Source organism: Cornus florida, unplaced genomic scaffold (assembly GCF_030987335.1).
Source record: "Cornus florida cultivar Cherokee Brave unplaced genomic scaffold, ASM3098733v1 CherokeeBrave_3.0.0_Hap2_Chr07, whole genome shotgun sequence".
NCBI classification, from domain to species: domain Eukaryota; kingdom Viridiplantae; phylum Streptophyta; class Magnoliopsida; order Cornales; family Cornaceae; genus Cornus; species Cornus florida.
The window spans coordinates 85,640,158-85,784,336 of record NW_026775577.1 but is presented as its reverse complement, the minus strand read 5'-3'; the positions used below and the strand labels follow the sequence as shown (position 1 = coordinate 85,784,336).

Here is a 144,179-nt window from a genome sequence, read left to right as displayed (position 1 = left end):
CCAGCGGGTTAGTTCCCGTAATAGCCGTTGAGGTCTCGACAGAATTCCTGATCGGTTGGTCAATTAAACATCAACCTTCGCAATAGCACGAATCATTGTAAAATAGGGCTATTGGTCAGGTAAGTCGAACCACTGGGACTGCGCTAGTCTTAAGGCAACCTAAGTATCTAGAGTCATTTTAGAATGATAAGGTGTAATAAGGAGTTATTGATTGGTTTGTCACTAAGCTAGTAATTGAAGTGTGCATAAAACAAGAATGCTAGTAAATGAGAGTTAAAGATAATAAAAGGGGAAACTAGGGAAGTGAATCCACCTACGCCCTAAATACATGCTAAATCAAGACTAAATTGGGGATAAACACTATATAAGTAATGATCAAGAATTATGTAGCAACACATAGTTGCTTCATAACCAATAAAAAGTTCATGAAATTAAAACAAGAATGGTCTATCAAAAGACAACACATTTGAACTACCTAGACTAGGGTGTAGTATCAAATACATTAACTTAAGCAAAAGACCATCAAACATTCAATCAAATGATGAAGCACATGAAGGTAAGAATCAAGCATAGTCCATCAAAGGAGGTACCTAAGCAATGGAATATCAAGTTTCAAAATCAACATGCCTTGAAAACCATTCATAGTTAATATCTCCATTGTCACTATGAAAATAAAAGCAATAAGACTAATGTAAGAATCATCAAGACAAGCTAAATAACTCACATCAATCATTTAAACATGAATATTCATTACAAGAAGTAATAAGCTCTTAAACTATGAAAAGACCAAAGTTTATACATTATAATCCCCAAAATAGAACCTAATCTAGAACATGAACAAAAGGGGAGGCTTCATCACCTCCCTAGATGGAGGTTTAGCTCTCAATTGATACAAAAATTGAAGAAGAAGAAGAATAATCCATCTCCATTTTCGAGCTCCTACTGTAGCACTCAAGAACACCACCCTCTTTGCTCTCTTCTCTCTCCTCTAATCTTCTCCAAAATGAAGGATAGGATATGTGTGGCCTTTGGTTGCCTAATATCCTTCAACAAAGTCCTTTCTCTCCCCTCCAAAAACATTGCCAACCACTTCATAAAAGAGGGAGATTCAAATTGAGGAAACCAATGAAGCAAGTGGCTGAAAATGAGGAGTCCTGAGCTGCATTCTGCCTGAATCTCGAGTGCTCAAAATAGGGCCTCGAGCACTCGAAAATGGAGCAGGTTGCTCTATGCTTGCTTTGCTTCGCCCGGACCTACTTTGGTAAAATGGCTATAACTTTGTGCTCCAAATTCCAAATGACAAAAAATTTGAAGATTTGGAAAGCTGATTTAGAGCTCTAAAAACTTTATGTTTTGGTGAAGATCCAATTCTCAAGTCTGGTTGGTCGAAATTGAAGAGCAAGGCAGAAACTCATTGCTGCCAGGCAGTTCTGAGCACCTCTAATAAGAAGATCATAACTCTTTGCTCCAAACTCTGAATGATGAACCGATTGAAGATTTGGAAAGCTGATTCAGAGCTCTAAATCTTTCATGCTATGAGGGAAGTCCAGTTCTCGAGTTTGGTAGGTCAAAAATGGTGAGCAAATCCGGATTTTACTGCTGCCAGAATTCATCATTGCACCTTCCTATGTTCAAAACTCCACAAAGCATCATTTTTGCTTCCTTTTTTCAATTTAACCTGAAAATGTGCAAAAACATACAATTGGAGATAATCTATATAAAATACACAAATAATGAACTTAACTAATGCAATTTAGGGCGCTTGAATATACAATATTCGGCGCTTATCACACCCCCAAACTTACATTTTGCTAGTCCCTTAGCAAAACCAAAATGCAAAACTCAATGGAATGACAAACATGGGACTGCTACTACAAAAATATCTACCATGGTAAAATAAAATAGATACATAGCTCAAATACAACTTGAAACAGACAAAAACTGGAGATGGGGTCATTGGGAAAACTACCTTGCATATGTAAAGTATTGATACAAAAATTGGCTAAATACATTTCCACATACATGCATCAACATCAAAGTCTATATAAATAACTCAATTATCATCTCTTGAATGGAAATCAACTCTAGCTTCAGTGAAAGTGAATTGGATTCTCAACATGCGGCTTTTACTTTCTTTTCCAATTCCAAAGCACAAGTTTTCAAATCATTGAATTCCCCTTTAAATGAGTTCCCTAAGGCATGGTTTTATTTACAAGACAACTTTTGTTACTTGTTGACAATTTATTGTAACTCATAAGCGAAACATAGAATGGTTGTACAATGCTGAAGTCCTTTAAGCTTTCTAACCAACCCTTGTAGCAAGCGTTAGGCCAACAACTCCCAAACCAGATGACTTTAGGGTGTTAAGTGTAGAGACACTCTATAGGGCTTAATAGCTCAAGTTGGAAAGGCTACGAACTCCAACGAACCATGTTTATTACCAGTTTATTTTTTTGAATGACCGTGCAATGTTTAAGTCTTTTAAGCTTTCTAACCAACCCCTGTAGCAAGCGTTAGGCCAACAACTCCCAAACCAGATGGCTTTAGGGTGTTAAGTGTAGAGATACTCCAAAGGGCTTAATAGCTCGAGTTGGAAAGGCTACGAATGTCAACTAGTCATTATTTTCTTTCTTTCTCAGTTTTTTTTTTTTTTTTTTAGACAACTTAAATCATGCCAAAGATATTCATTTATCAGGTTCATCAAATCAGATTAACTAGACCAAGGTCAAGGTCAATCAAGTTGTATGCCTCACAGTTAAGTTTCCAATGTGCATCTGTGCATTGTGAGGCTTAAAAGAGTGTCAAATCCAACGAGAATTTAATTGAGACATTTATACAGACTAATTTGAATCTACATGATCATTTCAACTTAAATTTTCTTTATTTTCAAAAATATCAGCTACTTCTATACACAAAGTTTTAAATATATGCTTTCATCTCCAATAGGTTTCAAATTCCATTATCATTGCTTAGCAAAAATTATGAACCCAAAATTATGCCAAAAATGCAATATTGCACCCCCAAACTTGAAATGCACAGTGTCCTCAATGTGGGATATGGAGTAAAATTGATGACAAAAATGACAGAGAATAAAAAGAAACAAAAATACCCAGGGGGAGGAAACGGCATGGTGAAACAAAACCCCCAAACTTGAAATGAACTGCGCCACCTGGATAGTATGACGAAGAACAAAAAGAAACAACCACAAAGGGCATTAATAGCACAAGCACATATACAGAAAAAAAAATAATGAACAAAAAGTTAACAGAAAAGAGAGAATTTGCATTCAAAAGGAAGTTTACATGATTACAAAAGAGCTGTACATAGATCATGTCTACTAGAGCAACCTATACATAGCAAATTCTGAAAGTTCAAAAGTAAAACAAAAGATACAAGAGAAATAATTACATATGAACAAAAAGATAAGGTCTAACACTCGCAACAAGCTACGGGCCAGAGGGTAAACCGGCGAGGATGGAATGGAGGAGAGATTGAGTCTTACGCCGTTCGGCGGAAGCCAAACGACGTTCCTCAGCTGCGACACGGTGGTCTTCAGCAGCAAGACGACGATCTTCTTCGGCACGTGAAGAAGTCTCACACATAGTCCGAGTGTACGCGGACAAAGAATTCTCAAAACGATCCATCCGCTCATGAATACCAGCAATGCTAGCCCGGATGAAAGCCTGGTCCTGCTGAGAGTCGACCGGAGGCTCTACCCTTGCAGCGGCTGCTGCCAGGGAAGCATCCTCAGAAAGAGGAGGAGGTGGAGCTTGGATGAACAGGGGGGCTGTAGGCTGAGGGGTACTAGAATGGTTATGAACATTAATCCACCGGCGCTTGGTAAAATTTTTAATCTTTTCGCCTTTTGGTTCATGGGGAGGAACAATGAAGCCTTTGTGCTTTAGGAGCCGAGTGATGAAAAACGGCAAAGGCAATTTTCGATTTTCAACTCGTGGAGCCCGTGCATTATGAGCGTCATGCTAAAACTTCATAAATGTGGTCCAAATGAGCTCCGGGATGGAGAACCATTGGCCTTGGTCCATGGCATATAAGGCTTGCAAAAGGAGGCCCCTACGCTCGGTGCTATGCGCCAAAGGGCAGACATTGTGCTTGAAAACAGTGTCAATGAACCAGAGGCGTTCCGGAAGATTGGTTTTGGGAATAAAAGACCGGGACCTATTAGGATCGTCGACATTGCCGATGGTGGCCACTACCTGCTCGACAGTCATATCATCGACCTGCTCATACAATGTATGGCCAGTAGGGTCCAAAAGGTCAGCGGGGCACTCAATGGGGCAACCAGAAACCTGAATGATGTCAGTCATAGTGAAAGCATAGGTGGTGCCATTAATGGATGTAGTGAGAGAAATGGGTGGCTCTTCAGGGCATTGGAGATTCTGGTAGAAGAGGTGCACTACACGGGGGTAGGCAACCCTGGCAAGGGGCGCGCAAATGTGCTGCAGACGCTGGTTAGTCAATTCGGCTACAGCCCACGAAGTAGTGGGTAGAATGTCAAAGGCATCCGTGAGAGGAAAAGAAAGCTCGTAGTTGAGTTGTTTGCCAACCCAAGGATCACGTGGTCGCTCACGATTGACAGCACGGGCACCCGCAGAGGGTCTAGGAGGGCGAGAAGGACCGGCACGAGACATTTAGAGAGGTGGACTTGGTTGAGGAATTTCAGCGAACACCTGGCGTGCACCACAAAAAGGAGAAGGTGAAAATGAGTGGGATGGATGATGAAACCCAAAAATTTTTGGCCCTGCAATTGCAATAACTACTCCCAAACAATCACAAATCTCCATTGCATGCAAGCCCATCCTCCATTTATACCAAAAATGTGAAAGAGAAAGAGAAGGAAGAAACTTACCCCACAATGGAGAACCAAAGGCCCTTTGTGCGTGGGATAAGTGATGGGGATGGGTAGGAGGTGGGTGATGGTGCTTGGGTTGGAGGAGAGTGGGGAATAAGGTAAGGTGGGGGGTGGTGTGGTTTGAGGTGGTGGGTGTTGGTGGTTGAATGGGATGGTGGTAAGGAGGGTTGTCGTGTTGGAGCCGAGAGGGTGGAATGAGGGTGGCATGGGGTGGTTTGGGTTGGGTTTAAAAGAGAGGTGGCTTGGTTCGAGCACTCGAAGTGTGTCTTTGAGTGCTCTAAAATGTGGTAGTGGGCTCGGTTGTTTTTGGTGTGAGAAATCGAGCAATTGCGAGCACTCGAAGCTTGGCTTCGAGTGCTCGAAAATATGACAGAGAGGTGAGGGGGATGTGTGGTTTGTGCATGGGTTTGAGGGTTGGTTGTTTTGGTGTTGATTGGAGGTGGTGTTGGTTGTTTGGTTTGAAGTGGGTTGCATGGGGATGATGAGTTGGGTGATTAAGAGGGGTAGAAGGTTTGGGTTTGTAAATGCCGAGAGGGTGGTGAGCTTGGGGGTGAGGTTGTGCATGGGATGAGGTTGAGTGGTTGCGGGGTGGTTTGGTTGAGAGGTGTGAGGCTCGATTGGTGAGATGCAGAGGAGGGAAATGAGGGTGGCATGGTGTTGGCCGAGGGTGGGGTTCTTGGGGATGAAGTTGTGGGTGAGGGAGATGGGTTGGTCGAGAGGAGTTGGTGGTTTGCATGGTGTTGGCATGGTTGCTTGCTTGCATGGTGAAGCTTTGGTGGGTGAGATGCCGAGAGTTGGGAGCTTGGAGTGAGGAGAGAAAAAAGGTGGAGGAGGTGAAGTTGGGTTTGCATGGGGTGGTGAGGTTTGAGGGTGAGGAAAGAGAAGTGCCGAGAGGTGAGGGTTGCAGATTTGAGTGCTCGAACTGAGCCTGCGAGCACTCGAATTGAAGGCAGTGTCTCGGGTTGTGATGCATGAAGTGTTCAAGCACTCGAAAATGGACTTCGAGTGCGCGAAATGGAGACAGTAGCCTCAGGATGATGTGCTGACATTGGTGTGCAGCTGTGAGCACTCTAACTTGGATCTTGAATGCTCGAAATTAGGACAGTAGGCTAGAAATGAGCATAGAAAGCTGGAATTTTGAGCATCATAGAAGTTGAATTTTTCATCTGACATGGATGCATGCAAATTTTTTTTATTTTTATGCATGCATGAATGCAAAATTTAAACCTTACATTATGAGTGACCAACCGAGCACTTATGCATACATATCTTATGCATACATATTGTAGAATGCAAACATTTTTTTTCATTCTCATACATGCATGCATGCAAAATTTTAACCTTAAAAATTTTTTTATTTATTTTTTTTTATTCTTATGCATGGAGGAATCCATTCTTATGCATTGAATGCAAAATTTTTCATCATGGATGTATGCATGAATTTTTTATTCTTATGCATTGTGAATGCATGCAAAATTACTATGCATAGATAGACTGTGTATACATGATGCAATTTGCAATTTGCCTGGATGCATTGGCTTGAAAGTTGAAACGTTGCATGGATGGAAAAATTGAAATTTTTCATGGAAATTTTTTTCCTTTAATGATGCATGCATGAATTTCAATTGCATGGAAAAATTTCCAACTTGTACAACATCACACATAGCATGGATGAATGAAATTTCTGGAGAAAAATTTTAAAACTTTGTAAATTCATTCCAATGTAATGCATGGATGGAATATTTTTGGAAAAAATGTCAAATTGCTTAACATTTCTAAGGCCTGGATGAAAAATTGTCAAACTTTGCATTTCATCTCCAATGCATGGAAAATTTTGGGGAACCATGATCCAACAATGCATTGAAAGGGAGAGGTTGTGCACATGAGTTGCATGCCAAAGATCCTATGAAATTGCTAGAAAGCGATGGAAATTTTCGGGAATGAAAATTAGAGCTGAGAAGGTCTAAGAAGCCGGTCTAAAATTGTGGAACACAACTGAAGAGCATTCCAAAAAAAATCAAATTTTTGGCTTTTCGAAACCATTTCCCAGAAAATTGCAAGGCTCAGGCAATGGAAAGGAGGTAGGGAAGCTTGGAACATCGAAAGAATTTATTCTCTTGCTTTGCTAAATTTAATGTCGATAGCTAGACGAAGTTAGAGTTGGCACTAATCCTCATAAATTGGGTCCGTCAAGAGGACTTCCTCAACTTTTCGGGTTGGGATTGTGCCATCAATGCAAGGCTTAAGCCGTTGGCCATTAACCTTGAAGAGTGATCCTTTTGCAGGATCATGAAGTTCGATTGCTCCATGAGGAAAGACAGTAGTGACAATGTATGGACCATCCCATCTTGACCGGAGTTTACCGGGAAAGAGTTTCAAGCGGGAATTGAAAAGCCAAACCTTTTGTCCGGGGGCAAAAGACTTCTTGACGATGTGTTTGTCATGAAAAGCTTTAGTCTTTGCCTTGTAGATTTTTGCACTTTCATACGCGTCATTACGCAATTCCTCAAGTTCATTTAATTGCAACGCACGATTAGATCCGGCTTGTTTAAGATCAAAATTGAACCTTTTTATGGCCCAATAAGCACGGTGCTCTAATTCTACCGGGAGATGACATGCTTTGCCAAAGACAAGTCGATATGGTGACATGCCAATGGGTGTCTTATAAGCTATCCGGTAAGCCCAAAGCGCATCGTTTAGCCTTAATGACCAATCTTTGCAGTCCGGTCTAACCGTTTTTTCCAAAATGTGCTTAATCTCCCGGTTAGAAATCTCTACTTGACCACTCGTTTGAGGGTGGTAAGGTGTAGCAACCTTATGAATGACGGAATACTTGGTAAGGACGGATTTGAGATAACGATTTCGGAAATGAGATCCGCCATCAATAATGATTGCTCGGGGCGTACCAAAACGACTAAAGATATGGGACTGAATGAATTGGATCACGACTTTATGATCATCGGTTTTGGTAGCCTCGGCTTCAACCCATTTAGACACATAATCCACGGTTACAAGGATGTACTCATAGCCATAAGAAGATGGAAATGGTCCCATGAAGTCAATCCCCCACACATCAAAAATTTCAACAATTAAAATGTTGGTGAGGGGCATCATGTCTCTTCGGGACATGGATCCAAGTTTTTGACATCGTTCACACGATTTGCAAAAATTGTATGCATCCCGAAATAAGGTAGGCTAAAAGAATCCGCTTTGAAGAACTTTGTTAGCGGTCTTTTTGGCACTGAAATGGCCTCCACAAGCAAGAGTATGGCAAAAATTTAGAATGCTTGTGGTCTCGGTTTCAGGAATGCATCGCCGGATGATTTGGTCCGGGCAATACTTGAATAGTTCCGGATCTTCCCAAATGAAATGCTTGACTTGGGAGAAAAACCGGTCCTTCTTTTGTTTGGACCAATGAGTTGGAATTTTGCCAACCGTAAGATAGTTGACAATATCCGCAAACCATGGAAGATTGAAATGTGAAACTTGAAGAAGTTGCTCATCCGGAAATGAATCACGGATGGCTGCGAATTCGGAAGATTTTTCAATAAGTAAGCGAGAGAGATGATCGGCGACAACATTGTCGGTCCCTTTTTTGTCCCGGATGTCAATGTCAAACTCTTGAAGTAAGAGGATCCATCGAATTAAACGGGGTTTTGTCTCTTTTTTCGCTAACAAATGCCTAAGAGCGGCATGATCCGAAAAGACGATGACCTTGGAACCAAGAAGATAAGAGCGAAATTTATCTAAGGCGTACACCACAGCTAGCAATTCTTTTTCAGTGGTGGTGTAGTTCAATTGGGCATCGCAGAGAGTTTTGCTGGCATAATAAATGACATGCGGAAGTTTATCCACACGTTGGCCCAAAATCGCCCCTAATGCATAGTCGGATGCATCACACATGATCTCAAAGGGAAGAGACCAATTAGGCGGTTTCATGATTGGGGCGGATGAGAGAAGAGTGCGAAGTTTAATGAAAGCTTCCATGCAAGCGTCATCAAAATCGAACGGAACATCCTTGGCTAAGAGATTACACAAGGGCCGTGAGATTTTGCTAAAATCTTTGATGAAGCGACGATAGAATCCGGCATGGCCAAGAAAAGAACGGATTTGACGGACGGAATTCGGAGGAGGAAGATTAGAGATCAACTCAACTTTTGCCTTGTCTACCTCGATTCCCCGTTTAGAAATGACATGTCCTAAAACAATGCCTTCTTGGACCATGAAGTGGCTTTTCTCCCAACTTAGAATGAGATTCGTCTCTTTGCATCTTTGGAGCACAAGAGATAAATTTTTGAGACACGAGTCAAAGGAGGAGCCAAATACGGAAAAATTATCCATGAAAACTTCTAAGAACTTTTCAACCATATCGGAGAATATGGACATCATGCACCTTTGGAACGTTGCCGGCACATTGCATAGACCAAAAGGCATGCGTCGATAAGCAAAAGTACCAAAGGGACATGTGAATGTTGTTTTCTCTTGATCTTGGGGGGCGATTGCCACTTGGTTATAGCCGGAATAACCATCAAGAAAACAATAGAAGCTTTGGCCGGCTAACCTTTCTAGGATTTGATCAATAAATGGGAGTGGGAAATGATCCTTCCTAGTTGATGAATTGAGTTTCCGGTAGTCAATGCACACACGCCACCCGGTGGTGGTTCGTTGTGGCACGAGCTCACCCGCTGAATTTTCAACAACGGTGAGACCGGATTTCTTGGGGACAACTTGTGTGGGGCTCACCCACTTGCTATCAGAGATAGGGTAGATGATTCCCGCATCTAACAATTTGATCACCTCTTTCATGACCACTTCCTTCATATTTGGATTTAACCGGCGCTGGACCTCTCTAGTAGGCTTTGCGTCATCCTCCATATGAATGCGGTGCATACAAATGGAGGGGTCAATTCTTTTCAAATCTGCCACTGTCCAACCAATAGCTTCTTTATGCTCTTGGAGCACCGCTAAAAGGTTAGTCTATTGGTCTTTTTGAAGGTCTGAGGCAATTATGACCGGAAGAGTTTGCTTTGGACCAAGGAACTCATACTTGAGATGGGTCGGGAACGGCTTAAGCTCAAGTTGAGGCGGGGATATCAATGATGGGACCGGAGGAGTAGTGGAAAGTTGGGGAAGCAGTTCTTTTGGAATTTTCCAAGGAGGAATGTCCATGATAGCACTAACATCAAGCAAAGAATTGACTTCTTGAATGGATTGATCAATGTCAAAGTTTGAGAAGTCGAAATGGGACATACAAGTGTCAAGGGGGTCCTTGCTTAGAATGAAGGGGAGAGATTCTTCAACCACTTCATCTATGACATCCACAAGAAAACAATCATCCTCATTGGAGGGATGTTGAGTTGCATGAAAGATGTGGAGTTTGACTTGCATGTTTCCGAAAGCAATGTCCATCACCCCGGTTCGGCTATTAATTGATGCATTAGCCGTGGCTAAAAATGGCCTACCAAGGATCATGGGAATGTGCTTTTTTGGGTCATGGACCGGTTCCGTATCAAGAACCACAAAGTCTACTGGGAAGTAGAATTTGTCCACTTTGATGATAACATCCCCAAGAATGCCTCGTGGATGCTTGACCGATCTATCGGCAAGTTGCAAAACCACAGATGTCGGCTTAAGATCTCCCGACCCAAGTTGTAGGTAAATCGAGTATGGAATCAAATTGACACTAGCACCCAAGTCAAGGAGGGCCCTTTCTATCTTGTGGTCACCAATGACACACGAGATAGTTGGGGCGCCCGGATCCTTATACTTTGGAGGAGCACTGTGTTGAATGATTGCACTCACATTCTCAGTTAGTCTCACTTTCTTTGGCAAATGATTTTTAGAAGTGCGCTTTTGAGTGCACAAATCCTTGAGAAATTTTGCATAGGGAGGGATTTGTTTGATAGCATCCAAGAGGGGCAAGTTGATCTTTACTTGCTTGAAAACTTCCCACATGTCTTGAATTTTGCAATTCTTATTCCCAAAATGTGTCAACTCTTGGAGATGTTGAGGAAACGGAGCTTTTGGCTCATAAGAAGTTTCCACATTTGGGGTGACATGAGTGGGCTTTCCGTGAATGGTATTTGGACAAGAAGAGCTTGGATTTGGACTTGAAGAGCTTGAATTTGGATTTTTCAAAGGAGGGTTTTTCTCACTTGTGTCTCCATCAACCTTGTTGTCAACCACTCTACCACTCCGAAGGGTGGTGATAGCTTGAACTTGTTCATGAGTCGGCCCACTCGGAGGAGGGGTTTCATCAATCACATGCATTCCTCTAGGATTTTCAAAAGGTTGAGAGGGAAGCTTGCCCTTGTCCTTTTGAAGCAATTGATTCACCGAGTTAGCTATTTGGCCCACTTGATTTTCGAGATTAGCTATGGATTGAGTATGAGAGTGAACCATTTGGAGAGTAGGCTGCAAAGATGTCAAGAGTTGCTTGTTGGAATCCATTATTTGCTTATTTAATGATTCCATCATTTGCTTGTTTGCAGCTACTATCTCGTCAGTTGGACACACAGGAGGTTGATTGGAAACATTTGGATTGTAAGAAGGACGGTAGCTTGAAGAGGCTTGGAAAGGCCTACCTTGATATTGAGAAGAGGGCTGATTTTGAGGCCCTTGATTTTGAAATTGGAAATTTTGTGGGGCTTGTTGCCTCTACGAAAAATTCGGATGGTCCCTCCAACCCGGATTATATGTATTGGAATACGGGTTATGCTCGGGCCTTGAGAACATGGCATTAGCTTGCTCTTGGTTGGGATTAGGAAATTGCTCCGGTGTGGGGCAATCTTCCGAGAGATGGAATGGACTAGTACATGAAGCACAAACTGAACTTGCCGAATTTTGAGACAATGAAGGAGGAAGATGTGGTGCCATCAATTGGTAGAATTTATTAGCGATGGCATCCACTTGAGATGATTCCTCCCTTATTGATTTTGGTTGACAAGGGTTGGTGTTCTTTGCAATGGTTGAGGTCGGAGCCCTACGAGAATTATGTTGAAGTGAATTTTCGCTTAAATTCTCAAGTAGGGTCCAAGCCTCATCTGCATTCTTGGACATGAACATCCCACCACAAGAAGAATCAACCATGAATCTATGGGTTTCGGTCAAGCCGGCATAGAAAGCTTGCACTAATTGCCATTTTGGGATCAAATGATGAGGACATTTCCGAAGAAGATCTTGTAGCCTTTCCCAAGTCTCATGGAGTTGTTCTCCATTAATTTGAGAAAAGCTCAGAATGGAACGCCTCATTTGGTTGGTTTTACTCACCGGATAATACTTCTTAAGAAATTCTTGTTGCAATTGAGCCTAAGAAGTAATGGAATTGGGAGCGAGGGAGTTCAATCAATATTTTGCCCTATCCTTTAGGGAGAATGGGAAAAAATGGAGATGGAGTGCATTGTCCGGAAAACCTCTCAACCGGATGGTCGAACAGATTTCAAGGAACTCATCAAGATGCTTATATGGATCTTCATTATCAAAGCCATGAAATGATGGAAGCATTTGGATGGTGCTTGATTTGATCTCATATTGAGCTGCATCGATGTTTGGCATTACTATGCAAGAAGGAGAAGCATAGGTGGTAGGGATGAAATGATCTCTAAGAGTCATTGGCTCGATATTAGGAATTTCAGCCCTTTCATTCCCCGGATTTCCTATATTATCTCCCATTGTATTAAATTCAGTTTCAAGATCCCTTGTAAGAGTAGATTCCCTAAGGTTTCTTCTAAGAGTTCTTTCAAGAGAATTGATATCAATGGGCGAATCGATTGTGGGTAGAGAGAGTGACCTACGACCGAACATCAACAACACAGCATATAATCAACAAAGCAATTCATTATCCACAACTCCACATACGATGTTCCCTTTCTCCTCAATTATCAAGACAGAAAATAAATGGCCACGATAAGGACCGATGCTTATACACAGAATTAAAACAATAATATAGCCTCAACAAAGGCTTGCAAATAAATTAACTACTTCTAAGCTTAACACATGCACGTTACTTACAATGTGAAACTAAAAGGTCAAGAAACTTACCTGGGGTCCACTAGACTTACGCTTTGCTAGCGTTCCCACGGCGAGATTCGAGTCCCTAGAATCTTACAACACGAAAATGGTTAAACCACACGAAAAATATGCACAAAACACAATATTCACAATCAAACTAAAATTAACCCTAGAACCTTGGTCGCTAAACCGTATGCAAGTCCTCGGCAACGGCGCCAAAAATTGATTGGTTGGTCAATTAAACATCAACCTTCGCAATAGCACGAATCATTGTAAAATAGGGCTATTGGTCGGGTAAGTCGAACCACTGGGACTGCGCTAGTCTTAAGGCAACCTAAGTATCTAGAGTCATTTTAGAATGAAAAGGTGTAATAAGGAGTTGTTGATTGGTTTTTCACTAAGCTAGTAATTGAAGTGTGCATAAAACAAGAATGCTAGTAAATGAGAGTTAGAGATAATAAAAGGGGAAACTAGGGAAGTGAATCCACCTACGCCCTAAATATATGCTAAATCAAAACTAAATTGGGGATAAACACTATATAAGTAATGATCAAGAATTATGTAGCAACACATAGTTGCTTCATAACCAATAAAAAGTTCATGAAATTAAAACAAGAATGGTCTATCAAAAGACAACACATTTGAACTACCTAGACTAGGGTGTAGTATCAAATACATTAACTTAAGCAAAAGACCATCAAGCATTCAATCAAATGATGAAGCACATGAAGGTAAGAATCAAGCATAGTCCATCAAATGAGGTACCTAAGTAATGGAATATCAAGTTTCAAAATCAACATGCCTTGAAAACCATTCATAGTTAATATCTTCATTGTCACTATGAAAATAAAAGCAATAAGACTAATGTAAGAATCATCAAGACAAGCTAAATAACTCACATCAATCATTTAAACACAAATATTCATTACAAGAAGTAATAAGCTCTTAAACTATGAAAAGACCAAAGTTTATACATTATAATCCCCAAAATAGAACCTAATCTAGAACATGAACAAAAGGGGAGGCTTCATCACCTCCCTAGATGGAGGTTTAGCTCTCCATTGATACAAAAATTGAAGAAGAAGAAGAATAATCCATCTCCATTTTCGAGCTCCTACTGTAGCACTCAAGAACACCACCGTCTTTGCTCTCTTCTCTCTCCTCTAATCTTCTCCAAAATGAAGGATAGGATATGTGTGGCCTTTGGATGCCTAATATCCTTCAACAAAGTCCTCTCTCTCCCCTCCAAAAACATTGCCAACCACTTCATAAAAGAGGGAGATTCAAATTGAGGAAACCAATGAAGCAAGTGGCTGAAAATGAGGAGTCCCGAGCTGCATTCTGCTTGAATCTTGAGTGCTCGAAATAGGGCCTCGAGCACTCAAAAATGGAGCAGATTGCTCCATGCTTGCTTTGCTTCGCCTGGACCTACTTTGGTAAAATGGCTATAACTTTGTGCTCCAAACTCCGAATGACAAACCGTTTGAATATTTGGAAATTTGATTTATAGCTCTAAAAACTTTATGTTTTGGTGGAGATCCAATTCTCAAGTCTGGTTGGTCGAAATTGAAGAGCAAGGCAGAAACTCATTGCTGCCAGGCAGTTCTAAGCACCTCTAATAAGAAGATCATAACTCTTTGCTCCAAACTCCGAATGACAAACCGCTTGAAGATTTGGAAAGCTGATTCAGAGCTCTAAATCTTTCATGTTATGAGGGAAGTCCAGTTCTCAAGTTTGGTCGGTCAAAAATGGTGAGCAAATCCGGATTTCACTGCTGCCAGAATTCAGCATTGCACCTTCCTATGTTCAAAACTCCACAAAGCATCATTTTTGCTTCCTTTTTGCAATTTAACCTGAAAATGTGCAAAAACATACAATTGGAGATAATCTATATAAAATACACAAATAAAGAACTTAACTAATGCAATTTAGGGCGCTTGAATATACAATAGTCGGCGCTTATCAATTCCGAGCTTAGATGTCCAACTATTCCACTATTTGATTTCGCACTTTTAGATTTCTAGTTGATAACTTAGAGAATCTATGTCTTGATGTGTGGTATTAGAAATTCTAATTATACTGAATTGCTATATTTAGTTGATTTCGCACTTTTAGATTTCAAGTTGATAATTTAGAGAATCTATGTTTTGATATGCGGTATTAGAAATTCTAATTATACTAAATTGCTATATTTAGTTGTTTTTGTACTTTGGATTTCAAGTTTATAACTTTGAGAATCTATATCTAGTTGCTTTGTATAGCATGCTTCTATATCGGTTAAATTGCATAGATATTGTGACTTGTGTTTTATTGTTCAACTGTGATTGAGGAATGATCCTATAGATTCATTTGGAACATAGACGTTAGGTGGCATGACCCACTTTAGCTGTTTTCGCATTTTAGATTTCAAGTTGATGACTTTGAGAATCTATATCTTGTTACTTTGTATAGCATGCTTCTTTTTGGTTTGAATTGCATGGATGATGTGATTTATGCTAGAAATGATTTAGGGTAGCTTAGGATGCTCCCTGAGTCTCATCTTGACATAGACGTTAGGTGGCAAGAGCCCTTTTAACATGTTTCACCTTAAGGTGATAAAATTGTAAAATGCTAGGTCGATGCATGCTCATTTCGTACGAGTAGCTTTATGTTGCTCACCCCAAAGTTACTGGGGCATATTTCAGATACAGGAATCAAGGTTGAGATTTTCATTATGCTTGGGCGATTAGTGAACTTGAAGGTTCCATTTTGTGAAGGTTGGCCTGAAATGTCATTTGTAGCCTTATTTGTCAAATGTGTATATTTGATTCTAAACTTGTAATGTCTGCCTAAGCATACTTTTTGATTCTCATTTTATGTATATGATAGAAAGCCAAGGGCCAAATTTCATTTGAAGTCCATGTTTATTCATAATAGTTGTATTTTGCCTTTAATGAGAATATGTGAAAAAGTATGCGTTTTAGTATGTTATTTTGCACCGGAGTGTGCTTTATGTATGAAATTCATTATCTAGCATTCATTTAATATGTATGAGGTGTGGCCAAGGGCCAAACACCATTTAGTTTTCATTTTTGCATTTTAGTTCACATATTGCATTTTTTGGGCTAAAATAGTAGAAACCGAGTCTTTAAGGGTTCATTTTCAAATCGGGTGATGTAAAGTGTGTCCCGACACCTCCACTAGGTCTCATTAATCATGCATGAAGTGTGGTAAGGGCCAAACGGTAATTTGAAATCATTTGTAAATCTTAAATTTCAAATTTTCCATTTCATGTGCATTTTCGCTCTTTTGGCCGTTGGGGAGTCAAATTTTGCATTGGTGGGCATTCTAGACTTTTCACATCAGTTTTATTTCTTCTTTCAACATGGTCGCTTAGAAAATGTGATTTTAGGAGGGTTTTTTCTTCGTGTTTTTCCAGAAAATGTCATCTTGGTATCGGAAATCCCTCGGGAAGTTCAGCTTTCTATTTTCAATTGTAGCAACTTTTTGGCCTTCATGACCAGATTTCATGGAGGGGCATTTTGGGTGTTTTACAGTAAGTTTTTTTTTTTTTTTTTTTTTTTTTAATTCTCTCATGATTCAGGTAGAAAACTCAATTTTGAGGGGGGTTTCTTTTTTGAATATTTCCAGAAAAATTCGTTTGGTAGCCCGTTTCCGATCTCAAATCCTGTAGCAGCTTTTTACCCTCTTGGTCTAGACTGATCTAGGGGCATTTCGGGAATTTTTTTTGAAAAATAAATTCCGATCTTGACATGTTCACATAGAAAACGTGATTTTAAGGAGGGTTTTTTCACAACATTTTTCCAGAAAATGTCATCTCGGACCCGAAAAACCCTGCATCAAATCTAATTTCCTGTGCGCGTTTGCACTATTTGAAAAGGTCTGTTGTAACGGCATTTCGGGGATGTCATGTCAAAAATAAAATTTTCTTTCAACATGGTCAACTTGGAAAAATTATTTTAAGGGGGGTTTCTTCTTCGTGTTTTTCCAGAAAATATCGTTTAGTACCTCAAAACGGCACACGAACTTCAGCATTTTGCCCAGGTTACTATTCACGACCGCGGCGACATCAAAACTTTGTTTTGACTTTTCTCTTCCATCCGGACTCCGAATCAAGTGATTCTTGAGTCTAACTTGATTATTTTTTTGCTGTCTTCCCAGTGGTGTGCTCGGTAGCACCCGATTTTATATTTTCAGAAATGACCATTTTGCCCTTGGGGCTATTTTTGTCCGATTTTAATGTAATTCGTTTCCGCTATTTTCTTTTGAATTCCGTGACTTCATGGGAAGTTGCGGATGTGTTTTGGGAATGATATACATTCTAGGGACGTCATTTCCATGTAAAATGACCATTTTGTCCCTGGGGGCGTATTCTTCATATTTTTGATCTTTTGCTTTCGCGTTAGTTCTCATTGAGTTCCACGACCTTATGGAAGGTCATCAAAGTGTCTTAGAGGTGTGTTGTGCCTCGGGAGACAGTTGTCTTGTTTCTTGATTCCGCATTTGGATCCGTTATCGGGTTAATCTTTGGTTCATCATAGGACGCGCTGGCTTAAAAACCAGGGCCGTCACAGTTTTAGTCACTTAAATTGATGTTGGAGGCAATATATGTTAAGACTGTGCTTTGTCCTTTCACATGTATTAATTTGAGTTTAATTGGAATTGATTTGAAATCTAGAGACTTTCCATGTTAGGTTGAAAATCTCTTGGAATGTGATATGTTTAATTACCTTGTGAGCATGCTACTAACTTGTTGTAGAATTAGTACTTGTGGCCTCTAAAGATGGTAATTTGACTTAGCATGATATGTGATATCATTGTCTTGAATAGCTCGTTTAAATATATCTTGTATAGGTATATAACTTGTTAGAATATTACAATTTCTTACCTTGAGAGCTTGTTACTAAATTGTAGCTTATTTAGTACTTGTGGCTTAGGATGGTAATATGGTTCAATTGTTATAAAATATTCTTGCTTTGTGTATAAATTGCATAATGGAGACTTGACACGTCATATGCTATCTAGACTTGAATTCTAGGACATGGTTTGTGTAGATTCAACCTTACTTGTGCATGTAAATTGATTTCTAGACATTATTTGAAATATATAAGTTTGGTTTAACTTATTAATTTTGCATAAGTTTTGAACTTATTGTTTTTGGTGGTTTGTAAGGATTATGTTCATGTGATGGCTATGGTTTGGCCCTGGTACGGATTCGTGAGTCTCCTAAGTCATATGAAGTGCGCAGTAAGTAGTACCTTGTGGGTCGTAATTACCCGGAATAACTTATACACGTGCGCACTAGGTGGTACCTTGCGGGCTAGTAACCCGGAATAACTCGATTGGTCTGCAGCTAAAGATCATAGTCTTTCCACTATTTGATTTCGCATTTAATTTCAAGTTGTTAATCATGGATTACTTGTAGCTTGAGAATTGATGCTTACTTGGGTATTTGAATCCTATTTAGTATACTTGAAACTGTATACTTGTTTTGTGTATTTAGATCTTATTTAGTATACTTGAAACTGTATACTTGTTTTGTGCATTTAGATCTCAATTAGTGTACTTGAACTTGTATGCTTGCTCTGTGAATTTTAAATTTCATATGGTATGCGTGTGCCGTGTATACTTGTTTTAGGTGTATCTCTCTTAGCTTAGTATAGTTGTGTCGGTATACTTGATTTATGAGATTTTCATATAAAATGCATACTTGTGTAAATATGCTTAGACATTGCATGACTTGTCTTAATTTGTTTTAGTATACTTGGAAATGTATGCTTGTATGTTGTATAACATGTTTAACATTGTTTAGTATGCTTGAGCATGTATACTTGTATGCCGTTATTCACTTTAAATTACATGAGTATCTTAGGATGATACCTGAGTCTCACTTGACATAGACGTTAGGTGGCATGAGCCCCTTTGACATGTTTCACCTTAAGGTGATATAATTGTAAAATACTAGGTCGATGCATGCTCATCTCCTACGAGTAACTTTATGTTACTCACCTACGTAGTGGGTGCATTTTTCAGGTACAGGGATCTTGATTTGGGATGCACACTATGCCATGGAAGTTTCGTAGACTTGAAGTGCCATTTCTATCAAAATGTTGGCATGAAACCATATTTGTAGCTTGTATGACAAAACTTGTATTTTTGTTTTATTATGTAATGTGCACATAAGTACACTTTTTGTAAGGTAATTGATGTGTATGACATGAGGCCAAGGGCCAAACATGTTTGTAATTGCACTTGTACTCATTTGGTACTATGTTTTGTATAAAAATGTATTTTTATCAACTTTGGAGGTTTAGAGTGCCAAATGTTGTAAATGAGATGTTATGAGGCCATGGGCCATTGTAGCATGTTTAAAATGCCATATTACACTTGCGTGTATGTTCACATCATCACACAATAGCATATAATGTATTTTGATCATGCCATGGGGGATTCAAATGAACTTAGGATTTCATTTCAGCTTTGGTGCATAGCAGGCCTGACTTTTAGTTTTTCGACCTATTTTGGTCGACCAATGGCTTGTTTCGGTCGACCGATTCTTTGTTCAATTTGATTTGAATAGTGTTTTATCAATTCCAGTAGCCATTTTTCATCTCGAGCCACAAATCGGTCGACCGTTTGTCATTTTAGTCGACCGAAATGAAGGCTCATTCCCCTTCTCTTCCTGGCTTATTTCGGCAGACCGAAGCTCCATTTCGGTCGACCGAAATGGAGCTGCCTTGTAGGTTTTGTTTGGTTTGTTGCCTAGACAGGTTAACTTCGTTTGATTTTTCCCACAGGACCTTGTTTATCTTGTTTGAGCCATTCTATGACACACATGGTCTAGTTTGAACTGGATCTTTCTCCTTTGGTTGTCATTGGTGCCATAGGGTACCAAGTGACCTTTTCATTCTAGTTTCCGCTTCCGGTTAATCCCTTTGGATTCCGTGACCTAATGGAAGGTCATCTTAGGGTCTTAGAGGTGTGTTATACCTCGAGAGACCATTGTCTTGTTTCTTTTGCTTTCGCATCTGGATCCGTTATCAGGTCAATCTTCGGTTCATCACTGGACACTGGGTTGAAAAAATCCAGGGTCACGACATGAACACAGATGACAAAAGAATTAAGAAATAAATAATAAAGCTGAAAGATTACTAAATATTAAATACTCAAAATTAAATAATTATAATAATCCGACAATCCAAAACCTCCAAGACAACAACTCAGGAATCCATCTAGTGGACCCCTAAATAAAATCCCAACTAGAAAATAAATTACTAAAAATAAAATCCAAATCTAAAACATAAGTAAGAATCCTACGTAGTCGGAGGAATGAGTGACTATCTTTACTCAGCACGATTAAGCTCTACGGCTGGAACTGTCGAACACCTGAGAAAAATGATAGTGGGTCAGGCCCACAAACAAGTTCTATTCTAACTACAATCCAAACAGAGAACCGATACGCAGATACATCCTAGATAACTCAACAATAACTAAAATAGTCCATATATGTATAAATACATACTATAAGACGCTCACTAGCCCATAGATCTGTCTCAGCTTAAGTAGAAGGTAACATACAAATCGCACATAACGTGGGCATGTATACCTAGACCTACCAAGGGATTAGGTATCTACTATGTCCAGTTATCTATCCTAGGCAATATACGCACCCTAACCGTAATTCTGAGACTCAAGCTCATATCACGATAACATAATTATATATATATAAAAGTCCATCCAAACAAAGGTATGTCATTCAACTGTTTATTGACCTGACATAAAGTATAAGTAGGACTTAACTTTTATAGTTAATCCATTTGTTATTTCAGAAGGGATAGGACTTAGTATTTTGAACTAATCCATCCCTAGTATGCCACTGTCCCATACCAGTGCATACAATCCACAAACTCCATTAATTGATAAACAGATATAAATGTTTCATCAATTAAAATCCAAAGCTTATGTATAATAAAAATCTGATATATATAAGATCATATTATACATCCAATTCAAGATTTAGAAATCATGTCACAGTTATTTAAATCGCTGAAATAATATTAAGCAATTTAATCCTCTATGTCCACAACAACATGCAAACTTATCTAAACTTCCATACTGTTCAAATCAATAGCATATAGATAAAGATTATGTATCACGGGATCCTAATATGTCATGAAAATAATTCAGAATCCCATTTACCAACCCAAGACAGTCCTGAAATCTCAAAAAATATCAAAACCGTGCTAAAAATTAAGTTCCAGTAAGTAACTATGCAAGAGAGCTTGCTCTCAAAAATGAGAGAGCAAGCTCCAACCCAAGGGAGCCGGCTCCCTAACCTTGGGAGTCAGCTCTGTAACCTAGGGAGCCAGCTCCCTAATTCCATGGAGCCAGCTCTCTTTCCCACAGAGAGCCGTGGGCAAAAATACTTTGGGAGCCGGCTCCAACCCCTTGGGAGCCAGCTCTGTCCCTGTTTCCTGTCGTTGTCTTCTCCGACAATGTTTAAAACCCTCTGTAAGGTTTCGTTTAGGTCCCCAAAGGTCCGTCCATGTCCCAAAACTATCCCAGAAACTTTTTAAAACATAATATGCAACATTAACAACAATTAAACAGAATACGAAACACTTTGATCAACAATTAAATTTCAATTAATCGATACATCATATAAAGTTTAAAGTCTGAATTACATGCATACAACAATAGTTTTAATGTCCAATTTAATCATAGAGAATATTTAGGCATACACAGAACACAGGTCAAAGGAAAAGAGCTAGAAATAGAACTTGCCTCTGATTTCAGTTTTAAAACCTTAACGTCATCTTCCTAAGTTTTCCGACAATCTGAGACTGTTCTAAATCCCTTTACTGCTCCTGGTTCAACCCACAAGCAAGCTTCAAACACCCATCCTCGGTTCAGCCCTTGTTCGTGGCAAAAACCCCCAGCTTTTTCTCTCTGTTTTCCTCTCAAAACTCTCTATTGGTGAATAGGGTTTGTGTGTAACCCTATGTAGACATATAATGTTATATTTATAGGCTTCTATACAAACATAATTCTAATTCCAACCCAGTAATAAGTCGGCTACCCTAAGGAGAGGAAAAGAAAATAAAAGAAAAATACCTAAGTCGGCAAACCCGTGAAAACATAAAATAAAAAAAACCCTAGAATTATATTACACATTAAATAATAAATAAAATTATTATTCAATTATTAATAATTAAACTAATCCACTTTTACATATATACCCATATATACATGTATAAACATCTATGGTTATTAACCGTACCCATTTAATCCATACCATCCATTCCCATCCTTAATAACATTAAACACTTTAATTTAAACATTTAATTCAAGTCACCTATCCTATAATTTCAATTAAACAAATAAGGCCAATTAAACAAATAAATTAATTTAAACCGTTAATGAACATCCACATAAGCATATAATGTAAGTAACACAAAGAAATCAATTCAAACAATTAAACAATTAACAATTAAACAATTAGAACAAATAGACAAATAATCAAGTAAAGAATTTAAAAATGTACAAAAACTATAAAAGAAAATACCGAGAATATACTTTTAAAATTTGGGGTATTACAAGGTTTGTGGTGAAGTCAATCACTATGTATTTTTTTTTTTTTGATCTCAATCCTTTTTATTCTATTTATTTTCTGTTCATGTTATTGAATTACATCAGAACAAAACAAATTAAATCTTCCTTCTAAATTAAAATAGCAATTAATTGAAGACTAGATAAACCACCAAAGTCCTTGAGGTTCGACACCCTCAATATAGCCCAATCCTGGAAGGATTCGTTTTATTGCGAGTGGTAATTTATTATTGATAAATAAATACACACATCACCCAGCACCCCAGCGTGCACCCCAACGTGTACTCCAGCACCCTGGCGTGCACCCCAACGTGCACCCCACCGTCCGCCCAACGCCCACCCTAGCGTGCACTCCATTACCCCGGCGTGCACCTCAACGTGCACCCCAGCGTGCACTCCATTACCCCGGTGTGCACCTCAACGTGCACCCCCGTGTGCACTCCAGTACCCCAACTTGCACCCCAGTATCCACCCTAGTGCACCCCAAGATGCACACAACGTGTAGCTTGGCGCACTACAACACCCACAATCTTTTCCACTAAATTGGATTTTTTTTTTCTTTTTCTTTTTATTTTTTATTTTTTACAAGTAGAATCAAAACCAAAACATGTGTTAGGTTTCTATGATTAAAAAATTGTTTCAGGATTTATCTTCTTTCCGTTTTTCACTTTGCATCTTTAATCTAATTTATTCCTTACCAATGTTGTGTTGGTGGTGACTTTTCCATAAGAATTATGAAAAAATAATATTTTACAATAATGTTTTTCGAGGAAGTAGTGTTTTTCGGGGAGTTCAGGTTTTTCATTGCCACTTGTTCATTCACCCCTTAACGCAGCCCGACGTGCACCCAACGTAACCTGACGAGCACCCCAACACAGCCCAGGATGCACACAATGTGCAGCCCGGTGTAGCGCAGCACCCACACTCTTTTCCATTAAATTGGATTTTTTTTATACAAGTAGAACCAAAACCAAAACATGTGTTGGGTTTCTATTAATAAAAAATTGTTTTGGGATTTGTCTTCATTCCGTTATTCACTTTGCATCTTTAATCTAATTTATTTCTAACCAATGTTGTGTTGGTGGTGACTTTTCCATAAGAATTAAGAAAAAAACAATATTTTACAGTAATTTTAATCATTATTAGTTGAAAGTAGTGTTTTTCGGGGAGTTCAGGTTTTTTCGTTGCTCTAATGATTCATGATAACTCGACGGATCGCACAGCCTTCGTGCCGGCGAAGCATCATTCAAATTTCTGCCCTATCAACTTTCAATGGTAGGATAGTGGCTTACTGTTACAAGGTTCGGACTTTGACAAGCCCCCTAACAGCCATGGGGTGCTGTTAGCTTGCATAGGGGCATTTTCGTAAATATGCCGAAAAAAATGAAGTTTAGAGTTTGGGTTTGAAAAAGTTAAGGGAGCTTCTTTGAAGCTTAAGAAGTCTATTAGTGAAGACGGATTTGGATTTGGAGGTCCAGAGAGTTAATTTTGTCCATTATGACTCTTTAAGCATATGCAATGCCTACCCCAGCGTGCACTCCAGCACCCCAACGTACACCCTAGCGTCTACCCCAGCGTGCACCCCAGTGCCCACCCTAGCAACCCAACATCCACAGTATGCACTCCAACACCCCAGTGTGCACCCCAGCGCCCACCCAAGCATGCACACCAGCACCCCAACAGTACACCCCAGCGCCCACCCTAGCGTCCACCCAAGTGCTGCCCAATATTCACCCCAGCGCACCCTAACATGCAGCTTTGCGTACCGCAGCACCCACAATCTTTTCCATTAAATTGGAATTTTTTATTTTTTATTTATTTTTTATTATTTTTTTTATATACAAGTAGAACCAAAACCAAAACATGTGTTGGGTTTCTATGAATAAAAAATTGTTTCGGGATTTGTCTTGATTCTGTTATTCACTTTGCATCTTTAATCTATTTTATTCCTGACCAATGTTGTGTTGGTTGTGACTTTTTCATAAGAATTATGAAAAAATAATATTTTATTACAGTAATTTTTTTCGGGGAAGTAATGTTTTTCAGGGAGGTCGGGTTTTTTCATTGTCACTTGTTCACTCACCCCAGCGCAATTCGGCGTGCACCCAGTGCAGCACGGTGTGCACCCCAGAGCAGCCCAAGATGCACGCAACATGCAACCCGACGCACCGCAGCACCCACACTCTTTTCCATTAAATTGGAATTTTTTTTATACAAGTAGAACCAAAACCGAAACATGGGTTGGGTTTCTATGAATAAAAAATTGTTTCGGAATTTGTTTTCATTCCGTTATTCACTTTGCATCTTTACCATGCTTATATTTATAATTGTGATATCATGATGCATGATGTATGAGTAGGTAGGTTTCTATGGTGTTAACATTCCTTATCTATATGCTTTGAGATGTTATATTGTTGTTATGCTTTGATATCATGATTTTGTGCCTATATGGAGACATGTTACTCTTATCATTGATTTTGTCTATGTGAATAAATATATTTTATGGCATTGCATTCCCTGATTATATGCGTTGAGTTGCCATGTTAGTATAGTGATCATTTCGTTTCGCATGATATATCATATCTATGTGGGGTTCCTTTACGGTTCATTTTGGGAGAGTATTGGTTAGGTGCCATGTTCAATTTGCTTACGCGTAGTGTGCATGCGGGATTTTGTAATGGGATTCCTTGTGAGAGAGTTGTCACATTTTGTTTTGTCATGGGTGTCCACTTCCCTAAGGTGGGGAGAGTGTTTTCTTTTTGGTGTGTGTGTTGTTGGCACTCTTAGGAGAGTAAGAATTTTCCTCTTTTCTTGGCTCGTATTTGGGACTTCACAGTGAGTGAGTCCCATTTCTTCATTTGCATTGTGCATGGTTGTGGGCTGGTTGATCTGTGGGGATCACCATTTTTATCTTGGGCCTTTGGTAAAGATTTGATTTATTTTAGTCAACTTACTTCCACGTAGGAAGTGAAGTCTTTAATTTTATGACATTTATACAGAGATAAAGTTGGTGGTGTTGTCCTTGGGGCTTATGGTTTTCATTTTCATGTTTTCCTTTAAGAAGTTTTGGTCGTGGTCACTAGTGGGTTTGTTATGTTCAATGTGAGTGGGGTTTAAGGTGAGGTAATTTTACGCGGACTTACTATTCATTGTATAATAATATAATAATTATACCATTTAGTTCTTAAGCATTAACAATGTAATCTTAAGCCATAACGAACCTAATACCAGATAAGAAAGGATCGATAATATTTAAATAAAAAGACAATAATTTAAAATTTTAAAAATTAAGACCAAAGGGCATTATTGTTCATTCATAATGACCAAAAGGTACACAGAAAATAGTTTTATACCTGTCTTGTTCTTTAATTTGTACCTGGTAATATCCAGACTTGAGATCAAATTTAGAAAATATCACAGTAGATTGTAATCTATCTAAAAGATCATTTTTATTTGGAATTCGATATCTAATCCAACTCAAAGCAAGATTTAATGGTCTATAATCAATGACCAAATGAGGGATCCCTCGTTCCTTTTTAGAGTTTTTATTAACATAAAAAGCTCTGCAACACTATGGGGAGTAACTACGGGTAACTAGCTTATTTTTCATTAAAGAGCTAATTTACTTTTTACAAAGTTCCAAGTAGTCACTAGTCAGCCTTCATTTGGCTTGGACTAGCTTTAGATGGAATCATTGTATCATTAAACCCCTTTTCATAGGGTAAAGATGTTTCTTTCCCAAAAAGCACTAGGAACGTCCTTTAGAAAACTTTGTCTCAATCAACTCTATTTTATGTTGCTTAATGGGTTTAACAATCTCTAATTTATTGCTAAGGAAGAGATTTCCTTTTGCAAATAATTCAGTTGTTTTTCTTTAAAGATAATATTATCTTTAAGAGCATTAATATGCTTATTTGCTGGTTTGGTCAAAAATTCAAAAGTTATTGACTGGCTATGCAAAATTGAGCATATTACTTGAGAATCTATTTTCTCAATTGGCATAATCAAGGCTAAAAAGGGAGTACCCAATATAACCTGTTGTGCCATATTTTTTTACAAGTAAAAAAGTTGAAGGAATACAAATACCTTGTTTACAAATAAACACATGATTAGGTTGTATCCATCTCTAATTTATAGCTAAAGAAGAGATCTGGTAGTATAAATAATGTTGCATTTTCAATCATATCATCACTGTGCATCGAATATATTCTTACACAAAGTTGGAATAAATTCATAAATTTAAAATAATAGATGATAATGTTAGAATAAGATTTAGACACATTTGAAACTCTAATATTATGTTTTAACTATAGATTAATCGAATAGTAAATTTGAAAATTAAAACAATAGTTTAATCGATTTGAAAAGTAGAAAAGGGGTACTGAAAATTAAACTATAGTAATTCAATCGAAAAGTAGGAAAGAGGTTTTGAAAATTAAAACTATTACATTGATTACACAATTGCTAAACTCTAATTTTAGGGTCTAAAAGACAATATTAGTGATAGACTTCAGAGAAATTATATATATATATATATATATATATATATATATATATATATATATATATAAAATAAAATAAAAAACCTGCAAATTTTGAAACCCTAATGTTAGGTTTGAACTGATTAATCGTTTTGCAAACTACATAGCTTCTAAAATAGATTCACATGACTGAAAATTAGTGAAGGGGTTTTGAAAATAGGGTTAAGTGCAAAAAACCCCTCTATTATCGATATCGTGAAAAAAGGTCCTTGTGTGGTATAAAACCCCCCTATACTATCAATTTAGTGCAAATAGGTTCTTGTGTGGTATAAAATGACAATAATACCCTCACTTCAGTTGAATAAATTAATAACTATATATACGGGTCATGTAAAATGACTCTTTTGTCCAATTTGTGTAATTTTTAAAAGCATTTTTCCTTTTCAAAACATGTTCGTATAGAAAACATTCATTGCATTACCAAACATTTCGAAGCCAAACAGGCCTTAGTGTATGTGAACTGAGTCGACCCCATCCGAATTGCTTCAAAAACCTCACTAATTAAGACCCATCTCTCTCTCTCTCTAAGAGCAAGTTGGAAAACTCCATGTGTGAATTGTGATGGGTCTTAATTAGTGAGCTCTGGTGTGAATATATTGTGATGGACCAAAGTAGACCTTTCTCTCTCTGTTAGAATATATAATATATATATGTGTGTTCATCTTTGGCCAACAAAGATGCAAATATCTTCGACTATAACAACCTTTCATTCCCTTCTCTGTTCCCATTTCACCAACCCACCTTACACCTTACTCACAAACCCAAACCCCAAACTATTAGTGAACAACCATGTCAAACCTCAACATGCCGTAAAATGGTCTGGGTTTTTATCAGCAATTGGCCGAGCAATCGAAGAAGAGTACAGAAGATCATAATCTATGCTTCTTCAGAGTAATCATAGCAGAATATACAAAATACAAACTTGAACGATATGAGCTCTCTTCCCATAATTTAATGAACACCCAAAATAGATTTTTCATTTTATCAACTGAAACTGTGTGGGTGGTAATACCAATTTTGTAACTTAAAATGTTTCAATCACAAATTACAATGCCAGTGAAACAGCTTTGTCGATATGGTTATTTTCTAGGTTGGCAAATCAAGTTTTGCGGATCGATATGCATGCTGTATAGCTGCATAAATACAATGAACAACTTTACTAATTTCTTTAAGGGTAAAGTGCATTAAACCCCCCTCAATTATACCCAAATAAGCACAAAACCCCCCCTGAATTTCTAAATGAGTAAAAAAAACACCCAAACTATAGTGTTTGGTTGCAGATCACCCCACTCCGGTAGATATGACTAGCAAAAACAACACATGTTATCACGTGATGGGAATTGTAAAATTAAAGGACCATATTGCCCTTGTCCACATGAAAGGACTATAATGCCCCTTTGTCACCATTACACCCAAAATTCCTTTTTGATCATCTCAAGCTAGTGAATTGTAACCCAACTTCAGAAAGTTTCATCTTACAAACCAAATCCAAACCGAGCAGAGCATCATCATCCAAAATAAATCGAAAAAACGACCCAAATCAGCATAGAACTTTAACATCTAGCAACTTCGGTGACCTGGACACAAGGAAAAACTTATGGTTCTCTCTCTATATTATATCTAGCTTGTATATATATATACACACTCCCAGAGTCAACCACCTATATTTTTTAGTTATTCAACGGCGGCAAAGTACGGATCAATTTCGGGTTAGAACCCTATCACAAAGGGTAACCCATAACAACCGGTCCACCACCACCTTCAACCAAAACCATCACCATTCTCCACCCAAAACCTCCACAGTCACCATTCTGCCCAACCAATCCACCTTAGCCGAAAAAATGAAATTGATCATGGCTTTTCCAAATTTCCCCAAATCATATTCAACCAAAATAAAAAAAAATAAAAAAAAATCCCCAAATCACGAACTCTGCAACCGGTATGGTTTTTTTTGCTGCCGTCGAACCCAGAAACGGCACCGACGAGGACAGAGGACAGCGGTACAAGGAGTTACCGGTGAGGTGGTGAGGACGCACTGGGTGTGGCATAAGGAGTTACGGGAGACCATCACCGTCTGCGCTGTCGACAACACTGGGATGTCAGATTTGCTCTCATCGTTTGCCGCCGTGAAGAGGTCGGATGTGAAGAGGTCGTCTGGTGAGGACTCGGCCATGATGGTCCATCTCCGTCGCTCGGGTCTCTGCCGCTTTTTCTTTTGTTTTTCGTAGGACCACGTGGGACATGTTGGTGATCTGGAACGCCGACGAGGATGACGGCTGCTTGCAGTCGGTGTCGCCAGTCAACGACAACATGAACAAGGTGGCGCCATAAATGGCCGGCGAGATCGATGTGCTCCCTCTCTTCTCTGTGTCTCTTTGTGGTTCGCATAGAGATATAATATATATATGTATATATATATTATAATATATATAGACACAGAGAAATAGAGAGAGGGAGATAAAACGATTTAGTTTTGAATAAGGGTAAAATTGTCTTTTATCTTTTCCGGTGGCCTAAGTGGGCCAATTGCAAAAAAGTGAAAGTTCAGGGGGGTTTTTTTAAGTTCAGGAGGGTTAGTTGCAAAACCCCCATAGTTCAGGGGGGTTTAATGCACTTTACCCTTTCTTTAATTAAGGGTATGTTTGGTACGGTGGGTTTGAAGGGGGAGGATAACATTAGGGAAAGGGAAGAGAAGGAAGGGAATGATAATTTTATCCCCTTATCGTATTTGGTTGGTTAATGAAGGAAAAGAAAGGGAAAGAAAAGAAGGGGAATTATTTTAATAAATTGACTATTATACCCTTTTATATATATATTTTTTTAAATATATATATATATATATATATAGTCTCCTATACCTGCACAAGAAAAGAAAAAAAAAAAAAAAAAAATTAGGGCATATCATTTCAGCCTTTCCAATCTCGCCTCCATCTCTATTATATATATATATATATATATATATATATATATAATCTCCTATACTTGATGGGCCACAAGAATAGAAAAAAAAAAAAAATTTAAGGCAAATCATTTCAGCCTCCCCAATCTCACCTCCATCTCTATTCTCATTCTCAACTCTGAACTTGCCCTCTCTCTCTCTATCTCTCTCTCTGCACTACAAGAATCAAAAGTTCAAAACCCAAACCCATATATTTCAGTTTATCTTTCTGTCTGCAAGAATCAAAAATTCAAAACCCGTATCGGTATATCATTTCAGATTGTTCAGAAAATCAAAACCCATATCTTTCAGTTTCCATCGCCGTTGTGTCAGTTCGGGTTCGCCGTTCGCAAGCTTCAGCCGCTGGCCCGCCGTCACCAAACCCTTCCCTCTCCTTTCCTTTCCTTCCATCCATTTTACCCAAACACAATTTTTTAATCACCCTCCATCACCTTCCCTTCCCTTTCCTCCCATTTCCACTCTACCAAACTGAGCCTAATGTCACGGGCCTAGAGATTTGGCGCAGCGGCACGGCCCGTGCGGCACCAAGGCGTTGCTTCAGCTCGCGCAAGCGCCCTGGTCAGCCACCACGACCTGCCCTCCCAAGGATACATGCTGACTGGTTTCAGCCTGCCATGGCCTCGTCAGGGGAACGGCTCCAGCTCCCGACCAGTTTGTGCAGGGATGGCCAACTCCCTTCTTCATAGTCAAGTCCAAGACTAGCGACAAGCACCTCGAACTGAACCGAGTCGACCTGCCTGAACTCTGAAAAGGTACCATCCTGTGGTCCTGCACGCCCCTTCCCTGGAACCATTCCCAGTCAAACTCTGCTCTTTGCCAATCAGCATGCGTGTCTTCCATCCTCCAAGCGTCTTAGGAATCACTTCGTGACATTCTCCCCCACCCAAATCCTGTGACGTCCTCGTCGCAGTGCGGCGCTTCACCACTGCGTCCACTCCCTTCCAAAGTCTGCCTCCATGCGGTATGCTCGCCTTCCCACCATCGCTTCCTTGTGCAGCTCCCTGCACTGCACTCGCCCAATGATAGGCCTCGGACCAAGGGGACGTCCACTCCTCAAGGACGTGACTCTTCTCCGTCATGCCGCCTCCGCGACATCCCGAGCAAGCAATGGCCTTCTGCCGACTTGGTGCTCGCCCTTCACCATGGTTTGCATCACCCAAGGACTAAGCACGAACTTTGGTGCGCGCGGCCCTCCGGCCCTTCAATGCGCAACTTCAACGGACGCCTCTTCCTGGGGAGATGGAGGCTCTCCCCCCCAACTGCATTGATTCCTCCACATCGACGCAACTTTAATGCACCGTCTTCATTCTCTGACCCCTCCCGGACCGACAAGGGGGCACCCCACCGTGCTATTCCCCAAGTCCTGCTCTGATACCATTTGTCACGGGCCTAGAGATTTGGCGCAGCGGCACGGCCCGTGCGGCACCAAGGCGTTGCTTCAGCTCGCGCAAGCGCCCTGGTCAGCCACCACGACCTGCCCTCCCAAGGATACATGCTGACTGGTTTCGGCCTGCCATGGCCTCGTCAGGGGAACGGCTCCAGCTCCCGACCAGTTTGTGCAGGGATGGCCAACTCCCTTCTTCATAGTCAAGTCCAAGACTAGCGACAAGCACCTCGAACTGAACCGAGTCGACCTGCCTGAACTCTGAAAAGGTACCATCCTGTGGTCCTGCACGCCCCTTCCCTGGAACCATTCCCAGTCAAACTCTGCTCTTTGCCAATCAGCATGCGTGTCTTCCATCCTCCAAGCGTCTTAGGAATCACTTCGTGACACTAAGCTTAGGTACGAGGAAGAATATGCTAGAAACCACAGAAAGCCTCATCCCAGCAAACCCTAACCTGAGAGAGAGAGAGAGAGAGAGAGAGAGAGAGAGAGAGAGAGAGGAGAGAGGGGTATAGGGGAGTATATGCACATATGGGTGTGGGGCAAAATGGGAATCAAAAGGATAAAATAAGACTTTCATATTTAGTTTTTGTCAAAAAGTGGTCAGAGGGGCTTATTTGTACTTTTTTTTGAATTTTATGGTATAACATGCACATTTTCAAAAAATATGGATTAGTTTTATAAAAACACTGTATGAGGAGTTTTTTTTAACACTTAACCCCTGAAAAATATGACGCATCCAATTAATTATACAAATTTTTAGTAATCTAAAATATGAGAATCTAAAACCAATTACTACCTGAAAGAAGGGTTTTGAAGACAACAAACACAAATGTCTCTCTCCAAAGAACGATCGATCTGGCCAAAAAATTCTAGGGAGGGAGATAGAGAGATGTGTTGCTATAGTTTGTTAGAAATTATAAACAAAGTTAGAATATATAATGTGTGAGTCGCCGAAAATTGCAAATAAAGGGCGGGAAAAAATGAAGGCACAGAGTGTTTTACTATTCACCGTCCTATCAGTTTACTTTATTATATATTATTCTATTAACAAATTGTATTATTTAATTTAATTATATTGTCAACATGTAATTAATTTATTATTATTATATGAACATGTGATATTATTTTAGGGTTAAATGCACTAAACCCCCTAAACTCTCTTCTCTTTTTCAATAAATCTCCCTGAACTATCCGATTGTCACTTGACTCCCTAAATTATCCCATTTGTTACAAAAAAAAACCCAAACCGTTAAATGGCCGTCCAAATTTAACGTTAGAGCAAGGCACGTGAGATACACTCACTTGGCACAAATTTAGATTGCCAAAAATGACCCTTATGTACAAACCCTCCATATGTATATATATATATATCTCCTCCCACCTTCGTTGAGCCAAACAAGCCCTAACTAATCTCTCTATCTACTTGCAATTTGTTTCAGCTCTGCCCACAATTAGTTCTCAATTGAGAAAGCTAAAATCCCGACCAATCTCACTGCAACGGTTTGGTTACAATAGTCTCCTCTTTGGCAATCAGATAGTGCGATCGGCATTGTTGCAAGTATTGGAGAAATCGCTCCGTCTCTAAAACCCTTTATTCGATAAGGATTAGTGCGGGGTTGGGTTTGTCACTGAATTATCTGATGAAAGCAACTGGAAAATAGTGGGCTTTTGGTTATTTTTGGGTTTGATTTTTTGGATTGTGATTGGTTGAATTGTTGGTGACGGATGCATTTGAAGTTATATGCTCATATGTTCATATTGTGATTGGTTGTATTGCTGGCCATGGATATATGTAACTGCTATGGAGTATTGTAGGTGATTGATTTGTATTGCAGCCTTGTACGTGACGGATGATTCAATTGAGTTCATATTATTATATTCAAAACTAGTAGGTGACGGATGATTCAATTGAGTTCATATTGCTCGTTATTGTGTATCATATTCAAAACTAACAATTAATTAAGGTTTTAGGCTTTGCTTAGTTCACTAGGATAAGAAATCAGGAAATGAACAACACAACAAACTGGCACAAAATAACCATACTTGAATATATATGTATGTGTGTGTGTGTACGAACTGAAGTTGGATAGCACAAAAAAGGATGTCATTTAATTTACGGACAAATTAGTAATTTCAACTTTCTGTTAACAATTGTTTAACGTGTACTTAAGTGGGGGTTTTTTGCAACTGCCTCATAATTCAGGGAGGTATATTTTAAATCAGGGGGTTTGTTGCAATTGCCTCATAGTTCAAGAGGGTTTAATACACTTAATCCATTATTTTATAGTTTGTGGTCCGTTAAATCTCCTTTTGCCGTTAAGTTACTATTCTGTATTATTTAATTATGGTATATTTAATACATTAAACAATACAAAACTACAAACAAAATGGGCTCATTTTGGTGCTTCGATCCCTGTTACTGTCGGCCATTACCCCCATTACCTTGCCCAAGCAAACAGTAATAAGAATGGCAATTTCCTCTGTTATTGGGGCAAAATGATAACTTTATAATACTGTTAGGATTTTTACAAACAAATTAGAGTTTTATGATAAAAAAAATTATAGTTTTGAGGTTTAATGATTTTAAGCCCTTTAAAAATTGAAGCTGCTTATTTATCAACCCAATTTGAGCACATTGGGTTAGGTTTTTTTTTTTTTTTTTTTTATATTTTTTAACTACATAGTAAAAGGGACATAACCCACCCCGCCCTTATAATTAAATAGAGTACACAAAAGTAGAGTCAGTACTTTGTCTACTGGAGTATGAGCGGAAATGGTATATTAATTACAAACCCGTCATGAAATTAGGACGAAATTGATATGACGAATTTTGTAACAAAACGGAATAGATCTTTAATCAAACCCATCCTAACTCCGTCATGTTGCCATCCCTAAGGTACGGAACAATTAAGAGGTTGGATCTCTCTCTCTCTCTCTCTCTCACACACACTCACGAAATGATTTTTGAACGTACGGCTTTTGCCTCCCATTGACTTGTTAAAAGGAAAATATTCATGCAAGCCTAGGTGGGTATAAATTTGGCGGCATATTATCTCAACCACCTCACCAGCGGCCAACCTAGTGAAGTAAAACTATAATAGATGGCAGGCACCAAGATTACTGACACGCAGACAGTGCAACCCTTCTTGCCTAATCAACAACGGCCGGCCACTGAATCTTTAATTTGCAGAGTGAAAGAATTCCTTAGATCCAAATGACCACATCTATGACAAAAACCAAATTACAAGTAACCACAACATGTGCAACAGCATGAAAATGTACAAACAAATAAAGCATTCACATGACAAATTTAATGTACAATGACCTCCGCAAATCCCCACGAATTCTCGTCTTCCATATATCTTGATAAACTCCTCCACAAGTTGTAAAAGGACAAATTTGCTTCTTTTCACATCAGAAACAATTACCACCAACCCGCTTTCTCTCTGTAGTAGTATTTATCATCCTTCCTTCAATTTATACTGACCGATAGCTTTCTAGGACTGCAATGGCACCTCTTCATCAGGTAAAACCATAGTTAAGAGTGAGTACTTGACACGCAGTGATATCTTCCCCCTATCAACATTCAGTCTTGCCCCAGAAACGACCCAGTACCCGGGTGGGTCCTGTGGTCCCCTTGTCATCTCTGTCGTATCAATAAACCTAAGAAGTTTAGGCGTCTGTGCTGGCACCGGTGGGCCGCCTGGGTATACAGCAGAATTGATGTTCACATCAGCTGGCTGTGGCGCGGGTTTCTGGCTCGTTGAAAGATGTGAGCTGATCAAGGTGGAGATAAGTCCAGATTTTTGGGTCACGACGGGAGAACCATCCCATTCAGGTCTCTTCACTGCTATGGCACCAGTAACTTTGGAGAATTGAAGGCCTAAGAAGAGAACTTTTCTCAGACCAGACTCCCTGACTTCAAATTGGGCCCCAGTAACAATGGACAGATCCTCATCTGATTCGACAGGGGCAGTGCATACATGAGAAAAGCTCTTCCAATGGACCTTTTCATAGTACCTGCGGTCATAAGAGTTACGGGAGTTTCCATTTAGTTCATCCTGAAGTTGGAAGCTTTTAGGTAGAGAGGAAAGGTGCTGCAAATGGATAGCCAAGCAGTTGCTTCTTTTTCCCTCCAAGTAAAGTCGAAGTCCAGTAACCGGCCTCTTACCCACATCTACCTGTCAAGGAATTAATAATTAGAATAATATAATAATCATATGAAACTTCGTTGCTTTGGACATGCATCTCTCTAGTTGATGTAGTAAAGCAATAAGCTGTGGTGGAAATTGTGTACGCCTATACACACACACACACACACACACACACACACGGGTAGCTGCATAATCTCAAGATTTTATACAAAATCACACATTTTTTAAACAATAAAACCTGCAATACTGTTTTCTGGTTAAGCAGAACCATGTTGAAACAAAATCTAAATCCTGTTGATCCTTACGACAGGCCAGATCTAACAGAGATTAAAACGCATTTGCTAATCTACAAGGAAAAATAGGATGGTCTAGCAGTCTGGCACAGAACTAATACATTACCAGACCAAAATTTTAGGGTTTTTGAAATGAAAAAGGGCTCAGGGTTTGTTTGAAAGAAAAGACAAGAAGTGTGCTGGGAGGGTGTGGAGTGTTTCCACTTATATCAATCAGCTCAACAGCTCAAGGAACTTGCCTCGAGTCAGAATGTTATTTTAAACCAAGCAGGTGGAAACCTATAGAAAACGTCCGTTTTTTTCCCCAGTAAATACTAAACACTTCGCTTCAATCAACCACATTACTTTCATCTTCACTCCTGATTGGAGAATTTTAACTTTAAGGAAGAAGACCAACAAAGATCTCAAAACTCAAGAATGGTAAAACCCGTAAGCATTAAGACTAGTGAGTTCAAATATGATCCATGAATATCAATTCCTCTCTTCTTCATCAAGGAACATATTACCCCCATCAGAAAAGAACTAATTAGTCCCTTGGGAGCATTACCGGAATTGTGTTCACATAGAGCTTGGGACCCATAAAGCTGAACTGTAAAGATGCACCACCCTGCTGCTTCCTCTCAGGACCAACAGCAAGCTCACCAAATACTGGTGCCCACTGCCTTGGAAGTTGAAACTCCAAAAATTGATAAAGTTCTTCAATTGGAGGTTTATCTGCATCCCAAAAATTCACAAGCTTAAAAAGAATGCAATTTAAATTTTGCAAGACTCATACTGCAAATATTAACCAGATTAACAGAAAAAAAAAAAATGATCTTAGAAGAGCATGAAGCTCCTATGAAGAAGTATTATGCTTAATCTGCAAAATATGCAGATGAAGTATCGTAAGCAAAACATATCAGACAGCTGTGTTTGTTGACCCTCTCCTAGAGAAGTAACCGTAATTGGCAGAACGTAGCATCATGAAACAAGCATATAATTACAGATACAATTATAATTCCGTATAATAAACAAATATGTATGGTACAATATAAACTGGTAGTCTCAAAAGGATTCAGACAAAGAAAAACCACAAAAGACCACATGTTAAAAGAACTTCCTTGATACACTTAAAAATAGCAAATATATTATTTTCACAAGGGTCAACTCATGGCACCATGTCCTAATGTTCCAACAAAGGAGATCTGCCACTTACCAGCTATATCCTGACCCATTTAACATTGAGAAATTGTTGATGCAAAGATCAATTAAGCATAAGTAGCCCAACATGCTAAATTACTGCTTGATGGGCCGATAGGGAATTTATTTTCTTGATTTCATGAAAATAACCATCGAACTTTAGTCCACACTAACATAAGAAAAAACCTTTTTTTCTTCAGGGAGCCAATCTAACGCTATTGTGGGCATTGGAATTAAATTTTCATGAAGATGCGTCCTCGTGTCTGCTGAAGTTTTATTGTTATTATTATTATTTTGTTCAAAACATGCAATAAATGAGTATTGTTACTTGTGGTTAATTTGGGAGCAGCAGCATTTTCCCTTAAAGTTTGAATTTTTATGAATGCCTGGAAATTTCCTATGCTAGAGACCTTGATATTATTATTATTATTATTTTAGTGTCAATAAAGAAAACTCTAGATTTATGTTCTATAAAATGCATGTTATTTATGGTACCGTACCAATATGTGGTTGAAATTTTTTATTTTTATTTTTGATAAGTAAAATATATATATATGAAGACCTTGGTGTTCGTGTGCAGGATGATCCCTAAAGAACTTTGGAATGTGAGTATAACCGAAAAAAAAAGTGGTTCAAGTTTAAGGATGTGTAAGTTAAAATTTTGATTTAATTTTTCTTATTTTTACCACAATCCGAGTTTTTGGAAAAGGGGGTTGTAGTTGTAGATGCAAGAAAATTCTCTTTCTATTGATGGAAAGTTTTTCTCTTTCACCAAACACTCTGCCTCCTCTTTCCTTATCTTTCTATATTTATATGCCCATTTCATTGACCTACTTTGGAAGCATGTCGTGCGAGCTGCTGGACTGATGGGCCGTGTCTCTGATTTCGGGCTAGCCCAATCTTCCATTCGTTTATTACTTGGGCCTTTTGATTCTTTCGGCTCAATTGGCCATTTGAATGTGACCCTGCTTGATTACACGTGGAGGCCCTCTATTGGTAATGGTGTTGGGGCTATTTTTGCCCTTTCACCTGCCCCCTAATCTTGCTCTATTTTAATTAGGGAGAGATTAATGATATTGAAATCTATGCAAATGACGGCTTGGTGAAATGATGTGGGGGAAATACAAACTGCCGACTTGTCTTCCCAGATCTTGGTCTTCGTGATGTCATCATTGTATTGACTACTATGTTCCCTCGTTCTCCGAGCTAGATCTCATTTATAAGTGTGATCCGGGTTGATCTCTTTCCTTTGCTTGGTTGCTTTCATCTCTGGCTCTCTTCTTCTTTCCCGTCTCCGGTCGAAAGGATTTCTCTCCGGTGAGGTTGTTGCTTTCCTGGTGGCGAGCTCTTCTGCTTTCGCGTCTCTTCTTCTCCGTTTTTTCAAGGTCAGTCTTGTTCCCTCTTTTGTTTCCGGAAATTTTTACCCTTTATTTTTCTGTCTTTTCCTTTTCCCTTTCTGTTGAGTTTTCCTTGTTATATCCACCATGGTACTTGACGTCGACGTCCTTCGTCCCCTGTGTGAGATCCCGTTGGATGTCAATCTTAGACACTGTCCAAGGAATGTCAACATTAAAACTGGTGCCGGTCTAGCGGAAGGGGAGATCCTCTTCTCCGCCCTTCATTTGAACGTAATTAGGTTTCCGTTACACCCCTTCTTCCACGTCGTTCTTAATAAGTTAAATCTCTCGCCATATCAAGTAAATACTAATTTCTTTAGGATTATGTCCGTTCTCATGCTTCTTAACCAACAAAGAAATCTGGATCTGACCATCCTTGATCTCCTTTTCTGCTATAAAATGTGCAGGATCTGCCATATTGAGATGTACTATCATCTTTTTCCTATTCCTGATCGAGCGTTCTGCAATGGCAATCCTGAGTCGGCGGTTGGAAAAAGAATATCATAGCTGTTAGGGGGGATTGGAAGGTCGCATCTTCCAATTGCTATCCGATCCCTATTGACTTTAATAAGTGTTCTGTTCCCCTACATGTCAAGTATAAAAAACATAAGAGCGAGTGCATTTGTGAAATCTGCCTTCCCCGCTTCTGCTCATTTGTCTGTTATCACCTTAATGTTCCATATAACCTTCTGGACTATAGCATTTGCAGGGCCAGGCTTCGCTATTTGGAACAGAACGTGTGGTGCAGTGTCCCTTCGACCCCAGGACTACTGACTTCGGAGTCTCTCGATAACATTTCCTTTGAGGCAATTTGCAGGGATGAGTTACAGATGCCATCGTTCAGCAGGAACAGGCGTTATCCGCGACTTAGTCAGGTTGCTGCTGCTAGTCAAACTGGCTCAATTCAGCACCAGCTGACCGCTCAAGAAAGATCCAGAGGGAAAAGGCCGTCCTCTGAGGCGAATAATAAGATTCATGATGATGTCCCATTGGCCCAAAGGCAGAGGATCGTTCGTTCGGAAAGCCCAGCCAGTCAGACTGGGGCAGCTGTTCGAACTGGTACAGCCGGTGGGGCCGTTGGGTCTTCCTCCAGGGCTGCCCACGGTCCTGTTACGGTTGCCCCATAGATCCCAAAACTGATCAGAACGGATAGGCCTCTAGTTACTGTTAATGATACCATGTTCAAACACGGGTCAACGGCTCTGGCCTTTTATCAGCACATGTGGACCCCCCATGATGTTCAGGTGCAGAGGGATTTATCCCGGAGGGAAATGTTTTCTCAGTTCCCTCTCTCGGCGATGGAGGTAACTTTGTTTTGATGTCTTATTTTTTCCTTGCGGTATTTCTATGCTTGTTCTGTTTATACTCTTAAGTGGAATAGATGCCTCTTCTGGCTATGCAGACCCTGTTTGGAATAGCTACTGTGCAGAGGCCTTTGAGATAGCTGATCATTGGCTGCAAGAAGTTGGATGCTGATCTAACAAAGACTAAGGCTCAGCCGAAGAAGTCAGAGATCAAACGTTCCAACCTGGAGAAGGAAAAGGGCAACCTTTAGGGTGCTCTTGAAGATGAGCGATCCACTCGGATTGCTGTAGAGAGGAAGGCTTCTGATGATCGGGCTGCCTTGCTAGGCGTGATGAGCAGAGTGGAGGGTGGTGTTAAGGCTCTCCATGCTCGTTTCTCGAGCTGGGGCCATCAGATATGCTCAAGGATACAGAGATGGGTTTACCGATTGCTCTCCTCCCGAAGGACATGGAAAGTCATATGAGGATTCGGACGACTACGATCATGGCTTACAGATCGATCCTTCGGGCATCTACCCCGATCCTGCTCCTGATCATGCTGAGCTTGTCTTCAGAGAGTGCAAGGATATTGCAACTTCTATGAACATTCCTCCTGTCCTTACTCCTCAGCTTGCCAATTGTGCTTTGGGGATCTTTGTTATGCATGCTGAGGTGGTATCCGGTCTGGCCTCTAACGGTCAAGCCTTAGCTTAACCTGAGAATGTGGTGGATCTGGAGTCTCCTCCTCATGAGGACAACCAGGATGGCAATGAGAATGTTGTCTAGCTTTTAGGTCATGCACTTCCTTTTCTCAATTTTTTTTTTTTTTTTGTAAAGATTCGGCTCAGGGCAATTTTTGTAATACTTTTGACCATGGCATTGAAACATGTTAATGTTATTTTATTTACGATCTTTCTACTGTTATTCACTAGTACAAATAAAAAATTTCTAAGTGTCTGGCGATCGGCCTGTAGTGCCACTTGCCACTTGACTTTTTGTGAAAATTTTCCAAGTGTGGCGAACGGCTTGTAGTGCCACTTGCCACTTAACTTTGTGAAAATTTTCTAAGTGTCTGGTGATCGGCCTGTAGTGCCAATTGCCACTTATAACTTTTGTGAAAAAATTTCAACTGCCTGGCGATCAACCTGTAGTGCCACTTGCTACTTGACTTTGTGAAAATTTTCGAAGTGTCTAGCGAGTGCCACTTAACTTTTGTGAAAATTTTCCAAGTGTCTGGCGATCGGCCTATAGTGCCACTTGCCACTTAACTTTGTGAAAATTTTCTAAATGTCTAACAATCGGTCTATAGTGCCACTTGCCTCTTAACTTTTTGTAAAAAATTTAGTGTCTGGCGATCGGCCTGTAGTGCCACTTGCCACTTAACTTTTGTGAAATTTTTGTAAGTGTATAGCGATTAGCCTGTAGTGCCACTTGCCACTTAACTCTTGGTGAAAATTTTCTAAGTGTCGTGCGATCGAAATAAACATGGCGAAAACTGATTTGCTGAAATCGTTAGTTGCCTCTTGGGCCTTTCAGTGGCTGGTATTGTCGTCATTACATTATCCTTACTCAAAGAGTAAGGGGAAAAGAAAGAGACAAAAAAGAAGAAAGATAGTGGCTTAGGGCCTTCTTTGATCGTTTCAGTGGTAATACCTCTTTAAGTAGGTTGCATTCCAAGGCTTATCTACTCGCCTTTCAATGAGTTTCTCGAGTCTGTATGTCCCCATTCCTAGGACTTCCGTAATTCTGTATGGCCCTTCCCATGGAGGTTCCAATTTTGGGATGATTCCCACTTTCCTTTTCAGGACCAAGTCTCCTGCATTGAAGTCCCAAGACTTGACTTTTTTGTTATGGCTATTCATCAACGTTTGTTGATATGAAGCAAGCCTAATGGCTGCTTGCTCTTGCTTCTCCTCTATCAGGTTGAGGTTGAACTCGAGCATATTATCGTTCTCCTTCTTATCCCACGTTAAGCTTCGGGCAGTGGGTACTGCTTACTCGATCGGGATCACAGCCTTCGTCCCGTAAGCCATAGCGAATGGGGGCTGATACATATAAATCTACTCTTCTAACTCACCATGCAAGAAAGCAGTCTTGACATCAAGCTGCTTAAGCTCGAAGTCATACAGAGCAACTATAGCAAGTAACACCCGGATTGAGCTATGTTTCACTATAGGAGAAAACACTTCATTGAAGTCCACCCCTTCCCTCTGTGTATAGCCCTTCGCCACCAAGCGTACCTTGTACCTCGCATCTTCCACCCCTGGAATTCCTTCCTTCTTCTTGAAGACCCATTTACAGCCCACAATCTTCTTGCTCTTAGGCTTCTTAACTAGCTCCAAAGTCTAGTTCTTATGAAGAAACTCAATCTCCTCACTCATGGCGACAAACCACTGTGCTGACTCTCCACCTGTGATGGCCTCGTGAAAAGTACATGGCTCATCAGTATACTCTGCCACACTAAGTACATAAGCAACCGAATCAGTATGTGAAAACCCATAATTCTCGGGTGGCCTAATATCCCTCCTAGGCCTGTCTCTAGCCACACTATACTGCTGCAACTGTACATCTTCCTCAGTCCGAAATTGCACCTGCTTGTGAGTCAACTGAACAGGACTATCCTCTAATTGAACCTCTACATGCTCCACCTACTCATTGACACCTCGAGCTTTCCCTGAATCAACTACCTCCTTCTGCGGAGTAAGCACCGTAGAATCATGAAAGATCGCATCCCTGCTAACAAGTATCTTCTTTCCCGAAGCCTCTGGGCACTATAATCTGTATCCCTTGACCTTTTCTGGCAATGCATCCTTCCCCTTCAGCGCCTTGGATAACCCTTGTTGAACCAACAAAGCCTGCATCCTAACCCGCCACAGGTTGAAATCGTTTTTGCCGTAAACTTCTCAATTTCCAAAAACTTGGACAACATCCCTACTTCGTACCGAAAGCTTTGATACCAGTTTGTTATGACAAATGCAACAAACCCAAGTTGAATCAAGAATCACGACAGAAAAGTAAACACACCACACAAAGAATACAAAGCTTTATACGTGGTTCGACTACAGTCTACGTCCACGGTCGGGATCCGGCAAAAGTTTTCACTATATATAAAATCGGAGATTACAAGATTTCAGCCCCCCACTCCGAATCCCAGTCTCTCTCTCTACCCACACTCCAAACCCTAAGCGCCCTTATATATCGGGCTACAAGAGACTAATTAGGGTCCACGACCCACACAAAACTCATCCAACGGGTCGTCGAGTCATAAGCGAGTCGCAACGCGACCCGGCACCAAATTTGGGCCACAATATCACAGGACCGTATAGGTAAGGTATTACCATTTGTGACCACGACTTGATCTGAACAAGTATATGTTTGTCGGTTCACCATGTGTAAGTCATCAGGTGTCATGTGATTAGTAGCACCAAAATCAAGAAACCATGTGGAATCTGATGGAGAGGAGAAACTCATGGCAAAGAAATCTACAGGAAGATGATTATGTTGTTGTGCATATTTGTAGCATTAATAGCATGTGAGCGTACCATGACCCCTACCTTGCTACAAATCTGGCAGATAAGAGGCGAATTGGAGATGGAATTTTGAGAGTAGGTTGGAGGTCGCTACCACGACCACGATAAACGCCTCTGTGAGTGTCATGATTGTGAGAGGAGCGATGCTGATTGTTATGAGTGTGATGTTGATTGTTACGCCTTCTTCCTCGATTGAAAGAATTTCCATGATTACGGTCACCAGACACGAAGAGAGCAGTAGTTTCACGATCTGGATTTGGTTGATGATAGATTTCCAATTGTTTCTCACAATTAAGAAGCATGTTGTAAAGTTCTTCAAATGAAAGAGAAATAGACATAATTTAAACAAAATTAACTATAACATCATAGTCAAGATCGAGTCCGTCAAGGACATAACCAATCAAATCCCTATTGGTCATGGGCTGCTGAATAAGAGACAGCTCATCTGACATCATTCTGATACGATTCATATATGCAGTGATTAAAGAAGATTCTTTCCGAATATTGGAAAGTTCATGCTTGATCTAATAATACCTAGCATTTGTTTGAGAAATGTAGGCACGATCTAAGGCTGCCCATGTATCATAAGAAGTCATGTAACCCACAACCTGTGCGAGTACTTGATGAGTTAACGTAGCATGTAGCCAGCTAAGAAGAATCTGATCTTTCTTCTTCTATTCAAGGTATTTTGGATTCGGAGCCACTACAGAATTTTCAGAGATAGTGGTTGGTGGAGCTGTGATTGTGCCATCAACCATACTCAACATCTCAGTCCCATAAAGGATGGGGAGAAGTTAGTTTTTCCACAACAAATAATTTAATCTATCAAGCTTGATAGATACTTGTGCCAAATTTGAGATTCCTGGAATAGGTGATGGAAGAGAGGGGAGTGATAGAGGTGTTGGTGGCTTTGAGGAGTTGTGATGGGGATAAAGCTCATGGCCAGATGGGTTTACTTTGGCTTTCTTTCAACAGAATTGGGAGGTGGTGAAGGCTGAGGTGATGGGGGCAATCAATTCTTTTTTTTTTTTCATGCTCTTTTGAGAAGAGTCTCAATGCTTCCATCATTACTCCTGTCCCCAACAAGAGCGGTGAGGCGAAGGACTTTAGACCCATTAGTCTTGTTGGGGCGGTATATAAGATTATTGCGAAATTCTTAGCCATTCGGTTGAGGAGAGTTCTAGATGGGGTGATCTCGGACTCCCAGAATGCTTTTGTTGGAGGGCATCAAATTCTGGATTCAGTTTTGATTGCTAGTGAATGCATTGATGCAAGGGCGAGAAGTGGTATTCCGGGGATTGTGTGCAAACTGGATATCGAAAAAACCTATGATCATGTTTGTTGGGATTTTTTGTTATATTTAATGGAGAGAATGGGGTTTGGGCAGAAGTGAAGGGCGTGGATTCTTTTCTGTATTTCAATTGCTCGGTTCTCGGTTTTAGTGAATGGATCCCCAGCTGGTTTTTTTGCTAGTTCTCGTGACTTAAGGCAGGGGGACCCTCTTTCCCCCTTCTTGTTTATCATTGTCATGGAGGCTTTTAGCTGCTGATGGTGAGGGCGGAGCAGCTTGGGTTCATTCAAGGATTCTCAGTGGGTAAAATTCCGAATCAATTAGTCATCTCCCACCTGCTCTTTGCAAATGACACTATTGTCTTTTGTAATGCTAGCCTCCTTCAGTTAAGGTATTTACAGTGTGTGTTGGCCTGCTTTCAAGTTGTTTTTGGGTTGAAGATTAACATTGGGAAGAGTGAGATTGTCCAGTAGGCGAGGTGGAGGATATCCAAGTCTTGGCTGATACTCTGGGGTGTGGTGTTGGCTCTCTCCTGATCTCCTACTTAGGATTTCCTTTGGGAGTCTCATCAAGGAGAGTTGCTGTGTGGGATCCGATTATTAAGAGGTTTGAGAGGAGGCTTGGAGGTTGGAAGAAGCAATATTTGTCCAAAGGGGGGAGGGTTACTCTTATGAAGTGCACGCTCTCAAATTTCCTGACCTATTTCGCGTCGCTCTTTCGGATGCCCAAGTCAGTTATTCGAAGACTTGATGTGATTCAAAGGAAGTTTTTGTGGGGCGGGTTAGGAGATGAGTTCAAATACCACTTGGTTATTCGGGAAAGAGTGTGTTCCCCTATTAAGAAGGGGGGTTTAGGTATTCGAAGGTTGGATGTGTTTAATAAGGCGTTGTTGGGCAAGTGGTTGTGGAGGTTTGGTAGAGAGAGGACCAAGCTTTGGAGGCGCGTTATCGCTTGTCATTATGGGGAGGGAGATGGAGAGTAGCACTCAAACAAGGCTAGAAGCCCAGTTGGAATGGGCTCATGGAAGCTAATTCGTAGAGGGTGGGATGAATTCTCTAAACGTATTCAGTTCAAGGTTGGAAGCGGAAGGTTTGTCAGGTTCTGGGAAGATAGATGGTGTGGGGATTTGGCTCTAGCTTTCAAATTCCCGCGTCTTTACCGAATTGTTGTGCTTCGAGGTGCTACGGTTGCTGACTATTATTGACTCAATAATGGGAAGGTGACTTGGGATGTGCAGTTCCGTCGACAGTTCCATGATTGGGAACTTTTGGAAGTGTCAGACTTTCTAGCCTTCATTTATAACCAAGTGGTGGTAGGGATGGGCATGGACGAGATGCTTCGGGAGGGCACCTCTAGAGGGGTTTTCGAGGTTAAGTCATTCTACAATTGTATGTTGGAGAGCCTAGCCCCCTTTTCCCTTGGAAGGCCATTTTGAGGTCGAAACCTCCACTGAAGGTTGCTTTCTTCTCTTGGACCGCTGCTTGGGGAAGCATCCTAACTATTGATGATCTTATAAAAATAAGGCATGTTGTGGTCAACAGGTGTTGTCTGTGCAAGACAACGGGTGAATATGTCAACCATCTTCTTCGTTATTGCTTGATGGCTAGGGATGTGTGGTCTATGTTTTTGGGTGCTTTTGGTCTTACATAGGTGTTCTCAGAATCCAAAGTAGATTTGTTAGAGACTTAGAAAGGGTGTACAGTGGAGAACCGAGTCAGAGATGTTTGGAGGGCCACTCCCCTTTGTATTTGGTGGGGCTTGTGGCGTGAGAGAAATAGGAGATTTTTTGAGGGAGAGGAGTCTTCCCATCTGGGCTGTTAAATACTATTAAATACAGTATTCTTACTTCTTTATTCTTTTGGGTAAATGGGGGGACTGTAATTCAATGGATTCTCTTTTGGATTTGTGGATAGCTTAAAGCTATAGTGTCATCTAGGTCGGTTGTTGTATTCTTTCGGAGCGCTCCCCTTTTGAGCGCCTTTTATAAAATCTTACTTATCAAAAAAAAAAAAGTGGAGGAGGTTGAATCGGAGGCCATGAGATCAGATTGTGGTAGAAAGCAGAGAGAAATTGTGAGATAAAAAAAAAATAAAAAATAAAAAATAAAATAAAATAAAATTGGGTAAAGTACATTGACACCCCTGAGGTTTGCTATAAGGACAACCCATATACAAGTTGGCCTATTTTTGGACAATGAAATCTCCTTGTCAGATATGGGATCCAAACAGAGCCTAAAAACCTATAAAAAATCTAATTTGCCCTCCATTATTTTTTAATTTTTTAAGTAAAATATCAGAACACTTAAAATACTGAGTTGCCCTTTCACGCAAATCTCCCCTCTTTGTATGCAATTTTTTTTTTGGTTCTTTTATGTCATTGGCTCTTTGTACGCAAATCTCACCTCTCACTCTTCTCTAACCCTAACCCTATTTTCACCCGCCAGATTCTCTCTATCTAACCCTCGGATCATGACAACCCTCTACAAATTTCACTGATGACAACGACCACCACCACTGATCGTCGGAGACAATCAAATCGGCGGCGATGATATGACATCTACGCCAAGTAGTCAAACGGTACCTTTTTTGCTCACCTCTGCTCCTCCTATACGTGTGTCGGTATATACTATTGCAAGCGTATCAATGTGTGCAGTTATATATATATATGTATGCAATTGAATTGAAAAAACAGAGCTTTGCTTCCTACTGTATGTGTGTTGATGTGGTTATATATATATATATATATATATATATATGCAATTAAATTGAAAAAACAGAGCTTCTTCATTTGAGGAAAAGAAAAAACAGAGCTTACTGTGTGTTGGTGTGTAATTATATATATACAAATATATATATGTATATGTAACTAAATTGGAAAAATAGAACTTCAATTTTTACTGTGTGCTGGTGTGTGGTTATATATATATATATATATATATATATATATATGCAATTGAATTTTAAAATGCAGAGCTTCGATTCACCACGTCTTTATTTATATTCTCTTTCCAAATTACCCCAAAACAAATTAGTATACTCTGCTCAACGAGGAGGATGCTCTACCTTGGCACCAATCAACACTGTACTGTTTGATTTTGATATTATTATAGATGATTATATATTTTTTTTATATAAGTTATTATTATAGAAGATTATGTTGTTGATCTTGGTTTAAATTGGGAAAAATTCAGATTATTATTATTATTCTTGTGGATCGTGACGTCCATGTCAACTTGGTCGGGACCTTCAATTTGTTGAGCAAAATCAAGGAGTTTATGACCACTATTGATTGTCCCAAGAAATTCACCTCGATGATCTAATAAGGCCCGTTGGAGACGGAACAGAGTTGTTCCTTAGTGCCATACTTAATTTTTGTATTGACAGGTTCATTTTAAAATGATACACTAAGCACAGTTGTTGTTTAGAATTTGATGTGCTGATAATTTTTGGTGTTAACGCTCTTATTGTACTGATTGATTCGAGCGTGGTAGTATGGGATTGATGTTGTCTGAAATGGAGCATTCAAGTGTACTAATTGATTCAAATTTGCTGTTAAAATCATGCCAATGGTATATATATGGATATAGGTATATATATGTAGAGAGAAAAATTGGAGAAGAGTTATTTGGAACTTGGAATCTGCTATATATATGTGTAGATATACACACATATACACACACATATACACACACACACCACACACACACACACATATATTGTTGTTTCAACGGTTCAGAGATGGCTTCCAACACACTGCCACTCCTATCATCATCATCTTCTTCTTCAATCAGTTCTACTCGAATATTCAATTCAATGGTTGGTGGATTTGGTATAGAGGGTTAGTTTTGTCCATTAAAATGACTTAAAGAAAGATAAGTTAAGAATTTGGGAAATTTTCGCCACACAGAAATGATGGTGTCCTATTGTGTATTTATAGTTACAACAATAAGAGAGAGATGGAGAGATTCTCTCAACAAAATTATTTGTTTGTTGTTACAACAATAAGAAAGAAATGGAGAGATTCTCCCAACCTATATGAGATTCTCTCAACAAACCTATCTAGATTTCCCTTTTACCCGATTTTCTGATTTATCCAATATATCATTAGCTAATCTCTTAACATCTAGCATCTCTCTTCCAAGCAGTCAATCCTTGCCAAACCCATCATGTTCTTTGCTTTCACTAGTTACCGTCGCGTGAATATGACAAGTGTTGGTATTAACATATTCAATGGGTTAGAAATTTAAATCTATTGGATTCTCTCCCCCCGTTCCCTACACACATCAGAATATATCCAATAAGTTCCACTTTACCACCACCACCCCCCGTGAATCCCATATACCAACAACCATGATTAGCTTTTCTGATTCTCAACCCCACGGTTCTGATCTCCATCACCACACTTTCATGTTTCATTCATCATTCAGGTATGCTTCTCTTTCACTTGATTTTCATTTGAATATTCTCATCCTCACAGCTACAGTTCAGGTTAAGTCGGAGAAGCTTCAAATGCATATACTTTTTTTTTCTTTTTTTACAAGTATTCAAATGCATATACTCAATGAAGGTATGGGATGTTGCCATCTCTACATATGAGACTACAATACTCTTAATTAAAATAAAATTAACTAGAAAACAACAAAGCAAAAATAAAAATTCTAATTGCACAAAGATGGAAATCTTACTTACAACGTAAATAGAGATTAATGGCATGAACCAGGAATCCGTTCCCGTCAATTCCACTCAATAACGATGAAATCGGGATGAAAGACATTGAGATCACATCTGGTTCAAGTTGGACGGTTTGGCACCACTTATTATGGGTTAAGTTCATGTTATTGTTTCCACCTCTTCTCTTCCAGAAGAATGTAATATCCTGCATTAGAATAATACATGAGGTTCATGAAAGTGAACTCAGCCCCAAGTTTACTTGAAACCTTGTTTAGACATGTATCACTGCCGTGTGCGTAGAAACATCAACTGCATGCATTATGGGTGATATATGTCTCAAAATCTGACATATCCATTGGGGTCAAATTTGGAAAACATGAGGTTCTGGAGTTGGCATTCAAGTAAAATAGTGTAAATAAGAACTACAATGAACACATTAAACAAGGAAATATTGAACTAAACAAGAAGAAGAAAAAGTGATATGTTTAATCTGGAGACTCATGGAAATATAAAGCATGAATCACACTTGCTATCTTGGTACATGCAACATTGTGCCCAACGAGAAATTAATGAAACGAGGAATCAAGCATTCAGTCAAATCCCGTTTACTGTCATAATATGAATTAAAAAAAAAAAAAATTACCTGTACAAAATTGACCAAATTAAATTTTTATATTTTGCAAAAAAATCTCACCTCATCCTGTGAGAAAGAACTCGTTGTCCCGGAGCCCATGAAGGCCAGCCCATGTTCCTTGATCTCAAGCTAAAACAGAAATAATGATGTGAGTTAAAAACAGAAATAATGATGTGAGTTAAGAAGTTCTAACCAATATCGAGGTATGTTTGCTAAAAGGTTATTTGTTAATAATAATTAAAGCTTGCAACAGTAACCAAGTTATCAGAATGCTGTATATATCACTTTGCAGAAACAATTTAAGAGATGATAAATAAAAAAGAAAGCATACTTCAGAAAACATAAGGATACCAAGCTCGAGCTTGATTATGACGAAAACTTGTAAGTGAAAACTGCAACAAAAATTTTCATTTAAAAGAAAAAAAAAAATCAAACGCTATCAATTAAGTTAAAAATTCCACTGCATGTTTTGGTACTCTATATCAAAAGGAAATATTAGTCAAAGTTTCACAGTTCTATTTCAATAACATAGAGTCTCCATGCTCATCCCTTTGGAATAAATTGCAGTATCTAGTTACACTTTATGAATTTCTCACATGCTTCAGTCAATCGATTGTAAATTTTGACCAAACAACCAATTCTAGCCGTAATTTTTTTCATTTTTCTGAGAGTAAAGCTTCACCATTTACTCCATGTATAAAAGATACTCAAAACAAATGGAGATTTTTAGTGATTTCAGCCAAAGCAAGTAATACAGTTTCATTGAGTAGAATCAAGTCATACACAATTTTGCACAAATTATAGAAATACTAAAGAGTTCCAAAAAATATAGGAACTTTGAATCAAACTGTAGAATATTAGATAGCATCTCAAATTGACACATTCATGATCTATTATATATTTTAAAAGAGTTATTGATGCAAAGCAAGTGGAAGAAGACTATTTTCAAATAGTTGAACACTCAAAGAAGACGCGACCGAGTTTCCATAAATAGGGGCAGCTGATGATCAGTCCGATTATGTGATTGTTTTTTTAGTCTTGAGTCATTTATAAGTCTTTAATCTGTTTTCATGCTTAGGATATTATTGTCAGTTGGTTTTATTTTATAAGAAATGTGCCTTTTAAGTGAGTCATGTGACTTCTTAAGGTATGTTTTGTAATTTTTAGATCTTTATTCTGCTGGAGAGAATACTAGCCATTAGATTACATTTATTTAAAGGGCTAGAATTATATCTTTGCTAGGGCACCCATTGTGTCATATAAAAGGGTTGTTCCAAGTTGTATTCACCAGCTTTTGATGTATTATTAATGTTTTAGTCTGCCGTAGCAGCCTTTTACCTCTCCCTTTCTTTGGGATTGAGTTGTGGTTGTTTAAGCTAATTTTCTAGCTTGAATTAGCTCTCTGTTTTCCCTTGGGCTCCGTTTGGTTACTTGGAATCAACTAGAAAAGAAAGGAAAGAGAAATTTATTTTTTATTTTTTTAGAGTTTGGATAAATGGAAAAAGAATCGTAATAGAAAATATAGTTTCCCGCATTAGACTATTTCCCCCCAAAACTTTTCTCACACAAAGCACACGAAAATTATATTTTCTCATGATTCTTTTTATTTGACGTTCCTATTTTATCCATCAACTTAAAACAACCAACTTCTTTCTTTTCTAACTAAGTTTCTTTTCTACTGAGTTTCAAATAGGCAAGTTCTCTAACAATTTATATTTTAGTGGACTTCTAAAAGGCAATTCTTTCTAAACACGTTCTCTTGCAATACTATATGGAGAGAATAATATACATTTTGCTCTTTTTGTGTTCTTTGGTTGAAAGCCAATGAGTCCATGAGCCCATTTTATTTATTTATTTATTTATTTTTTTTTGTATTTTTAAGCTTCCTTGTTTCTATTAAATTAATAGTTAACTTCTACCTAAGAAGTCTTGACGTATTATTTTAATTTAAACAATATAAATGAATATAAATAATTATATTATTAAATTTAATAATTCATCATTTTACTAAAACTTTGCTAAAAATAGACATCATCAAACACAAATTCATTTATTTTTTTAGTATTTGAAATTGGTATGCACAATCACTTTCTTTTCATTTTCATGCTATCCAAACTAACAAACTAATATTTTTGTACAATTCTCCTGAATAAATTTTCATGCTAACCGACTGCTTGCTAGAAAATAACTTTTCTTTTCATTCACTTCACTTTTCTTTCATTTTCCATTTCTTTTCTTTTCTTGCTTATTTCCATCCTATTGAAGATTTAATGGAGAAATCGGTGGAGGAAAATCTTTCAATAATTGATGTTGTTTCCTATTATTGAAGATTTGGTGTTATAGAGGAATCAGTGGAGAAAAATCCTCCTTGTTTCCTATTTTCTAATTCTTTCCATTCTCGTAATTTCTTTTCCTATATAAAGGAGTCTCCACCATTGTATTGTATATGAATTAAGAAAGAATGGAATAAAAGAGATGCAGCCGTTTAGGTTTTGTGTGTCGTGGATGTAGGCTCTAGTGGCTGAACCACGTAATATCTATGTGTGTTCTACTGGTTTTATTTATCTCTTTACTTCCTTTTTTATGCTTTACAACATGGTATCAGAGCCTAATTTCTCTTCCTAGGTTCGGACCCCTGTTATGGGGTATTCCCTTAGCATTTGAAATGTTGCTAAGGGTTTCTCAGTGCTATTTGTGACTTGTTTGGGCTACCGATTTGTTCGGCAGTAATGTTCTTCACCTTTGCCGTGTCTCTGGCAGTTTTTATCGGCTTGTTTGGGTTGCCGGTGTATTCGATAGCATTGTCTTCGTCTTTGCCGTGTCTTCGGCAGTTTTTGTTGACTTGTTTGGGTTGCCAGTGTGTTCAATAGCATTGTTCTTCGTCTTCTCTCTTCATCATTCACACTTGTTACTACTCGTCATCTCAATGGCAAGTTGGGCATTCATGCTCCAACTTGAGGGGGAGTATTGAAGATTTAATGGAGAAATCAGTGGAGGAAATCAGTGAAGATGGTGTTTCCTATTATTGTGTTATAGAGGAATCAATGGAGAAAAATACTCTCTATTTTCTATTTTCTAATTCCTTCCATTCTCATAATTTCTTCTCATATATAAAGGAGTCTCCACCATTGTATTGTATATGAATTGAGAGAGTATTATAAAAGTGATGTAGTCCCTCGGGCTCTTTGTGCCGTGGATGTAGGCTCTAGTGGCTGAACCACATAATATCTTTAATTTATCTTTGCTTCCGTTTTATGCTGTACAACACATCTAACCAAACGGAGCCTTATAGATTTTATTTTTCCTTTCATAGCTGATTGCATTAGTTGGTATCAGGTCCATTGGTTTTGTGTAGGTCTATCAGATTTCTCTCTTAGGTTTTGCAACATGCCACCAAGAAGAAGAAACCCACCTCGCCGACCAGCTGTTCGGTCTAATCAGGACACATCAGTTGATCAACAACAAGTGCTTGCAGTGATAAAAGATAAAAGAAGGCAGATTGAAGCTTTAGCCAGGCGGGTTGCAGAAACCCCAGCTCCTTCTCAAGATGGCGTCGAATCTGAGGACGACAATTTCAAAGAGGAATTTGTTAATCCTTTTCGCAGAAACGCAGCACCAAAACCATCACCTTTTCCATATGAAGAAAGGCGTTGGGATGGTGGTTTTAAGGTGGAAATTCCAGAATTTGCAGGAGATCTGAATGGAGAAGGTTTCATTGATTGGTTAACCACTGTGGAAAGAATCTCTGACCTAAGGGTGTACCCGAGGACAAAAAGGTAAAATTGGTTGCTGTGAAACTAAGAGGAAGAGCATCATCAACTTGGTGGGATCAGTTCATTATGGCGCGACAAAGGCAAGGAAAGCCCAAGATTGTTGATTGGGAAAAGATGTGAAAGAAGCTAAGGGAGACTTTTCTTCCTTACAACTATACCTGGTCAATGTTTGAAAGGCTACACAATTGTCGTCAAGGAAGCAGGACTGTTGACGATTACGCAGAGGAATTCTTTGGACTTGTTCTCAAGAATGAGTTAAATGAAAGTGAGGAGCAAACGGTTGCACGGTATATAGGGGGCTTACGAGTTAATCTGCAGGATATACTGATTCAACAAGATATTTGGAATGTTTCTCAAGCGTATCAACATGCCAAAGCCGCAGAAATTCCGCAAGCAAGACGGACACATAGAGCACCAAATAATCAGTTTAATTCTAATCGAGCTACAACTTCTAGGGGGCAATCTCAAAGTGGCAGCAATGCAGCCCCTCAATCAAGGCCAGGTGGTGGAGCAACTAGTGCTAAATTGCAGCCTAATGGAGCAGGAATTAAGTGCTTTAAATGTGGAGCACCTGGACACAAGTCAGCTGAATGTCGAAAAGCAAATAGTCATGATGGAAAGCAGCTTCTTATGGAAGAATGTGGTGAAGAAGAACCTATTTATGATGATGATGATGATGAGGAGGAGGATGCTGTTGTTAGAGGAGACACGGGGCTTTCTCTTGTGATGCGAAAGGCCTTTATAGCACCACAACACAAAGATCCTGAGGATTGGTTGCGACATAATATTTTCCAAACTACTTGTACCATTGGTGGTTGTGTTTGCAAGCTGATCATAGATTGTGGAAGCTGTGAAAACATCATCTCTCAAGAGGCAGTAACGAAGTTAAAGCTATTGGTGGAAGCACATCCTCAATCTTACAAACTTTCCTTGTTTAAGAAAGGCAATGAGGTATTCGTCACTAAACGATACTTAGTTAATTTATATATTGGTAGTAGGTACTTTGATAAAGTATGGTGCAATGTTGTGGCAATGGAAGCATGCCATGTCTTGTTCGGTCGACCTTGGCAATTTGATATAAAGTGCAACATAATGGCTGCAAAAACACTTATACTTTTTATAAAGATAAGAAAAAAATAATTTTGGTTCCATCTAAAGAGGAAGAAGTTATACCTAAAACTAAACTGGGGGAGGGTGTTAATTTACTCTCTATGGCCAATTTTGAGGAGGAATTGGAGGAGAGTGGCGTGGTATATGTTGTAATTGGTAAAGAGAAGTTTGCAGGAACAAATTGTCCAGCTACTGTTCAGCCACTTTTAGAGGATTTTGCTAATGTTATGCCACAAAATTTACCCCATGGATTACTTCCCACGAGGGTCATCCAACACCACATTGATCTAGTGGCCAGAGCTACTTTACCTAACAAGCCATATTACTGAATGAGTCCTAAAGAGCATGATGAGCTTAATAGGCAAGCTTCAAAATTATTGGAGATGGCTTATGTGCGTGAAAGTATTGAGTCCATGTGTTGTACCATCTTTATTGGTACCAAAGAAAGACGGGAGTTGGAGAATGTGTACTGGTAGTAGAGCCATCAACAAAATTACTGTGAAATACAGATTTCCTATCCCTCAACCAGAAGACATGCTAGATCATCTTTCGGAAGCCAAAGTGTACTCAAAGATTGATCTCAAAAGTGGATACCACCAAATTAGAATTCGCCCCGGAGATGAGTGGAAGACAGCTATCAAAACTCGTGAGGGGTTGTATGAATGGTTGGTTATGCTGTTTGGTTTGTCAAATGCACCAAGCACTTTTATGCGAGTGATGAATCGTGTGCTGAAACCTTATATTGGGAAGTTTGTTGTGGTATATTTTGATGATATTCTTGTGTATAGCACTTCCGAAAAGAAACATCTTGAACACCTACAAGCTCTCTTGACTACTCTAAGGGAGGAAAATTTGTTCATAGACTTAAAGAAGTGCAGCTTTATGACAGATTGAGTGCTGTTTTTGGGATATGAAGTCTCCTCAGAAGGAATCCAAGTGGACCAGTCCAAAGTGCAAGCTATCATTGAGTGGCCAAGTCCAGCAAATGTTCATGAAGTTCGTAGTTTTCATGGGTTAGCCTAATTTTATCGTTGTTTCATCGGGGATTTCAGCTCATTTGCAGCACCAATTACGAGTTGCATGAAGAAAGGACCATATAAGTGGACCACTGAAGCTGAAGAAAGTTTCCAATTACTTAAGAAAAAGCTTTCTGAAGCTCCTATCCTTATTTTGCCAGATTTTAACAAAGTCTTTTGAGTTCACTGTGATGCTTCTAGGATCGGCATAGGAGCAGTGCTTAGCCAAGAAGGAAGACCTGTGGCATTCTTTAGTGAGAAGTTAAGGGGTGCAAAGGTGAATTATTCTACTTATGATATGGAATTCTATGCTATTGTGCAGACACTACACCATTGGGAGCATTATTTGATTCAAAAGGAGTTTGTATTGTATTCTGACCATGAGGCCTTGACGTACATAAATGGGCAGTATACGTTGAATCGTCGGCATGGCAAATGGGCAGCATACTTGCAGCAATAAGGTGGTTGATGCTTTAAGTCGAAGATCTCATTTACTATCCACTACGCAAGTTCAGGTTGTGGGTTTTGATACTTCAAGGATTTGTATGTTGTTGATCCATTCTTTGGAAAGATTCACAACGAGGTAGTGGAAGGCTAGAGGACTGACTATTGCTTGCAATCTGGTTCTCTCTTTAAAGGAGCAAAATTGTGCATTCCTAATTGTTTCTTTAAGAAAGAAAATCTTTCTTCAGCTACATAATGAGGGACACTTCGGCAGACATAAAACTTATGCCTTGGTTGATGCAAAATACTCTTGGCCAAAGTTACGAAGGGATGTCAATAGGCTTGTTGATCGCTGTCAAATTTGTCAAGTGTCAAAAGGTGGAGATACTAATGCTGGTTTATATATGCCTCTGCCTGTTGCAACTTCTCAATGGACAGATGTTAGTATGGATTTTGTGCTGGGACTTCCTAGAACACAAAGGGGTATGGATTCCATCTTTATTGTTGTTGATAGATTTTTTAAAATGGCACATTTCATACCATGCAGGAAAACTATGGATGCTTCTCAAATTGCTAATTTATACTTTAAATAAATTGTTCGTTTATATGGTGCGCCAAAGTCCATCACTTCTGATCAAGATAGGAAGTTTATCAGTTGTTTTTGAAGGACTCTATGGAAGAAATTGGGGTCTGATTTGAACTTTAGTTCAGCCTATCGTCCTCAAACTGATGGGCAAACTGAAGTTGTCAACAGAAGTTTGGGAAATCTGATTAGAAGTCACGTTGGAAATAATTTGAAACAGTGGGATCAAGTTCTTTCTTATGCAGAATTTGCTTTTAACTGTTCCAGAAATCGAACAACTAAGATGAGTCCTTTTGAGATTGTTTATGGGCAGAATCTGAAAAGTGTTTTAGATCTGGTTCCACTTCCAATAATGGGACCGTGTGAGTTCAAAAGCTAAAGAATTGGTAGACCAAATCAAAGAAATTCATAACAAGATGCGACAGCAAATTGAAGAGACCAATCACAGGTATAAAGAACATGTCAACCAGGGTAAAAGGAGTCTGACATTTGATGTGGGAGATTATGTATGGGCTGTTTTGACTAGAGATCGATATCCGGCTATCGAGTACAACAAGCTGAGTGCAAGAAAGATTGGACTGCATGAAGTACTTGAAAGGATTAATGACAATGATATCCGGCTATCGAGTACAACAAGCTGAGTGCAAGAAAGATTGGACTGCATGAAGTACTTGAAAGGATTAATGACAATGCATACAGGTTGAAGCTTCCCAGCCACATCAAGACATCCGATGTGTTCAATGTTCGTCATTTGATTCCTTATCAAGGTGACTCTTCGAGCGAGGATGATCCTAACTCGAGGTCGAGCTTTCTCACCTGGAGGGACTGATACAGAGCAAGTAGAAGAAGACTATTTTCAAATAGTTGAACACTCTAAGAAGACGCGACCGAGTTTCCATAAATTGGTGCAGCTGATGATCAGTCTGATTATGTGATTGTTTTTTGAGTCTTGAGTCATTTATAAGTCTTTAATCTGTTTTTATTTCATGCTTAGGATATTATTGTCACTTGGTATTATTTTATAAGTCATGTGCCTTTTAAGTGAATCATGTGACTACTAAAGGTCTGTTTTGTAATTTTTAGATCTTTATTAGAATACTAGCTATTAGATTACATTTATTTAAAGGGCTAGGATTATATCTTTGCTAGGCCATCCCTTGTGTCCTATAAAAGGGTCGTTCCAAGTTGTATTCAGCAGCTTTTGATGTATTATTAATATTTTTAGTCTGTAGCAGCCTTTTACCTCTCCCTTTCTTTGGGATTGAATTGTGGGTGTTTAAGCTAATTTTTCTAGCTTGAATTAGCCCTCTGTTTTCTTGTAGATTTTATTTTTCCTTTCATAGCTGATTGCATTAGTTATATAAATGAAACATGGAACACTGACAACAATGAAGTAATGATGCATAAACCTTGAAAGCTCAGTTGACGTTGTCTAGGCTCCAACATGCGTTGAGTAAAGGTTACAAACAATCTAAATAATTAGGATTTGAAAAGATGGAAGAAGGTTAAGGCTCAATAAGCGGAGAAAGTTTAGAATAGACTTAGATGTGAACTTCACAATAGACTTGGATTTGAATTCAGATACTTTGAGGCAATTGCTTAGTGCAGTGTAACATGTTTGGGCTGTCAACCATGAGAATGAAGGTTCAAGTCCTGAGAGCAGCCACTTTGTGCAATTATTGTGAAGGTTAGGTTAGTATCAAACCCAGCCCCATCTTAGTACCCTAGATAAACAAGGACCACTAGGAAATTACCCGTGTTGCTAGTGTTAGGTCAATAGGATACTGGTTAGCAAATTTCATAGAACAAAGCTAGAGTCTCCAACTTTTGTTTTAATTTCTAGTTTAGATTAGAAATTTCAGAAGTTAATTCCTAGACTTGGTTGAATAAGGAAATTGAAACTATAATCAGGAAATTGAATTTAATTATCAAAAAAAAATATTCAGGAAATTGAACTAATAATACAAAATTTCGAAGCCCCAATGGAAGATTCCTCCCCCTCAAAAGATCCACTATTTCGCTCCTTCCAAACGCACCACCAAAAAGGGTGCCACCCTCCAAAATTCACGGGTGTGGGCTCCCACGAAACATCCTCCCCAAACATCAATCGAAGACCGAGGCATGATCATGGGACACCAAACAAGCCAAAAATAAGACTCCAACAGTTGTGAACCACGGGGCAATGCAAAAGGAAATGATCCACTGACTCTCCATCCCTCTTGTACATGCAACACCAATTGAGAGTAATCTGTCTTCTCTTTCTCAGGTTATCAAGCGTCAAAATCTTGCCCCAAACCGCAATTGAAGATGCAAGAAACCTCTCTTCTGTATTAAGAAAGTCTTTTCTTACACTCCAAACAACTGTCTTAGGTTCCTACTAGATTCGAACCCTGGCTGCTGCTTTTCTCTTTCTAACTTCTATTTATATAAGGCTACATTTGCCCTAGAGGTTTCCTTCTTGGCTCTCAGGGCGGGCCCTTCTGGGCTGGGTCTTCTCTTTGGATCATGACGGATGGAAAGTCCGGTGGAGTTGGGCCTGGAAATGGCCTGACAGTACTTCTGGTTGGGTAGAGTTAGCTGGGAGAGGCCTCATGAGCTTGGGCCTTTGGTTGGGTTTGGGCCCATCTAATTTGGACTGCCCTAAGACCAAGGAATGTCCTCTGGCTTCTCTGATTGGACCTGGGACCAACCCGGCCCCTTCACCTGCCCCTTTAATTCCGTCCTAATAATTAGGATGGGATTAACGAGTAATGACAGCGTGGGGAGCTGTGAATGGCAGACCCTCTTCGATGCACCTTAGTCTTCATATGGTCATGATAACTCTGACTCTTGACCTCCCCGAGTGACTGGCTCTTACAAATTTGAAGTGACTTGGGACACTCTCCTCTTCTTCTCATCGTTGTCAAGCCTCTGTGTCAGCCGTGTTCACGCTTTAATATTCACGTTTTCCTCTGGCGAGAATCCACAACCTCCAGCTGCATTCTCCTGCTTCGTGATCATCCTTTCTTCTTTTTTCCGAGGTTAGGTCTATAATCCCTCTTCCTCCTTTTTTCTTTTGGAATCATGATTTTTGACCTCAACGCTCTCCGTGTTCGTTGTAACATCCCCGGCAACGTCACTACTTCCTTTATTTGGATGAGGAGGGTGCCAGTTTTGGTAGGGGCCTTGCCGAGGATGAGATTCTATTCACTGCATCTCATCTGAGTGTGCTTAGGTTCCCACTCCACCCAATGTTCCATGCCATCCTTTCAAATTTAGGACTTGTTACTCTGCAGGTCAACCCAAACCCAAACTTTTATAGGATAGTGTCCACCCTGATCATCCTAAACCAGAGCTGGTTATAAGGTGATCAAGACTAGTAACACTGGTGTCAGGTATCACTTTCATCCCATAACCAACCGGAAGATCTGCGATGGCACTGCCGAATCGGAAAAGAATTGGCAAAATCATATCATAGCTGTGGGGGGGCAACTGGAAGTCCCCCCAATCCGTTCGGCTCGACATTTCCAGAAGTTTGGGACATGTTCCTTGCCCGTTTACTCTTCTTATAAGAACCATAAGTATGAGTGTGTCTGCCCCACTTGTCTTCCTCTCTTTTGTGGTTTTTTTTTTTTTTTATAAGTAAAATGTATTAGAAGGCGTTCAAAAGGGGAACGCGTCCCAAGCTATACAAATAAAACTGAACCTATGATCTCAAGGAGCCTAAAAAGTCCACAATATCCTCAATCAAGGAAAAATCTCTCCCCCAACCCCAACAAAAAAGAGTATAAATAATAGAAAATTTCAACACCCCAATGGAGGACTCCTTCCTATCAAAAGATCTTCTATTCCGCTCTTTCCAAATGCTCCACCAAACACAAAAAAGGGGTTATCCTCCAGAAGACTCTCGCCTGAGCCCCCACCCATTGGCCCCTCCAAATATCCAGCAATTCCCGAGATGTCCGAGGCATGACCCAATGAATACCAAACAAATAAAAAATGAGACTCCAACAATCATGAGCCACAGGACAATGCAGCAGCAGGTGATCCACTGACTCCCCATTCAACTTACAAAGACAACACCGATTAACAATAATATGTCTTCGCTTCCTCAAGTTATCCAAAGTCAAAATCTTACTCCAAGCTGCAGTCCACACAAAAAAGGCCACCCTAAGAGGCGCCTTGTACAACCACATCGTCTTCCAGGGGAAGGAAACACCATGAAAACCAGAGAGGCACACAAAAAAAGACCGGACCTGGAACATCCCCTGAGAAGAGGGCACCCAAATCCAAATCAGGGAGTCAACACCAGTGCCCTCCACCTCCTGTCTGTACAAGAGAGCCAACAAGCCAGTGACATCATCCAACTCCCAATCCTAAAAAGATCGTCGGAATCGCACATCCCAAGATAACCTCCCGCTATCAAGGCGATAGCAGTTAGCAACCATAGCATGTTTGTCAACAGCAATCCTGAACAGCCTTGGAAACAAAAGAGCCAAAGGCCTATCCGCGCACCAGGGATCCTCCCAAAACCGAACAAACCTTCCATCCCGACCTTTGAATCTAACATGTTTGGAAAACTCCTCCCATCCTTTTCCAATGGCCCTCCACACCCCTACTCCACTAGCAGACCTAATTGGCCTAGCTGACCACCCCCCTCTCCTCCCCAAAGCGACAAGAAATAACCCTTCTCCATAATCTATGCCTTTCACTGCCGAATCTCCAAAGCCACTTACCGAGGAGAACACTGTTAAAGGAGGCCAATCTCCTAATCCCAAGCCCGCCCAACTGAAATGGCCTACAAACCTGCTCCCATCTGACAAGATAATACTTAAACTCCTCTCCACGACCCCCCCAAAGGAAGTTTCGTTGAAGTATCTCAAGACGTCCAACAACTGAGGCTGGAACCCGAAAGAGCGAAAGAAAATACGTTGGGAGTCTTGACAAGATACTCTTCACTAACGTAACTTTACCACCCTTAGAGAGATATTGCTTTTTCCAACCAGCTGATCTTCTCTTGACCCTCTCAATCACCGGGTCTCAACTTCCCACCCTCTTGGCCGAGTCCCCCAGTGGCAAACCCAAATACGAGATAGGGAAACGTTATGTCCCACACCCTAAAACAGTAGCCAGAGTGTCCACCTTCAAAACCTCCTCCACAGGGACAAGCACACTCTTGCCCACATTGACTTTCAAACCAAAGACAGCCTGAAAGCAAACCAAAACACATCTCAGATACCTCAACTGGGACACCTCTGCCTCGCAAAAAATAATAGTGTCATCCGCAAAGAGTAAGTGAGAAATCTCCATCTGCTGAACGGAGTATGGGCCGATATTGAAGCCCCTGAAAAAACCCAAGTCCACCGCCCTTCTCATCAACCTACTAAGAGCCTCCATAACAATAATAAAAAGGAACGGGGAGAGAGGGTCCTCCTGCCTCAGACCGCGAGAACTGCCAAAAAACCCCGCAGGAGACCTATTCACCAACACCGAAAATCTGACAATGGAAACACACGAAACAATCCATTTCCTCCATCTCTCACCAAAGCCCATCCTCTCCAACAGGTAGAACAGGAAATTCCAGCAGACATGATCATAGGCTTTCTCGATATCCAGCTTACAAAGAACACCAAGAGCCCTACTACACAATCTAAAATTCACACATTCACTGGCAATAAGAGCAGAATCCAGGATCTGTCTACCCCCAATGAAAGCATTCTGAAAGCATTTTGCGGTTTTATTGCTCATCATTTAGGGCTTTCTGCAGATTGGTACGACTTTGTGCTGTGTAACACGAGGGTCAGAGAGTCTTGAGGGAGAACGTTTGGAACGATATCCCCTCTGCCCCTTCTTTCCTGGCCGAGGAGGCTTTAAGGAGGATCGCCGTAGAAGCTTCAGCGATGGACAATACTCAGATCCCTACATTCGGGAGAGCTAAAAGGAATGCCCCTGCTGCCGTACAGACAACTCAGGTCGTTGTTAATGACCAAACTCGAACGGACCCTCCCCCTTCCTCCACAATCTCTCCTTCTGCTGCCACAGAGAGATCCCAAGGAAAAAGATCGATGACCGAGGATGAAGGTGATGATGAGCCTCTTGCTCTTAGACGCAGAATGACTTCTGCACGGAAGAACCAAGGGGTGGTGATTTGTGATCCTGAGGAGATCGACCTCTCCCCGGGAATCAATGCTTTTAGATAGACTGATGCCCCCTCTACTCCTTGGAGACCTCTCTTCCTAAGGGAGGACGGGAGTTCGGTGTCCATGGAGGACACAATGTTCAAGGATGGTCCCACCGCCCTAGCCTACTACCAGAACATGTGGACCCCTAAGGATGTGGAGGCCCAGGCTAAGATTAGCAGGGAGGAGATGTTCTCTCGGTTCCCTATTGGCGCTGTTGAGGTAATATTCATATGCACACTTCCTTCCTGAAGTTCCTCTTCTTGTTTGCCATTTTTAACTTGTTATTCATTCCCTTGACTTTTTAGATTCCTTTGATGGTCCTGCAAACTCTTTTTGGGATCGCTGCCATGCAAAAGGCGATCGAACATGGCGACAGGACCGAAGGCGATCAGCAAGCTCTTTGCTCTAAGGTCAAGAAAGCTGAAAATGACCAACAGGGTGCTTTGGCCCGAACCAAAGCTGTAGAAGAGAAGTGTGTTGCCGCTGAAGGCAAAAGCGCCGAAGTGGTAGACCAGTTGGAGGCCGAGCGTGGCGCTCATCTTGCGTTGGAGCAGAAGAATGATGAGTTCACTAGGGAGAGGGCCTGCCTTCTGGAGCTCTCGGGTAGGGTGGAAGTTGGAAAAAAAAGCTATGCACGAACGGTTTTCTCAGATCGAAGCCATTCGCTATATAAATGGCTATCGGGATGGGTTCATGGACCACAGTATCGGGACCTCAAAATTGATCCTCCTGGTGCCTATAGAGAACATCCCCCCCCCCCCCCCCCCGGGGCTGCGCGATGATGCTGAAGAAGTCTTTGCCGAGTGCAAAAGCGTGGTTGCAGTTGCGGCTAGCTCTTTGACTCTTCTTCCTCCGTTCAGGAAAGGTGCTCATGCTTCCACCCCTGCTCTTCCTGCTTCTAGGTCTTAAAGAGGCCTAGATCTCTGGCTACCTATAGTTTAGGTTGTTTTCTCCTTTCTTCCCCTCTACCTCCTTTTGAATGTAATGCATTTGTAGAAACAGGAAGGGAATTTGTAATCTTGAATGATTTTAATATTTAAAGGAAAATTTTTGCTCTCTCTCTTTTCTTTGAATTCTTATCAAGTGTTTAGCAATGAATTTCAGAGTCTGGCTATCGGCTATTCTGCCACTTGCCACAAATTTTTACAAGTGTTTGGCGACCGGCTCATAATGCCACTTGCTACTCTTTGTCATGAAACTTCAATGTGTCTAGCAATCAGCCACTCGGCCACTTGCCACTAATTTGATTTAACAAATTTTCACACGTGTTTGGTGATCGGCTACTCAGCCACTTGCCACTCTTTGTAATGAAATGAAAATGCGTCTGGCGATCAGCTACTTTGCCACTTGCCACTAATTTGACTTAATAAATTTCGTAAGTGTCTGGCGATCGGCTATTCTGCCACTTGCCACTCTTTGTAATGAAATTTCAATGTGTCTAGCGATCGGCTATTCTGTCACTTGCCACTTTTTGTAATGAAATTTCAATGTGTCAGGTGATCGGTTATTCTGCCACTTGCACTAATTTGAATTAGTAAAATTTTTACAAGTGTTTGGTGATCGGCTACTCTTCCACTTACCACTCTTTGTAATGAAATTTCAATGTGTATAGCGATCGGCTATTCTGCCACTTGCCACTAATTTGACTTAGTAAAATTTTCAGAAGTATTTAGCGATCGGTTACTTTGCCACTTGCCACTCTTTGTAATGAAATTTCAATGTGTCTGGCAATCGGCTATTCTGCCACTTGCCACTAATTTGACTTAGTAAAATTTTCACAAGTGTTTGGCGATCGGCTACCGTACCACTTGCCACTCTTTGTAATGAAATTTCAATGTGTCTGGCGATTGGCTATTCTGCCACTTGCCACTAATTTGACTTAGTACAATTTTCACAAGTGTTTGGCGATAGGCTACTGTACCACTTGCCACTCTTTGTAATGAAATTTCAATGTGTATGGCTATCGGCTATTCTACCACTTGCCACTAATTTGACTTAGTAAAATTTTCACAAGTGTTTGGCGATCGACTACTCTGCCACTTGTATTGAAATTTCAATGTGTCTGGCGATCGGTTATTCTGCCACTTGCCACTAATTTGATTTAGTAAAATTTTCACAAGTGTTTGGCGACTGGCTACTCTGCCACTTGCCACTCTTTGTAATGAAATTTCAATGTGTCTTGCGACCGGCTATTCTGCCACTTGCCACTAATTTGACTTAGTAAAATTTCACAAGTGTTTGATAAGGCCTCTCCCCTCACTAGTAAACAAATTCTACTCTCCTCTTCATGTATGTCAAGGGTGTGATTACAGAAATGAAGGACGAATGAACAAGATTGATACCAGCTAACAAAGCAATTCAATTGTTAATACCTTTTGAGATAGCCTGCACTCCACTAACAGTTGCTTCAGCCTTGATCCTGTCTTCGTTGTTCTACCGAACACCAGAGGGTCGATCTGCACCTTCTCCGTCTAGTCTTCAACCTCTGGTCGACCGTGTATGGCATTTATGACTCGAACCAGCTCCCCTCTTGAGGATTCAGCCTCTGATTTCTCCTTGTCTGATCAACCGGATGCTTCTACTCCTTCGCCTGGACATATAGTTGGCAAGCTTGCCTTTTGCGATTAGCATCTTAACTTGTCTCCTCGAGTTCCTGCACTCATTCGTCTAGTGTCCAAAATCACTGTGGAACGCGCAGTGTTGGGATTGATCCCGCTGCTCGAGCGGCTATCTGATCGGTTAGGGCGGGCGGAGCATCATTTTATTCTCTTGGTAAAGCCGTGCCAAGGCGACTTTGAAGGGAGTGATCATCTCGTCCTCCCTTTGTCTTTTTTTTTTTTGTGTTTCAAGGAACTATCTGCGGCTGTGCCAACGGAGGCTTCTGAGTTGTCATCTTAGCCTTGGATCTGCTCTCCACTATGACCATTATCGTCTTCCTTGTGTTAACAACCTCATCTTCCTCCAGTTGTACGTAGCCTTGTGCTCTGGTATTAAGCTCTTCCATAGTCTTAGGGCATCGCCACGACCAAGGATGTATGAAACTAGGTCCCTCTGATCATAGCAAGCTTGAATGCCTGTACTGCTGATGACAGATAGCACTCAATCACCATGCTCATTTCCAAGTTAAATCTAGTGAGGAGGCCTGAAGATGCTCGCCTTCCTGCTGCCGCATAGTAAACAGACACGATATATCCTTCTCTATCCGTCTGTTGCCGAAATACTTACCTATGAAAAGGTGACAGAGTGCTCGAAAATCCCCTCGGCGAGTACTTGAACCAGTGAAGCGCCGGCCCCGTGAGGCTTGTTGGGAAGACCTTGCACATCAGAGCGTCATCCTCAGTATCTAGAGCCATTTTCAGCTGGATCTGGTAAACGTGTTTGGTCGGATCTTAGTTCTTTCAAACAGGGTGAACATTAGCATAAAGAACTTTCTGGGTTTTGAAGCCATCAAGATTTCTTCCGTGAAGGGAGAATCAACCAACCGTTCGAGCTGACGTCCGGGTTGCCTCGTTGACATTAGGTCCGTCTGTCACTTTCCAGTAGCCCTTAGGTCATGGTTGCTCACCACTGACCGATGCAATTCGTCAAACACCTTATCTGCAGTCGATTCTCTCTGCCATAAAGGACTAGCCTTTACGCGCTCCACCACTTCCTCTTCCAATCCGGGTCTTCCGTGCTGTGGGTCCATATGAATGGATCCTGCCTGTTCTGCCCGTCGGTAACGTTTGTTGGTTCCACTCTCTCATCCGCTACTGGTGGGCGAGGGAGTGGCGAAACATCTCTTCGCTCCATCCTGGATTTGAACTCGGCATTCTCTCTTCGTAGCGTTTCAACGACCTGCATCAATTCGTTGTGTCTTACTCGTTAGTCCTCCTCTTGCTGTCATATGCCTTCTTCTCCAATCATGGTTCCCGATCGGAGCTATGTCATTCGGTGTTGAAATCAATGGATTGTTCTTTACTCTTCCCACAGACGACGCCAGATGAAGATGCAAGAAACCTCTCTTCTGTATTAGAAAAGTCTTTTCTTACACTCCAAACAATCTGCCTCCTTTTCTCTCTCTAACTTTTATTTGTAGAAGTCTGCATTTGCCCTAGAGGTTTCCTTCTTGGCTCTCAGGCCTAGGCCCTTCTGGGCTGGGTCTTCTCTTTAGATCATGACGGATGGAAAGTCCGGTGGGGTTGGGCTGGTAATGGCTTGACAGTGCTTCTGGTTGGGTAGAGTTAGCTGGGAGAGGCCTCATGAGCTACTGGGCCTTTGGTTGAGTTTGGACCCATCTAATTTGGACTGCCCTAAGACCAAGGAATGTCCTTTGGCTTCTCTGATCCGCCCGGGACCAACCCGGCCCCTTCAGCAATCCAAACAAAGAAGTTCACTTTGAGAGGAACCTTCGAACGCCAAACCCTCTTTCAAGGAATATCAACACCTAAGAAGTCTCGATAAGGCAATAGAATAAAGAACGTACCTCAAATCTCTCCTGAGGAAAGGGCACCCAAATAAGGGAGTCTGGCCCCTACCACCCAACTCCTGTCTATACAAGAGATCCTGAAAAACCAAAAACATCGTCCAACTCCCAGTCTTGAAAATGTCACTGAAACCGCACATTCCAATAAATCCTTCCCCTACCAAGCCGATACCAGTTGGCAGCCAAGGCGTGTGTATCAACAGCAATCCTGAAAAGACTAGGAAAAGAACAAGCTAACGGATGATCCCCACACCATAAACCCTCCCAAAACCAAATGTACATGTTGTCCCGAGCTCTAAATATGATGTGTTTCGAAAATTTATCCCAACCCTTCCAAATGAACTTCCAAACACCAACACCTCCAACTGATCTAACCGCACGAGAGGACCAACCACCTTTCTCCTCCCCAAAACGGCACATAATAACCCTTCTCCATAACCGATGTTGCTCGCCTCCGAATCTCCACAACCACTTCCCTAGGACAGCCCTATAAAAAGGGATGGTAGAGAACAGTGGCAACAGCCTTTTAAAGTATATAAAAGGCGTGGCAAGGAGTGTTCTAAGGCTAAAACCAATTTGGCACATGCTAGACGATGGGGAGTCCACAAGGAGTGTTGAATAATTAAGGGGTTTGGTCAAATTGCTTAATTTTGGTAATTGCATCAATTGTGGTGAAATTGCATTGTTTTGGTAAATTGCATCAATTAAGTTATTTGTTACTTTATTATGCTCGAGTAAACTTTTGATTACCTCCATATTAGTGTAATCCAAGGGTCATCAGTTATTATAAAAAGGATACTATATAATTCTGATTACTCATTGAATGAATTAATAAAAATATCCTTTGAGATTTCTTTGTGAGTGATTCACACATTTCGAGTTCTCTAAGTGTGATACCTAGGCCCTGTTGGAGTGATTCCAATAGGGTTTTTTTTTTTTTTTTCAATCCTTCTTCTCTACTAACGACTCTTGAACAATAACTCTGTCTATTTGAATTTCTAGCCCACAACTCTTAGTGCTTTCTTCTATTTGAGTCTATTCTTGTCCTACATTAGTTTTTGGTATCAAAGAGCTGAGTTGACATCTTGTCAACACAATCAAGAAATGAAAGATTAGGTAGTAATTAGCGAGATGAGCTGATATTTAAGCTTGTGGAGCAGCTTAATGGGTTGAATGTCCGATTCAATGAGTTCGAAGCTCGAATGTGTCAACCTATTAACAATTTTGCTTCTGGTGAACAAGTAACTGCATCCAGTACAAATGACGACAGTGGTCGAGAGCAACAACATACTTTAAACGTGCAACAAAGGCAGACTGTGAGGGCTGAGTTTCTGGGAGGACGTTTGGTTTGGTGGCCGCTCGCTTGCTCTCTTTCCCTCGGCTTTTCAGGATTGCCACGGTTAGGTAGGCCATAGTGGTTGACTGTTATCGACTTAATAGCGGAAGATCGTCTTGAGATGTTCGTTTCACGAGGCACTTTCAGGATTGGGAGATTGAGGACGTCGTTGGTCTTTTAGAATTACTTTATCGCCAAGAGATCATGAGCGAAGATTTTGATGGATGGCTGTGGGCCCCTGCTTCTAAGGGCCACTTTGATGTTTAGTCCTTTAATAGATGTTTCATGGAGGGACTCGGGGTTCCATTCCAGTGGAAGGCTATTTGGCGCTCCAAAGCCCCCTTTGCTTGGACATTTGTTTTGGGGAAGATTTTGAGGAGAAGGAATCAGGTTGTGGTCAATTATTGCTAGAGATGAGGAGACAATGGATAACCTTCTCTTGCATTGCACCATGGCTAGGGAGTGCAGGGATTTAATGCTTGGTTTGTTTGGTGTTCAGTGGGTTATGCCAAGGTCCTCTAGAGGGTTGATTGAGGCTTGGAGAGGTTGCATAGTGGGGCCCCAAGTCCGGGATGGTTGGAGGGTTACACCATTATGTGTCTGGTGGTGTCTTTGGCTCGAAAGAAACAAGAGATCCTTTGAAGGAAAGGAGACTCCTATCTCCATGCTTAAGTTCTATATTATTACTACTCTTTTTTGTTGGGTTACAGGGAGAAATTATAGATACTTAGAGAAGATTGTAGATTTTTTGGACTCCTTGAAAGTTTAGAGGCCTTTTTGACCTTGTGTAATTCCCTTGGGACATGCTCCCCTTTTGAGCGCTTTTTATACATTTTACTTATAAAAAAAAAGCTGTGAGGGCTGATCCACCACCACACCCAATGTTTGAGTTTCCGAGAAATCTGCTGGGAGTGAATTATCATGAGCCATATGAAAATGCTGGGGATATCACAAAGAAAACTAAAATGGAGGTGCCAGATTTTGAAGGTAAGGTTGATCCTACTGTATTTTCGGATTGGTTTGCTTCAATTGAAGAATATTTTGATTGGTATGATACGAGTGATGATCTTAGAGTGAGATTTACTAGAATGAAACTTGTGGGCCTAGCAAAAATATGGTGTGTTGAAGGGGATATTAGAACGCTGGGACAACCACCAATCAGCACATGACACGAAATGAAGGCAAAGCTTCGAGAGAAATACATGCCGGCCAATTACCATGACAAGTTGTGTGATCAACTTATCAATCTAAAGCAGGGTAGCATGTCAGTCGCGGAATATATGCAAAGATTTGATGAGTTAAAGTCTAGAGGTCAAGTTGTGGAAGACCCTCGGCAAACACTATAAGGTCTGATATCAGAAGGGAATTGTTTTGCCACATGCTTTCCAGGTTGCATTGGAAATGAAGGAGTACTTGAGTTACCAAACGGCTCGAAGATCTGGATATCAAACCTGGGAGACAGCACTCAAGAAGTCCGGCGATGGAAATCGCAGCACACGATCAGCAGCAGCACAGCCAAATGGTGGAAATGCTGGATCAAAACTGCCCTTTTCTAACATGGCTGATCCTAAAGGAAAGCGTATTGTGGCCAGCAAAGGTAGTGGAAGGGATAACAAGTGCTTCAAATGTGGAGAAACAGGTCACATGGCATACCAATGTCCAAAGAAAAATTTACACATTGGAATAATGCATGAAGAAGAGCCAGAAGAACAAGGGGGAGAGGATAATGGGAACATGTTTGACTATGGGATCTACAAACCTGATGATCTAGAAGAGGATGAAGATGTTCCATCAATCTCCATTGTGAGGCACATCCTTGCAGCCCCTAAAGTTGAAGATGAAGATTGGCGACACACATCTATTTTTCAAATGCTAGTTCGTTGTGGGAATCAAGCTCGAAAGGTCATTATTGATGGCAAAAGTTGCATGAATGTTGTGTCTGCAGCTACGGTTGAGCGCCTAAAGCTTTCAGTCCAACTACATCCACAACCATTCAAAGTGGCGTGGAGAGATAGTACTTCTATTCCGGTAACTCAAAGTTGTCTCATTTCTTTCTCTTGTGGAGCTTATAATGATTCTGTTTGGTGTGATGTAATTCCCATGAAAGTGACACATATTCTCCTTGGGCGGCCTTAGATTTGTGATTGAGATGTGTATCATTGTGGGAAGGAGAATATATACACTTTCTTGTTTAACAACAAACAGATAATTTTGAATCCTATGTCTTCAGCTGAAATGGAGAAATATAAAGGTGGATAGGCTGTAGAAGATGCGAAAAGCAAGAAAAAGTCCCTCCATCTTCTTTCCAAGAAGAGGTTTCAATTGGAAAGTAAAGAGATGGGTGTTATATGCTGTTGTAGCAAGGGAAATCAAAGAAACTGCTGTTGTTCATGATTCTTCAATGCCATCAGAGGTCGCCAACTTGCTGTCAGATTTCTCAGATTTGTCTCCCGAAGATCTCCCTAATGAACTCCCTCCTCTACGTAATATCCAGCATGCGATCGACTTTGTACCGGGGTCTCCATTGCCTAACCTTCTAGTTCATCGTTTGAATCCAAGCGAGCATGCCGAGCTTCAGAGGGCAAGTTAATGAGCTGCTGTCCAAAGGATTTATCCGTGAAAGCTTTACTCTTTGTGTTGTCCCAGCTTTGCCCACACCAAAGAAGGATGATAGTTGGCGCATGTGTGTTGACAGTTGCGCCATCAACAAGATTACAATCAAGTATCGGTTTCCTATTCCTCGAATCGATGATTTGCTAGACATGGTGGCTGGTTCTTGTATATTTTCAAAGATAGATCTCAAAAGTGGCTACCATCAAATTCGCATAAGGCCCGGGGATGAATGGAAGACAGCTTTCAAGACAAAAGATGGACTCTACGAGTGGCTTGTTATGCCATTTGGTCTTTCCAATGCCCCTAGTACATTCATGCGCTTCATGACTCAGGTATTGCAGCCCTTTATTGGCCGATATCTAGTTGTTTACTTAGACAATATTTTAATCTACAGCAGAACGAGGGAGGAACATATTTCCCACCTTCAATAAGTTATGAGAGTTCTCCGCCAAGAGAAGCTTCACATGAACTTGAAGAAGTGTTCCTTCATGTTGCCGAGTGTGGTGTTTTTGGGCTTTGTTGTATCTTCCAAAGGGGTAGAAGCTGATCCTGATAAAGTGAAAGCAATTCTAGATTGGCCAATTCCAAGCACATTGTAGGAAGCACGAGGTTTTCATGGGCTAGCTTCATTCTATAGGCAATTTATTAGAAATTTTAGCACAATAATGGCCCCTATCACCAATTTTATGAAGAACAGCCAGTTTGTTTGGACAAAGGCAGCAGCACAGGCTTTTGAAGAAGTGAACAAAAGAATGACCGCAGCTCCTAGTTTGCGCCTTCCAGACTTCTCAAAAGTGTTTGAAGTTGCATGTGATGCTTCACAGGTTGGAATTGGAGGCATGCTCAGTCAAGGACATCCAGTTGCATATTTTAGTGAGAAACTTAATGAAGCAAAGCAAAGGTTTACAGAGAATTTTACGCTGTGATTCAAGCACTTTGCTACTGACGTCATTACCTTCTTTTTAAGGAGTTCGTGTTGTATTCTTACCACAAGGCTGTCAAATATATTAACTCCCAAAAGAAGTTAAGCCACCAACATGGGAAGTGGGTTTCATTCTTGCAAGAGTGCTCATTCGTCATCAAACATAAAGCTGGAGTTGAGAATAAGGCAGCCGATGCACTTAACCGAGTTGTTCATATTCTTGCCTCATTGGTTGTCCAAGTTCTTGGTTTCGATATGCTTAAACGAGACTACTTATCTTGCATGGACTTTAGTATCATACATGCTGATTGGATAGCTGGACAGCAGGGCACATATCCTGATTATTCGGTGCATGATGGTTATCTCTTCAAAGGAACTGGACTTTGTTTGCCTAAGACGTCTCTTCGTGAACATGTGATATGGGAGTTGGGTGATGGTGGGGCAGCAGGTCATTTTAGAAGAGATAAGACCATTGTCATGGTGGAAGATCGTTTTTTTTTTTGCCACATTTGAAACGGGAAACGGCCAAAATTGTTGCTCATTGCAGAACTTGTCAAATATCCAAGGGAAGAAAGAAAAATACAGGTTTATATACGCCGCTCCCAGTCCCTCATGAGCCGTGGCAAGATTTAAGCATGGACTTTGTTCTTGAGGAAGGAGATATGGTTATGGTGCGAATAAGACCGGAACGCTATCCTAAAGGTGCTTATAAGAAGCTTCACGCAAAGAGTGCTGACCCATACAAAGTTCTCAAGAAAATTAGCTCCAATGCTTATGTTCTTGACCTACCAAAAGAGATGGGTATCAGTAAAGTCTTCAATATCGAAGATCTCACCTTGCATTCAGGCCATTTTGTTGATCCATTTCTTGTTGAACCTATCACTTGCCTTCCCCCAGCCCCACGTTTAAAGGAGGCAATAGAAGATGTTGTTGATCACCAACTTGTTTCAACAAGAGCACGCGGTTATCAAAAATTCCTCTTTAATTGGAAAGGACGGCCACTTTCTGATTGTAAGTGGATTAGTGGCAGCGAGTTCCAACACCTAGCTGCAGACCTCTATGAACAATTTCATGCATTTACCTCACCAGGGTCGAGTTTTTCCAAGCCGGGGAGAATTTGTAGAGAACAGTGGCAGCAGCCTTTTAAAGTATATAAAAGGATTGGCAAGGAGGGTTCTGAGGCTCAAACCTTAATTTGGCCAATGCTAGACGATGGGAGGAGGGTTCTGAGGCTCAAACCTTAATTTGGCCAATGCTAGACGATGGGAGGTCCACTTGGAGTCTTGCATAATTAGGCAGTTTGATCAAATTGCATCAATTAAGTTATTTGTTACTTTATTATGCTAGAGTCAACTTTTGATTACCTTATAGGGTACTCCAAAGTTATTATAAAAAAGACACTATGTAATTCTGATTACTCATTGAATGAATGAATAAAAATCTTTTGAGATTTCTTTGTGAGTGATTCGCAAATTTGGAGGGAGTGAGGCCGTCTATAAGTGTGATAACTAGGCCATGTTGGAGTGATTCCTTCTTCTCTACTAATGACTCTTGAACAATAACTCTATTTATCTAAATTTCCAACCCACAACTCTTATCCTACGTTTGCTGTGCAGTAAATGGAATGGAATGGAATGCCCATTCCAACCATTCCTTTGTTTGGTATGCAATTTAAAGCGGGAATGGCCATTCCATTTGAATGAAAATCCATTCTTGGGAATAAAAATCCATTCCAGAACTAAATCTATGGAATGGCCATTCCATTCCCAAGTAATTTAAAAAAAAAAAAAAATCAACTTCCCGAAAAACCCTCGTGTTCCAAGTCCAAAAACCACCACAACAACTACCTCCACCTTTCACCACCGACTTCCACCACTACCACCGCCTTCCACCGCCACCGCCACCGCCTTCACCACCAACACCACCTTCTTTTGCCGCAACAACCACCACCATCCCCTTTCACCACCGCCACCACCTTCCACGACAGCCACCACCACCGCCTTTCACCACCGTCACCACCTTTCTCCACCACACCACCTTCCACCACCACCACCTTTCGCCACCGCCTTTATCGCCACTGCCGCCGCCGCCACCTTTCACCACCACCACCACCTTTCACCACCTCCACCACTGCTACCGCCTTCCACCGCCACTACCTTCCATCACCACTGCCATCGCCTTCCACCACCAACGCCACCGCCACCGCCACCGCCACCGCCACCGCCACCGCCACCGCCTTCCCCCACCGCCACCGCCTTCCACCATCACCACCACCACCGCCATCTCCACTGCCACCACCGCTATATCCACTACCTTCCACCACCACCGCCAATTCCATTGCCTTCCACCACCACCGCCACTTACACCACTATCTCATTCCACCACCACCGCCACTTACACCACTATCTCATTCCACCACCACCACCACACTACTGTCACCGCCTTCCACCAACACCACCGTTGCCGCCTTCCACCATTGCCACTGCCGCCACCTTCAAACACCGCTACCGCTTTCCACCTCCATTACCATCATCACTACCATTCACAATCGCCACAGCCACCATTTTTTAAAAAAATTTATAGAAGAGTGTTATTTTGTTAATTTAATTTATTTGTTACTAAGAGGGATATTTTGGAGAACTCAATTTGAAATTTATTCCATTCTAAATTTTAAATTGGCCCAGCCAAACACTAGAATGATTATTATCATTTCATTCCTACAAATTTCATATTTACAACCAAACAATAAAATGAGAAAGACCATTCCCATTCTCATTCTCATTCTCGTTCTCATTCCCACTTGCATTCCATTCCATTCATGCACACCAAACACAGCATTATTTGCTTTCTTCTATTTGAATCTGTTCTTGTCCTACAACAAGGGATCAACCTCCAAATGCCCAAGCCACACAAATGAAGAGATCTACACACTACTCCCATCGAATAAGATAATAGTTAAACTCCTCCCCCAAACCATCCCAAAGGAAATTCCACTAAAGTCTTTTAATCCTTCCGGCCACGGAGGATAGTATCTGAAAAAGAGAGAGAAAGTATGTAGGGAGACTCGACAACATACTCTTCATAAGCATGACCTTCGCTCCCTTTGCTTCTTTTACCCAAGCAAGTCTTCTCTCAAGTCTTCTCTCAAGTCACTCAATCATGGGGTCCCAACCCCCCACTCTCCTCGACGGAGAGCCCAAAGGCAGACCCATGTATGAAATAAGGAAAGAGATGACCCCACGTCCAAGAACCACAGCAAGAGAGGCAATACCCTGAATTGCACCAAAGGCAGTCCCTTTGGAGGGTGGCACCCTTTTGTGTTTGGTGGTGCATTTGGAGGGAGTGGAATAGAAAATCCTACGATGGAGAAGAATCTTCTATAGTGGTCCTAAAATCCTCTATTGATAGCTCTCTTTTTTGTTGGGTCAACGAGAGATCGTAAATCTGAGGGTAGTTCATTGATTTTTTTGGTCCTTGTGTAGCTTTTCATGGGACGTATTCCACGTTTGAACGCCTTTTATACAATCTTACTTACGTATCCACAAAATATATATATATATATATTGTTTGGACATGCACCTAACAAGTACATCAAAAAATTCAAGTTCATTATATAATGGTACATAAACTCCCTTATAATATATTTTTACAATATTGCTTCAATTGAGTGAAACTACCAAGTAAAAAAAATTGTTTTACGGTAGAAAATAAAAGAAAAATACTAAATAATAAAAATATTAAGTTGAGTCCCCGCATCCCTAGGTTTGGGAATTACTACATACACATAATAATACATGTTGCTTAGCTAGTATGTAGGGGCGGAGCCAGAAATTTTGGTTTTTTTTTCAGTGGGGTGGGGAGGGGGGGTCAAAACTCAGCGCACACAAGACTAAATTGGGGGCAGAACTAGTATTATGTAATTAAAATTTAAAAATAAATTGTAATATGATTTTTTTAATTGTATTATTCTTAATATTGAGAAAAATACAATCCAAAAATGAAAAAAAATAAACCTAAGTATTTAGAAAGCTGTTTTTTTTCTTTTTTTTTGATAAGTAAAGTATTTAAAAAGCTGTTACGAAAAAGAAAAAAACAAAATAAAGAAGAGGAAGCAACAAGGTACAGGTAAAAAGTTGTAAAGAGAAAACATTGTTTCAATTTCTGAAAAATAAAATTTTGATTACTTTAATTCCACTTTGAGAAAGACAATGTATTTTTTACCTTGATGAAATATTACGATAAAAAAATATAACATTTTAATTAAATAAAATTTAACAAAACGCAATTAGTAGGAACAAAATAGAGAAGTGCTTTAATAATTTATACAAAAAATAGCTATAGAATTTGTAATCTAACAAGTGACAACTAAAAATATTAGCATAATATGGATTACATTATTGTTATTGGCATTCTTGTCACCTTGGTATCACAATATTTTAGTTTTTACTCCTTTTCACGAAAATGACTAACAAGGAAAGCTCGTGTATTTTATTAAATATGAGGAGACATTAGTGCGATTTTTAATTTTCTATCTTGAATTCGTATATAAAAGGTAAATAAAACAATGATATATTGAAGTAAAAATTACCAACAATGAACTTATATTTTTATTCGACAATATTTAAGCTTTCAAAAGTAGCGTAAAAATGTCAAACTTAAAAAATTTATAAGGTTTGAGATGACACAATATATATTTATTTTTAAATTCATAATTATTGGAGCCAAAAAATAAATTTTTTTTTTGGCGGGGGATTAAAAATTTCTATGAATTTTTTTTTTTTTTTTTTATAAGTAATAATTAAATAAAAAGGGCGTTCAAGAGGGGGAACACGTCCCTTATACAAAAGTGGAACCGGGGTCTAAGGCCACAAAGAATCCAAAAAAATGATTAAATCATCAGAAGAGGAACAGGACTTCCTCTTCACGTAACTAAAAAGAGAGCGACGGATATGAAGTTTTAGCGTCGCCGTGGACGACTCTTTCCCTTTGAACATTCTACTATTTCTATGAATTTTGGAGGCCACAAGTAAAGGTATTCATATAAAATAACATTTTTGAAGGGGGTATAAGAAGAATTTTGAAATTTTTGCCTCCCAGCCCACCCCTTAAGAGCTTAGGCTTGCTCTGAAAGTTAACTGATAGCATTAAGTGAACACCTAGCACCAAGATGGAATTCAGTGTGAACAAGAGGAATCAATCTATCGTGAACCAAAAAGTGATTATCAATGGCTTGGCTGATTAAGGAAGGCACTTCCAGGAAAAAGTCTCAATCGACAATCAGTCACGCTCCGCCCTGCTAGTATGAACTCTTCGAAAGTCCCTGAAGTACAAACACATGAACAAGAGTACGAAATTTGTGCCTAACACATTGGGTTGGAAATGCAGCAAACAAACATGTGCATTAGTTCAACTTTATTATATAATTGTGGCAAGATTCTTATAATGCTCCTTTACTTGCATTATTACTTATAACTGAGTGAACTCCCTGTGCTGAACTATATAATTTCCATTGAAACGTTAATTTACTCTAGAATATAAAAGAAGAATATTCAATGGTATAATATTTAGTCCTATATCCCTGTTGTTAGGTTGAAAGATTTGATAAACCCGATTCTTAATCATATAACCGTACCTAACACACAAATCCAAGCCCAAAAATAGCCGATTTTTCTACATATTTGGCCCTCCATGTGACCTTTGTATATAACAAAGTCCAAATACAATGGAAATCTTCTCAAAAAAATCCCACACAGAACATAGAGATTCCATCACTACAAATGAATCAAGTCAAGAGCATTGTCCTTAGACCTCAGCCAAAAATTTAGGATAAGTTTACCAAATCATTTCCTAGAGCAGTCAATGAAATGCCTCTAGGGCTCAGAATTCTACAAACCATAACAATAGGATTAAGTATGTGCAAGGGGCAGCTAGGCCAAAGTTTGTTGATAGGATATATACTCTCACCCTAATGTTAATAAGAACGGAAGGCTAAGGGTTAGGAGGGTGTACCCAATTTATATAGGGAACTCTACTAGTCTCGAAGCCCGAACTCCATTTCTCTAAAGCAAGCTAGGTCAAAATGGCTTTTGACGTACATGGAGCTGCACATGCAAGAAAATTCCTTGCAGGGAAAAGTAATGGAGAAAAAAAAGGAGTGCAGCATCTTCCAAGGACTCCATGGAAATAACAAGGAGGTCTAGTAAGCTCTCAGTTGCCTAACATGGAGTAATAGAGTGCAGAACCAAGCTTGGCTGGGCTTAATGTGGCTGAGAATGTATCTGTTTCACTGCTGCAGAGAGGGTTGAGGATTGAACTCCCAGCAACAGTGATAAGTTCTCTACTTCCATTGCTGGGGAAGGAGGAAGTTCTCATGAAGTAGTGTCAACTCCACAGAGTGGTAATGTGGTTTTCTTTGTTTAAGGTTTTCCACCTAAAGACCAATCTCTTTTACTACTATTTACCGTATTTCCATGCATTGCATCATTGAGTTAAATTAAAGTAATTGAATTTTAGAATTGGTTAAAAAGAGAAAAGGAGACCTATTCACCACCTTTCCCCCTCCTCCTAGGTTAATTTCCATACCATCTATCGCGCACCACTCAAAGATGCTAATACGTAGAGGGAAGAATTTATTGATATATTATGGTGACCCTATAAGGAATGGTGCTCATATGTTGGACGACATTTAGTTTGACTTCATAGGGAATGGTTGGATAGAAGGGTGACCGTGTGTAAAATATAAAAGAAAGCCACTTATTGATAAAATAAAATAAAAACTCATAGTGGTCACTTCGTGTGTAGTGTAAAAACTATAAGCTTAAAAAATTGGCGTGGCTCTAGAGGAAGTATCTCAAAATGAGTAGGCTCTGGGAAAAAATTGCATTAATGACAAGTCACAATGTGAAGATGACCTCACAAACCCGTGTTGGCTTGTCCCAAGTCTAGTTGGCCAATGACTAATGGCTAGTAACGATGGTTTTAACACTCGGGCCATCTCAGCCAAATCGGACGAGTAGACTTGGATTTGGGCAGCGTCAAAACTAAAGCAGTATGACATATTGGTCAGGAATTATTCATCCGCCATCTTTGTCGAATCACGCAATATAACGCCATTCCAATGTCTGGGTTCAAACCAAGTCTCAATCCCTCTCTTATTTTATTCCCACTCCGAGGCCTGAAATTCAACCCACTAACCTCCAATAGCGCCAACTAAAGCTCCAATCCACAAATCAAGATGCAAAAAGAACACGAGATTCTGTCATAGAACTACAATCTAAATGTTCCAAACTTAAAAACAATTGATAAGTTTTGAAAACTTTTTGGTTTCTTTGTTTTCCCAACTAGACCAAAGTTATAAATTGTTATATTATGTTAGAATTAACGTGGTTGCACATGGATATGGCTCTGGATCTACCGATATTTTGAATTATTCCAAATTTCTTCAAAGAAACCAAGTAATTTACATTAATACAGCATGTAAATCGTATTTTTTCTTTTCTCTATATTATATTTATATAGATATTTTTTTTTTCCTAGTTGGTGCTCACACACACTTGTCTCTTTTAAGACTTGAACCCCCGACCTCCCTTTGGAAAGTAAGAGGCTGATACTACTAGGCCACTGGCCCGTTGGTTTCTCTATATTATATGTTGCGAACATGGTCTCAAACTTGTATATTTATGTGATATTTTAATTTTCTAAAGTAATTATTTAAACTTTATTTCTTTTATATGTGAAATTGAATTATACAATAATATTAGTGAAGTACAAATAAATATGTATATAAACATACTTCATATTACACATATTATTATTTAAATAATTTTTATACAAAAGGGTAAAAAAAATAAAGTGAGTGAGAAATTCATTGAAAATTTTGAGAAATTATTAAAAAAAGAAGTAAATAATTAACGGTATACATACATTAGTCCAAATGAAATTTCTTTTAATAAATAGTACAAAAAATATAAACTAAAAATTCAAAAAAAATTGGTACGACTGCTTGTATATTATGAATACTGTGACTACTTATTATTCAAACTCATTAGTAAGTAATCCAATGTTATGAATAACTTAATTCTCAAGATATTATTCGACTTATACACAGTTTTAGTAAATCTGATAGCATGAAATCTCAATATGGGGCAACCGTTCCTCATGAAGCATCAAGTCTAAGGTTCAACTCCCCTTGGCTGCAAGCAATTCCTAGAGGAGGAGAAGGGGGGTGGTGGTGTGAGTATCAAATAGGAAGAATATATATATATATATGAGGCAACCGTTGTGTGTGTTAACGCTGAAGGACAGAGCATATGGAAAGGGTTGAGTAGAGAACTTACTAGGCAATTGTGCTCATTCTTGTAACATTTCTGAATTCAGATAGCCACACATAAACAAAAGGATGGCTCTCAGTTGGAGCAAGACAGGAGAACAGCCAAATACGGTAGAGGATGGAGTTTAGGAAGATTATCGCAATAAAGTATGCGTGTATAGTGAAGATTCTAGTTCTAGATGCAATCTCAGCAGAGTTATGTTTTTGATTTGTAAATATTTAGCACTACTGATGATCATATTGTAATTTCAGTAACTGACTGCACCATGGAATGAAAGTAGAGAACATTTTGGTAAAGTTCAGTTGGGTGAATGATATTCTATAATTCAGGGCTTAATCCCAAATTAAAGGGATTAGCACATGACAACCTTGACAACCCAACTTTGAGTTACTTAAGAGTATCATATGTTATCTCATAATTTTTTTCCTCCATCTTTATATCTACAATCATAAAACACTCCAAAAAATTCAGTTTATCTTATCTATTGAAGTTTACTGAAACAACAACATTTTTTCACAAGTATACTTAATTTTCTTTTTAAAATAATTGATCACTGATGGATCCCGCAATATATTCATTTTCGTTTGACATAGCGTACTAAAATCAACACTTAAAACTTTGATTCTCTAATATCGTTTGGTATTCAAATATAATATCACCTAGCAACTCATAAGCTAGCTTTATGGCATAAGATGTAGTAATTCCCAAATTCATTCAACTAACATAAATGCAACTATAATCCCTTTTTAATTAAGATTTTTTTTTTTTTTTTTTTTTTTTGATATATTAAAAGGTGGGATAACTTTTTAATTAAGATTTTAAATCTATAATGTAGACAACGGTGGAAAAGCATAGGCAGTGAATATTACAAACCGTGTCCTTCTCAGAGACTTTTCCAGGATTGGTGCTATGCTGTACAGTTGAATCACTGAACCTCTTGTCTGCCACATCCTTTAATCTCTTCTGTACATCAACAGGTTGAAGAGGTGATGAATATTGTTGTTTCACATACACAACATCCTTTCCTCCCATTTTGACACCAACAATGACATGGGTACCAAACTTTTCAATGAACCTGGAAATGCACAACAAAATCTTACAAATAAGGCGTACAAATAAAATGAAAAGTGCAAAAGTTGTCAAAGTGATGCAAATTACAAATAAGACTTAAATTGTGTAACAATTACGTAATTTAACTGGCCATACACTACATAGGACATGCAGAACCAACCAAAAGAAGAAGATATGAATTGGTTGCTAGCACTGACACCTCTGTAGGAGCACTATTGTGGAAAAGTGGAGTAAATATGAATCGGTGATGAGTAGTCCTTGCTCTAATCTTTCTATGATTGATCTTTATTGCATTTCAAATTCATTGGTTGTATCTCAGAAGGATCTGCTTTCTTTCCCATCATGAACAAAAATTCCAATCTAACAATATGTGGACTAATTAAGTAAATTTTGGCTTATAAGAGAAGTTGATAAAGTAAAAATCCCAAGACCATTTTTATTAAAATGCTAAATAAACTGTTGGGAATTAAATCCCCTTTGTTTGACACAGCAGAAGTAAACAAACAACAAAGACAATCACACAAACAAGCAACGACAATCACAAAACAATATTTTATGTGGTTCACCCAAAAACTAGGGCTACATCCACAGAGAGAAAAAAATTCACTATTATGACTCAAAAAGAGAATATACAAAAGCACAGAATGTCCACTCACACACACTACCTCATAAGAAATTACACTAGTAGAAACTATGCACACCGGACCGTCTACACACACTATTTGCTCAAGACATGTTGTCAGATACTCGAGCCTTTCTCGATCTACCACTCCATGAGACCCCTGCTCGTCATTGGTGTTCCACCACTCACCCATTTCGATGAGGCTACAACTCTCTATTGGATCATTGAATCACCTAAATCAATTATCCATAGTGTTGGAGATGTAGATACTTTGTGCGCAGATGCAGTAGTACCTGAGTGGGCATAACTGGAGGTGGGTTGGGATGATGCCTCCATCCAACGGAAGAAATATTTGAACTTGTCCAAATCCAGTCTCAATCAAGGTATCTGGGGCGCAGGATGAAGAAGCAAAGTTGTCAAGAGACGACAAAGAGTCTGGTTTTGTAACAAAATGCACAAAGGATCGAAGTAGTTGTTGATTCTGTTGCGTTGGGCATCCATGTAGAGCGTAACATCAAGATTTGATGTGACCAAGCTTCCCGGAATGGTCACACTCACACTGCCCACGTTGTTGTCAAGGGGGAAGGCCGGTACTAGAACTCTAAACTGACTGGGATGGTGTACTTCCTAAAGGGTTAGGAACACGAACCACCATAGCAAAGCAGTTAATAGATGCAACCTCTGACAGCTCTCATTTGACAACACTGCAGCCTCCAATGTGAGGAATGAAGACAAGCGCCACAAATGAACATGAGAATACTCAAACTTGTCGTTCAACCCGACAAGAAACTGAAACTGTGACGACCTTGTGGGCGGATGTGCCGTAGGCGGGTGCAAGACTGGCAGTCTACCACACTAGCAAGCTACGAGTATCATGATCCCACATCGCCTAGGGAAGGTGAATTGCTATATGTATGTTCAATACCCTTCTATGACATAACACGTTTTAAAGCCATGATAGTCGTAAACCCATCAGAACTCCACAGTTAAGCGTGCTAAGGCAGGGATAGTACCAGGATGGGTGACCTCCTGGGAAGTCAGGTCCGGGGGAGCCAAAAGCGGATAACACTGTGTCGGATAGGACGAGGGTTGTTACAAAAACACTCCATTCTTCTCCACATATATAAAATTGCATCCTTTAGATCCTTCCAAGAGTGGAAGGAATCATAATATGACATCTCCTCCCAAAAGGCTCGAAGCCTGGCGATGTAACCTAAAATTGTCGAGTCCCACGAGTAATCCTAGTGATATCTCGCCCCAACTGGAAAATCCTTGCGTTATTCTTCCTCTGAGAATAAGTGTGCTATGCTAAATCCCAAATCTGTTTAGAGGTCTTAATGAACATATAGCCAATAGATATATTAAGCTACACTAAATTGACTAGCCAAGATATAACCATGGTGTTGTCTGCAAACCACTGTAGTTTTAACTTAACGGACTTAGAAAGCTCTTTATCCGAATCAATACTATAGTCAATCTTGCCTTTGCCACCTATTTACATCTGGGCAAACTATGCCCAAATCAAATAGTTTGAACCATCTAGCATCGTTATGGTGATTTGAAGTTCAGGACTCTCTTATTAGTTTGTGGGGAAAATGGCCAGGATTCTCTTGTTAGTTGGTGGGAAAAATGGCACCTACACCCCCATAACTCAAGCCATGAGAATTAACTGTCAAAAACTCTAAAGTTATCATTTTTTTTTTTTATAAGTAATAATAACATAAAAAAGGCGTTCAAAAGGGGAACACGTCCCTTATACAAAAATGGAACAGGGACTAACGCCCTAAAGAATCCAAAAAAATAATTAAATCATCAGAAGAAGAGCAAGAACTCCTCTTCACATAATTGAAAAGAGAACGAAGAATGTGATGTTTCACCATTGCCGTAGACGACTCCTTATCTTCAAACATTCTACTATTTCTCTCCTTCCAAATGCACCACCAAACACAATGTGGGACAACTAACAAGAAATCGCGTACATCCCTTCTCACACGACATCCTCTCCATACATGAATCAATTCCTTAGTAGATCGTGGCATTACCCAACACATGCCAAACAACCCAAAAATAAGATTCCAACAGTCATTCGCCACAGGGCAATGCATAAGGAGGTGATCAACAGACTCCCCATCTTTCTTGCATAGACAACATCGATTAACAATACAATTGCCCCTTTTCCTTAAATTATCAATTGTCAAAATCTTTCCCCAAACAACAGTCCAAACAAAGAAAGCCACCCTAGTTGGAGCCATGGATCGCCAAATAGTTTTCCACGGGAAATCATAATTAACAAAATGAGACAGACATAAGAACAAGGATCTTACTTCGAAACGACCGTGGTAAGAAGGAACCCAAATCAAATCATCATTTTCTCTGCCAACACCCTCCTGCCGATACAGAAGATCTAAAAAAACACATAACTCATCCATCTCCCAATCCTGAAAAGAGCGCCGAAACTGCACATCCCACGTAATCCCACTGCTATCAAGACGATAACAATCAGCTACAAAGGCGTGTTTATCAACTGCAATACTAAATAATCTAGGAAATGAACGAGATAGTGACTGATCACCACACCAAAGATCTTCCCAAAACCGAACGCAACGTCCATCACGAACTTTGAATCTGATATGAGCAGAAAAGGCGTCCCAACCCTTCCGAATAGACTTCCACATCCCTACTCCTCCCACAAGAGTAACCAGACGTGTAGACAAGCCTCCATCTTCTTCCCCAAACCGACAGGAAACTAACCTGCGCCAAGGACGATGTCTTTCCCTTCCATATCTCCATAACCATTTACCCAGGAGGGCTTGATTGAAAGGAACTATTCGTCTTATGCCAAGTCCAACCAATTTCACAGGCTTGCAAACTTGCTCCCATCTGACAAGGTGATACTTTAACTCATCTCCCCTTCCTCCCCCATCGAAAATCAACTCTAAAGTTATCATACTGTGTCACAAAACATTAAACAACTCTAATACACCACAAACCCTATCAACTAATCAAATGGCTCCTCAGACCATAAACAATCAACAATGCCTCCTCAAACCATTCTTGAAAAGTCCAAATATAGATATTTATCCAAAAAAGAAAAGTCCAAATATAGACATTTTTAGGAGCGCTGCCCACTTGTAGCTGCATAGCCTCTTTCTTTTTCTTTTTTCTTTTTTTTTTGATAAGAATATATTAGATAGTGTTCAAAAGGGAAAGCATCCTGAAGACTAACCTCTTTCTTAATATTCAGACCTCTTTGTAGACTAACAATAATTTAACCAAGTCCTTCTGGGTGTTGGAGACCAACTATACCAACTTACTCAACCCTAGAAGAGTGAAAACAATCAATTATGAAAAAAAAAAAAAAAACAATAAAATAAAAAACTTGTAAAACTTAGAAATACCTGCTAGAGGTTGTGGAAATGTGTTTGCTCTGATACCAAGAAAAAATAGCCAAAAATAAATAAAAAATTGTGAAGGATTATCACCCATTCACAATGTGGTATTATATATACTAAAAGAGCAAATGTTCAATATTACAAGAAAGGAAACCAAATAAAATCACTTTAGGTTCTATGCCCAAATGTATGCATAAATAAAGTCAAATCCCATGATTCTAAGCTAACATATATGCGTAAATAAATTCAAATCCCATGCCGGCTAACACTCCTGCTAAAGCTGGTTTGTGGCTATCTGAGACGCCCAACTTGGACAATGCATCCTCAAACACGATCTTCTGACGCCCTTCATAAGAATGTCCCCAAGCTGCTGAGAGGTAGACTAATGCAATCAGCTCTGAAAGAAAAGAAATAAATCTGAAGAAGGTAAAGTATAGAGCTAATTCAAGCTAGAAAAATAGCTTAAACACCCCACAACTCAATCCCAAAGAAAGTGAGAGGTAAAAGATTGTTGTAGCAGGCTGATTATATTGAAAATACATCAAAAGTTGCTGATTACAACTTGGAACAACCCTTTTATAAGACACAAAGGATACCCTAGCAAAGATATAATCCTAGCCCTTCAAAGAAATGTAATCTAAATGACTTATCAAAAAAAAGAAATGTAATCTAAAGGCTAGTATTTTCTCCAATAGAATAAAGAGCTAAAAAGATGACTAAGCAGTCCTTAAGTAGTCACATGACTCACTTAAAAGGCACATGACTTGTAAAATAAAACTAGAATGACAATAATATCCTAAACATGAAATCAAAACAGATTTATAACTCAGATAAATGACTCAAAACCCATAAATAAACACACAGCCTGATCACACCATCAGCTGCATCTATTAATGGAAACTCAGTCTAGTCTTCTAAGGATCTTCAACTGTTTGAAGAAAGCACTCTTCCATTTGCACTGCATCAGTCCCTCTAGGTGAGAAAAAACTCGTCCTCGAGTTAGAAACAAATTCCCACGATGAATGAAAAATCTCAGCATGGAGTTCCATCCCTTCTTTCTTCTTTTCCGAACTCAAATCAAATATAATAATCTCCTAATACTAACAAAGAACACATTTGCATAAAGAGCATGAATTTTGCTGGATTTTCTTTGAAATTGGGTAGATTCACAAAACTCGGTTGAATGCAGTAGAAGTTTAATTAACTTTAATTTTTCTTCCACCAACCACCTAGCAATTGTAGTGCGTTCCAAGAATTCACCCCAATTCATATCATAAAAGTAAAAACCATTTTTAGGACTCGAATCTTCAAACACCAAACTTGTATTCTTACAAAACTTCCGTTGGTGAAAGGTTAAACACTTCATTGTTCTCCATTGCTCTTATTACCGCCACATTCTCATAGCTTCCTTCATTTTGGGATTCTTCTTTTCTAGCTTCCTTACCAAAGATTGCTGATTGATCCCAATCCATAGATTCAATGTGTGGTTCTTCATAAAAAATTTGAGGCTTACTCCAGTCAACAAATTGTTCTATGGTAGTCGATGTTATAAACAACCATGACTCATCATTTGTTGAATCATTCTCGGAATCATGATAGAAACTTTCCAACCGTGGCTCCTCGTGATTGAGGAAAGTGTTCTCATTGGACTTGCCATCCTTATCATAATATGTTCCTCTTCTTGTGGTTGTTCTTCTTCGCCGCCAAGATACCCTACAAATTCTGGATTTTTCACCTTAAACCCACCATCCCAACGCCTTTCTTTAAATGGAACAGGTGCTGATCTGGGTACTGCATTTCCAGAAAAAGGATTAATAAAATCCTCTTCCAGATTGTCCTCCTCCACAGATTCGACGTCATCTTGAGAAGGGACCGGGGTTTGCGCAACGCGCAGGGCTAAAGCTTCAATCTGCCTTCTTAGATCTTCTATCACAGCAAGCACTTCTTGTTGATCAACTGCCTTCTTAGATCAACTGCTGCGTTCTGATGAGGACGCACGGCTGGTCTGCAAGGCGGGTTTCTTATTCTTGGTGGCATGTTGCAAAACTTAAGAGAGATATCCGATAACCCTACACAAAACCACCGGACCAGAACTTGCTCTGATACCAACAAATGCAATCAGCTATGAAAGAAAGAAAATAAATCTGAAGAAGGAAAAACAGGGAGCTAATTCAAACTAGAAAAATAGCTTAAACACTCACAACTCAATCCCAAAGAAAAGGAGAGGTAAAAGGCTGTTGTAGCAGGTTGATTATATTGAAAGTACGTCAAAAGCTGCTGTTTACAACTTGGAACAGCCCTTTTATAAGACACAGGGCATGCTGTTGAAAGACATAAAAGTTGAAGAGAGAAACTAAAAGTTGAAGACACAAGAATATAACGTGGTTCAACCACTGAGGCTTCCATCCATGACACGCAAAGCCTAGAGGGCTACATATCTTTATTATACTCTCTTAAATCTTTGTATACAATGATCACCACAATTTATAGATGAAAGAATACAAGTGTTAAATATGGAAAATAAATTGATGAAAGATTCCTAAAATCAATACCATAAATCACTCCAATCAAATATTCAACCATAGGCTAAAATCTCTCCTATGATATTCTCATATCAAATATTCTATCAAGGAGTAATTTAAGGGTTCCTATAATAATATTTTCCAACACCCCCCCCCCCTCTCTCTCTCTCTCTCTCTCTCTCTCTCTCAAGTTGGTACACGGAGATTTTAACTCAAGTGTCCAACTTGAAACTAAATATGAAGTTATGCGAGTCTGAGACGAGTTGATCCAAATATCCGAGCCGAGTTGAGTTGATCCGAGACGAGACGAGCTGGTACACGGAGATTTTAACCTTAAGTGTCCAACTTGAAACTAAATTTGAAGTTATGCGAGTCTGAGACGAGTAGATCCAAATATCCAAGATGAGATGAGTTAATCCGAAGATCCGAGACGAGACGAGACGAGTTGATCCGGAGATCCAAGACGAGTTGATCCAGAGAATCGAGATGAGTAGAGTATAGAGTATGGTATGATAAACCTGCTCTCATAACATGTTGAAATATATAAAAGTTGAAGAGAGAAACTAAAACATGAAGAATACAAAAATATAACGTGGTTCAGCCACTAGGGCTTACATCCACGACACACAAAGCACAAAGGGCTACATATCTTTATTACACTCTCTTAACCTTTGTATATAATGATCACCTCTATTTATGGGTAAAAGAATACAAGTGATAAATATGGAAAATACACTGATGGAAGATTCCTAAAATCAATACCATAAATCACTGCAATCAAATATTCTACCATAGACTAAAATCTCTCCTATGATATTCTCATATCAAATATTCTATCAATGAGTAATTTAAGGGTTCCTATAATAATATTTTCCAACAGATGCCCCAACAAAGATATAATCCTAGCCCTTCAAATAAATGTAATCTAACGGTTACTATTTTCTACAGCAGAATAAAGAGCTAAAAAAATGACTAAACAGTCCTTAAGTGGTCACATGACTCACTTAAATGGCACATGACTTATAAAATAAAACTAAAATGATAATAATATCCTAAACATGAAATCAAAACAGATTTAAAACTTAGATAAATGACTCAAGACCCATAAATAAACACACAATCTGATCACACCATTAGCTGCATCTATTAATGGAAACTCAGTCTAGTCTTCTAAGGATCTTCAACTATTTGAAGAAAGCACTCTTCCATTTGCACTGCATCACAAACGGAGAGCAAGATCTTCACTCTTGATGCATTAAATACTAAATTAACACCATCTACGAAAATCAATAAGGTAGAAGTGAAATCAATCGTGCATAAAAGAAAGATTTAGTACGAGTTACAAGTTATTGTAGGGAGAAATGAGGTAAACAGAAATATCAAGAAAGCATCAAAACATAGACCTGAGTTTCAAGATAATGGAAAGCAATTATATTCACTCCAAGAAAGGAAAAGATGATAGTAGAGATGTTGTAAGATGCAAAATAGGTGACAAAACACCAAGTATTCATAATACAACATTGCCAATGAAATAAAAAGTAAAATAAAATAAACAAATAAATAAATCCAAGGGAACAAATAAATGTTAAACACACAATAACGATACAAATTAGGGGTGGGGGGAAATGGTTTTTCTTTACAATTAACCTTCTTTTTTACCTATAACTTATGGCTTCCGCTAAACTATATTTTTTTCTTTTTCATAATTGTTTTCATCACTACTTGTATAGGTTGCTTTTTCTCATTATTTGTATTGTATTTGCCTCAATATTTATATTAAATAAATAAATTACATTTCAATTTTTTTATAAATCTTTCAAATTTTAGTTACACAATATTAGTTCTTCCCCCCCTCCCCCCCAAAATCAAAATTTCCGGCTCCGCCCTTGGTTTCTTCAAGGTCTAAAGAGGAGGGATTGACGCAAATAATTAGTGGGGCTCTAGAAAATGTATTGAAGAAGTTAATGACTCACTAAGTAGTAATTAAGCTCTGGAACTACTAAGTGAATACTTAAGAAAGTAGTCAAGGTATTATTAATGTTGTGTGGGGATTTTAAAGTCTATCTAGGAAGATTAGAGGTTATTATTGGCTGTATTATAAAAGGGAAGGCCCTTTCCCCTGCTATAAGAAGTCTTAATCAATAGGAAAGTAGTGAAGGTGTTATTAATACTGTGTGGGGATTCTAAAGTCTATCTAGGAAGATTAGAGGTTATTATTGGCTGTATTATAAAAGGGAAGGCCCTTTTCTCTGCTATAAGAAGTCTTAATCAATGTAGTTTTGTGATATTTTCAGTTTATAAGCAATAGGCTTTTCTAATTCCAAATCTAGACTCCAATGGTGATTCGAGGGTTTCTATAAGACTTGGTTTTGTCTATTGCACTAAATCAGCATATAACTAAGTTAAAGGAACCCCAAAGCAATATTTAATTGAATTCAAACTTTATTAAACAAGCTCAAAAGCAGACTCACATAACATAACATGATCTAAATGAAAGGTTGGGCCTTGGAATGAGGGGCACAACCATGGTGGAAAAACGCCCGAAATATCCACAATGAAGCTAGTTCCGCTTAACTTAGTTCGATATTCAAGTCTTACCGAGTTACTCAAGAAAACCTCATTTATAGGTGGGTTAGAGCATGTTGGAACCGGGTAACCAGGGTTCTACTTTAATGGCAACCTACCGATCAGAATGGATCAGATTTTCCACCTTTGAGGCGACAAATATTCCAAAAAAATTGACTTCTACCAGGGTTTTTTCCCCCTTCTTTTTTGGAACCAAACCTTATGCTAGAAAAATAAAAAAAGTTAAAAGAAACTAACTTGCCAACATAAATTAAGTCAACTAAAAACCAACTTTATATATATGTTTTTTCTAACTGAAACTAGTAAAAATGTTTGAACAACAATCATGCAAAACAATCAAATTACTTGGTCAAGAGAGTCCCTAGTTGAGAACTTGAGAACGGAAAATTGCATATGAAAGCACACAAGCAGCGCAGGAAGTAAAAGACAAGAACTTCAAAGAAACCTAAATAGAATTGAGCAAGTGCAATGCTGTTAACTCACCTTGCCAATGCAGCAGGATCCCATGATGATGGGACTGCTTGCTTAACATGATCACGCAGTGCTATCTGGGACTTCTCTAGAGCAACGCTGAAAAGTGTGATGAAGACCCCATCAAAAGCGAGAGTTTTAGTATAGGCAGCATCTTTCTGCCAACAACCAGTAAACTCAAACGCAGCGGTGAAATGGCCTGAGGGAATTTTACCGGAAAGAGATAGTTCCTGGTTAAATTGTTCTGACATCTACCAGAAAAGAAATTTGAATATGGATTAAAAATGAGCAAAAATTCAAGAAAGAAATGAAATTTAAGTAAGTGTTTACAACAATGTTACCTACATCAATCTACCCAATCTCTAATAAAGCATTAAAATCTGAATTAAGTGCCTTCATGTTGTATTTATTTTTCATTGTCGTCTCTCACTAACAACAATTGGTATTTGCATAAATTAAATAATAAGAAAAACTGATATTGGACCAGAATACATACTTAATTTAATTAACCAAAATCGGCTCTACAGATATATGCCTCTGTGTGGCCATATATAGAATTTCAGAAGGTAGGGCAAAAGCACAAATTACTAAATTAGTAGTACTGGTTGGTACTAAATTCCTTCCACAAGTAAGCAAAGCAGCATATACACATACATACATACATACATATATATATATATAGTGGGTATATGATGATGATGAATTAATAGGTTAGATTAGGTTAGATGAGATGAGATGAGATGATAATTGGGGTACCTGTTGGAAAGATAGTACGTCGGAACTGAAACGCATGTTCTCTCCTTTATCGCATTTGATGGATTTGGAGACATTGGGTACCAAAATCCCACCTGGAATGGCTATGTCACGAACCTTATCATCATCCAACATGATCATCCGAGGATCGACAGAAGAAGAAGAAGGAGACCTATACTTTTTACAATACTTGAGTCGTAAATCTTCGGTCAGATCGTACCCTAAGCCGATCGATTCGATCGCAGCCTCTGCAACAGCTCTTAGTTGCCTTGCAGTGTCCTTCTTGAAGCTGCTACTATGGTGATGATTTTGATGACTAGACATTTTTCCCTTTGCTTCCCTCAACCCTAAACCAATTATATGACTAGTACTATGAGATTAGTAATCAATCTATCACTAGTCTCTGTTTCTTCACAGTAATTTTGCATAATTAATTGACTGGATATAACAACCACCACTGTCGCCGCCGCCGCCTACAATATACCGCCGCCTCGCAAATCTTCTTCGCTGACTAGTAGCCGAACTAATAACTCTGAATCGCATCGATCGAATCTAATCGAATGAATGAATGTTCAGCTCCTTGTTTTCTCTTTCTCTCTGTCATTTCAATTAATAGGTTGTTGAAATTTAAAATTAAAAATTAAAAATTAAAAATTAAAATAATAATAGATTGGAGTGTTTAAAAATAAAATAAAATGAAAGAATAAATATCATCCTCCCTCTCCGTCGCAATTCAGAAGAACAAAAAGTCTTTTGAGGGCTATTTATTAATTTGAGCGAGCGATTGATGAAAGTCGCACGAAACTCTGTGAGAGTGGACTCGTCAAACCTTGTGTTCGCTCGCGTATGTGAATGCGGTAGGGGTATTAGGTTACTTTTCACAAGTTGAAAAAGGAGCACATGGTGAAATCAGCTTGGTAATGTAACTACGCGAAAAAGTCTCCGAGCAATTCCAATTGCTACTTTAAAATTTCGCAATTTAAACTTGTATTCGGACGTTTTAAATTTTTAGCTAATCTAATTATTGTCTTTATTCTTCAAAAATATTAATATTTAAATATTTTTAAAATTTTTAATAATCTTTTTTTTTTTTAACTTTTTCCTATATTTCTAAAGACTATATATATATATTAATGAAAAGAAATCAAACAATACCTTAAAATAAATTAAACCAATACAATATGATATGAATTTAAAAGAATAAATTTTTAAAATACAATATCAATAAGAGCAACTTCAACGCAGGCCATTTAGGCGAGCCCAGCCCAAAAACGGTGACCCAATCCACTCCAATGCGGGTCGCCGTTTTGGGGACACCATTTTAAAATCACTATGTCAGTCACTTTTTTTGGCGACACCCATTCAGCATTTATCTATTTTTTAAAATATTCTCAATTACTGTAGCAGTTCAGATTTTGTTTTAATCACGTGTGTTTGGGTTAGAAAAAATTGTAATGTTTCTCATTTTTTCTATTTTTCATTTTCAAGAATTTTTCGATTTTTCGAATTATTTTATTTTATCGCCTCATTTGGCGTGCCAAACATCGTTAGACGTGCCGTAAGAGTTCCAAGAGTTAGTTAGGGCATTTATTCGAGTTTAGGACTCTTAGAAATGCATTATTGGCCATTTCGGTATTTTTCAGATTTTCGGGCCAGGTCCCAAGCAGGACCCGCAAATGGATTTTTCGTGCACAGGATTATTTTTTTGCATTATTACGCTTCATTATATTTATTTAGAGTATGATTATGTGGTTGTGTGCCTAATTGTACCAATTTTAGTGTGTTTAGTGTACATATCTAAATAAGAGACAAAAGAGATTTTTTTTGGGGTCAAGTGGACCCCACGCTTGACCAAGGTCTCATTGAGGGTGGTTCGGATGCTTAGAGAGATGGGGCACCTATTCAGAGATAGCTTAATGGGGGATCACAGGTAGGACAGGGTCAGCCACCGACTAACCAATAGAGGAGGCAGTTTGGTATCTTCAGAGGTAGTTGTTATACTTATGGAAAGCTTGGACACACTTCCAAGCAGTGTCCTAAGACTAGACAGGGACAGTAGGTGCGGCAGGGATAAAGGGCAGCATTACCTTTACCTGCTTCACAGATTCCACGTATTCAGGGCCAAACGTTCCCAGCGCTGCCATCGCCATAGGGACAAGCACTGCAGCAGTTGCATTATGGCAGGGTGTATAACCACGTGCTAGAGAATGTTCAAGCACCTCAGGCTATTGAGGATATGTTTCCTATACATGGTATGTAACGACTCGAACCAGGGGTTCGAATCGCTAACTGGGTCCTTAACCAAACCCGATGACACACTAGGGGTAAAATGGTCATTTTACAATATGAAAGGATAATATATCCTTAAACTAGTCAAATGAAGTTTAAAACAATCATTCTAGTCGTTCCATGATGCTCGGTGAGGGTCTATGGTCATTGGTTATGATTTCACAAAAGTGCCCTTACTCGGTTCAAGGGAAATTCCGATACTGTTCCACTAAAACAACTATATCTCTTAACATGAATGTAATTTAAAGATGAGGTTGGTCTTATTGGAAATCTAACTCAAAATCCTTGAAAATGGACTCAAGAATGACCCTATTTGGGTTCAGAACAAAGAAGTAATGACTACACGAAGTCAAGTGATCCAGGCCGTCAAACTGTGAAAGTAAAAAAGTGTACTGGGAGACTTGAACCGGTTCAATGGGGCTAAACCGGTTCAAGTTGGACAGTGTCCCCAACCGTAAACCAAAAGCACCTTTTGAACTGGTTTAATGGGGCTGAACCAGATCCAGATGACTTGATAAGCGCCGAATATTGTATATTCAAGCGCTCTAAATTGCATTAGTAAAGTCCGTTGTATGTTAATTTATGTAGATTATCTTCATTTCTATGTTTTTATGTATTTTCAGGTCCTTTTGCCAAAAAGGAGCAAAAATAAGACTTTGTGGATTTTAGACCATCAAAAGGGCACAAGGCTGAATTTCTGGCAGCAATGAATCCTGGACTTTGCTCGCCATTTTGACCTAGAAAACTCAAGAACTGGACTTCCATCATAACATGACATATTTAGAGCTCTGAATCAGCTTTTCAAATCTTCAAGCGGTTCATCATTCGGAGCTCGGAGCAGAGAGTTATGGCCTTGTTACCAGAGGTGCGCAGAACTGCCTGGCGGCAATGAAATTCTGCCTTGATCTTCATTTTCGACCAACCATCCTTGAGAATTGGATCTCCACCAAAACATAAAGTTTTTAGAGCTCTGAATTAGCTTTCCAAATCTTCAAACGGTTCATCATTTGGAGTTTAGAGCGCAAAGTTATGACCATTTTACCAAAGTAGGTCCGGGCGGAGCAAACCAAGCATAGGGCATTCTGGCCAATTTTCGAGTGCTCGAGGCCTTATTTGGAGTGCTCGAAATTAGGACAGATTGCTTCACGAGATCAGCAGTGGAGTCAGGACTTTGCTCGCCATTTTGACCCAGAAAGCTCGAGAACTGGACTTCCATCATAACATGAAAGATTTAGAGCTCTGAATTAGCTTTCTAAATCTTCAAACGGTTCATCATTCGGAGCTCGGAGCAGAGAGTTATGGCCTTGTTACCAGAGGTGCGCAGAACTGCCTGGCAGCACTGAAGTACTGCCTTTCTCCCCATTTTCGACCAAACAGACTTGAGATTTGGGTCTTTATCAAAACATGAAGTTTTTAAAGTTCTGAATCAGCTCTCCAAATCTTTAAACGGTTTGTCATTCGGAGTTCGGAACACAAAGTTATGGCCATTTCATCAAAGTAGGTCTGGGCGGAGCAAGTGAAGCATGGAGCTTTTTACACTAAATTCGAGTGCTCGAGGCCCTATTTCGAGCACTCGAAATTTGGGTAGTTTGCTCCACGAGACAGCCCACTTGTGCTCTGAAATTTCTAATTTTGGATGGCCCTCTTTTATGAGGTGGTTGGGGATGTTTTTGGAGGAGAGAGAGAGCCTAGTTTGGTGGTAGATAAGAGGGATAAGAGCCACACATTTCATAAGCTTCATTCTACAAGATTAGAGGAGGGAGAAGAGAGCAAGGGGGGTGTGTTCTTGAAGCCAAAGGAAGGGAGCTCAAAAAATGGCTTATTCTTCCAAGCTTCCTTCTTCCATTTTTGTATCCATGGATAACTAAACCTCCATCTAAGGAGGTGATGAAGCTCTCTCTTGTAAGCATGCTTTAATTTCATTTAATTTGGGGAATGATTCATGTACATGGTAGTTTCATGATTTAGAGCACTTACACTTGTTGTAATGGATTTCAATGCCTATAAATGATCATGTTGAGTTCATTATCTTGTCTTAGATTTTATCCTCTCATGATTATATAACTTGCATCTTCATAGTGAGAATGGAAATGAAATTGTGAAATGGGTTTAAAGGCATGTTGTATGAGAAATTTGTTAATCCATAGCTTAAGACTTCCTTTTGATGGATTAATCTTGTATCTTGACTTCATGTGCTATTACCATAGTGATTGAGGGGTTTGATGGTCCCTAGCTTAGTGAGCATGTTATGGCTACACCCTAATCTAGGTAGTTCTAGCATGTGGCTCTTCGAGGGATTATACTTAAATCTTGATCCTATGATTTTCTTGAGGATAATGTAGCAATCTAGTATTGCTACATATCATTGCCATGTAGTGAAATTGTTTCCCAAGTTAATAGAAATTTAGTATTTTTATAGGATTGGTGGTGAATTCACTTCCCTAGACCTCCTTTTCTAGACTTCTTCCTCTTAAATTCCTTGCATTTATTTCTTTAAGCACATTTCAATTCTAGTGACTAAGTGACAAACCAACAAAACTCTATATACCCCCTCATCATTCTAAAAGTAATCTAGACTCTTAGGTTGCCATAGACTAGCGCAGTCCCAGTGGTTCGACTTACCCGACCAATAGCCCTATTTTACAATGATTCGTGCTATTGCGAAGGTTGATGTTTAATTGACCAACCGATCATGACTAGAACCTAAAATTTACCCAGAAAAGGCCTAAAACTGTGAACATACACATGGGCACCCCATTTAGTCCCTTGGTGACCATATTTAACATCTAAACCTGTCCCAAATCATACACATGACAATGAAATTAACCCAACTAGATATCATTACATTCAAATAAAACCGTACATGAGTCAATTACACCATTTAAATTTAAACAAGTCCGTTATGTAGCGACCTAAGTTTTTCAACCCGGTTCGTTAGTGATGAATCGAAAGTTGACCTGAGAATGAGTCTGAAATGCGGAAGCAAAAGATAGAACCAAAGTCTATAGAGATATAGACCATCTCTAAGACACCAATGTGACCTTCCAAGAAGTCACAGAGTTCAAGGAGAACGAAGACGGAAACAAAGGTCGAAACGGACAAAAAACCATGAACCAAGGGCAAAATGGTCAACTCACAACCAAAAAGAGAAAATTGACTCGAAACAAGTCAAACAAGGTGAAAACAACCTAACTTAATCATTTCATGACTTTCCAAGAGGTTCTAAGAACATTGGACAAGAATCCCACAAAACGTCTTTTCCCGGTTTAAGCAAAAATCGACACCCTCTCACTAAAACTTGAATAACTCTCACTATGATTAGAACCTAAGAATGGAATTGGTACCATTGGAAAGCTGACTCAAAATCCATGAATTTAGGCTCAAGAATCACCCCATTTGGATTTAAAACGAAGGAGTTATAGTCATTTGAAATCGGAAGAACAGTGCTGAAACTGGACTGAAGCTACTCTTGGGATCTAGCTATTTCGGTCGACCGAAATGACCCATCGGACGACCGAAATGGACAAAATTTCAGCTGAAAACAAATCTTTAAGGCTTGGTTGGTTTGATACACCAAAAAGAACCATTGGTCGACCGAAATGAGCTATCGGTCGACCGAAATGACCCTAAATGCTGACCTTGGCTATTGGAAAGTGAAGTTTCAAGGTTCAAACAAAACCCAAAAGGCTTCGGTTGACCGAAATGGCTCGAGAAAGTGCACTAACCTCCTGTTATGCATCCATGGCTGAAAGTCCACTTAGAATGCCCTATGGCATGTTCAATTTGCATTATATGCAAGTATGTGATGATGTAAACATACACGCAAGTGTAATATGGCATTTTAAACATGTTACAATGGCCTAAGGCCTCATTACATTCTATTTACAAGATTTGACATGTCAAACCTCCAAGTTAGAAAAATTACATTTCATAAGCAAAACTAAACATGCCAACACTTGCATGTAAACAAGAATACTTCTGAAGAGACTTCAACTCTGTAATTCACCCAAGGCGAGTGCAAAACTCCAATCTCGAATCCTATACCTGAAATATGCCCCAGTAACGTAGGGGTGAGCAACATAAAGCTACTCATAGGAAATGAGCATGCATCGACCTAAGTTTTACAAGTTTGCATGATTTAATTATTGTGGTTCATTCCACCTAACGTCTATGTCAATGCGAGACCCAGTGAGCATCCTAAGCTATCTAAGATCATTTCTAGTATAAATCACATCATTCATGCTTTTCAAACAAAATAAGGGCATGCTATTCAAAGTAACAAAACATAGATTCTCATAGTCATCAATTTGAAATCTAAAATGCGAAAGCAACAAAAGTGGTCATACCACCTAACGTCTATATTCCAAATGAATCTATAGGATCATTCATAAGTTACATTTGAACAACAAGGCACAAATCACAATATTTACTCAATTAACCAATATAGAAGCATATTACACAAGTATCAAGATATAGATCCTTTAAGTTATCAACTTGAAATCTAAAATTGTGTAAACAACTAAATATAACAATTTAGTATGGATGTACTTAACAACATCAAATCGCCAATAACCAAAACCACAAGTCACAATTAAACATTGGTTGTCAACTTGGAATTGAATGCGAAAACAAATAGTGGAAGACTTGGACATCACGTCTCGGACTAAACCATGAACAAATTGGTTATTCCGGGCATTAACCCGCTGGGAAGACCACCCTAGTGCGCACTATCTCAATTGGGGAGAACTCATACCTCCCGCATTAAAGCCGAACTTTAGCCATATCACAGTAACAATGTCCTAAGACTCCAAAATAATCAAATAAGTTCACAACTTATACATAATTTATATAATGCACTAAGTCATCTTCCATGCACAAGTAGATTGTATCCACACAATACATGCTCTAAATCCACAACTACTATAGGATGACAATGTCGAATCTTCAAAGTGCGATTCGTTACACGCTATAACAATATAATCCAGTATTGAAAACATAAACTCATAAATTCATTATAAGTCAAAATTCATGCTTTAAACATACTATCAATGTCAAATACATGAGTTAATCAATAATACAATAGAAACGGAATTTAATCAATAAGCTAATTAAATTCCCTAGGTTTCAAATCTCAATCAAATGGCCTCCAATTAATACATGGTAACAATATATCATGGTCATTATATACACCACATCAAAACTCGATTAGGCCATAAGAACAACAAAGTGGAATTTAATTAAATCATGATAATCAAATCCCTAACTTCTAAAACAACATCAAATGGTTCCAAATTAACATATGTTAGAACATAAGTCATAGTTATCACAAATATCAAGTTAAACACTTAATTTTGCCAATGGAACCCTTAATTAGATTTTAATTAATCATTTTAATTAAAATCTCTAGATTTTCATACTTGTCCAAATGCTCTCAAATTAAAGTATATTAAATAACATGCCAAGACATAATTTAAAAGCATATCACAAGTCAATTTCTTGCAAGGTACGGCCATGGTTTTAATCTTTCACAAAAGATAAATATTAAATAAAAAGTGCAATTCTTATTCAATTAATCCCAATTTAATATTTGTTAACAAATATATTAAAACATAATTTATCATCATGCCACAATTCAAATCTAAGCCATATACACCTTTGAATTTTAAATCTTATACAAAGAATAAAATATTACTGACTTTCTAGATTTGATACAAGGTATACATATAGGTTGTATAATCATGGGAAACACTTAATACAATACACAAATAATCCTAAAACATTCCCCACCTCAATTTGAGATGAAAATCTCAAAAGCCATCAAAATGGAACGGCTCCGAATCCGACGAAATTACTAGGTTTTGTCGGGGACAACATGATGATCATAACCCCCAAGGAAGCCCCATCAAAAATACAACTTGACTTTAAACCCAAACTTGAAAAATGGTCAGAAATGGATTCCAATAAAGGTGAAAGATGCGCATCGCCAAGACAAGCAACAAACACTAAGGCACTACTATGTTTTGATAAAGGAATGAAGCTCAAAAGAGGAGAGAGAAGGTGGCAGCCTCCCTTGGGCTGCCATGGGAGCTTCAGGTCGTGCAAGAGGAGTGGGGAAGATGAAAAATGAAATATCTCATCCCCCTTTTATAGAAATCTCAAAAAGTGCCCCGAACGGGCCCCTCCGGGTCCGAAAAATTAAAATTTGAGCAGACACGCTCAAATGGAAAAATTCTGTGAACAAAAAAGATTCAAAATGAGAAAATATGAACAATGAAAGAAATGACATTGAAAACCGAGTCCCGAACAGAAAGTTATGCCCCAAACAAGTTTGGCACAAACTTGGGCCAGAAACTCTGAAACTGGAAAACATCGACCATGAGGAAATTCCAAGAGTACATGACTCGACGAAAAGTGAAAATGAATCCCGTACGAGGATTCAGGCTCAAAACAAGATATTGAGCAATAACTTTCATTAATTGCACAATGGCCCCTCCAAAAAGTGAAAACTGCGAAACTGCCCCAGAATGAAAATATCTTCCAAAAAGATATTTTCTTAGAAACCCCTGAAATAAATATCTTCAAAAGATATTTATGAAAAATACCCCAAGAAAAGAAAAAGATTCTAAAGAACTGTGCATCCATGCCCCTATGGACACCGGGAGCAACTAGAGTACTTTACTACAAAAGTAAAGATACGTATTTCATGGAAATCACTGAGAATGAAGATACGTGAAGTCAAAAACCAACTCCGAACACAAGAAGTGTGGTTACGCCAACAAAGTGACAAACGGAGAAAAGACAAAATAGGAAAAAAGACGAAATAGGGAAAAGGACGAAAAGTGGATAGTGTCTAAAAAGTGAAAATATGGAAATGACTCGGTCCTCAAAGGAAGTTGTCAATCCAAAGAAAAGAGTCTCGGAAGTCATTCCAGAGCACTCGAGACGATACTAATCGACAAAAAACCAGACTCAGAAGGGAAAAGACAACGAAAAAAAAAAATTATCCGAAAATCTGGGTCATTACACGTTATACATCAAAATATGGCCTTAAGGCCTTACATGGGTGTTGAAATTTTAATTAGACCATGAGATACAAAATGGCACCTAATACAATTTACAACAAAAAGGATAATATACACATCAAGCACAAAAGAAGTCCAAGTTTCTTTCAACCCGACTAAACTTGCGGTGGATTTTCGTCCGCCACTTCCTTTCCGTGTCCTAAAAAATATTATTAATAAAGGAGGTGAGCCAACCACTCAGTAGGAGGCGCCTAAGATACACCTCTTGTGACCCCGTGAATCCATACAATGAATAGAAAATAAGGAAAATGGGATCATGCCATATCGAAGAAAAACTTAACAACAAAATCAGCACAACATTTCAAAACTGTAAACGAGTCATGCCGTGCTATGGAATGCAATGACACGCAATGTCGCTTCCCATTTCCAAAACATTTTCCATCATCACTTCCAAACCGTTAACGTAACCCATCCCATGGCAACTCTATGGCGGCACGAGAGAATGATTGGCTAACTGTTGCTGACCTATAGCAACTCCACAGCGTCATTTGGGGCCAGATAACTGAACCACGCTAGGGCAATCCCTCTATTTCCCTCTAGGTTCCATTAACACCATGTACCCTATGCAACTCCTATGCGACTGATTTTCGCATACCTTTGTTCAAAACTTTTCCCTAAAATATTTCATTTCCTTTTAAGGCTAATTTTCTCATTTCATGCCCAATGATATGCATGAATGCCTCATACTTTCCAATGCTATGACAAGATAGAATTTCGTACTTTACGAGTCGAACATTCACAATATAACAGGTCTTGTAATGAATTTCAAAAAATAATTGACATGCTTCCATATTACAAAATCTTGTAATTTAAACACAATATGCATGAAATACCATCACTTAAGCATGCTTTTTCATACAATTTTAATTAACACACATTCATATTCTTCATATACAACAAAAATGCCATTTTACAAGAAATTAACACAAATTAAGCTTGTTATACAACAATTTAGGAGGAATTAACTCACATAAATCAAAGAAGTTGTATATTAGAAACCCCTACCTCAAAGGATGCAAAAAGCCCCAATTCCAATCCCTAATTTTGAAAATCCCAAGGACACCAAATCAAAAATCGGCTCCGATCAAAACAAAGATCTCGATGAGTTATCCAATTTTGCCTCAAGCGGCAATACCAAATTCTCAAAGACTTGTTCTTAATCTTGATTTGAAGATATAAAGAGAAAAAGAAAATAAAAAGAAATTTAAGGGAGGGAGAGATTTCATGAGAGAGAAAGACAGGCTAAGAAATGGTTCAGCCAAATGGCTTTAAGGCCATTAAAAACATTATATGTGGGCCCCAAAACATAAAAATCTCCCTCTTTTTCTCTCTCTCTACACACACACACACACACACATACAATTTAAATCTAACCACACAATTTAATAAACAACTAAAGGTCATGCACAAAATAAAAATGCAAGAAATGCAATTGACCCGTGACACAACCCCCGTGCACAACAATTTCGGTAACGGGTCCCACCTAGGACCTCCAGGCCCGGAAAAACAGAAAAATGCCGAAATGGCAACTATTGCATTTCTAAGAGTCCTGAACTCAATGGAATGCCCTAACCAACTCTCAGACACACCCAGCACACCCCACGGTGTCTGGCACGTAAAACGAGAAAAGACGAGAATACCCTCGAAAAATAAAAAAATTTCAGAAAATGAAAAATTGTAAAAATTGAAAACATTACATTCTACCATCCTTAAAAAATTTCATCCTTAAAATCTATCCTCCTTAAAGAAGGAGGCCCACAACCATACACATTCCTGAGAACACCTCACAAAACCCTAAGACTATGAGGTCACCAACCTTATTGCCTTGACACCTGACTTTAATAGGCAATCACATACCACTACCACAAAAACCCAATGCTCGCCACCCTATGAGGGTACTCATCACTCACAGCTGTGAGTCATACGCAGCGGAAAATACTTAGAAAGTATTGATTATTTTAAAACATATACGTGTCTTTCCAACTTTCTTTATTTTAGCAATTGATAAATCAATATCATGCAAAATAAAAGAAAGCAAAGTAAAGTCAGAGATGACACCAGGATTTTAGCGAGGAAATCCCAGTTGATAAAATATGTCAACTGTTTTTATGGAAAAAAAACCTCGTGGACTGTGCAGTCTAAAGTAAACTGATCCACTATACTTGAAACAAAGTATACTTTTGTTCTTCAATCGTTTGAATTCGATGTAGAAGTAGATCAGCTTTCGTCTGATCGATGAAAATGCAACTGTATGATCACGATCAGGATTTGAACACCACAACTCTAAACTCACTATATGTTTATGTGTATGTGTTCTAGAAAGATGACAGAAAAATCAATTCTGATTTTCTGCAAAAATAATCTTCCTAAGTCTTTTAAGAATAATGAAGTTGTAGATCAAAAGCCGTATCTAAACCTATGTATATGATATGGTCTATATAGATGTTTGCAAAGTCCTATTCCTTCTGAAAATAAAGGAAATTTCATGCATAGGACTTGGAAGGAAAGTTAGATAAAAAAGGAATCAAACAGAATAACTAACTGGAAACCTTTTGTAATCAGGACTCCTGGAACCGCTTCCCACATTTGGTATCAGGTCTCAAATGACAGAATGAAGTTCTTTGAATCTTAGCTTCTAGAACCAATTCCCAAATTCAGGTACTGGTTCCCACTTGACAGAATCTAATTTAAACTTGGATTTTCTGTTTTTGGAACTTCCGGTAAATATACCATATAGGTATTTGTGTCCTAATGTATTGTTTTTTCCTTTTCGATGATTAACAGTACTTTCCTCTTCTGAACAACCTTCGAATTCCACAGTCGATGTCGAGTCTGATATAGTAACTAAAATTACAGAAATTACAACCCGACTAGGACTTGTTTTGTTACCGAAATATGCAAATTACAAAAATATATCTCACAATCTCCCTCTTTGGCAATTTCATGACAAAACACTAAAAATAATTCATAATTTACCCAAAGCAAAAAAGTAAATTACAACTGTTTAAGGAAACACAGAATTTTGTTATCTCTGTTTGCTTGGACAAAGTTTCACCTGAATTCCTGCACATGAATCAAGCAAAACTACCAGTGAAAGCTTTATAAAACAAGTTTAAAACTCCCCCTGAATAAATTATCCAAAAATTTTAGATTTTTCTCCCCCTTAATAGAACTTTGTTCTCCCCCTTTTTGGAACAAAATTGACAAAGTAATTGAAACAAGCCATTGAGAGTAGAAACAATACTAAAGAAAATAGTAATCAGTTTATTACATGTTAGCAGTCAAAAGATAATATCCAAAAATATCAAATCATGACAATGAAAAAACTGAACAAAAAGTGATGTATGTAAGATATGAACATAGAATCAAGCATCAATATCATCTCCAGCGAACGGAACAGTAGAAGTTAGAATCTCCTCATCACCATCATCAGAGTCACTACCACTACCATCCTCATCATCCTCATCATCCTCTACATCCTCATCTGTCTCATCCTCTTCATCTCTGTCATCCTCAAGAACAAGTGACGGATCTAGAGGGGCTGGTCTGTAGACATCCTCAGAAGTACTACTAATCCTCTGCTCCCTAAGAAATTTAACCTTAGCCTTGAGATCATAGACAACATCCATCATGGCCTTCTAATTCTGAAGCAGCAGAGAGTATAGCAAATTAACATCCATTGTGGTAAAATTTCGTTTAGTCGGAAAGAGCTGAGTAATCTCAGGAAGTGATGACGAAATAGCTGAACTCCTGCTTACTTTCCTAGATGAAGCCTTTACGGATTTAGACTTGTTAAAAGCCCTAACATCCATCTCAGACATAATCTCAATATAATGAGCACGAGGTGGAAGTGGAATCTCATACTGTCGATACAAACCCATGATGATTATAGGGAATGGAGATGACTTCTTCTTGGTATTGTTCTTGTAGTGTGCTACCATCAATTTATAGATAGAAGAATCAAGATGGATCAGTGCATCAATAGATAGTAGATATAATACATATGCACGATCTGAGGAGATAACATCCTTCTTCCCCAAGTAACCAAGATTAGAGATGGCAAACAAATTCAGAAATGCCGCTTCATTTGTGAGATAATGAGATGGTATATAATCAGGATATCTCGATGAATCTGGAACACACAACTCATTTCAAATATCTTCCCACTTCAGTCTGGACTTGTCAAGTGGAAGATGATAGCCCATACTTGTAAAACTCTTGGGTATACCAAGAATTTTTCCGATCACCTCTTTACTAACCATATAGTCCTTGCAAAATAAAGATACTTCAAAATATCCAGAATCATGAACTTTTCAAATATTTGAGTAGAAATAGTGAACCATATCTGGACTGTAGGTACTCTCCATCTTGGTAAAAAATAGCCAATTATGCTTCTCAATGTAGTCAACGAGCTTTTTCCCTGGACTTTCTTTGAGCTTCTTCAAGTTCACATTCTGTTTCGACTTAATCGAACCATCTTTATACACCTTAGTGTATACCTTCCGTGCATGCTCATTGTAGAAGTGTTCTTGAGCAAACTCTACCTTCCCAATGTCAAACACTGAAGGATACCCAGGTGGTATCTCAGTTGAAGGGGAGGAAAAATGCATAGTTGAACTTGGTTCGACCCTAGAAGCATGTGAACCCTCTTGTGGTTCCCGGATAGTAATCGTCGTTCGGGCTTTCTTTGGTGGTGGAGGAGAAGCAATTCCTTTTCTTTTGGATTTCTGGGACAATTTTGGAGGCATCTTTTGTTAAGAAAATTTTGCTTTGAGACTCTGGAGTTCACTCAGTAATTTTGTCGAACACTTGGCGTGCGCTTCAATACTTGTTCTTGGATAAACAAGTTTGAATCTTCAAAAACCCCAATCAACAATTAACACAACAAGCAAAGGATTGTCAAAAGATCAAAACCCAAGTCTTCAATGTCAATCTACAAGAATTGTCACCAAAAACTCAACCAAATCCTCTAAAATTTTCTTTCAAACACAAACTCCTCAATCTCAATCTTCAACTTCCCTCAATCTTCAAATCCAAGATCAAAGAGATGATGCATATTTAATCTTGCAATATATGATGAGAATGATACAAGAATGAAACAAAATATGAAGAGATATATATATATTGAGGATGCAATAAGTGGTATGGGCCGGATATGGCTCGCTGGCATGGGATTGGGGCGAACAATTGGAGTATGACTCATACAAAAACACCATGGAATGGGCCGAGCTTGGAGGATCCACTGAAGAGGACCAAGCCCATTGGAAAGAAGGCCCAAAAGAGATAAACCAGCAGCACTGGTAGATGCCTATAAAAGGGCAGCGAAGAGAATGAATGGAGGATGAATTTTTCATTATTGGAAATGTAATAAGATTCTGTAAAAAGAAAGATAGAAAAATCTTTGCATCTTCAATTGGCGCCGTCTGTGGGAACGATGAAGAAGATTGATTTGAGCTTGATTAGTATCATGTTAGTTCAATCAAATTCGTGAACACAAAGTTTGATTTCTGGAAGTTGAATCCAAATCAGTGAGATTGTAGTTTGTTTAGAGAAGATTCTTGCTTATTGTTGATTCTGAGGCATTTGCTTCGGATTTACGCAACTGTGATTTGTTCAATTGTAGTTGAATCCGGTGAGTTCAAAGCTAGAAAAGCTCAGATCTAGCAAATGGTGACCACGATTCAGTGAAGTTAAGTCCAGATCTAACGGAATTCGCATCGGTGACGCTCAGATCTGGTTAGGAATTCGTAATTCATGCCTTTGCTTCGCTCCGGAATCATGATAGGGGGTGAGAACTCCAATACGGTAGAGAACGTCCAGCAGATGAAACTTGATGAGTTGATGAGCATGATCGAAGCTCTCCTGAGAGAGAATGCGGATCTAAAGACTGGAATGCAGCGTCAAGAAGTTCCGGTGATTCCGCGACTGCTCCCAGTAGGAGAAGAAGTTGCACGTACCGATGCGGCACATCACGGCGAGGAGGTAGGGAACAATCAGACAGATCTTCACCGCGAGGAGGTCCGGCCAAACGATTTGCCGCCAAATCCTCGTCGTATTGATGATCGTGAAGGATCAACTCAAGTAGATCTACGGCGTGAGCAGATCAGGCGAAACGAAGGCATGACCTTTGATCCACATCAAGAAACGCTCAGCCGAGGTGAAGCAATGGAGTTTGATCGTCACAAAGCTATGCCTCCATGGCACAGAGAGTTTGTTGAGGACAGATCATTTGATCCGACTTATCGGCCGTCCATGGCGACGTTCGACTATCGCGGCTCAGAGAGGAGATCTGTAGACCAGAGAGCAACCGCGGGGTTCCAGAGGGAAAATGAAGCACTCCGTTCAGCAGCTCGAACGGTTGATTCACTATTCACTGACGATATTCTGAATGCTCCGAGTCCGAGGAAATTTTCCATGCCCATTTTCATTCTGTTCAACAGAACGACCGATCCGATCGATCATGTGTATCACATCTAGTTGAAAATGGCTCTGAACACTGAGAATGACTCCTTGATGTGCAAGTGCTTTCCTATGAGTCTAGCTGGACCAGCGCTCAATTGGTTCAAGAAATTGCAAAGGGGCTCAGTGGATAGTTTCTGAAGCTTGTGTGATCGGTTCATAAGCCAATATTATGGAAATAAGCGTCCAGTAAAGGACATTTCGAGCCTCTTCACAATGAAACAGCATGAGGATGAGCGTCTCCAAGCTTTCCTGACTAGGTTTAACCTTACTAAGAGTATGGTGATTGAGTGTCATCTTTCTACGGCGGTTTAAGCATTTATACTGGCCATGACTCGTGGCACTCCATTCCACACAAGTTTGGTAGTGAATACGCCGAAGACTATGGATGAACTTAATGAAAGCGCTGATGGATTTGTGCGCTTGGAAGAAGAAGAGGTGGCTAACGCTCGAAAGACATCCGTCATATCAACAGAGGAAAAAACCAAAGCAAAGATCAGACAAAAGCAGGTTCAGCTACAGCGTCAGCCCTCGTGGAAATCTAAGAAGAGGCCCAGGGAGGAAGAGTTGGTTACTCCATTGAAAGTTACCTTAGCAAGGCTGTATCAAGAAAATAAAGATAAGTCTAAGCATTGTGCATTTCATTCTGACTTTGGCCATCAGACTAATGAATGCAGGAACTTAAGGAGACAGGTAGAGATGCTGATAGCCAGAGGGGAGTTCGCAAGTTATATTCAAGGTTCGGCGGTGGAATAGAACCAACCGATGGAGCACGTGAAGAGGAGTCAAAAGTCGAACTCTCACAATACGCAACCAGTTCGAATAATCAACGCAATTCACGGCCGGCCTAAGCCTACTGAGGAGTCCGATGAACTGCTTCGAACACGCCTTCGCCAGGCACGGATGAATAGGAGGATAGGCAGTGTAAACTCTCTGCACCAACAGAGCGCATCAATATAGATAAAGTTTGACAGAACAGATTTATTGCGTGTTCAGATCCCTCATGAGGACCCGTTGGTTATCAGTTTGACGGTGGCCGAATGTTTGGTACGCAGAGTTCTGGTTGATCCTGGAAGTAGTGCAAACGTCATGTCGAGGGACACATTTGATCGGCTCGAGATCCAGCCGGACCGGCTCAAATCCACTGGGAATCCTTTGCTAGGGTTTGATGGAAAACGAGTGGAGCCCATCGGTACGGTGGAGGTAGTAGTACATGCTGCAGAGAGGGTTTTGGTGGAGACCTTTGTGGTTGTCAAGATTCATCCCTCTTACAACCTTCTGATGGGCAGAGGGTGGATCCATAGAGTTCAAGGTGTTCCTTCTATTCTGCATCAAGTAATGAGATGCCTGGGGCCAGACGGAACCAAGGTGATTGACATTCATGGGGACCAGGTTGTAGCTAAGGAATGTTATTCAGTAACGCTGAAGTATGCTGGAAAAGGGAAAGCTCCCATCTGTTCAGCAAGTCCGAGATAGCAATTACAGGAGCCTCCCTCCAAGTAGAGTGGGGAGGAAGAGCCAGTGGACTTGACCGAAGAACCCCTGGTTGATGTGCAGATCGATCAGTTCCGGCCAGAACGAACAACCAGAGTGGGGGAACGACTCACCGAGGAGGAGAAACTGGAGTTAGTTAATTTCTTGTCTCAAAACGCCGATATATTTGCATGGAGTCACTTAGATATGCCTGGGATTGATCCTTCTGTATCTTGTCACTCCTTGAACGTTAATCCTAATGCAAGACCTGTAAAGCAGAAGCAGCGACGGTTTGCTCCCGAGCGCAACTGGATTATTGCCAAGGAGGTTGACAGGCTACTTGATGCGGGATTTGTAAGAGAAGTGTACTATCCTGACTGGTTGTCAAATGTTGTCGCGGTGCAGAAGAAGAATGGAAAATGGCGAGTATGCATTGATTTCACCAATCTGAACAAAGCCTGTCCGAAGGATAGTTTTCCGCTTCCGAAAATTGATCAAATGGTGGATGCTACTACTGGGTATGAGCGTTTATGTAACGACCCGGATTTCTCAACCCAGTGCGTTAGTGATGAACCGGAAGTTGACCCGATAACAGACCCGAAATGTGAAAACGAAAGAAGCTAAATGACCTCAAGAGATGTACGTCATCCCTAAGGCCCCAAAATGACTCTCCATGAAGCCACAAAACTCAAATGAGCTAAGCAAATGAAACAAGAATGCTTAACCCGAAAAGAGATGAACTAAGGGCAAAATGGTCATTTCTCACTGAAAAAGGTGCCACCGTGCACACCATTGGAAGGACAGCAAAAAATGAACAAAATTAAACTCAAGAATCATCTGATTCTGAGTCCGGGCAGAAAGATATGAAATTCTAACACCCGATGCGAAAGTTATGAAGCAATGACTTAACATTTTCCAATATTTTCATAATAAACTTTGAAAACAAAAGTGCATAGAAAACGAGATACATGTCATTGGCCTCCGGCCTCATCTCATACATGTTAAATACATTGAAAAGAGTGCACTTACGTACACTTTACATATACGAATCAACGAATACAAGTTTAAACAAATAGGGCTACAAAGAGGCATCTTATGCTAACACTTGCATAAAATAGAAACTTAGAAACTGTAAGCCATCCAAGGAGCAATGGAATCTTCAAATCCTGAGTCATGTACCTGAAATATGCCCCAGTATCGTAGGGGTGAGTAACATAAAGCTACTCGTAGGAGATGAGCATGCATCGACCTAGCATTTTACAATTTTATCACCTTATGGTGAAACATGTTAAAGGGGCTCATGCCACCTAACGTCTATGTTAAGATGAGACCTAGGGAGCATCCTAAGCTACCTAGATCATTTCTATCATAATCACATTATTCATGCAATTCAAACAACATGGAAACATGTTATACAAGGCAACAAGATATAGATTCTCAACTTGAAATCCAAAATACAAAAACAACAAGTGTGAGTCATGCCACCTAACATCTATGTTCAAAATGAATCTATAAGGTCATTCCTAAACTACATTTGAACATCAAAACACAAATTTTGATATCGATGCAATTTAACCAACAATGGAACTTCCAATACAACGCATGAAGCATGCTTTCACATAGCTACATCTTAAGCTCAAAATAGGAAATCAAATAAGGAACAACAAGTTACGATATCATCTAGTTATCAACTTGAAATGAAATACGAAATCAAATAAAGTGGATACTCGGACGTCACGCCGGATCAGACCGACAACATAGTTACTTTAGGGTTACTAGCCCATGGGTAATCTCTCTATGTGCGCACTAGACTATATAGAGGGACAATCCCCCATACTAGAACTAAGTCCTAGCCGTAGCCAAACAACGACATCCCTAAGTTTCCAAAATCAACAAATTGTGTAACAACGTATATATATCAACATGTATATATAAGATATCAACTATTTACCAAGCACAATCCAAATTTTGGAAACTTAAACAATACATGCTCAAAATTCACAACTACCATGGCATGTAAGATGTCAAATACAAAGTGTGCAATTCCTTACACATAGGAACAATATATTCAATAAGGAAAAATATATTCTCATGAATATAAAAGTAACAACTATGTTATCCAATGCTCAAAAGTAATCAAGTGAACATACATCAAATCCAAATCCATGATTTAAATATAGAAACAACTTCCAAAATGCAATTAAATCCATGGAGTAATAAAGTAGAATTTAATTAAACATAAATAATTAAATTCTCTAAATTCCAAGTTAATCCAAATAACCTCAATTTAATATATATTGAAAGACATGTCATGGTCATCATATATATAATATCAAATGACAAGTTAAGTGATTAAAACACTTAAAACAAAATTAATCAAGCTAATTAATTAATTTCCTCTAGATTTTTAAACAATTCTAAATGCCCTCAATTTAATCTATGTTAGAGAACATGCCAAGACCTATTTAAATACCACATTACAACTTGATTTAATGCTTGAAATAACCATGTGAATTAAACTTTCACTAAAGATAAATATTAAATAAAAGTTGTAATTCTTAATCAAATGATCCAAATTTAATATATGTTAACTAACATATCTAAGCATAATTTCCTAACATGTTACAATTCAAATCAAAGTTATACATCATCATAAATTTTAAATCTTATACAAAGAAATAAAAATTACTAACTTTCTAGATTTGATATAAGGCATACATATATGTTGTATAATCATGACAAACACACAATACAGCACACAAATAATCCTAAAACATTCCCTACCTCAATTGGAATGAAAATCCCAATTACCACCAAAATGAAATCGCCCCAAATTTTCGGTCCGCAAAACAGATTTTTCAGCTTATTACCTTCAACTTGTAAAATTCATAAAAATTTCAATTCTAACCCAAATTGAATGAATCCAAAGCCCAATGAAAGCTTAAACACTGTAATTTGATAATATCAATTTAGTTTAACAAAATATTTTCCCAATTAAAACAGTTTTGACCTACAACTTTGAAACAAATTCTGCCCAGAAAACACATTTTCAGCCTGTAGCTTCCAACTTTGAAAATTCATGAAAAATTTATTTGACATCCAAATTGGGAAAACCTAATTTATTTTGGAAGTAAACATATGAGAGTGTAAAACTGGAAATTTAAGCCATGATTCAATGTCAAAAGGTTTGTGAAATTAAAAATATGTTTTCCAGCTGCAATAAAAACATGAACAGTAGATAGTTTCGGATTTTAAAAAAAATTTAGAAATGCTCTAAAATCGTTAAAAAATTCTGAGTAGTGTAAAACCCATGGGGGAAGTTCCAGTAAAAATTTCAAGGCAATTGAAGTACTACAGCTCCATATAAAAATTTATTTCCGGACCAAAAAGGAAAAGCTTCAAATTTCCAGCAACTGGCTTGCAACTTCAAAAATTCATAACTATTTCATTTTAAATCCAAATTACATGAAACCAAAACTAAATGAAAGAAAATTGAGTATACTTTCATATTCTATATTTAATTTAACAAGATTAATTTCAAGTGAAAACAATTTAAGGGCAAAATACAAGTCCTTCTCTTCCATGCATGTAAAACACTCAATAATGACATATAAATACTTCAAAATAATAGATCAATACCTCACTAGAGAATTGAATCTCTAGATACCAAAGCAAAACTAGGAGTTAGGCTAGATCCTTCAAGGGTTTTGAAGAGGAGGATGAGGGGAACAAAAAGTATTCCAAGCTTAATGGTCTAAAGTAAGTGGAAGGGCGTCAAAGATTAAGGTCAATGCCTAAGGCTTCAAGCTCCATCCATGGAGGTTAGGGTTTTCTTGTAAGGAAGAGAATGAAATAATGTGGTTAAGTGTGAGTGGAAGAAATAGAAATCCTCCACTCACTATGTGCTCTTACACCATGGTCAACACACACATCTATGGTCAATTGCACAAAAACCCTCTTTTAAATCCATAATCCCAAAGTGGCCCAAAGATATTTGTAAGACTAAATTGTGAACTTACACTTGTCACCAATCCATGGCTCCTTCCTAAGCTTATTCCCACACCTACACTTGTCAACCATCCAAGCCAACAAGTGCACCAATCCTAGGCCAACAAGTGAGTGAATCCTCAACCTCCAAATGTCATCATCCAATGCATTAAAGTGTTTCCACACAAATGTCAACAAGTGGACCAATGAGAGTATGACATTTGTCACACTTTTCAAAAATTGCAAAAAGGTCCTTTTTGAAAATATCTTCCAAATTTAATTGCAAAATGGTCCCCAAGATGAAAAATAATTACTTTATTTAATTACACTAAAACCCCACAAGTTAAAGAATAATTACACTAAAGTATGCATTAATGCCCCTTTATGAAAGAAGTAAGCAATCAACATGCTATTCTAGAAAAGTAAAAATACCACTATCATGGAAATCAAATATCATGAACGCATGCAAAACCAAAATCAAATCCGAGCACAAAAAGTGAGGTTGTGTAAGGAAAAAGGATAAACGAGAAAAAGACAAAATGTGAATAGTGTTCGGAAAAATAAAATATGATAATGACACAATCCCCAAAGGAAGTTGTCAATCCAAGGAAAAGAGTCTCAAAAATCATTCCAGAGCACTTGAGATGACATCAAGTGATGAAAAACCGAACCCAAAAAGGAAAAGACAACGGAAAAAAAATATCCTTTAAAATCTGAGAAAAAGAAAAGGAAGAAAAATGACCGGGTCATTACAGTTTAACCTTTTTAGATGCTTATTCGGGTTACAATCAGATCCCCGTGGATTCTGCTGATGAAGAGAAAACTTCTTTTGTTACCGAACGTGGGACGTATTGCTACAAAGTTATGCCATTCGGACTGAAGAACGCCGGAGCAACTTACCAAAGACTTATTAGCAAAATTTTCAAGGGCCAAATAGGGAAGACTGTGGAAGCTTACATTGATGACATGGTGGTAAAAAGTAAGAAGAAAGTTGACCATCTGAAACATCTACGAGACGTATTTGATGTGTTGAGGCAATATGGAATGAAGCTCAATCTAGCTAAGTGCTCATTCGGTGTAAGTTCTAGCCAATTCCTGGGGCACGTGGTTAATCATAGAGGCATATAGGCAAGCCCTGCCCAAGCAGAAGCTCTGACTAAGAATGCTAAGCCAACGACAATCAAAGAAGTGCAAACACTTACGGGACGGATCGCTGCACTGAGCCGGTTCATTTCCAAATTATCAGATCGCTGCAAACCATTTTTTGACACAATATGAAGCCATGACAGGCAAGTTTGGGGGGATGAACAGTGCCTAGCATTAACTGCTCTGAAAGAGTATATACAGAACCTTCCGGTCCTATCAGCTCCAGAACCAGGCGAAAAACTATTTTCATATCTCGGAGTATCCAGCATCGCGACAAGTGGTGTTTTGATCCGCTGTGCAGAGGGGAAGCAATATCCAGTGTTCTACGTTAGTAAGACAATGACTGAGGCCGAAAGACATTATTTAAAGGCGGAGCGGGTGATACTCTCACTAGTGCATGCGAAAAGAAAGCTCAGGCATTATTTTGAATCCCATCCTATCATCGTTCTAACCACTTTCCCTATCAGAATAATCCTGCACAAACCAGACCTCTCAGGAAGGATGACGAAGTGGGCCATAGGGTTAAGATCATTTGATATCACATACGAACCCAGAACGGCAGTCAAAGGCCAAGCGGTGGCAGATTTTTTACCAAAATATGATTCAGAGGACATGGAGGAAGACCTTCGTGATTGCTTATGGAAACTCTTTGTCGATGGATCCTCAAATCAGATGGGTGCAGGCATTAGGATCAAACTGCAGATGCCAGAAGGTACATCCTTAAGTCAAGCGCTCCGGCTTGAATTCAGAGCTACCAACAATGAAGCAGAGTATGAAGCACTGCTGGCAGGACTTAAGCTTGCCAAGGAGCTGAAGGTCAGAAATTTGACTGTTTTTAGTGACTTGCAATTAATTGTTCGGCAGGTGAATGGCGAGTATGAAACCAAAGATGAAACGATGGAAGCATGTCATTCTGCTGTTATGCGGGAGGCCAAAAACTTTTAAAAAATTGAATTCATTCAAATTCCGAGGGAGTATAACGAGGATGCCGATCGGTTAGCATGTAGTGCCTCGGGTTCTGGAGAAACATTGGCAAGGGTGGTTCCAGTAGGAATATTAAACCAGCCATCTATTTTTGAAGAACCTTCGGGCTCAGATCCTTGGCAAGTGAATGTTATTCCATATGAGCCATGTTGGATTGATCCGATCATAACTTACATCCGGGATGGTACTCTGCCTAAGCAAAGAGATGAGGCTAGGAAAATCAAATTGAATGCTGCAAAGTACGCCATAGTGCATAACCAGTTATACAGAAGATCTTTTTCCGGGCCGTACTTAAAGTGCGTCACCCCCATAGAGGCTCGGCAGATACTGCGAGCTATTCATGAAGGTGTATGTGGAAACCATTCAGGAGGAAGGTCTTTAGCGCACAAAGCAATGACACAAGGGTACTTCTGGCCGAACATGTCGCGAGATGTGGAAGAATTATCCAGAAGGTGCGATAGGTGCCAAAGGTTTGGACCACTGATCCACCAACCACCTGAGGACTTGCACGTAATGACCACACCATGGCCTTTCGCACAATGAGGGATGGATGTGGTTGGTCCTCTGCCAACTGCAAGAGCTCAGAACAAGTATGTGCTGCTGGCTACAGATTACTTTACTAAGTGGGTGGAAGCAGAGCCGTACCCGAGCGTAACTCAAACGCATGTGAGACGGTTCATTTGGAGTAATGTTATCTGTCGGTTTGGTGTTCCGAGGTAAATCGTCGTGGATAATGGGACCAACCTTGGCAGCAAGCAAGTAAGAGAGTTGTTGGAGGAATATGGAATTAATCAAAAGCTGGCGGCAGTAAGTCATCCCCAGGCTAATGGACAAGCAGAAATCATGAATAGAACAATCTTTGCTTACATCAAGAAAAAGCTTGAAGAAAAGAAAGGAAAGTGGTTAGATGAACTGCCGAACGTCTTGTGGGCTTATAGAACGACCCCAAGGTGACCGATCAGAGAAACCCTATTTGCCATGGCATATGGTACCGAGACAGTTATACCGGTCGAACACTTGGTTCCGACTGTCCGAAGCTTGGCATGGAACCGAGAGCATAACGACAGTATGTTGAGGTTTAACCTCGATATGTTGGAGGAAAAAAGAGATGCAGCGGCAGTAAAGCTTGCATCCTACCAATAGACACTTATGAATAGCCATAACAAAAGGTAAAGCACAGAGACTTCGCACAAGGTGATCTGGTTCTGAAAAAGAAGGTAGGAATGGTTAAGAAAATGGTGGCACCTTGGGAAGGCCCATATAGAGTTGTAGAAGTCTTAGGGAAATGAGCCTACACTTTAGAAACCATGGCCGGAAGGCTGGTCAACAAGCCATGGAATGCTATGTCTCTAAAAAGGTATTATCAATAGAAAATTGAGTTCCAATTTTATCATTGATCATTCTCAAATTGTGTACGCATGAATGAATGAAATTTTGAAATCTATAAAGAGATATCTTCTTATGAAAAAATTGAATGTTTAAAAATTAGCAAAGTAAGTGGCAGCTGGCACTATGAGCCGAACGCCAAAAACTTGCCAAAAAAAATAAAAGAGTGAAAGTGGCAAGTGACATTCTAGCTGAGCGCCAACCACTCAGCAAAGTAAGTGGCAGCTGGCACTATGAGCCGAACGCCAAAAACTTGCCAAAAATTAAAAGAGTGAAAGTGGCAAGTGGCATTCTAGCCGAGCGCCAACCACTCAACAAAGTAAGTGGCAGCTGGCACTATGAGCCGAACGCTAAAAACTTGCCAAAGAAAATAAAAGAGTGAAAGTGTCAAGTGGCATTCTAGCCGAGCGCCAACCACTCAGCAAAGTAAGTGGCAGCTGGCACTATGAGCCGAACGCCAAAAACTTGCCAAAAAAATAAAAGAGTGAAAGTGGCAAGTGGCATTCTAGCCGAGCACCAACCACTCAGCAAAGTAAGTGGCAGCTGGCACTATGAGCCGAACGCCAAAAACTTGCCAAAAAAAATAAAAGAGTGAAAGTGGCAAGTGGTATTTTAGCCGAGCGCCAACCACTCAGCAAAGTAAGTGGCAGCTGGCACTATGAGCCGAATGCCAAAAACTTGCCAAAAAATAAAAGAGTGAAATTGGCAAGTGGCATTCTAGCCGAGCCCTAACCACTCAGCAAAGTAAGTGGCAGCTGGCACTATGAGCCGAATGCCAAAAACTTGCCAAAAAATAAAAGAGTGAAAGTGGCAAGTGGCATTCTAGCCGAGCGCCAACCACTCAGCAAAGTAAGTGGCAGCTGGCACTATGAGCCGAACACCAAAAACTTGCCAAAAAATAAAAGAGTGAAAGTGGCAAGTGGCATTCTAGCCGAGCGCCAACCACTCAGCGAAGTAAGTGGCAGCTGGCACTATGAGCCGAACGCCAAAAACTTGCCAAAAAATAAAATGAAAGTAGAAAGTGGCATTCTAGCCGAGTGCTAACCGCTCAGCAAAGTAAATGGCCAGTGGCACCATGAGCCGAACGCCAGAAACTTGCACAAAAAACTTTTGCTGTGACACACTAGCTGAAAGCCAACCACCGACATACAAGGAAGAACCAGATCAGATAGCATTGAATCATTAAATCAAGGGATTTATGGTAAAAGTTCGATCAAAAGTCGGCCATTTCATTAATGATGAAGTTTAAGAGTTACAAAAAATGATGAGGTATACAGCTGGCAAAAATACAAAAGAAGGAAAGTTAATACATCAAAAAGGTTCTAACTAGAAGCGATTGCCCCGTCAGCTTCTTGATGGTGCTGAATGGCCTCCTCATCATTGTTGGCGTTACCATCCTCATGGGGAGGAGAGTCGAGCTGAATGACAGAATCATTCTGCTTAGTCCTATCCTCAATAGCGTTGGAAGAATCATTCCATCGAGGGTTATCTTCAGCAGCAGTAACAGATGGAGTCACGGTGGACAGAGGAAGAACGTCCAAAGTCAGAGTGGTAGAAGGAGTAGGAGTGATCCGGGAAGAGGCAATCTCTTGGCACTCATCAAATATGCCCTCAGCAGCGGTGGAGTCTGGATCGGCATAAATACCCAGAGGATCAATCTCCAGCTCCCTATCAACCTCATCAGGGGTGGAACCAGTATGACCCTTACCTGAAACACGATCGGCATAACCCTCTCGGAACCCCTGAGCATATCTGAGGGCCCCAACTCTGGAAAACCGAGCGTGCAGAGCTAACATACCACCATTTACCCTACTAATGGTGTCGAGTAAAGCATTGCGCTCATCCAAAGCCCTTTTCTCAAAGGCCATCCGAGCGGATTGCTCATCACTCAGAAGGCGTAGCAGTTCTTCCTTTTCAGCCTTAAGGGATTCTCGCTTGGTATGCCAGACGCTCTTCTCGAGCTGCAATGCATTCCTCTCATCCTGAAGAGAGTCGGTCTCCTTCCTTAGGGAGTCCTTCTCCTTTTTAACTTTGCCAAGCTGAACCATCAACTCGGTCTTCTGAGCAGCCAAAGCATCGTTCTCCTTGTTTGTTGCACCAAGGCTGTCAGAGAGCGTGCGGACCTTGGCGTTCACAAGCTCAACCTGCTTTTGCATAGCCATCATCCCGTACAGGGTCTGTAGAGATATACATGACAACTGGTTAAGCCGAGCAGATGGTTAGAATAAATCAAGTGAAAAGACTGTATAAAGATTCATTGACTAAGAGGCAGAAGTTACCTCCATGGCATATAAGGGAAATCGGCTGAACACTTCCTTCTGAGACAGACCCTTGGCTACCTCAATGTCCTTAGGAGTCCACATGCTCCTGTAGTATGCCATAGCGGTCTGACCATCCTTGAACATGGTCTCTTTTGGTTTTACAAACGATCCGTCTGTTCGAATGAAGCGAGGGTTCCATGGTGCCGTTCCTGAGGCAGAGGCATGCCCAGAAGGGGTAATGGGCCTGGTCTGAGGAGGCCTGGCTAGAGGTTGCACGGACACATTCGGCCCAGAAGGCGCCCTCTGTGACAAAGGAACGTCATCGAGGCTGAGGGCGCTATCAGGCTGATGCCTTTTTCCTCTTGTCTTTTCCCGTGCGGAAGCAGTAGTAGAGTTGGGAAGGTTGCTGACAGAGGGGGTCACGTTCAGACTAGCGATTGCTATGTTGGAGGTCGGGTCAATAGCCGTCACGATCGGATCGGTGGAAGGAGTGGTTTCAGAAATGGTGGCGGAGGAAGATACTGAAGCTGGAGAAGAAGTTGCTGCAGGGGCAACAACGGGCCTGGGGGCAGTTTTCCTCCTGCTAAAGGAAGGGATCTGGAGTTGAATCATTGCCTTGTCGAGGGCTGAGGGCAAGGAGGTTGTCTGAAGTGAGGAGGTCCGAGCAGGAAGGAATGTCGGTCAGAACGCACTGCTTCAGGTAGGTATCCCTATCCCTGCACACACCGTAGCTCAAATCATCACAAGGAATGCCTAAGGAACGGCACAAGAAAGTACAAAAACAAGGAATGCAAATCTCGCAAGGACAGTCACTCTTATGGATTTTGTATTTTTTATAAGAAGAGACAGAACACTCTCCAAAAGCGCTCGGGATAGGGAAATCTTCTACAGCTGGAGAAAACCAGGCTCCCCTAACCCCAATTATATTTTTCCTCCAACCCTTCTCGGATTTGATCTTATCTGTGCAGATGGACCTCTTCTCAATGGGGTAGAAGTGGTAAAATGGTTCATCAGTTCTGATTTTGCTAACCTTGTAACAGAGGAGAAGATCTACGAGGTCCAGATCTAGACCTCTGTCACGGATCAGAAGCAACATAACAGATAAAATCCTAAGGAAATTTGGGTTTACTTGCAAAGGGGAAAGTTTCAGTTTATTAAAAACGTAGCAAAAGAAGGGATGCAAAGGGAACCTAAGGAGGTTAAGATGAAGGTGTGAAAACCGAACCTCACCGGGAAGAAGGCCAGTACCAGTTCTAATATTCACCTCTCTAGGGCAATTTCTAATTTGTATATCGTCAGGAAGGTGAAGTCTCATACGAAGAACATCTAGATCTACAGTCATGGTGAGAATGAATGAGGATTTTAAGGAACAAAAAGAGGTATTCCGAAAGAAAAAGGCAAATGAAACTAACCTCAGAGAGTGCGAACGTCAAAGAGTACTGCAAGGCCGCTGGAAAGAGGAACTTTTGTAAGAAATTGCCGGAGAAGATTCGAGTAACAAAAAAGTGAGATGGGGACGGTAAAGAGAATCGATGGAATATCTATGAGGCTTATAAAGACAAGGTGGGCCCGAGGGCCGAGGAGTTAGGAAAACGAGGAGTTTTTTGAATCTCGAAGCGCCGACCCCCAAATCTAACCGTCCATTCTCCCATGCGATCTTCTCGAGCCGTTAGGTCATGATTAGCAGCCTCTAATAATTACCCCCTAATTACTAGGAAGTAATTATGGGGGCAGTTGAGGATGCAATAAGTGGTATGGGCTGGATATAGCTCGTTGGCATGGGATTAGGGCGAACAATTGGAGTATGGCCCATACAAAAGCACCACGGAATGGGCCGAGCTTGGAGGATCCACTAAAGATGACCAAGCCTATTGGAAAGAAGGCGCAAAAGAGATAGACCAGTAGCACTGGTAGATGCCTATAAAAGGGCAGCGAAGAGAATGAATAGAGGATGAATTTTTCATTATTGGAAATGTAATAAGATTCTGTAAAAAGAAAGGTAGAAAAATCTTTGCATCTTCATATATATATATATATATATGTATTTATAAGGAGTTATGTAGAGAGACAGAGAGTTACATATAGAGATAGAAAATGGATATGAAGCAATGCCGAACAATATGTCAAAATAGGCTACTTAAAGCATAATCCCGCTGCCAGGAACCGGAAGCCCAGTTGGGAACCGGTTCCCACTGGGCAGTGAGCAACCATAAAGTATGGACCACTTTTGAACCGGTTCCAAACTTGTGGTACCGGTAGCCAAGCTCCAGTAAGGTATAATTTTACAATTTGGTACATTGAACAGGTAGAGGCCTTGAAGAACCGGAAGCAATTGGACAGTATGCTTTTTAAAGACTTGAAATTTTTCCAGAAAAATTTTATATCGGACTTTTTGAATCACTCAATGATCAAACCAAAAAAAAAAAAAAAAAAATCTACAACCTAAAATCAAAAATCTTTTTGAATTTTTTTTAGTTTTTCCATTTTTTTTTTTAATTTTTAAAACAAAATTAAGAACAAATCATTAAGCAGTCAATCAAAGTCATTCAAGTTCACACATGATCCAGATTTCCAAAAAAATTTCAGAGATATCTATGAACGAAAATTTCAACTCCACAGAATATTCAATCAATTTCAATTCTCAGAAAATAATCACAACACGAATTTTAACTTGTAAATTTTAATGAAACATTTAGAAATCAATCTAGCAAGTTCAAGTGTGTGTGTGCGCAATCCATCTCATCAATTTTCAATTAATTATCAATAAATCATTGTCCAAACCATATTGATCGAAAAACATCAAGATAAAATTGTCTTTGAGCAATTTTTCTAAGTAAGGTGTCTTTCACTTTAAAGACCAGACAGCAATTCTCCAATTCAACTTGTTTCCACCTTTCTTTTTACTCATTTAGCTTCTCTTCAAAGTTTAATGGGAGCTTTCGAACACATCTCAATAGGTAGCCTTTTCCTAAACAAAGAATTCAACACTTTTCACATTTTTCTTTTCTTTTTTAAGCTAAATTTATTCATTTTTTTTCAAACTCCTATTTTTTTTTTTTTTATTATTTTTTTTTTTTTCAAACAATAACCTTTATAGCTTTTGTGAACAATATATTCTAGTCAACAATTCAAAGATTTTCAATCAAAATTTTCAGATTTGGACTAGTGCACAAAAGGTTATGAACTTAAGAGATTCAAATCTAAATTTCCCTTAATCAATGCAAGTCAACTTTCATTGTATAGATTACAAACCAAACTAAGAACATATTTTTAATCAAAAATCATGTGTCCAAATTTGTATTCAAAGATAGATCATAAATTCAATGGAAGAATTTTCTCAAATATATCTTGAAGACTATGATCGGAAACTCAAACCAAACCCTAACAAGTGATCCAATGGCAACAAAATTTCATAGGACTCAGTTTGAAGGTGAATTCCTTTTGGAAAATTGTTTCATGGACTCAATAGGTACATAATTGATGAAAATATATTTTTTGATCCACACAGTTCTCAATCTCATTTCCTGAAATTCTCTATCTTTCTTTACCTCTTTCTTAGGCAAATTTTCAGCTCTAGAAATCTTTGGTGTCACATTTTTTTTCTTCCTAGAACGCACCTTTTTCTTAGCATGAGAATTTTGAGAATGAATTTTAAAAAAGTCTTTCTTTTTCCTATGAAGGCATAGGTTATACTTATGTCCATTCTTTTCACAAAAAGTGCAATGCAATAGTTTAGGCATATAAGACATATCAGAATGTGATGCATATGGAAAACATGGTTTAGGCATAATAGCAGGTTTAACAAAAGTTGTTTTACCTTAATTACTAGAAGAACCTTTAACAAATCCTAACCTTATTTTATCATTCACATCCTTACCTATGTTGATTATCTTATTCAAACTGTTTTGACTCATATTGAACCCTTTCAGTTTATCTTGTTCAGATTTCAATTCAATTTCAAGATAATCATTTTTCAAAGCAAGACATTCCTTCAATGAGTTAGCAATACTTACCTTATCTTCAAGAATGATAATCTGCTTCTCAAGTACAGTGATGACAAACTAGCTTATTGATTGCCTGTTTTACTTCCATGGTTTCTTTGACCATCTTTTTCAATCTTTCATCATCCTTTTTAGCCTCTTCCACTTGTTCATCATGAACTTCATTATCTTCTTTATCTGAAATATCATATTCAGATAAAGTAACGACATAAGGACCTCTTTAAAAAAACACGACATAAGAAAAATCATTAGTATCATCCTGAGGAGAATCATTATCCCTTAAAGTAGAACTTTCAGTCATAGAAACTTTCATTGTTTTTCCTTTATTCCTATCCTTTTATTCTTTCCTAGGACTAGGACAAACATTGGATGCGTGACTTTTGCCACCACAATTCCAGCAAATGAATTCAGTTTCTTTTGATTCTTCTACTTTCTTTTCATTAAACCTAAACTTTAACGTCTTGCCAAAATTTTGAGGATTATCCATGTTGCTATTCCTTTCCCTTTTTGTCTTTGCAAAATCTGACTGAATTGTCTTGACAAAAATGCAAGATCATCATCAGAGTTGTCATCCACAGAATTCTCAACCTATATAGATTTTAGAGTAAGATTTTTCTCCTTTTGATTTAAAACAAAGTTCTGTATTTCAAAAGTTTTTAATGAACCTATCATCACATCAACTTTACAGGTAGTTAAATCCCAATGTTCAGTGATGGTTTCAACTCTAATATGGAATCTTTTAGGTAAAGACCTTAAGATTTTCTCACAGATCTTTTTATCACTAACTTTTTTACCTAAGTGACGCAACTCAGAAACTATTTCAAAATCAGAAAATGATTCATCTTCTTTCATCACGATGTTCCTAAATTTATAAGAAAGTAACTAAATTTTGGACAACTTCACTTTGAAGTTCATGAGTAACCTACAAAATATCCCAAACTTTTTTAGCAGTTTTACAATCATAAATTCTAGCATATTCAGATGGAACAACAGAATTAATAATTGAATATAAAGCTTTGCCATTAACATCATTACGCTTAGTTTCAATAGCAGTAAAAGCAAAAGTATCTTTTAATTCTTTGATTATTATACCATCCACAGTTGTATCTACTGTAGGAGGTGTATAGCCAGATTCAACTATTACCCAAGTTTTACCACCAGAATTTTACAAATAGGCTCTCATATTTGATTTCCAAAAATTGTAATTATCTCCTTCAAATAAAGGACCACGTTGATTAGAACCGCCATCTTTCAATGCATAAGACATGATTTTGAAAACAATTTTTGAAAAACAAAACAAAATTTTCCAGCAAGGATCAACTCAATATGTAGAGATTGGCTTTGATACCAATTTGTGAGTCGTACGCAGCAGAAAATACTTAGAAACTTTTGATTATTTTAAAATAGATCTGTTTCTTTCCAACTTTCTTTATTTTAGCAATTAATAAATCAATATCATACATTATAAAATAAAGCAAAGTAAAGTTAGAGATGACACCAGGATTTTAGCGTGGAAACCCCAATTGATAAAATACGTTAACTGTTTGTATGGGAAAACCTCGTAGACTGTGCAGTCTAAAGTAAACCGATCCACTATGTTTGAAACAAAGTACACTAAATTTTGACTCTGGCTCACACCCTATCGTTATACCAAACACCAACTGTTGACAATCCTCTGGCTTTATGACTCCTCGTCCAACAGCAACTTGACCTCAGGCTTATGCTTGATATTTGTAGAAGAGTAGCAGGTAGATTAGACAACACTTCTTGAATGCTCCAACCCTTTCAAAGTGTGATCGCTTTTACTTCTGTTCTTCAATCGTCTAAATTCGATGTAGAAGTAGATCTACTTTCATCTGATTGATGTAGATGCAACTATATAATCGCGATCAGGATTTGAAAACCACAACTCTAAACTCACTATGTATTTATGTGTATGTGTTCTAGAAAGATAATGGAAAAATCAACTCTGATTTTCTGCAAAAATAATCTTCCTAAGGCTTTTAAGAATAATGAATTTGTAGATCAAAAGCCGTATTTAAATCTATGTATATGATATGGTTTATATAGAGGTTTGCAAAGTCCTATTCCTTCTGAAAATAAAGGAAATTTCGTGCATAAGACTTGGAAGGAAAGTTGGATGAAGAAGGAATCAAACAGAATAAGCTAACTGGAAACTTTTTGCAATCAGGACTCCTAGAATTGGTTCCCACATTTGGTACCAGATCCCAAAGGACAGAATGAAGTTCTTCGAATCTTAGCTTCTGGAATCGGTTCCCAAATTCAGGTACCGGTTCCCACTTGACAGGATCTAATTTAAACTTGGATTTTCTATTTTTGGAACTTCCGGTAAATATACTATATAGGTCTTTGTGTCCTAAGTGGGAAATAATGTCTTAATGTGTTGTTCTTTCCTTTTTGATGATCAACAGTACTTTCCTCTTCTGAATAACCTTTGAATTCTACAGTTGATGTCGAGTCTGATATAGTAATTGAAATTACAGAAATTACAACTCGACTAGGACTTGTTTTGTTACCAAAATATGCCAATTACAAAATATATCTCACAACAACATCATACACAAAACTCGATTCTACAACGCATTCGTAAGGCTTCGAAGCCCGAAAGAAGAATGGTCACAAGACCCCTGAACATGATAACATCCTATCTCAACTCATCCTTTAAAGGACACACAAAATCCCAGACAAGAAACCCCGTCCATCACACAATCAAGCTCAAACTCAAATCTACACATCTGTTAGACCAATACTCGCCATCTAACACACAGCTACACCATCACATATCATTACAAGTAACCACCAACCGTACCATTTGGCAATCATCATACTAAGCTTCTGCCTTCCTTACTGGAAATCAAAACAAAAGGGGCAACCTATCTATCTCGTCGTCAACTCAAGGTCAACCTCTACTCTTACTCCCAAAACGGCAATCTTATTGACAAACTCACGACTATCACCAGTGACCCACTAATAAAAATCTATACACTAATCATGCTCAACCGACACAACACCTTTACCTCAAAAGTCATACACCGCATACACCACCTCACGTCCTGTGACATCTAATCAACCCTACTCACATGAAAGGAGCCCATGACTCACACACCATACCTTACTAGTCCATCATCCCAAGAGTCCACTCACTATACCGAGGAAACAAAACACAAACTCTCGCTTGTGCAAGAAAATGAGGACTTCCGTATCGGAAGACACCTAAGATCAGACCCTTTCACCGTTACCAGTCTCTAGGGAAAAGACTCCTAATGGAACAACGCGTCTAATTCAAACCGAACTCAAAAGATCGTGCTATTCACATCACTCCTGCTCACAATGCTGATAGTTTTCCCAATCAAAGGTGACAACACACAAAACTAATACAACCCAGAAAAGCACATGCCATACAAATACATACTAGAAACATTACACCTACTCATCTATATGTAGATAGGTTAAGTAAATAGGATATTGTAAATAACAGTAATAATAATGGATGACATACTCATAGGTCACTTAAGCCAAGTATAATACACATATAACACATAAACATGCGTAGTACTTAGCACATAATCATACTTGTCATGTAACAAAATTCATAACCTTAACACGTAGGTGAATGATTCTCATGCTTAATTAATTGTCATCTTAATACATATAGCATGATTGCACAACAATAAACAACTTAGCAAATAAGCACATAATCGGGTAAATATACCCATATATATGATAAGTAACTCAATTGATAAACACTTCGTCATTTTAGTATGCTTTAAAAAAATTTAACCATGGCATTAATCTAATAAATATTCTTTCTTATAATTAAATAATCAAGCATACTTTAACTCAACAAGTAATTAACACATAAGCATGTAAGCAAGTAAGCAATTAGGCATGCTTCTTAAAAAATTAAACACTTAACACATAAGCATATAAACATGTAATTCAACTTCCCATGCAATCCTAGGCAAGCCTCTATTCGTCGTCGTAATGGTATTCGAACCACGACTCTGGTACAAAATTTGTAACAACCCGAACCGGGGGTCCGAATCTCTAACGGGGTCTTTAACCAAACCTGAGGACACACTAGGGGTAAAATGGTTATTTTATAATATAAAAGAATAATCTATCCTTAAACTAGTCAAATAAAGTTTAAAACAATCATTTTAGTTGTTCCATGATACTTGATGAGGTTCTACGGTCATTGGTTATGATTTTTCAAAAGTGCCCTTACTCGGTTCAAGGGAAATTCTGACACTATTCCACTAAAACAACTATATCTCTCAACATGAATGTAATTTGAAGATAAGGTTGGTCTTATTAGAACTCTAACTCAAAATCTTGAAAATGGACTCAAGAATGACCCTATTTGGGTTTGGAACGAAGAAGTTACGACTGCACGAAGTCAAGTGATCCAGGCTGTCAAATTGTGAGAGTAAAAAAGTATATGATGAGTGCTCAAATGTGATGCATTTTAGCACCTAAGCTAGGGTATTTTAGTCCATTCATCTATCTTACTTTCATGTCTTATATACTTATTTGTTTTTTTTGCCTATTTCAGGGTAATAAAGTTCAAACAGGCTAACAAGAGCCATTTAGACCATTTTTGGAGCTAAGGAGCAAAGTTGAAAAAAAAAAAGCCCAGAAAAATGCACCAGAGGAACTTTGATCGATCGAAGGGAAGTCCCAATTGATCAAAGTGATCTACAATCGATCGAAATGAAGGCGGTGCCAGCTCAGCCAATTGGATCAAGTCTGGAAGATATTTTCAAGCTACGTCAGCTTCGATCGATCAAAGCCAAATGTTTGATCGATCAAAAATATTTGATCGATCAAAAATGCTGCCGGCAATAAGCTATCTAATTCTCGAGCACACCGATTTCTACCTAACTTATGCAAGTTGCGAATTTATTCCAATCAGAGGCTATTATTCTGACTTGGTCCTTACTCAAAGGAGTATATAATTGATTTATTGAACATTATTGTATGAATAATACAGATTAGACATTACCAAATATAGAAAAAATAATTTTTCTCTCTAGAACTAGGGTTTTGGAGAAGAAAACAATGATGAAGATGATGATGCCAACCTCCAAGCTAGCCCTTGAGGGTTCCATGTCCACTACAATGAGTGGCTAAATCCTTTTCTTGGGGCTAGATATAGCCTTTAGGCTTGCTTCTCGAACCTAGCTTTTGTGTATTTTTGGGGATTTTAGTTGTAATAGATGTTTTGACCATGAATAAATATAGATCTTGGTATTTTTACTTGATTTGTATGGATTAATGCGTTCAATTGATCATTTGGCTCTAGTCATATGTCTATGTATGCTAGAATTGATGTTCATGTTTTTGTTTCTAGATTTAATGAAATTAATGCATGTCTATGTGTGGTGATGATGTTAATCTAGTGATGGTCAAGGCACGGTGCTTAATGGAACACTCTTGTGATTTATTTGATGGTTCACACTTGTTTCTTGATGGATTGTATCACATCTCTAGTTTAATTAGTTTGATTTCATGTCTCTAGCCTAGTTGTAGTGTAATTGCTTTAATTTCTTAGGTAGGTGAACAATCCATTCTTGTTTCTTGATGTTCCATACTTGTGAATGCAAAGAGTGCATATCTCTAGATATTTTTGTGTATCAATTGTGGTTTAATTGAATGGAATCTTGGTCTCATTTGATAGGTTGTGCTATTCATTAAAATTGGCTAGACAATCTATACTTATTTGCCACCCATGCTTAGTTTCAATTGATATCACACACACACAAAGTTACAATTTAAAATTTTCCATTAATGTATAATTGCTAGTGTTTGATGAAGTGAAGCTTAGTGTAGACTCTATGCCCCAAGACCTCTCTCCTATATCTTTTCCCTATTTTCTAGATTGCTTTCTTTTTATTTGCATTAATCTTTAATTGTATTGTAGTTTAATTGAAGAACCACCTTTTGATCACTCGACCTACTAATCTGACATTAGTTTCCATCACAAATACACCTCCAATCCCTTGGGATGATCCCTACTCACCCTAGCTATATTTTTAGTTAGAAGTGGTAGTGGCATTTCATAAATTTTAACTTGGCCTCAATTTTGTAATTTGGTGTATCGGCACTACACAACACACCAAGTTTTGGCGTTGTTGCCAGGGATTTGGCATCGTCGTATTTGGAAATTAATTAGGAATTAGTACTCTTTTGATCTTTTTTATTTTATTTTATTTTGGTTACTTATTGTGTTTATTCTTGATTGGCCAGGTGAATTGAGCCAAGAGAGTGAAGCAAAGGGAATTTAAAAAGCAAGAGAAGCAAAAGAAGCCAAGTGAAGCTAAGCAAGAACATAAAAAGCTCAAAAATAATAAAAATTGTAAAGTAAGCAAGGCAAAGAAAAAATTGTAAAATCATTTGAAGTTGCTTAAGGACCCTTTGTGAGCTTTTCTAAACTTAATCTCTAGTTAAATCATGAGCCCGCGTGGAGGCAAGTCTTTATTTTCTTAGATAGATCGTGAGCCCGCGTGGAGGCAATTTAAATTTTCTTGCATATTGTTCAAAGCATGGGAGCATGGGATCATCGTATGTAGAGGATTGTTGATTATTGATTTATTGCGGGGGCGAAGTGATTGTTTTGTTGATTTTATTGTTGTGTTACTTGATTTTTGTGCGGTCTTAACGAACCGTTCATCTTTCTAATGGAAAATCTAGAGGGTCATCTTGGTTATTTAGACCCGAATTTCATGGAACATCTTCCTTTCAACCAATGTCCTCCCGGAGTTCAAGCTCCAATTCCTCTAGTGATTCTCCGTGATCATTACAATTTCCATGAATACCATGCACCAACTTGCATCATGCTTCCTAATTTTGGGGCTAATCAATACGAAATTAAGCCCGTGACTATTCAAATGTGTCTACTTTTCTATGGCTTAAATGATGAGGAACCATATAAACATCTTAATGAATTCCTTGAACTATGCTCCACCGTGAAGTACTTGAATGTCCCGGAAGAAGTCCTTAGGTTGCTCCTTTTCCCCTTCACTCTTAAAAATAAGGCAAAACATTGGTTCAACAATTTGGGGGCAAATTTAATAACTTCTTGGATACAAATGCAAAATAAATTTTTGAAAAAATTTTACCCCGTAAGTTTGACCAATTCAATGAGAACCACCACTAGAGAATTTTCTCATGGGGAGGGAGAACTTTTACATGAGGCTTGGGAAAGATTGAATGACTTACTAAGGAAATCCCCACACCATGGTATTCCAAAATGGCAAGTGGTTCAATATTTCTATGAAAGCCTATCCGACACTCACAAGGACATTGTTGATACTTCATGTGGGGGTTCATATTTTGGGAAACATGAGGATGATGTTTGGCATCTTTTTGAAAAAATGAGTGAGAATTCTTTGCATCAATATCACACTTCTCGGTTGAGTTATAATTCTAATGAAAAGAAGGAAAATTTGAAAGTGCGTTAAATTGAAAGTCCAATGGAGATTGTAGCCGAGGTTAAAACTCTTTCTCAAAAACTTGATAAATTTTTATTGAGTCAAAAACCGGTTATCAAATCATCTCCTTTTCATCGCTCCTATCATTTTTGTGAGCCTTGCATGACTTGTTCTAGTGTTTTATGTTCTACTTCCAATTGTCCCCATGGACATGTGTTTAATGAATACCTTGAACAAGTCAATGCTACATTTGCTCGCCTTCGTTCAAATGTTTATGTCCCGAGGTGGGATGAAAATTTAAGTTCTTTTCAAGCTAAAAATTTTCAAAATCGATATGTTCCTCCTCAGAAAAGAAATGAAGGTTCTCAAAAATTTGTTTCATCTCCTTCCTATCATCAAAGAATGAACCAATTTTCACATCCTCAAGTCTATGAATTTCAAAATGGTTTTCATCACTCTCATGCACTTTCTAGTGAATGCGAACACCAATTTGGAAATAAGGTTTTGGTGGCTTCGGGTAGTTTGGAAATGAACACCAATTTGTTGCGTTCTCATTCTCAATCGATATCGAAGCTTGAATCCCAAATCGGAATGATAGCTAATGCATTGAATGCGAGAGAGATTGGTAAGCTACCTAGCCAACCCGAAAAGAACCCAAAAGCCCAATATTTTGTGGAACCAAACTCTACATCGGAGTGTCCTTCCTAAGAACAAGTGCAAGCCATTACTACTTTGAGAAGTGGTAAGCAAATTGATAATATGGTTGAAAAACCAAGTGAAGTTAGTGAACCGGTGCAACCAAAAGTTGACACCCGTTCCGATTCCAATCCTACTCCTACTTCCTTGGAGCAGAATGTTCCAAATAGAAATTCTCAATCTTCTTCATCATCTCCTCAAGTTGTAAAATCTAACGAGCCAAAAGCTCCATTTCCATATGCATTGAGAGAGACTTTGCCTTTTGGGAGGCAAGAAGAAAAAATCCATGATATGATGGAGGTGTTTAAGCAAGTAAACATAAATCTACCTCTATTGGATGTAATTAGGCAAATTCCGCCTTATGCAAATTTTTTGAAAGATCTTTGAACACAAAAGAGAAAGAACAAAGGATAGAGCCCTAAAAAAGTGTTCCTCTCGGAGCAAATGAGTTCCATCATTCAACATAACACTCAACCTAAGTTCAAAGATCCCGGTGCTTCGACCATCTCATGTGTGATTGGAAACCATGAAGTTCGTAGAGCTCTTCTTGACTTAGGGGCAAGTGTTAATTTGATTCTTTACTCCGTGTATGTCCAACTAGGATTGAATGAATTGAAGCCAACCTCGTTGGTGCTTCAATTGGCCGATAGATCCATCAAACTCCTAGGGGCATGGTTGAGGACATTCTCATCAAGGTTGACAAGTTCTATTTCCCGTTTGATTTTGTGGTTCTTGATTACGAACCGGTTGCTAATCCTACCAACCACATCCCAATCATCTTAGGAAGGCCATTTCTTGTCACCGCAAATGCAACTGTCAATTATAAATCCGGAGTTATGGACCTTTCTTTTGGTAACATGATGGTTAAGCTTAATGTTTTCAATGCAAGTTGACATCCCATAGATGAAGATGAATGTTGTCCCATAGATGTCTTGGATGAGGTCGTTGAGGAGTTTATTCCTTCTATGATTATGAAAAAGCCAACCGAGGACAATCTTTCATCTCTTCTCTCCGGGGATCCTCTCCTTGAAATGTATGGAAATTGTGGGTTTGATAATGAAGGATTAATGAATGAAGTAAACGATTTAATGGAATCCGTGGCAAGTTTGGATTTTTCACCTTGGAAAGCTCCAAAGGAACCTCTTCCTCCACTCTCTAGTATTTCACCGGTCCCATCTTTAGTATCTCCACCCACTTTTGAGCTTAAAACTTTTCCTTCTAATCTTAAGTATGCCTTCTTGGGCCCAAAGAGACTCTTCCGGTCATCATTTCTTCAAACCTTGAAGAGGACCAAGAGAATGATCTTTTAAATGTGCTTAAAAAAAATAAGGAAGCTATTGGATGGAGTGTGGCGGATCTAAAGGGAATTGACCCTTCTATTTGTATGCATAGCATATTTATGGAAGAGGATGCAAAACCTTTTAGGGATGCTTAAAGGAGATTGAATCCAAACATGAAAGAGGTGGTTAAAAAGGAAGTTGTTAAACTTTTGGATGCCGTTATAATTTATCCAATCTCTGATAGCAAATGGGTGAGTCTAACCCAAGTAGTTCCTAAGAAATCGGGGATTGCAGTGGTTGAAAATTCAAAGGTGAGGCAATCTCTAAGCGTACCGCCAATTCATGGCGTGTATGCATTGATTACCGCAAATTAAATGCCGCCACTAGGAAAGATCATTTCCCTTTGCCATTTATTGATCAAATCCTAGAGAGATTGGCTGGGCAACAATACTATTGCTTTCTTGATGGCTATTCGGGGTACAATCAAGTAGCCTTGAACCCTTTAGACCAAGAAAAAACCACCTTTACTTGTCGGTTTGGCACATTTGCCTATAGACGGATGCCTTTTGGTTTGTGCAATGCTCCCGCAACATTCCAAAGGTGTATGATGTCAATTTTCTCAGACATGGTGGAAGAGTATCTAGAGGTCTTCATGGATGATTTTTCGGTCTTTGGGTCTTCATTTGATGCATGCCTTAAAAATTTGTCTTTGGTGCTTAAAAGATGTCGTGAAACAAACTTTGTTCTTAGTTAGGTCATGTCATCTCAAAAAGAGGTATTGAGGTGGATAAAGCAAAAGTTGAGCTCATTTTTGAATTTTTTCCACCTTCCACGGTGAGAGAGGTTCGCTCCTTTTTAGGTCATAGCGGCTTCTATCGATTTTAGCAAAATTGTTAGACCCTTGTGCAATCTTCTCACCAAGGTTACTCCTTTTGTCTTTGATTAAGCATGCCTTGATGCTTTCCATACACTTCGTAGTTTATTGTCATCTGTTCCTAATATGCAACCTCCTAATTAGTCATTACAGTTTGAAATCATGTGTGATGCCTCTGATTATGCCATGGGAGCAGTTTTGGGGCAAAGGGTAGGAAAACTTCCATGCGCTGTATACTATGCAAGTTAAACCTTCTTTGGAGCTCAATTGAATTACTCTACTACCGAGAAAGAATTACTTGCCGTGGTATATGCTCTTGATAAATTCCGGTCCTATCTCTTAGGGTTAAAAGTCATTGTCTATTCTGATCATACTACTTTAAGGCATCTTTTGACTAAGAAGGAAACAAAGCCTCGATCGATAAGATGGATCTTGTTTCTTCAGGAATTTGATTTTGAAATCAAAGATAAGAAAAGCACTGAAAATATGGTTGCCGACCATCTTTTAAGGTTAATGGTAAAATCCTCTCCAAGCCCACCAATTCATGATTCTTTTCCAGATGAACAACTCTTCCAAATTTCTAATAGAAAAATGCCTTGGTTTACCGATATTGTGAATTATCTCGTAATTGGCAAACTTCTAACTAATTGGTCAAGGCAAGAAAATAACTGATTCTTTGCTAACATCCGAAAATATTATTGGGAAGATCTCATTTTGTTTCCATAATGTCCGGATCAAATTGTGAGGAGATGTATTCCGGAGAGTGAGGTTCCTAGTGTCCCTGCATTTTTTCGTACCCTTGCATGTGGCGAGCATTTCATTGCAAAGAAAACCGCCTTAAAGGTTCTTCAAAGTGGGCTATTTTGGCCTACCATTCATAGAGATGCCTACAATTTTTGCAAGGAGTGAAAGACGTCAAAAAATGGGATCAATGTCAAGAAGAGATATGATGCCCTTGATAAATATTCTTGTTGTAGAGGTTTTTGATATTTGGGGCATTGATTTTATGGGTTCATTTCCTATGTCTTATGGCTTTCAATATATTCTACTTGCCATTGATTATGCTTCTCAGTGGGTGGAAGCTTGTGCTACCAAAATAAATGACCATTCTGTGGTTATTCAATTCATTAAATCCAACATCTTCGCTCATTTTGGTATACCAAGAGCCATGATTAGTGATGGAGGAAAGAATTTTTGTAATCAATTCTTGAAGCACTTATTTCTTAAGTATTCCGTTACTTATAAAGTTGCCACCCCATAGCATCCTCAAACAAGTGGGCAAGTAGAAGTGTCAAATCGGGAAATAAAGCAAATTCTTGAGAAAACAATTAACACAACTCGGAAAGATTGGTCGCGCAAATTGAATGATGCTTTGTGGGCTTACCGAACGGCATATAAGACTCCCATTGGCATGTCTCCTTATAGACTTGTATATGGAAAGCCTTGCCATTTCCCGGTTGAGCTAGAACATAAAGCCATGTGGGCGGTTAAAAGCTCAATTTTGACCTTGACAAGGCCGGAGAGAATCGGTTGCTACAATTGAATGAATTGGAAGAGTTAAGACATAATGCATATGATAATGCCAAACTTTACAAAGAAAGAACTAAAGCTTTTCATGACAAACATATTGTGAAGAAATCTTTTGAATCTGGTTAGAAATCATGGCTCTTCAACTCTAGGCTAAAACTCTTTCCCGGGAAATTGTGAACCAAATGGGAAGGCCCATATGAGATCATTTCTGTTGCGCCTCATGGGGCGGTGGAAATACAAAGCTTGAAAGATGGAACTACATTCAAAGTGAATGGACAAAGGTTGAAGCCCTATATCGAAGGACAAGTGTTCCAAAGATATATGGAGTCCGCACTGTTGGTGGATTCAGTTTATGTTGATATTTGAGATTGTTTGAACGTAGACTAGAGACATTAAACCTAGTTCTAATGGAGTTGCCAAACTCTATTTCTTCATTCTCTATCCCATCTTTCATTTTTGCAGCATTTGAATAATGCTATTTCATGGTCTCATTGAAGTTTTCTAGGCATGTTGTGAGTTTTCCAAAAATCTGCATTCTTAAAGTTTTTCAGCCTGGGAAACTTCAATCGATCGAACTTCATTTTGATCGATCGAGTTGAGGTTTCAAACGATCGAAAGTAATTTCGATCGATCGTTTTTGCGTCGAAATTTTTTGCTCCTAGGACTCAGTTTCTCAGAGATTCTCAATCGATCATAGGATTTTCGATGGATCAAGCAAGGTTTCGATCGATCAAAAAAAAAAAAAAAATTTCATTTCATTGTACATATTCTTTCATTGCATTTTACCTTCTTTATTTTTCTTTTTCATTTTGTTTATACATCTTTGCATTTTATCTATACTTGCTTTCATAAAATGAAAAATTCAAATATTTGTTTTACCATTGTGCCCTTATGTGTAGTCATGCTACTTTCATATTTTCTTTTAGGCTTCATCTCATATCTCTCTTTCATTTTGTGATATATTGCCTTAGATTGCATGCCTTGGTTATTCTTATCTCATTTGATATTTGATGTGAGTTTGCTAGTGTGGTTATTCAAGTAGGTTGTTAATTCCAAGTTTGGGGGAGACGTCTTTTGAAATGGATCATTACTGGGATTTATGTCTTTGTCACCACGGTATATTATTTCCATCTTTTTCCTTGTTCTCATTGCACATTGAGGACAATGTGTGGTTTAAGTTTGGGGGTAAAGTGACTTTGTTGCATTTTATTTAAGTTGGAGCTTTAAATGCATGATTGAGATTCGAGATTGATGTTAGCTATCATTTTGATCTTTTGAGAACCATAATACTTAGAATTTAAAAATTACTTGACTTGAGAGTCTAATACTCTTTGTATGCCTTGTGGATGCCATTTAGGAGTAAATTTTTCAAAAGATTGATATCTTGCTTGCATTTGTGGTCCACATCATCCTGATTTTGTGATTGTTTTGAGATTCACTCTAGGATTTTACACTAGCACAGACGCACAATAGCATTCATTTGTGGGGTACATGCTTTGTTGATTATTGAATTGGTTATATCCCAATTGGACTAGTAGTGCATTAAAAGCTTTCATCTTGACAAAAGTGGATAACAAACCCTTTTCATTGAGTAGCCGGGATTCTAGCCTCATCAAGCACTGAATTTTTCGCACCGAAAGGTGAAGGGCCCAAAGTCTAGGTTAATAATTGACTTGAAAAAAAAAAAAAAAAAGAGAAAGAAAAGTTGCAAAAGCAAATAAAAAAAAAAAAGAAAAGTGAGGACTTCTCCCAAAAAGTGAGAAGTGGGAAATGATTAGATGGAGGTAGTTTTGATTTGTAACCTAGTCGATTTGAGCTTGTAAGTCCTTAGGGGTGTTTTAACACCTAATGCCCTAAAGCCGTCTGGTTTGGGAGCCATTGACTTAATGCTCGACCTCATGGATCGCTAGAAAGCTTAATAGATAAACATATTGCACTATGCTTCCATCTTTGATCCTTAGGAATAGAAAAGAATAATAATAATAATAAAAAAATTGAGTGAAAATAATAAGTGTGCCTAGATGAATAAAGCTTTAATAAAAGGTCTACTTTTTGTTTTGATGATCGGGACTAGATTTGTGTGCTAGTTTGAGGGTAAGGATGTGATCATTTCTTTAGTTGGCTTAGATAGCAACATACTTGATGCCAGTACACTCAAAAAGGATTCTGGAGTTTTTTTGATTTGCATGACCATTTTCTTAATGTGTGGAGGACCATACTTGCTTGCTTGGTGTTGAGAATTTAGGAGATTGCTTGGAAATTGTTGAAAAATTACATATTTGAGGTAGTTTTCTTCCAATGCTTGTTTTGTATATTGGTGCCTCTTTAGTGAGAAAGAGCTCAATGTTTATGGGTATCATCTTTGGAAACCTTCACTAGACTTCACTCATCCACTAGGGTAACCTAGGGGTTTAAAAGGCTTGTTGCATATGCTAAATGTAATCGTGTCCCCTACGAAAGTGGCGTTTTCATTTTATTGCTTTCTAGTTCATAGTTACTTAGTTATTTATTTCTTTTCCTTTCCTTGTAGTTCATTACTAGGGACTAGCAATATCTAAGTTTGCGGGTGTGATGAGTACTTAAATGTGACGCATTTTAGCACCTAAGCTAGGGTATTTTAATCCATTCATCTATCTTACTTTCATGTCTTAGATACTTATTTGTATTTTTGCCTATTTCAAGGTAATGAAGTTCAAACAAGCTAACAAGAGCCATTTAGACCATTTTTGGAGCTAATGAGCAAAGTTGAAAAAAAAAAAGCCAAGAAAAATGCACCAGAGGAACTTTGATCGATCAAAGGGAAGTCCCAATCGATCGAAGTGATCTACTATTCATCGAAATGAAGGCGGTGCCAGCTCAGCCAATTGGATCAAGTCTGGAAGATAATTTCAAGCCACGTCAACTTCGATCAATCGAAGCCAAGTGTTTGATCAATCGAAAATCTTCGATCGATCGAAAATGCTGCTGGCAGTGAGCTGTCTAATTCCCGAGTGCGCCGATTTCTACCTAACTTGTGCAAGTTGCAAATTTCCTCCAATCAGAGGCTATAATTATGACTTGGTACTTACTCAAAGGAGTATGTAATTGATTTATTGTATGGATGATAGAGATTAGACATTACCAAATATAGAAAAAATAATTTTTCTCTCTAGAACTAGGGTTTTGGAGAAAAAAACAAGGATGAAGATGATGATGCCAACCTCTACTCAAAGGAGTATGTAATTGATTTATTGAACATTATTGTATGGATGATAGAGATTAGACATTACTAAATATAGAAAAAATAATTTTTCTCTCTAGAACTAGGGTTTTGGAGAAGAAAGTAAGGATGAAGAAGATGATGCCAACCTCCAAGATAGCCCTTGAGGGTTCCATGTCCACCACAATGAGTGGCTAAATCCTTCTTTTGGGGCTAGAGATAGCCCCTAGGCTTGCTTCTCAAACCTAGCTTTTGTGTATTTTGGGGGATTTTAGTTGTAATGGATGTTTTGACCATGAATAAATATAGATCTTGTGATTTCTACTTGATTTGTATGGATTAATGTTTTCAATTGATCATTTGGCTCTAGTCATATATATATGTATGCTAGAACGGATGTTCATGTTTTTGTCTCTAGATTTAATGAAATTGATGCATGTCTATGTGTGTTGATGATGTTAATCTAGTGATGGTCAAGGCATGGTGCTTAATGGAACACTCTTGTGATTTATTTGATAGTTCACACTTGTTTCTTGATGGATTGTTGATAAGCGCCGAATACTGTATATTCAAGCGCCCTAAATTACATTAACAAAGTCCATTAATTGATTATTTTATGTAGATTATCTCCATTTGCATGTTTTTGTACATTTTCAGGTTAAATTGCAAAAAGGAAGCAAAAATGATGCTTTGTGGAATTTTGAACAAAAAGGGTGCCAATTCTGAATTTCTGGCAGCAGTAGAACCTGACATTTGTTGCCATTTTCAACCTAGAAAACTCAAGAACTAGACTTCCATCATAACATGAAAGATTTAGAGCTCTGAATCAGCTTTCCAAATCTTCAAGCGGTTCATCATTCGGAGTTTGGAGCAGAGAGTTATGATCTTCTTAACAAAGGTGCGCAGAACTGCCTGGCAGCACTGAAGTACTTCCTTTCTCCCCATTTTCGACCAACTAGACTTGAGAATTGGGTCTTCATCAAAACATGAAGTTTTTAAAGCACTGAATCAGCTATCCAAATCTTTAAACATATCGTCATTCGGAGTTCGGAGCACAAAGTTATAGCCATTTTACCAAAGTAGGTCAGTGCTGAGCAAGAAGAGCATGTTGCACATTACACTAATTTAGAGTGCTCGAGACCACCCTTCGAGTGCTCGAAATTCTGGCAGATTGCACTCGGAAATGGCTCAATTTTAGCCACTTGCACATTGGTTTCCTCAATGCCATCTTCCTTCTTTATGAAGTGGTTGGAGGTGTCCTTGGAGGGGAGAGAGCCTTGACTTGAACTTGATAAGAGAGAGGGAGGACCATTATCCTATATTCTAGCAAGATAGAGGAGAGAGAAGAGGGCAAAGAGGGGAGTTCTTCAAGCAAAGGAAGGAGCACGAAAATGGAGTCTTGGATGGAGCTTTTTCCTTCTTCTAGCTTAGCAATAGGTAACTAACTCTTTCTCTAGGGAGGTGATGAAGTCCCTCCCTTGTAAGCATGTCCTAGGATAGTCTATTTTGGGGATTTGCCATGTATATTTTATGGTCTTTTCATAACCAAGAGCACCTCATTTGTTGTAATGAATGTTGATACATGTATGGATGATTTCTTTAAGTTGATTATCTTGTTTTAGATGATGTCTTAGAGTAATCATATTGCTTGAGTTTTCATGGTGAGAGTGGAAGCAAGGTTATGAAATGGTTTCATGGCATGTTGATAGGTGACTTTGATAGACCATTGTTTAGGAAATCCTTTGATGGTGTATGCTTAATCTCTAACTCCATGTGCTTTATCATTTTGTCAAGAACTTAATAGTCTCTCATTTAAGTAAATGTGTATAAGCTACACCTTAGTTAGGTAGTCTAAGCATGTTTATCTTTTGATGGATTATACTTGTTTGAGACCTAATGTACTTCTTGATTACTTATATGGCAACCATGTGTTGCTATGTAAGTCTTAACCATCATATGTTGTTTTTTCCCCAATTTAGGTCTAATCTAGCATATATATAGGGATGGAGGCGGATTCACTTCCCTAGTGTCCTCTTCTTAATCTTTTCATCCTAAATTCCTTGCAAATTAGTGTTTTATGCACTTTGAATTCCTAATTTAAGTGATAACAAACAAAACCTCTATGAACACCCCTTCATCATCCTAAGAATGACTCTAGACACTTAGGTTGCCTTAGACTAGCGCAGTCCCAGTGGTTCGACTTACCCGACCAATAGCCCTATTTTACAATGATTCGTGCTATTGCGAAGGTTGATGTTAATTGACCAACTGATCAATTTTTGGCGCCGTTGTCGGGGATTGCAAACAATTTAGCAACCATAGTTCTAGGGTTAAATTTAGTTTGATTGTGAATATTGTGTCTTGTGAATATTCCTTGTGTGTTTTGACCATTTTTGTGTTTTAAGTGTCGTAAGATTCTAGGGACTCGAAGCTCGCCGCGGGAATGCTAGCAAATTGTAAGTCTAGAGGACCCCAGGTAAGTCTCGTGACTTCTAGTTTCGAGTTGTGAATATTGTGCATGTGTTAAATTTAGTTTTAGTTTAGTTGTGAAGCCCTTGTTGAGGCTATATTATTGTTTTAATTTCGTGTTCAAGCATCGGTCCTTGTCGTGGCCAATTTAATTTTTGTCTTGATAATTGAGGAGAAAGGGAACATCGTATGTGGAGTATTGATGATGAAGTGTGTTGTTGAATATATGCTTTGTTGTTGATGTTTGGCCGTAGGTCACTCTCTCTACCCACACTTGACTCGCCTATTGATATAAATTCACTTGAAAGAACTCTTAGACGGAACCTTAGGGAACCCACTCTTACAAGGGATCTTGAAACTGAATTTAATACAATGGGGGATAACATAGGAAATCCGGGGAATGAAAGGGCTGAAATTCCTAATGTAGAACCAATGACTCTTAGAGATCATTTCATCCCTACCACCTATGCTTCTCCTTCTTGCATTGTAATGCCAAACATCGATACAGCTCAATATGAGATCAAATCAAGCACCATCCAAATGCTTCCATCATTTCATGGCTTTGATAATGAAGATCCATATAAGCATCTTGATGAGTTCCTTGAAATTTGTTCGACCATCCGGTTGAGAGGTTTTCCGGACAATGCACTCCATCTCCATCTTTTCCCATTCTCCCTAAAGGATAGGGCAAAATATTGGTTGAACTCCCTCGCTCCCAACTCTATTACTTCTTGGGCTCAATTGCAACAAGAATTTCTTAAGAAGTATTATCTGGTGAGTAAAACCAACCAAATGAGGCGTTCCATTCTAAGCTTTTCTCAAGTTGATGGAGAACAACTCCACGAGACTTGGGAAAGGTTACAAGATCTTCTTCGGAAGTGTCCTCACCATTTGATCCCAAAATGGCAATTAGTGCAAGCTTTCTATACCGGCTTGACCGAAACCCATAGATTCATGGTTGATTCTTCTTGTGGTGGGATGCTCATGTCCAAGAATGCGGATGAGGCTTGGACCCTACTTGAGAATTTAAGCGAAAATTCACTTCAACATAATTCTCGTAGGGCTCCGACCTCAACCATTGCAAAGAACACCAACCCTTGTCAACAAAAATCAATAAGGGAGGAATCATCTCAAGTGGATGCCATCGCTCATAAATTCTACCAATTGACGAGATAGTAGCTACAAACAAGCAAATGATGGAATCATTAAATAAGCAAATAATGGATGCCAACAAGCAACTCTTGACATCCTTGCAGCCTACTCTCCAAATGGTTCACTCTCATACTCAATCCATAGCTAATCTCGAAAATCAAGTGGGCCAAATAGCTAACTCGGTGAATCAATTGCTTCAAAAGGACAAGGGCAAGCTTCCCTCTCAACCTTTTGAAAATCCTAGAGGAATGCATGTGATTGATGAAACCCCTCCTCCGAGTAGGCCGACTCATGAACAAGTTCAAGCTATCACCACCTTTCGGAGTGGTAGAGTGGTTGACAACAAGGTTGATGGAGACACAAGTGAGAAAAACCCTCCTTTGAAAAATCCAAATCCAAGCTCTTCCAATCCAAATTCTTGTCCAAATATCATTCACGGAAATCCCACACATGTCACCCCAAATGTGGAAACTACTTATGAGCCAAAAGCTCCGTTTCCTCAACGTCTTCAAGAGTCGACATATTTTGGGAACAAGAATTGTAAAATTCAAGACATGTGGGAAGTTTTCAAGCAAGTGAAGATTAACTTGCCCCTCTTGGATGCTATCAAGCAAATCCCTCCCTATGCAAAATTTCTCAAAGATTTGTGCACTCAAAAGCGCACTTCTAAAAATCATTTGCCAAAAAAGGTGAGGTTGACTGAAAATGTTAGTGCTATCAGTCAGCACAGCACTCCTCCGAAGTATAAGGATCCGGGTGCCCCCACAATCTCTTGCGTCATTGGTGACAGCAAAATCGAGAGGGCCCTCCTTGACTTAGGAGCTAGTGTGAATTTAATTCCATATTCAGTCTACCTACAACTTGGTTTAGGAGATCTTAAGCCGACTTCCGTGGTTTTGCAACTTGCCGATAGATCGGTCAAGCATCCACGAGGCATTCTTGAGGATGTTATCATCAAAGTGGACAAATTCTACTTCCTGGTAGATTTTGTGGTTCTTGATACGAAACCGGTCCATGACCCAAAAAAGCACATTCCCGTGATCCTTGGTAGGCCATTTTTAGCCACGGCTAATGCATTAATCAATTGCCGAACCGGGGTGATGGACATTGCTTTTGGAAACGTGTAAGTCAAACTCCACATCTTTCATGCAACTCAACATCCCTCCAATGAGGATGATTGTTTTCTTGTGGATGTCATTAATGAAGTGGTCGAAGAATCTCTCCCCTTCATTTTAAGCAAAGATCCTCTTAAAACTTGCATGTCCCATTTTGACTTCTCAAACTTTGATGTTGATCAAGCCATTCAAGAAGTCAATTTCTTGCTTGATATTAATGCTATCATGGATGTACCTCCTTGGAAAATTCCAAAAGAACCACTTCCCCAACTTTCCACTACTCCTCCGGTCCCATCATTGTTATCTTCGCCACAACTTGAGCTTAAGCCGCTCCCGGCCCATCTCAAGTATGTGTTCCTTGGTCCAAAGCAAACCCTTCCGGTTATTATTGCCTCGGACCTTCAAAAAGACCAAGAGACCAACCTTTTAGCGGTGCTCCAAGAGCATAAAGAAACTATTGGTTGGACAGTGGCAGATTTGAAAGGAATTGACCCCTCCATTTGTATGCACCGCATTCATATGGAGGATGACGCAAAGCCTACTAGAGAGGTCCAGCGCCGGTTAAATCCAAATATGAAGGAAGTGGTCATGAAAGAGGTGATCAAATTGCTAGATGCGGGAATCATCTACCCTATCTCTGATAGCAAGTGGGTGAGCCCCACACAAGTTGTTCCCAAGAAATCCGGTCTCACCGTTGTTGAAAATTTAGCGGGTGAACTCGTGCCACAACGGACTACCACCGGGTGGCATGTGTGCATTGATTACCGGAAACTCAATTAGTCAACTAGGAAGGATCATTTTCCACTTCCATTCATAGATCAAATCCTAGAAAGGTTAGCCGGCCAAAGCTTCTATTGTTTTCTTGATGGTTATTCCGGCTATAACCAAGTGGCAATCGCCCGCCAAGATCAAGAGAAAACAACATTCACATGTCCCTTTGGTACTTTTGCCTATCGACGCATGCCTTTTGGGCTTTGCAATGCGCCGGCGACGTTCCAAAGGTGCATGATGTCCATATTCTCCGATATGGTTGAAAAGTTCTTGGAAGTTTTCATGGACGATTTTTCCGTATTTGGCTCCTCCTTTGACTCGTGTCTCAAAAATTTATCTCTTGTGCTCCAAAGATGCAAAGAGACGAATCTCATTCTAAGTTGGGAGAAAAGCCACTTCATGGTCCAAGAAGGCATTGTTTTAGGACATGTCATTTCTAAACGGGGAATCGAGGTAGACAAGGCAAAAATTGAGTTGATCTCTAATCTTCCTCCTCCAAATTCCGTCCATCAAATTCGTTATTTTCTTGGCCATGCCGGATTTTATCGTCGCTTCATCAAAGATTTTAGCAAAATCTCACGGCCCTTGTGTAAT

The 144,179-nt window shown here is 39.1% G+C and overlaps 1 protein-coding gene across 1 annotated transcript; it reads right to left on the bottom strand.

Annotated features, from left to right (window-relative positions):
- Positions 1-34,519: 34,519 nt before the first annotated feature.
- On the bottom strand, positions 34,520-92,825 carry LOC132267384 (MACPF domain-containing protein At4g24290-like). The gene is made up of 7 exons (XM_059768552.1): positions 91,981-92,825; positions 91,237-91,475; positions 81,434-81,635; positions 49,868-49,936; positions 49,192-49,378; positions 36,371-36,537; positions 34,520-35,557 (listed from the first exon to the last, which is right to left on the bottom strand). Exons 1-7 carry the CDS (start codon positions 92,299-92,301, stop codon positions 34,874-34,876), a joined length of 1,869 nt encoding a protein of 622 aa, XP_059624535.1. The 5' UTR covers positions 92,302-92,825; the 3' UTR covers positions 34,520-34,873.
- Between the last annotated feature and the right edge of the window lie 51,354 nt (positions 92,826-144,179).

What these genes read in the sequence shown, in the direction of transcription:
- LOC132267384 (XM_059768552.1), bottom strand. Translation starts at nt 92,301, where the DNA reads ATGTCTAGTCATCAAAATCATCACCATAGTAGCAGCTTCAAGAAGGAC. An exon ending in GATCCTGCTGCATTGGCAAG is followed by an intron (nt 81,636 to 91,236) that starts GTGAGTTAACAG and finishes GTGCATTTCCAG; the next exon opens with GTTCATTGAAAAGTTTGGTA. An exon ending in TCTATGTGAACACAATTCCG is followed by an intron (nt 35,558 to 36,370) that starts GTAATGCTCCCA and finishes ATTCCTTGACAG; the next exon opens with GTAGATGTGGGTAAGAGGCC.